Here is a 132225-nt window from a genome sequence, read left to right as displayed (position 1 = left end):
AAACACGGGCGCGCCATCTGTCGCAGCTGTGGTGCTTTACTCAGGCCACACGCTACAACCATACCGAGCGCATCGATCAGCCGCTTAGTTCCAACGCGCGCCAATAGATGGCGCTTAAGCTATATTGGGAAACGGGACAATGACGTCATCTTTTTCGTGCATGCTGCCCGTAGTAACGAGTTATTAGACGTTATCACGTCAAAAAGAGTTGTATAAAATCTGTCTAATGGCCGCTGTACACATGTGGCCAACGGTTCCACCAACCCTTGGTGGAACCCCTTGGTTAGGGCTTGCAATATCGGACGGTTTTCAATTCCGGAACTGGTTTTCGAGATTGGACTTCAATTCCGGAATTCCGGAACTAGTTCCGGAATTGAACAATTTTTTTTGGTTTGGTTTTCTGGTTGATTTTTGATGAAATAATACAATTTTAAACTGAAATTTGTTATAAATCGACGTTTAAGACAATAACTACGTAAATTAACACTGAAATTATCATTTTAGTAATTTTACAGGAAAACCTATTTTGCGTCAAAATTGGTCTTACAAGGTATTTCGAACTACAGTTAACGATACAAACGAGGTTTTAGTGCCAGTTTTCTGATAGTGGTCAACGTTAAAGTTATTTTTTTATCCATTGAGTATCGAAATAATATAAAAGTAATGATCTACAAGAATTGCATAACGTCTTGTTCACATAACTGTAATAAAAGAAATATGGAATTACCTTTATCAGACTCTAGTAGGGACAAAAGATATCCAAGCTAGCCCAAAAAGACAGATTTTATGATTTATTCCTAGGTCCTACATGTACCTATACCTTAATTTTTTGTAAAAAAATAAATCATTCTTTTATATCCCTTTATAGGGCACTGGTCTCAAAAAAGACCACCCTGTATGACTATCTTTTTGTATTTTTTTCCTGTACAGAATTTTTAGGACTACAGGATGCGATGAGGTTTGAACTCACGATTTTTTTGAGTCTTGCCCGTTAAAGGGATATACATCATTTTCCATACATTTGCTTCTCAAATCTTTTGATTTTGTGGTAAGTGGTAATCTGGTAATAGACTTAGATAGAGTTTAGTAAAATATGCACACGTCTTTGTGAAAAGTGTATAAAGTAACTACGACGTTTTGCTTGTGAATGAATGTAATACCAAATACTACGATTTGCTTCTGAACTTAAGACTTTATGCCTAAAATATTCAGTGCTATGAGAAAACAAGTAAAATTTTGAGTTTATGCCGCTTTAATACCGATTAATTTAGATTATTACTGAAATTTAAGTTCGATCTAATAAATTGAGCATAAATAACGCCAATAAAATAATAATATTAATAATGTACCTAATGTTATTTATTTATGTTTAATTGTCCTTCAGTATTCGAGCATAACACTCAACTCCCGGCTAGTAATTTTAAATTATCACAAAACAAAACTTTCTACAACAAATATTTTTTACTATAAAATGATTATATATTTCACTTATTAGTTAAAACAATTCAGAGCAAAACCAGAAAGTGACAATGGTATAATATTAGCGGGTTAAAACTACACTATCTCGCTCTAACTAGCCCTGGATGCAACCCTTCGCATAAAATAGGCACTACCTGAATCCGAGGAGTGCCTAACTTAATGAATTTACATATCTTTTATAGACGCGGTGGTAGTTTTGTAAAATAACCAGGCTGATATTACACGTTTTCGACCAAAAATATATCTTTTTTCAATTCCGGAATTTTCGAGATTATGTGTTTCAATTCCGGAACTGTAATATCGGAAAAATTGTCCGAAATTCCGGAATTTCGAGATTCCGGAATTCCGGAATGCAAGCCCTACCCTTGGCCAAGCGTGTAGAGGGCTACTTGGTCGTATGTTGGCAGTTGGCGCTTGCGCTGGCCGGCCAACCGATTGGTGTCGGTTTTTTGTCCACACATCAAAGGATCTTGGCGCCAATGGCCAACTGCGTTTACACGTTGGCGCTTCATTCAGTTTGTCGTCAGCCGTCAGAGAGGAGAGGACAGTAGTGAAATATTTACGAAAATAATAAGTTTATCTATGCCAATAATAGTGTTGATTTTAGGAAATAAAATAACCTTGCAAATGTTTAATGTATTGCCTAAAAAAGATAAATGTGCTTATCAGAATATTCAAAAAATTGTTAGTATTTCAAATAATTTAATTTTACTACGGGGTTATTATTTTTTAATCAAATTTTGCTGACAACGTAAATGACCTAGAATTTCCTAGCCTTTTCCATTCCACGTCCATCTTTCATGAAGAGCCAATGCCAAGTGATTGGTTCGCCAATGTGTAAACAGCGGCTCTTATCTTGGCCTAGGGGTTAACCAAAGTTTTTTTGATACTTACCTATTGTGTCACATATCGTGATTATTCGCAAATTCGCACTTTCCCATTTATAATATTAATAATTAGTATGGATTAGTATAGACTAAAAAATAAAATGCAATGGTTGCTTCATAAATTAATGTAACACGATAGATATAGTTTATTTAATTAATAATACCGATTACGATTATTAATTACATTGATTACATGCAAAATAAAAGAATATAATGAATATTATTAAGAATTAAATAATTACATCTAAATAATAAAAGAATAAACTAATTGACTGACTGACATATCAATCATATCACAGCCGAAACCGCTGGTCCAAATAGTAGGTTCCTAGAGGAGCACTAAAATATAAAAAATATTATATATGTGAGTGTGTTTAGTAAAACGTCCCACTTTGTCGGTTACCATTAAGGTGAGATTTACTTGTATCTTTATATGAATAAACTGACAAAGCGGCTTTATAGCAATCGACAAAGTGGGACGTTTTCCCGTGCACATTCACATATAAATATAGTGGGGACACCTTACACAGATCAACTTAGCCCCAAACTAAGCAAAGCTTGTGCTATGGGTGCTAAGCGACTATATACATACTTAAATAGATAAATACATACTTATATACATAGAAAACGTCCATGACTCAGGAACAAATATCTGTGCTCATCACACAAATAAATGCCCTTAGCGGGATTCGAACCCAGGACCGCAGCTTAGCAGGCAGGGTCACTACCTAAGAAGGGATTTTTCAAAATTCACATCCTTAAGGGGTGAAATGGGGGCCCAAAGTTCAACGTTTGAATAAGATTAAGCATTTTTAGTACGCGGGCGAAGCCGCAGGCAGGCAAGCTCGTAATAAATAAATTACAATGTATATATAGACCGTCAACCAAATCTTGTCACTAGAAAAAGGCGGCAAATTTGAAAAATCGCGGGCTAGCAACACTAGTTTTGAAAATCGGTGGAAGTTCGCGTGTCATTTGTATCTTATCTGTGGAAATCTCCGACCTACCAAAAAGAGAAATAACTAGCACATATCCGTCCCTTTAATTCACCTAATTCGTAAGGAAGGAGCGAGCCCCTTGAAAAAAAATATCTGTGGCTGTTCGACGTACATTGCTGGTTTTTGTTCGTTTCATAGGGATACCATACTTTAGTTTGATGTACATTGCTACTGCCAAAATTTGGTTGACAGGCTTATATGTCATGATTTTATTTACTGTAGAGGATCGTTGAATCACAAGAACGTCAATAATTACAAATGAAATCAATATTAGTTACGTAATTACACAATAATCAATTTATTACATTAATTACATTTGCTATGTATGTGAGCCTAAGTGCGTTTTCACATTATCCGATCCGAAATCGGATGTCGGACCGATATCCCATACATTGCAGGCGCCATCTTGGATTTTTTCCATTGAAATCCTTCCGACATCCGATATCGGATCGGAATTAGGGATACTTTGTGTCGCATTAGCAATACGTTCTTTTTCATAATGTCTGTGAGTGTGAAGAATATTATATGTAATAATTTTCAGCTGTGTGGAAAGAATATATAGCTTAGTCTGTGGCCAAGAGTAAGCCCATTTATAATTTTTTTTTTGTGTAGAATCGCGACTAGAAGGCAACAAAAATGTCATAAACATCGAATAATCCCATTTCACATGGATTCAGGGCCGGATCTAGGGTAGAGCGAGTTGAGCGGCCGCTCTAGGCGCCAAACCAAAGGAGTGCCAAAATAGCAATTGAAAAAAAAATAGGCAGAATGGTTTGCAAAGGGCGCCATCAATCCATTTCACTCTATCGTGAGGGCTCGGGCGGGCGCTGGAATGAGTCAAGGCCTTATTGCAAATAAAGCAATAGGAGACCTTTTATGTTGCAAAACTACATACATAACTTGTCGGCGTATGAAAATGGAACTATCCTGCCCATTTCTGATTCTCAAAACAGCACACAGAATGGTCCAAATACAACATAATATCCTCTATACCATAGTTTTGGTAAGCATTACTATTATAGTTTAGAGCCTCACAAACTCTACACAAAGCCAAAGACCTAGTGCCTTGAAAACCATGTTCTTCCACAACTTCAAAATTAACTCTCCATGCGTGGTACTCCAGTAATTTACTAATATTATTTCTTATATTATAAACTTCTTTACTTAAATCTTTTAAAGAGGGAAAACTATCAACATGCAGGAAGGAATCAGGAGGCAATAGCTTAATACAGTCTATCAAAGGTATCCCCATAATGATAGGTATGGCGCCTTTTGAGTAGCCGTGATGAAAAATCTTTTCTGATATATATTGGCGGCACATAGAATTTTCTATCGTGATGTAGAAAAGATATTCTTCCATTACTGGGCAGTCTTCCATGCTATTACCGGGACACCTGAAGAGCAGAATGTAATTGATTAGATATTTACTCTGTAAAGGACTTACGTAAAATACACTAAACAAATGTGTTGACTTGAATAAACATTTACAACCGAAATATTACTATTACACTTAATAGCTTGGCCTGGGCACAATTAGATAGCCGTAATTTTCTTTTCATATCCTATAAAGTGTTGATTTAAACTTTCACGATTATTACACATAATTATTTTCAAATCGGGATTTAATCGCGTATGACTACATAATTAAACTGACCTCCAACGTTTCAGGGACGGCGTTGTCCCTGTGGTCTCGGAGAAGAGTTTTTTCCGAGACTACGGGGTGATTAAGTCCCGATTTAAAAATAATTATATATAAAGTGAAATAAAACTATGGAAACAGATTAAATCGCGTCTAATGAATTTAAAATTCATCACGACGTTTCGAACTCTTTACAGCGTTCGTGGTCAACGGGTGACTGAGGAAAAATTACAATGTGCAAAAGCTACCCACATACAAGAAATATTAACGAACCCTGACCACAAATAATATAGATTTCTAAGGCAGGTTCACACACTATTAATAAAGCCAGTTATACAATATTCAAAAAAATTACCATTACTATGTTAAAAAATAATTAACCAATTAATATATACACAAAATTGACAAAGAACAAACTGCAAATGTCCAACACCATACAACACAAATGCCTCACAGCCTTCGTCGTGCTTGTTCCATTATCAGATGTACTACTGGATCCCAAGCCGGTGGTAAAGTAAAGCCTTTGGTGCCGCCAGCAGCGGGGCAGGGCCCAAGCTGCCGGTGGTTAGGGCTGCAGAGAGAGGAACCGTCGGACTATCCGCGCCGTGTCCAAGATCACTGCCTTCTGCATCTGGCTCTTGATCCAGCCACCTAGCGAGAGTCTCTTAAGATGTTGGTCGAGACTCTTCGCTAAAACGACTATCGGAACAATGATCGTTGAATCAACATCCCACATGGCGGTTATCTCGTGAGCCGAGTCTAGGTACTTACTTACTGGACTTGTCCTTCTCGGCTTTCTTAGTGATTTATTATTAGCTGGTTACCCAATGGTTTGGTAAAGTAATGTTAATTTCTATTAATCAGAAGCTACCTAGCAAAATTTTGACGACCGGTCTGGCGCAGTCGGTAGTGACCCTGCCTGCTGCGCCGCGGTCCCGGGTTCGAATCCCGGTAAGGGCATTTATTTGTGTGATGAGCACAGATATTTGTTCCTGAGTCATGGCTGTTTTCTATGTATATAAGTATTTATATATTAAATATATCGTTGTCTGAGTACCCACAACACAAGCCTTCTTGAGCTTACCGTGGCCCTCAGTCAATCTGTGTAAGAATGTCCTATAATATTTATTTATTTATTTATATTTAAAATAGTATCCTAATCTGTCTAAAATACTCATTCCCAAAATAAAACGGTTACCGCAACTAGAAACTTTTTTCCATCCTCATTAAAACTATTAAGCTTAGAGGCTTTACGAGTATGGTCACTTACTTATCTGCATGACCAGGAACCTTCGAACATTTTCCGTAGAAGTCCACGCTCAGAAACCTCTGCAGTTGCATCACGTAGTTCAAGCGAAACGATTTGCAGTGAGACATCAGAATGGTGGCCAAAACTCTAGTCTGCTTTCGTGACCAAAATGGGACCAGATCTGACAGTTGTGCGTCATGTATGTCGTTGAATTTCGGGTACAAGAGAGGTATCGTTCGGCCGTAAGGAACTGGGATGTCAGAGTCCGATCTAAAAATAAGTAAAGTCCAAAATATGCATCTAAAGCCAATCCTCATTATTGCAGTGCTTGATGAATTTGTAACTCTCTTTAATCCCGTTGTACTTAAAGTCACTGACTCACTGCCTATAGAATTTGTGAACAATGTAAACAAACCTTTTAGTCAAAACGTCTTTAATTTCCATTCTAACTCATCAGATACTGGCTAAATCCATGTGTTATTTAATCAATTCATGTCACATCATCAAATAATAAAATTGTGCTAGAATATTAAAAAAAAAAATTAAAATGACTTTATTTCGACCAACTGGGATCATACAATTTCGGTACACACATAAAATATCACAAATAATCACAATAAAATTAACAACAATAAATAACAATAAAATTTAAATTGCACAAATAAAATTAAACATTAAGGTTAGTGAGTAGGTACATAATTATCTTAAATCTACGTGTTAGTATTACTTAATTATATTTCTTAAGAATATTGATATTTTATAGAATGGTTTGTTTACGTTGTTGACAATTTCTATTGACGGCGATTTTAGTACAAAATTCGAATGTATATTGTTTTTTCTAAAGGATTTACGGACTTAGTATGATATATAACTCTCTGTATAAGACAAATAAAGTCAGATAATAAAATAATAAATACATACATACATACATACCATCACGCCTGTATCCCATAAAGGGGTAGGCAGAGCACATGAAACTACTCAAGTTTCAGTGCCACTCTTGGCAAATAAAGGGTTGAAAGAAAACGAAACTGTGACATTGCAGTGACAATAAATGTCAGAACGGCCTAATGACAGGCCCAATACGAGATGCAGTCGGCACCAGTCGCCACGGCTGCAAAGTCCCTTATAGTTTTTTTTAAATTGCTTATATCTAGATGTTTTTTGTCATAAAATTTAACATCTGTGACTGCAAATTTAAATCAAACTTTCCGGCTTCGGTCTGCAATATTGTATAAAATTCCTTTAAATTTCTCTTGAGCTGTGTCGCTTGCAACGTCAACTTTCAACCCTATTTTACTAACGTAATGACAACCATACCATATTCCAGGAAAGTATATTTACCTGTATGTCATAGACCAGTTAAAGATATTGGCCATATCCTTCAAACGGGGTTTAATTGCGTCCTTTTCGGCCCCAGAGAACGTGTAGACTGGAGGCTCCTCTGTCCAGAAAATCCACCGTTGGTACGGCCTCCGTTTGCTTTGCTGATGCAAATTTGGTATTAGGGCTGCGAAATATTCTTTGTTCTTATTCTTAGAGGTAAAGCGAGATATAATTTTGGCACCACAAAAAAAAACAATTTTATGCTTTTTGGCGCCGTTCGATCCTACCACATGGGCGCCTAGAGCGGCCACTCTACTCGCTCTACCCTGGATACGCCCTTGATTCTCTTATCCTTAATGTTTTCAAATAATATTTGTGTTATATTTACATTTAACGGTAAACGCTGGTAGCCTAGCGGTAAGTGCGTGAGACTTTCGCTTCGGGGGTCGCGGGTTCGGACCCCGACAGCAATGAGTTTTTCGGAATTTATGTGCGAAATGTCATTTGATAATTGCCAGTTGCTTTTAGGTGAAGGATAACATAGTGAGGAAACCGGACTAATTCCAAGGTCTAGTTTACCCTTCGGGTTGGAAGGTCAGATGGCAGTCGCTTTCGTAAAAAATAGTGCCTAGTTGGGATTAGTTGTCAAAGTAGACCCCAGGCTCCCATGAGCCGTGGCAAATGCCGGGATAACGCAAGGAGGATGACCCTTAATTTTCACTCCAAAATTATTTTATCTTATCTTATCTTATCTCTAATGGTAAAATTATTTATTGCAATATACATTAAACAAATATTTTACTGACCCTTGTTTAAATGTACAAGAACTGCGTCCACAAAAGGAATCCAAGAGTCGTCGTTTTCTGTAAACCTGCAGTTTTGTACGCTGCACCCACGTAGCGGGTCCTTACTGGAACAAGGGAGAAATAAAAATAAATCTAATGAACGAAATTTTGGCCAATAATCATGTAATATGAATTTGGAACACACAAATAGACGGTCTAACCAAATCTTCGCACTAAAAGAGGCAGCAAATCTGAGAAATTTGGGGCTCAGTGGCCAATTGCCTTACATTCCTAAACCTTTTGACGTCGACGGAGTCATTGACGAGCCACATTAAAAAATAGATAGATAATAGGTTCTTAAAAAATGATGTAAGTGTAGGGGGCGAAGGTTTAATTCCCTTAAAAAATTTGAATTTCGCGCCTTTTTTAGTGCAAAGATTAAACCTTCATCTCAAACCCAAGATAATTGGATCACTATACTGTGTGTTACCGTGTGTTACTTGGCGTGTTATACCATCTAAGCTACCAAGACTACCTCAGAGCATATAATACTGAAGAGCGGACGAGCCACCTGCAGATATGTCGCAGGTAGCTCATTGAGTATACAGTTATCGTTGTTTGAGCGCGTGATGACACGATTCGCTGGTTGTTCGTATGTCCACAGACATAGAAATTATACGCGTGTATGGCGCAACAGCCCAATAGGAGCGTCCACCAATAATTGTGTGGGTGTGGGTTTAACCAGTTCAAGAACTTCAAGTTCAAGGACAACAGTCCAAGGTCAACAGGGTTCAAGAGCGACAGGTGTATTCAAATTGCCCGATATATCCGATCTCTTTTCTTCCTATATCTGTGATTTCCATTACCCGTGTTTACCAGAACCGTCCATGTGCCTCTCTTTGGTCCGGCCCTCGTGTCTCCAGACCAGAATGTGGAAAATGTTGCTGTCCGGATGTATGAGTTCTGGGTGGTTTTTTACTTCATACGTCGGTGGGCGTGGGTCGGAGTATTTAAACATGTACCTTCCTAGGTTTGATACCGTCCAATCCTGTAAGTAATAATAGTTATGTTACTAGTGCCTAATGAGATTCCCTCCTGCCTAATTATATACAGTTACATACAGCGCCGGAGTTATCAATCTGGCGCCCTTGGTTGCACCAAGATTGAAAACGAGGCTGTCTATTTATTTCAATTGCTATTTTGGCGCCCCTCCTATGGTTTGGCGCCTAGAGCGGCCGCTCCATCGCTTTAACCTGGATCCGGCCCTGAATATAGACTTACCTTCCGTGCTTCGTAGTACTTTTGTACAATTTTATTGTGCAACCTCAAACTTTCAGGTTTTATCCGCATCCCTTTGTCGCGATTCAAAGAGGACGCACCGCATAACACGAATAAAGAAACATATGTAATATTTTTTAGAAAATTATTCAACACGTTCATTTTTATTAAGGTTCACATTCATTCTTAACTGAGAGATATAAAATATTTGTATATTTTTCGCTAAAAAACAAGTGTAAAAATTTATTTGGTTTTATAGAAAATTAAAGACGTAAATGGAGTATTTTTTTAATGTTAAAAACTATGAAAATGTTTTTAGTTTTAAATAGAACAATTTGTATTAGGTACTATGGTTTGGCTATGTGTGCAATTTCAGTTAATTTTTGATCAAGTCTGATGCTGATGACTAAAATCAATGTTGTAAAATGAAAGCATGAAATCCTAGCGTTCGATAAAGATCAACGTACATTTGGACTCACTATTAGGCTAATACTGAGTATTAGCCATTTGCGGAAGTGCCGCAATCTATGGACGCTGTTTAATCCATAAGGGAGCAAACTAGCACTTTTCCTCCTTGCTAGGGGGGATCAATGTGACTTTTCATCATTTTAAAAATATAATACTTTCCTCATGAAAATGAAAATCTTTATGTATATCTGACATTGTATCAAAATTACCTAGTTCCACTTCGAACGTCTTCGCTTACTGATTTTGCTCTTGTAAAGCAATCGACTAATGATTAATGATTATACATAACAGCAACGATTCATTTAAGTATAATATAATATAACGCATTCTTGTGAACGTTTAGCTTTAACCGTGTGTTATGAGAATGAAAATCTACGTCTCATATTCATGATCTGCCAAACGACATGTTTAGAAACATACGTATCAGTTGAATCAATTGTTTTTAGTCTATAAGTATAAAATTATCAAGGGGAGGCATTTGCCCAGCAGTGGTACACTAACGCAGGCTAATTTAAAAAAAAACTATAAAATTGTTTAGCAACATTTTTATTTTTTTTAAATTAATTTTGGGGTGTACATAGGTAACTGAAAAGCCCTATCTATAAATTAATGACAACATTAATTCTTTCTGTTTTGTTTTAATTTATCGCCAGTATAAGGCTGGCAACAGACAGTCTTAAAAATTCATAATCTTAGAAAAGATTTGTATGCAAACTGACACTGACAGATCTGTCAGTGTCAGTTTGAACTGTCAGTTTGCATACAAATCTTTTTTAAGATTATGAATTTTTCAGACTGTCTGTGGCGTGCCTAAAGCGTCCTCCACACGCGCGCGCGTATCGCGGCACGATGCGCTTCAGGCTTACACCTTCAAATCGCGCGACCGCTGCCATCGCGTCGCGTCGCATAGCCTATCACTAAAGCCCGCTCCAGACGCCGCGAACGCTAGAGTGTGGAACTTTCTGCGAAGTGAATCCACACTCGCGTTCGCGGCGTCGGGCCGTGATATGCGCGCGATTGTAGGTATAGGGCGCTATAGGATGTGGCGCGTAGTTATTCAATGCTCTTTGGGCGCGTCATGGGCGGATTCAGTTTCGTATAAAGGGGGGGGGGGGGCACCTGGTAAATCTGTGTGCCTTTCCCAGGGGCACACTTTTTGCCATACTACATTCAACCTAACCTGAGCCATAAAGGCGTTCGTATTAGACTAGCGAAAACGGTCCACATGAGAGGGCAATGGGCATTGTTTGGGCTGGTGTCCCTCTCGCACGTGGGACAGGTTACTATAGTAAGTAGTAGTATTTTTATCTGTAAGTATATTACCTAAAAAAAGCGCTGGTAGCCTAGCGGTAAGAGCGTGCGACTTCTAATCCGGAGGCCGCGGGTTCGAACCCCGGCTCGTATAATCGTTATACCAATGAGTTTTTCGGAACTTATGTGCGAAATTTCATTTGATATTTGCCAGTCGTGGAAAGGAAGGAAAACATCGTGAGGAAACCGGACTAATTCCAATAAGGCCTAGTTAGTTAGTTACCCTTCGGGTTGGAAGGTCAGATGGCAGTCGCTTTCGTAAAAACTAGTGCCTACGCCAAATCTTGGGATTAATTGTTAAAGCGGACCCCTGGCTCCCACGAGCCGTGGCAATATGCCGGGATAACGCAAGGAGGATGATGATGATTACCTAACTTTATAACTTACATTATTTTAGTATTACTATTGGAAATAATTATGAAATTCCGAAAGACATGATATCGAAACTCAAAATTGCTATCTATTTCATGTTCAGTGTGGGGACTTGCAGGGTTCTGTAATAGTTTCCCATACGACACAACAAGCTTGAATGTCTTTATAAAGGTGTATTTGTACATTTGTACCTACATTTTAAACTTAATTTAACTAAACATACGTAAACATCTTTCGAAATTTCGTAATTAATAAATTTTAAATTTAGGCCAGCTAAACGTAGGAAAAATGTTGATAGTATTTTCGTACATTAGCAGTATTGTCCTTTCGGCGTTCTAAAAATAAGGCAATTAACCATAGAACATGCATCTGTAGGAATTTCGTACATTAGCAATTTTGATTTTCGATATCATGTCTTTCGGAATTTCGTACCTACTTCGGATATTTGATTTTCGACATTTTGCTACGTATGTAGGTACCCTCTTAATATCTATAAATCTATGGGGTTGTCAATTGGGGTTAATTTGTCACGACCTGCGCAAACTGTCAAATCGTATGGGTTGTCATGGAAACACACTTGTAATACAAGGCTTGTACCTTTCGAGAAACGGGCCACTGGTCACGACGTTTCGTTTCGTTTTGAAAGTCACGATATCTTTTGTTTGTGTGTGTTTGGTCTGCGGGAATTCATAAATAATAAACTACTAGTAAATTAATTATCACTGCTATTTAATGTAGCAAGATATAATTATAGTAGATACTTTATTTCCTATTACATATTACTATTATAAATTGCATTGTATCTAAATTACAAGAATACAGATAACAAGAATTAATCACATAATAAAGAAACTTACATATGTATTTCATGATTTTATCTCCAGCGGATCGATTTTTGACTTTCGAGCGCACGAATTCTTCGTTCGTAAGTCTGTGGAAAACGACGTAATGCTATTTTTGAAAAAGGACGGCTAGTAATTTTAAAACTAGTGGTAATGACCACTCGTTTTCGATTCTGTTAGTAGAATTTAAGTCGCTACGAAATTGAATGGCCGAGATTCAAAAATCGGCCCCCTGTAGTGAATCGTTAAATCACAAGAATGTAAATTTATGTTACATAATAATCAATTTATTTGTGCAATATACACGGTGTTTCCGGTATCACTCAAAACCTCAGACACCCCAACTGATTTTTATTTTTTTAAACTCATCTAGAGTATTCATCTTTTAATCTGATCGTTACTTTTTTTTAAATTGAATTTTTAATTTTCTGTACAGCTCTACTTGACTTTTAGCTCTACACTCAATAAAATAATTGCTAACTACCATCATAAACCATAAGACTATTTATTTGTGTACGTTACTGCAACGACATAAGGTTTACCAATAGACAGCTAAGATGTCACTGTAAAACACTTTAAAGCTTTGTCACAGTAAACTTCAAATTGGACAGGTAATCGCAGTAAGCAAATAAACTCAATATTCAAAATGACAAGGTTGTAATTAGGTACGAGTTCAATTTGTTATGACTTATGATAAACATTAAGATTAAACTGACAAACAATGTCAAACTAGTAGCGGAAAAAATAATCGTCCAAGTAACCGGCCAGTATTAATACCCCTAAATACTGAAAAAAGGTAAACAACCTCTAGCAATGCGATATACACAATGTTGTATTACGAGTACAATAGAATGGGCACGTAAAAAATAACTAATAATACTAATTTAAATAAAAATATTACCCCCATTAAGATATAGCTCAATCGATTCTACTCTCGATTCTGAACAAACTGTTTTCAGGTTTTTAGTGTTAAGTGAAACACGGTGTATTGTGGCCTTCCATGCCTAAGGTATTCTTATGTCGTATCCTTTTCATAACCATTTCAGATGGATTCAGGGTCGGATCTAGGATAGAGCGAATGGAGCGACCGCTCTAGGCGCCAAGCTATAGGAAGGGTGCCAAAATAGCAATTGAAGAAAAGGCAGCCTCGTTTGCAATTTTGATTGCAAGGGCGTCAGAAATCCATTTCACTCTACTCTGAGAGGCCGGCGCTGGGAATTCGAGGCCTTACATAATGCAATAGAAACCATTTTTTGTTGCAAAACTACATACATAACTTGTCGGTGTATAAAAAATAAATTATCCTGGCCATTTCATATTCCTGGAACAGCACACAGCTGGGTCCAAATACAACATAATATCCTCTAAACCATAGATTTTGTTAGCATTACTATTATAGTTTAAAGCCTCACAAACTCTACACATGGCAAAAGATCTAGTGCCCAGAAAACCATGTTCTTCCACAACCTCAAAATTAACTCTCCATGCGTGGTACTCCAGTAATTTAGTCATATTATTTCCTATACTGTAAACTTCTTTGCTTAGCTCCTGTAAAGAGGGAAAACTATCAACATGCAGGAAGGAATGAGGAGGCAATAGCTTAATACAGTCTATTAAAGGTATCCCCATGATGATAGGTATGGCGCCTTTTAAGTATGCGTGATGGAAAATCTTTTCTGAAAAATATTGGCGGCACATGGAATTTTCTATCGTGATGTAGAAAAGATATTCTTCCATTACTGGGCAGTTTTCTCTGAAATGACCGGGACACCTGAGGAGGAGAATGTAATGTATTAGGTTCTTACTCTGTAATTCTGAGGCTCTAGTGAAAAAGGGTACAAGTCTTGCGGAGCGCAGGTGAATAAGGGTGTAAGTATGTCCCATATATGACTTGTGACGTTTTTCACCTGCGCTCCGCGAGACTTGTACCCTTTTACATTACTTAATTTACTTTTCGTCAGGCACTTTTGACAGATACTTGGCTCTATTGCGGAACTCACGTTTTAGTAATAATAACTGATGTATTTTTGATCGTCGCGACATCTATTGACAAGTAGCAGTACTGATAATTTACGCTAGTCGACGAATCATTGACGCATGGATGACGCTAGATGTCACTAACAAAAAACTTGCATTTACTGATGTATTGAGTTACAAATCTTTCCTTACTTATAAGTACAAACTGCTCGGGACACATCATCGCCAAGAGTGCGATAGCTGAAACTTCGTATTGTAACGTAAGTACTTAGTTACTTTATCTTTATCTATCGCTCTTCTACATTGGCGCGATGGAGGTCAACTAATGGTTTTGTAAAGTAAGTCTATTAATAAGACAAACAAAGCAGTGTCCGACATCCATCTTAGAAGACTTATCCTCAAAATAAAACGCTTACCACATTGCCACAACTAAAAACTTTGCATTTTTTTTCCAATCCTCAGGAAACGTCTTAATTTCCCGTAATATGATACATTTAATTTACCTTAAACCTAGAAGCTTTATGATCACTTACTTATCTACATGACCTGGAACCTTTGAACATTTTCCGTAGAAGTCCACACTCATAAACCGCTGCAGTTGCATCACGAAGTTCAAGCGAAACGGTTTGCAGTGAGACATCATGATGGTGGCCAACACTCTAGTCTGCTTCCGTGACCAAAATGGGACCAGTTCTGAAGGTTCTGTGTCGTATATGTTGTTGAGTTTTGGGTACAAGAGAGGTATCGTTCGGCCGTAAGGGACTGGGATGTCAGAGTCCGATCTAAAAATAAGTAAAGTCCAAGATAGAAAAAAAAAACCGGCCAAGAGCGTGTCGGGCCACGCTCAGTGTAGGGTTCCGTAGTTTTCCTTATTTTTCTCAAAAACTACTAAACCTATCAAGTTCAAAATAATTTTCCTAGAAAGTCTTTATAAAGTTCTACTTTTGTGATTTTTTTCATAATTTTTAAATATATGGTTCAAAAGTTAGAGGGGGGGGGGACGCATTTTTTTCCCTTTAGGAGCGATTATTTCCGAAACTATTAATATTATCAAAAAACGATCTTAGTAAACCCTTATTCATTTTTAGGGTTCCGTACCTCAAAAGGAAAAAACGGAACCCTTATAGGATCACTTTGTTGTCCGTCTGTCCGTCCGTCCGTCCGTCTGTCAAGACCCTTTTTCTCAGGAACGCGTGAAGGTATGAAGCTGAAATTTATATCAATTACTCAGGTCTACTGTCCCTTGAAGCTGTGAAAAAATCAAACTTCTAAGCCAACGCAATCAAAAGATACAGCCGTTTATGCCGCAAATTTTCGACACTTGCAAGGGAATCAAAACCTACAGGGTGCTTCCCGTGAACTCAGAATCTTGAAATTTGGTACGAAGCAACGTCTTATAGCATAGATAAAGGAAAAATTACGAAAACTATAAATTTTTAGTTACATCACATAATATATATTTTTTTAATAATTTTAACCTTACTACCCATTTCCTCATAAACGCGTAGAGGTATTAAATTGAAATTCATACCAAATACTCAGGTCTATAATACCTTTAAGCTGTAACAAAATCAAACTTCTATGTCAACGCAATCAAAAGAAACAGCAATTTAAGCTGCATATTTTGAAACTCGCAAGTACTCGCAAGGGAATCAAAACCTAAAGGGTACTTCCAGTCGACCTAGAATCTTGAAATTTGGCATGAAGCAACGTTTTATAGCACACATAAAGGAAAAATTCCGAAAACCTTAAATTTTTAGTTACATTACAAAATATATATTTTTTAATAAATATAAACTTATTACTTTTTTCCTCATGAACGCGTAGAGCTATCAAGTTGAAATTCATATCAAATGCAGGTTTGTACGGAACCCTCGGTGCGCGAGTCCGACTCGCACTTGGCCGGTTTTTCAATACCTATCCAATAATATATCACACGTTGGGTTTGGAATGAAAAAAAAAAAATCAGCCCCCACTTTACATGTAGGGGGGGTACCCTAATAAAACATATTTTTACCATTTTTTATTTTTGCACTTTGTTGGCGTGATTGATATACATATTGGTACCAAATTTCAGCTTTCTAGTGCTAACGGTTACTGAGATTATCCGCGGACGGACGGACGGACGGACGGACAGACAGACATGGCGAAACTATAAGGGTTCCTAGTTGACTACGGAACCCTAAAAATGTCAAAACGCACCAAGAATCAAATATGGCCAATTGGGTTAGGCCCTGTACGAATTTTATTGCAGTCGGCACGTCTGTAAAGCTCCTTACCTATAGTTTTTAAATTGCTTTAACATACCTAGCTAGATATTAATGTCACAAATATCTACAAATTAAATAATTATAACCACAAAATTAAAATTTTGAAAAAAAAACCCCCGACCGCGACATAGTGGATCGATTTTCATGAAACATGACTAAGAACACTCCCGACTAACTCAGCTTTCAAACAAAAAAAAACCTAAATCTAAACGGTTCATCCGTTCGGGAGCTACGATGCTACAGACATACACACACACAGATTGACAGACAGACAGATAGACACGTCAAACTTATAATACCCTGTCGTTTTTGCGTCGGGAGTTAAAAAATACTCCCCGCCACACCTGCAATATCGTATGCAATTTCTTGACAGTTCTCTGGAGTTGTGTCACCTTCGACCTTCGACCTTCAAAGTGGTAGGTACATTAAAACATATTTACTAACGTACAGTCTGACCAAAAAGAGTAAAAATTATAAAATGGCAACATTGTAGTGTGATCTCTTTCAAATCAATATGTGTGAGAAAACGGGACGACACTACGAAATTGCCACTTTATAATTACTATTTTTTTTAACCCCCGACGCAAAAACGACGGGGTGTTATAAGTTTGACGTGTCTGTCTGTCTGTTTGTCTGTCTGCCTGTCTGTCTGTCTGTCCGTCTGTCTGTCTGTCTGTGTGTGTCTGTCTGTGGCATCGTAGCTCCCGAACGGATGAACCGATTTAGATTTAATTTCTTTTGTCTGAAAGCTGAGTTAGTCGGGAGTGTTCTTAGCCATGTTTCATGACGGTCTACTATGTCGCGGTCGGGGGTTTTTCAAAATTTTAATTTTGAGGTTAGGTTATGGTCAGACTGTAATGACAATTCATACCAAGTTCCAGAAAAAAAATTACCTGTATGTCATAGACCAGTTAAAGAGATTGTTCAGCTGCTTAAAACTGGGTTTGACTTTGCTCGAAGCCGCATAGAAGATGTTGTCCGGAGACTCGTCCGTCCAGAATATCCAGCGTTGGTACGTCTTCCTTTTCTTCCGTTGCAGCGAATTTGGTAGTTCACCTGCAAAAAATATATATTGGGGACACCTTGCACAGATCAACCTAGCCCCAAACTAAGCAAATCATGTACTATGGGTGCTAGGTGACGATATACATACCTACTTATGTACTCGTATATAGATATATACATATTATAGAAAACATAAATAACCAAGAAACACATATATGTGTTCATCACACAAATAAATGCCCTTACCGGGACTCGAACCCAGATCCACTTAGTAGGCAGGGTCACTAGTGTCACTACCAACTACGCTACCGGCCGTAAAAATGGACGAAACGTTCTTATTAATCAGGATATACTTTTGGCGCACTTGTTTAAACTAAATTCTGACTTAAAAATATCCATCTTTTTCTGCGTTTTTTTTTTGGCGCCGCTCCTACCATTCGGCGCCTAGAGGGCCCGCTATATTCGCTCTACCCTAGATCCGCCCCTGATTATCATATCCTTAATATTTTTCATTAACTATATTTGTTTTATTATAATTATTTGTTATATATTTTCATTAAGTGTAGGTACGTATTATTTAAAGAATGAGCTATTATGGTATTTTTGGTACCTAAGTGAAATATTTTTTAAATTTATTCCGAAGTAATATGGAATAAATAAGTTAATATATATGTACGAGTATAAAGTTATAAAAAGGCCAAGACTTGGTTGACCGTCTACTTATATTAACTGGGATACCCCCATTTGCCAGAATTTCATTTGCCATAATTTTATTTGCCATCCTATTCAACAATCATAATATTGTTTCTCATAACATCTTATGCCATAATCATTGTTTACTATATTAATCTAGTGCCAGAAACTTTGTTTCCCCTAAAGTCAGTTTCCATAATGTCATTTGTCAGAATCATCGAAATCCGTAATTACCACATTCCATACCATCATTTGTCATACAAATTAGCGTCCAGAAAAGTCAATTTCCATAATGTGCTTTGGCAGAATCGAAAACTACTATAATAGGTACTAGAAGGACTAGAGAATGAAACTGCTATCAGAAAGTAGGTTAGGTTAGAACTGTGACCCCCTGGAAAATGAAACTGCTATCAGAAAGTAGGTTAGGTTAGGTTAGAACTGTGAACATCTGGAAAAGGAAACTGCTTGAAAAGTAGGTTAGGTTAGGTTAGAACTGTGACCCCCTGGAAAATGAAAATACTATCAGACAGTAGGTTAGGTTAGGTTAGAACTGCGACCCCCTGGAAAATGAAACTGCTATCAGAAAGTAGGTTAGGTTAGGTTAGAACTGTGACCCCCTGGAGAATGAAACTGCTGGAAAAGTAGGTTAGGTTAGGTTAGAACTGTGACCCCTGGAAAATGAAACTGCTATCAGAAAGTAGGTTAGGTTAGGTAATAATATGGGCAACAATTAATATGGCAATAATTGCTTATGGCGTTTGAATATTCTATGAAACCATATTATTGCACTTAATAATATGGCTAACAAATAGTATGGCATTGTATGATTATGGAAGGTAATATTCGGATAAACAACGAGTATGTCATATGATTTTTATGGTAAACAAATCATTCGGGCAAATGAAATTCAGGCAAGTTAAATTCGGGCAAATGAATATTATGTTAAATGACTGTCGGGCAAACAATAGACAACCATATTAACTACCTTGTCGCAAACTTCAAATAAACATATCTACAGTCAAATGCACCAATTATGATTCAAAATCATCATTTGTATGTAAAATCTACCAGCCAGCTTAAAACTTCAAGTTAAAATTTGTATGAAATTATTTTGCACTAAGTACTATGTATAAAATGCAATTTTCCTATCTGGTTTCGAATAGTAAAGTAAACCTTTACCAGCTCGTGTGGTGAAATAGTACATTACGATACAAGTGCGTAAAAAAGGAAGTTCGAAACGAGTGGCGATAAATTAAAACAAGACCGAAGGGAGTGTTTTAAATCGACACGAGTTACGAATTTCCTTTTCGCACGTGTATCGTACGACGTTTTTCAGTACAGATGGCCCTCCGAAGTTTCGACCTGACATATAATGAACCACTTCTCGCACTAGTGCGTAAAAAACACCATCTGTACTGAAAAATATACCGACCCGCGTCTAAATGAACAACAACAGCGTCCACAAAAGGAAGCCAGGAGTCGTCGTTTTCTGTAAACTTGCAGTTTTGTACGCTGCACCCGTGTAGCGGGTCCTTACTGAAAAAAAATTAAACTGTTTATTGCAGTAATTTTTTTGTAGAACAAACAAAACTCTTAATTTATTATTATTTAGATTCTTTTTTTGATTAGATTGTCTTGATTAGACTGGAACAAGGGAGACATAAAAATTAAAACCATGCAAACACGATATAATGTCAAGCCGTCCTTTTCGCACTATTTGTAAATGCGACATATGCGATAAAGTTTATCTAAGTGCGTTTTCACATTATCCGATCCGATATCGGATGTAGCCCGATATCCCATACATTGAAGCTGCCATCTTTGATTTTTGCCTTTGAAATCCTTCCGACATCCGATATTGGACCGGATAATGTGAAAACGCATTAATATGTTATATATTAATATTATTACTATGCCCGCAGAATAGTATTTTATGCAACCGGTTTTTGAAAGAGGTCACAAAAGGCGAGTGGCGAGAACAATTTGAGTTGAAGCCGAAAAATATTAATAAAGACGCCAAAAAGTAAGTTATTTTTCGACTTAGTTAAACACCGTTACATAAATACTTTTTCTACAACTATACATTTACTTTTTAATAGTTTTCTTTTTTCTGGGTTGTTAAGTTGGTAGCAATGTAATGTGTTCTTCTATGTACGTTAAAACCCAAAAACACACTGCTAACAAATGCGTTTCTGGGAAACTGGCGTAACAAATAGACTATAGACTTATCTTGTGATCTTTTATGTAGGGTTTTAAAGACCTATACCTATACACATTACACAACCCTGTCAAGGATCGAACAATAGCACGAAATGAAGAAAAACTGAATTTAATAATCGAGAAAAACACATTAATTAACACAAGATTTTGATTAGTTCAAAGTTTTATCAGTCAGTAGTACTGACTCAGTGCTGAATCCATCACGAGGATCACTAGCCCGGTCACAGTATAATAAAGAGTACTATCGTATGGTAAAATTGATGGCAAGAGAGGAAGGAGAAAAAGGAGGACCACATGGCATGACAACATAAAAAAATGGGCTAATGAAAGTAACGCAGCCATACTGGCAAGAATGGCAAAGAACAGGAGAGAAATGGCAAAGGTGGTCGCCGACGTCCGTTAGGGTATGGCAATGAAAGAAGAAGATCGTATGGTCCAGGTTTCTAAATTGTGTGCTATTAAGTGTGTGCTATAAAGTGTTGTACTTTATAGTTTTTACCTGTGTTTCCCAAAGGCCCCCATGTGCCTTTCTTTGACCGTCCCTTTGTTCCTCCAGATCAGAATGTGAAAGAGGTCGCTGTCCGGATGTAAGAGTTCTGGGTGGTTTATTACTTCATACGTGGGGGGGCGCGTGCTGGAGAATTTGAACAGGTACCTTCCTAGGTTTGATACCATCCACTTCTGTAAGCAATAGCAAGGGGTGAGTAAGGGAAGAGTTGTAACTCCATCAGTAAATGCAAGTTATATGTAGTGACATCTAGCGTCATTCACGCGTCAATCGCACGTCAACTAGCGTAAATTATCAGTACCACTACTCGACACTTGGTGTCAACAGTGTCTCGTTTGCCAAAAATGTAATATTAAAACAGTTTAAAACTTATATTACAAGCAGAAGGAACTGAAAAGAGAGTACTGATTAATACTATTGTAATATAAGCTAAAAATTGTTGAGCATTAGACTTTTTGTTTGTCGCGACATCTATTAACAAGTAGCAGTACTGATACTTTACGCTAGGGTATTTAGGGTTGCTTATGTCCATGGGCGGAGATGACTGCTTTCCATCAGGCGGCTCGTCTGCTCGTTTGCTGCCTATTTCATAAAAAAAGATGAGGCGTGATTGACGCGTGCATTACGCTAGATGTCACTACAAATAACTTGCATTTACTGATGTATGGAGTTACAACTCTTACCTTACTTATTCGCTCCGCCATACCCGCAATTTAAATGTCGCAAGCCGCCGCGATTTAACTTACTCTCGTTAGTAATATTCAACTTCCTCCCTTTGTTGCACAATGTACTATTATGCGACTGGAAACTGGAACATATTGAGAGTCGTCAAAATGAAACACTCACCTTCCGAGCTTCGTAGTACTTTTGTACAACTTTGTGGTGCAACGTCATACTTTCAGGTTTTATCAGTTTTGCTTTATCCACAAACAACCGATTTAAGTAGGTGGCACTACATAACATGAACAAGGAAACGTACGTAATAATTTTTAGAAAATACTTCAACACATTCATATTTACTTATTAAGACAATATTTTTTTCACCGATAAAAAAAAATCTAAACAGAGATAAAAAAAATATACAAGCTTAAAAATAAATGTAAAATAGTTATTTGTTTTACAAGGGGGCAAAGTAGTTGTTTAACCGCACGTACCAATATTGATACCAGAGCAAGCGAAAGATTCCAATATTGAACCGCGAACGTAGCGAGTGGTTCAAAAAGTGGAATCTTGAGCGTTGCGAGGGTATCAAGGCGCGAAGGTTAAACAAACTTTGCCACCGAGTGAAACACAAATTTTTTCACCACACCAACACGAACAAAATACTGACTATAAAACATCAAAATAAATGAAATCCATAAATTTATTCAATATTTATGATTCAAAATCATCATTTATAGGTAAAATCTAGCAGCCAGATTAAGACATCGAGTTAAAATTTGTATGAAATTACTTTGCCCCCTTGTGGATAAAATGCAATTTTGCTATCTGTTTTCGAATAGCAAAGAAAGCCTTTACAAGTTGGTGTGGTGAAAAATAATTTTAGGTTTATATAGAAATTTAAAGACGTGAAACGAGTATTTTGTAAACGTTAAAAAGTTAAAATGTTTTTAGTTTAAAAAAAATCTAGTTGTGTGCAATTTGAGCAAATTTTAGATCTAGTCTGATGACTAGAATCAATATTGTAACATGAAAGCATGAAATTCTAGTGTTCGTTAAAGATCACCGTACATTTGGACTCACTGCAATCTAATTTATAGATGTTAGAGGCCATTGATGGTATGAGAGCAAACTGGAACGCAAAGCAGTCATCGCTGCCCATGGACATAAGCAACATCAGAGGAGTCACCTATGCGTTGCCGACCTTTAAGAACCCTAAATACCTGCTTCCTAATTATTAGAGAGCGGATTTCAGGTAGCGATTTAAATATTAATGTGGATATGACTAGTGCAACTTTTTAAATACATGTCATGTGGTTTATAATAAAGTCTTACAATCTATTATTATTAAATACATTGCACGCCGCAAACTTCGCTGAATAATTTGATTAAATTAATGTTATTTTTGCCACAAGTGTTTTATTCTAATGGGGCAATTTCATTAGTCGATAGGGCCCGCATGCGGGGTACGACTGGTACGAGAGATTTCTGGAACGCGTGCCACAGGCCCCGCATTCGGAGAAACGTTTTCTTTGTTCGATAGGGTCCGTTTATTCACTTTTCATACCCACATTAATATTTAAATCGTTACCTGAAATCCGCTTCCTAATGATTATACTACTACTTGTTGGCGACAGATCCGCCGACAGCTCGAATTAACTACCCAGCAATAGCGATGACGTCCACCGTCGCGTCACTGGACCGGTTTCCGGTGACGGGAACGAACGGCCGGCCCGCGGGGGACGGCAGAACCAAAATACGCTTGCTTAACGCGCTACCCATGTCGCGCCGCGTCAAAAACAATTGTTAAGAAATAAAACCTTTGTATTGAAGAACCAGTAATTACGAGTATAGTGTTTATAGTCCGCTATCGTTTTCATTCAGCAGTCTAGATATCCTGGATTCAAGCATACCGTGGTCTAACACATGAACTAGGCACTAGACGCAACACTACTTGTGGACGTTTAGCTTTAACCGCGTGTTATGAGAATAAGAATCTACGTCTGATATTCATGATCTGACTTACATTGCAGCTAAACGATATGTTTAGAAACATGAGTTGAATAAATTGTGTTTTTAGTCAATAGGAATTGTTTTAAGCAAGATTTTTTGGTAGGTGTATTAAACTTTGAAAAAATAATTTTGGAGTGAAAATTAAGGGTCATCCTCCTTGCGTTATCCCGGAATTTGCCACAGCTAGGAGCCTGGGGTCCGCTTTGAAAACTAATCCCAAGATTTAGCGTTAGCACTGGCTACAAACACGTGGCACTAGTTTTGCGAAAGCGACTTCCATCTGACCCTCCAATCCGAAGGGTAACTAGACCTTATTGGAATTACCTAGTCCGGTTTCCTGACGACGTTCACCGAAAAGCGACTGGCAAATATCAAAAATTAAGGGTAAGTAACTTAAAAAACACTCTTTGTGCGTATGAGTGCGTTTTCACACTATCCGATCCGATATCGGATGTCGGACCGGTATCCCATATATTTGCGCCGCCATCTTTGATTTTTTCCTTTGAAATCCTTTTGACATCCGATATCGGACCGGATAATGTAAAAACGCAGTTAGGCCTACACTGTGACTTGCGTGGACGACAATCGCGCGACCGCTGCCGTCGCGTCGCATCGCCTATCATCCATAGTTCATCTAAGATACTTCCATAGAGATCGAAGGTTTAATTGACTTCGTCGCGCCGCGTCGCATCGCCATCGCGTGCCTATCCCGTCTTAATATTTGAATTTCGCGCCTTTTTATTAACGGTCGCCTCATATCTCTCAAGAAGGACGGTTATCAAGTCGTCTGTATGTTTTTTTTTTATTTTTTTTTTATGTTTGTTCCTCGATATCTCCGTCGTTACTGGACCGATTTTGAAATTTTTTTTTTGATTGAATGTATATGCATACAGATTAGTCCCATTTTTCTCAGAACCCAGTTCTGATGATGGGATCCTGGAGAAATCGAGGGAACTCCTCGAATCTGAAAGGCATACATATGGTGATTTTTATGTTTTTAAAGGAACAGCATGCATTTAGGTACGGAACAGTGATATTTGTTGCAGTGGAACTGCTGATGATGGCCAGAACGGAACTCTTCAAATCTGAACGGCACGCTTATAGTGACTTTGGTATTTTTATAATAACAGCATATGTACTTTCGTCCAGAACAGTGACATTTGGTGCAGTGGAATTGCTGATGATAGTCAGAACCGAACTCCTCAAATCTGAACGGCACGCTTATAGTGACTTTGGTATTTTTATAAGAACAGCATGCACTTTCGTCCAGAACAGTTACATTTGGTGCAGTGGAACTGCTGATGATGGCCAGAACCAAACTCCTCAAATCTGAACGGCACGCTTATAGTGACTTTGCCATTTTTATAAGAACAGCATGCGCTTACGTCTAGAACAGTGACATTTGGTACAGTGGAACTGCTGATGATGGTCAGAACCGAACTCCTCAAATCTGAACGGCACGCTTATAGTGACTTTGGTATTTTTATAAGAACAGCATGCACTTACGTCCAGAACAGTGACATTTGGTGCAGTGGAACTGCTGATGATAGTCAGAACCGAACTCCTCAAATCTGAACGGCACACTCATAGTAACTTCGGTATTTTTGTAAGAAAAGCATGCATTTAAGTTCAGAAAAGTGACATTTATTTAGTTATGTTTGTTAAGCATATTGAGTTTTCAAGTCAAAGTTTGTCAAGCTTCGATTTCTTATAATATAATCGGATTCATGAGGAATTGAGGAAACTCCTCAAACCTTAACGTTATACGTATATTCATTTGTGTTTCTAATAATTAAAGCATTAAAAGCAGTTTTAAAAAATACTTACACATTTCTACATAATCCAACATTCGCAAGTAGCTTTCACCAGAACCCGAAAGGCGACGGTTTTTTTTCTTAAAAATTATTATTTTATTAGGTGCCACGATTTGGTTGACCGTCAATAGAATGCTTCATTAGAGTGAACAGCGTCCTCCACACTCGAACGCGTATCGCAGATAAGCAGAAAGTTCCACACTCGCGTTTGCGGCGTCGCGCCGCGATACGCGCGCGAGTGTGGAGGACTCTTAAAGGTCGGATAATATATGTATGAATTGTATGATGCGCTATGCTGATCACACAACGCTCTTGGCTTCCGATGATGAGGAGATGAGTCGTCTATTTACTCGTAGGCGAATAAAAGCTGAAAGCGTCAAATTAGGACTTCACGTCAACCCTGCTAAGGCACTGGTGGCTATAAAAAACGAACAAAAGATAAGCACTCCTGTGTAAATAAAAGAGACGGCGATGTTTATAGTTACTCTCCCAGCGGTGAGCTATCAAAATCGCCATGTCTCTTTTATTTGCACGGGAGTGCTTATCTTTTGTTCGTTTTATAGCCGATAGCTCATAGCTTACTAGCTCGCGGTGGGACCAGTGCCTAAAACCAAGCCGAAAGAATTGTAACTCCATAATAAATGGGAAAGTGTATGTGTCTGTTGGTTTTGTCCGTCTTTCACGGCAAAACGGAGCGACGAATTGACGTGATTTTTTAAGTGGAGATAGTTGAAGGGATGGAGAGTGATATAGGCTACTGTTTGTCTCTTTCTAACGCGGGATACTTAGCTAATATTTTTATATTTGCCAGTTGCTTTTCGGTGAAGGAAAACTTTGCGAGGAAACTCAGGAAACCGGACTAATTCCAATAAGGCCTTGGTTGGAAGATCAGATGGCAGTCGCTTTCGAAAAACTAGTGCCTACGCAAAATCTTGGAATTCAATGTTAATTGGGATTAGTTTCGTTACGACGTTTTCTTTCGTTTTGAGAGTCACGCCATGTGTTGGCGCTTGATCTGCAGGGCTTAATAAATAAATAAACAACTACTAAATGAAATAAAATTGCTTAATTTAATATAGATATTTAGATAGATAGACAATTTATTTCATTATACAGGTTACGATTATAAATTGCATGTAAATTACAAGAATATAATAAACAAGAATTAAACAATTACATACTGAAAACATACTTAAGACCCCTTATTCCTTAGAGCGCTCATCAATTTCACGAAACGGCCATCGATAGATGGCGTTGGCGCTCGGTACGCGAGCACCGGCAACTCAACGCGCGTTTCAACGCAGACACGATTAATCTTGATAGTTTTGAATTAAATTGCTAATAACATAATTTTCAATTTTATATGGGGACTCTTTATTTAATTTCATATTCATGGTATGGTAGTAGTAAATAAGGTATATGAATGTAGTAAAAGTATAGTATTAGTCTACATGTACATATATAAATTCAGGTTTCCTAATTGATTGATTCAACAACCAACACCGCTGAGCCGAAACTACGAAAGCTAGAAAGTCGAAATTTGTATAGATTGCATTAACAAAATTTCGAAGAGATAAGAATCGATTATGAAAATTTACACCCCTAGTAGAGGGAAAAAGGGGGTGAAAGTTTGTAGCGGGATCAATTTGTTTTTTTTTTATTAGGAAAATTTTAGTTAGGAACTTGAAATTAGAGAATAGTTTAATAGTGATTTCTGTTTTTTAGGGTTCCGTAGTCAACTAGGAACTCTTATAGTTTCGCCATGTCTGTCTGTCCATCCGTCCGTCCGTCCGTCCGTCCGTCCGCGGATAATCTCAGTAGCCGTAAGCACTAGAAAGCTGAAATTTAGTAACAATATGTATATCAATCACGTCAACAAAGTGCAAAAATAAAAAATGGAAAAAAATGTTTTATTAGGGTACCCCCCCTACATGTAAAGTGGGGGCTGATTTTTTTTTCATTCCAACCCCAACGTGTGATATATTTTTGGATAGGTATTTAAAAATGAATAAGGGTTTACTAAGAGTTTTGAATGATTCACGGTTATTTTCATTAGACTTATATTGACCGGGATATAGACCGTGATTACCTTTTTGATTTTTGTCGAGCTCCCGATATTTCGACGCAGTTGCATGCATCATGATCACGGAAAACTGACGAAGGCGGGTGGATGTTAAAGTTGTATAGACAGCGCGCGATCTACCCTCCTTCGCGCGCGTCGGCTGCGTTCACTTTCAGCGTTACCACTGGTCGCGTTCACACTCGATGGTCTGTCCAAACACACTACACTCACAGTGTCACTACGTTTGTTCAATTCTGACTTCACCGGTTTTTTACACAAACAAATCACTGGATTCCATACATTAGATAGTTTGAAGCTATCCTCACGATTGAATTTTTTATATTTGTGAATCTCAATGGCTTCTCTGAATGGCTTCTTTGGCCGGTGAAGTCAGAATTGAACAAACGTAGTGACACTGTGAGTGTAGTGTGTTTGGACAGACCATCGAGTGTGAACGCGACCAGTGGTAACGCTGAAAGTGAACGCAGCAAACGCGCGCGAAGGAGGGTAGATCGCGCGCTGTCTATACAACTTTGAATGAATGAATGATTTATTGCGTATATGTTAATTCAGGTTACAATAGCAGGTACAGGTGCATATTATAAAACAGTTCCACTGAACAATACCTTTACAGGTGTATACGCTAACATAACTTACACTAATAAAATAAAAATAAAAGAATACAAGAATTACAAAATGTCATGACATGTCAAAATATATGGTAATGTAAATTATAACGTATTAAAATAATTAAAATGAAATTGTAAATAATTATGTGTTTTCAGCATCCATATATTCTTTTAAACTATAAAAACATTTGTCTATAAGCCAATCATGAACTGAATTTTTAAATGTATACAAGTCAAAAGTCTTAAATCTATCGGGTAATTTATTATAAATATCAATGCACATCATAAAGCTATTTTTAGAAGTTAATGCCAGTCTTACATAGGGTTTGTACAATTTGTGCTCGTATTGGCTCCTTACTATTCTAGAAGACATGTCTTGAACAGTTTTAAACATGTATATGTGCTTATAAACAAATATACATATTTCTAAGATATACAGGCTATATAATGTTAAAATGCGATATTCAATAAAGTAAGGACGACACGATTCCAATTGTGTAAGTCCGAACAAGGCTCTAATACACCGCTTCTGAATTAAAAACAAATCCTCCTTATCAACACAATTTCCCCATATAATAATTCCATATCGTAGAGCCGAATTTATGTACCCATTATATGACATCATGGCCGCTTGTAAAGATACAACCTGACGAACCTTTTTTAAAGCAAAAACAAATTTGTTTATTTTGGAGCATAGGTTTTCGATATGATCCTTCCAATCACATTGATGATCCAAAGTTATCCCCAAAAACTTAATTTGCGACACTTCTTCTATAGCAGCACCATTATATTCTACATGTAATTGAAAAGTATCACTGCGAGATGTACTAAACTGCATATACTTTGTTTTAGAAACATTTACTTGTAAATTATTGACTGTTAACCAGTGTATTGCTTGCTCTAATGTCGAATTTATGTCATTGTTATAAGCAGTCATATCATTCCCTTCTATGATTATCGTAGTGTCATCAGCAAACAGGATGCACTCATTTGATAACACGTTTGGCAAGTCATTTATATAAACTATAAATAAAAGCGGTCCCAGAATACTCCCTTGCGGTACACCATATAAATTTTCTATGGACGTGGATTGGTGTGTCACAACACTTTTGCTGAGCGAGCAATATTTAACAGTCTGGACACATTGTGTTCTATTTGTCAGATATGTCTTAATCCAGTTTAGCGCTGGGCCACGAATTCCGTACTTATATAACTTTAAAAGCAACCTTTTGTGACATACAAAATCAAAAGCTTTACTCATGTCCATGAAAAGTGTTGTTACCGGGACGTTTTTATCCAGACAATCCATAACTCGTTTAGTCAGCTTGAAGGCCGCTAGAGCTGTACTTCTGCGTCTTCTAAAGCCGTTTTGTTCGTCATTAATAATATCATGAGTATCTAGAAAATGTATTAATCTATTAAACATAGCTTTCTCAAGAATTTTAGAGAAAATCGGAATAAGAGTAATTGGCCTGTAATTATCCGGCAAAAATTTAGGACTTTTTTTATGTAGCGGTTTCACTATTGATTTTTTTAAGGCGTCAGGGAAAATTCCTTGATTTAGCGACAGGTTTATGATAAATGTTAGCGGATCAGCAATATTAGAAATGTTGTTCTTTATAATATCAGTGCGTACACCGTCAAAACCTACAGCCTTCGAATTTTTAAGTGTTTTTACTATTTTTACTAGCTCAGTAGTGTTAACGGGGTTAAGAAATATGCTGGATTCTACATTTTCAATTTGGATAAAGTCTGATGATCCTACATGTGGAGAACAATTATTTTTGACCATATTTATAAAGTAATTGTTGAAAATTTCAGCAATTTCTTTCGGATCTGTAACTTCTGAACCATCAAATACTAACTTATCGATGCTATGCGTGCTTACATCAGATGTAGTATATTTTTTTATTACCTGCCAAACGGCTTTACATTTGTTATTTGTTTTACTTATATAATTAGAATTTTGACTCTTAAGATACGCAGTCATACATTTCTTTAATCATCGAGAATAGTTTTTATACATAACCTTACAGTCTCTAGAATAACGGCTCTTTAAATACAATTGTCTTTTTGTGTGACAACATTTTCGGATTCCCTTTGTAAGCCATATGTTTGTTGCCTTCTTTTTAAATATTTTGATTTTGATTAGCGGAAAACATAAGTTGTAGAAAAGTAAAAACTTGTCATAAAATACACTAAAAGCTCGATTTACATCATATTCACCAAACACTTCAATAAAAGATAAAGAAGACAGGCACTCGCTAAATTTATTCTGATTTTCCTGGCAATAGTCCCTTCTGTACTCATACCACCACTTTGTTGGTGGAGGACGGCGTTTATGTATTGGGACAAGGAATGATTGCGCCGTGTGGTCCGACAGACCTAAATCATGAATCGTTGTTATTCCCTCTTCAACATTACTTGCAACATGGTCGATACACGTTTCCGAAGATGGCGTAATTCTCGTCGGTTCTCGTACAAGGAGGGAAAGATTATAAGATTCCAATATATTAATCAGTTGTTTGGAGATTCTTGAAGTCTTCATTATATCTATATTCAGATCGCCGCATAAAACATACTTTTTTCTTTTGTGCTGACATATGGTGCGTAATAGCTCCTCCAGTTTTAGGAAAAAAGTGGTATTTGCTGATGATGGAGTTTTGTTCGTATATATGCAAATAATAACTATATTATAGTGTATTACATTTATAGCACAACATTCAATAACAAATGGTTGTGACAATTTTTCAGTTTCCTCGATAACAGAACATCCACCCGCCTTCGTCAGTTTTCCGTGATCATGATGCATGCAACTGCGTCGAAATATCGGGAGCTCGACAAAAATCAAAAAGGTAATCACGGTCTATATCCCGGTCAATATAAGTCTAAGGGTTTACTAAGATCGTTTTTTGATAATATTAATATTTTCGGAAATTATCACAGTTATAGTGACTTTCATATTTCTATAAGAACAGCATGCACTTACGTCCAGAACAGTGACATTTGGTGCATTGGAACTGCTCATGATGTGTCACTTTTTAACCGTCGCCTCAAATCTGAGAGATTTGTGGCGAGGTTCTCAATTCGTCTGTATGTTTATTTATTTTTTAAATTTTTTTATCTTTGTTCCTCGATATCTCCGTTGTTACTGGACCGATTAAAAAAAAATTATTGAATGTATATGAATACAGATAAAAAAAGTAGTAGATAAAAAAAAAATATCTGTCCCCTCTTTACATGTAGGGGTACCCTAATAAAACATTTATTATTATTAACGACCTTCCACATATTTATAATGAGCCCAAACATGATGGGGTTATGATGAGGAGAATAGCAGTTCTGTTGGCCACCTCCTGACTCCATCATGAGACCTTGGACCTCATCTAGTTCGATGGTGCTCGTCAGCCCAAATCTAATGAGCCCAAACATGATGGGGTTATGATGAGGAGAATAGCAGTTCTGTTGACCACCTCCTGACTCCATCATGAGACCTTGGACCTCATCTAGTTCGATGGTGCTCGTCAGCCCAAATCTAATGAGCCCGAACATGATGGGGTTATGATGAGGAGAATAGCAGTTCTGTTGGCCACCTCCTGACCCCGTCATGAGACCTTGGACCTCATCTAGTTCGATGGTGCTCGTCAGCCCAAATCTAATGAGCCCAAACATGATGGGGTTATGATGAGGAGAATAGCAGTTCTGTTGACCACCTCCTGACTCCATCATGAGACCCTGGACCTCATCTAGTTCGATGGTGCTCGTCAGCCCAAATCTAATGAGCCCAAACATGATGGGGTTATGATGAGGAGAATAGCAGTTCTGTTGGCCACCTCCTGACCCCGTCATGAGACCTTGGACCTCATCTAGTTCGATGGTGCTCGTCAGCCCAAATCTAATGAGCCCAAACATGATGGGGTTATGATGAGGAGAATAGCAGTTCTGTTGACCACCTCCTGACTCCATCATGAGACCTTGGACCTCATCTAGATCGATGGTGCTCATCAGCCCAAATCTAATGAGCCCAAACATGGTGGAGTTATGATAAGTAGAATAGCAGTTCTGTTGAACATCTCCTGCCTGACTCCATCATCATGAGAACCAGAACCTCATCCTGGTCCCAAAATATAATAATAATTCAAACTCTCAACAAACTTCACGTATAACTTAAAATCCAAAATCATATGAAAAGCATGTCGAATGCTAAAATTGCATTAGGTGTAAAAAGGATCAAGATTTGTTTAGTCGCAGTTTACGGCACTTCTCGGAACTATCGCGCTGCTTACGAAAGCTAGGTGCGCCGGACGATCAAACGCAGGTCCGTTGTCTTCGAGCGCTCGGCGCAGACTGAGCGGGCTCGCGTTAGCACAGTGTCTTTTATTCGAATTTTAGGTGTTTTAAAAACATATCTATCGACAGAAAGGTATGTCTTATATGTATGATTTTTTTTTATAGGTCAATAAGAAGTTCTAGTTTAGGATAATATTATTTAAGAGTTACAAAAAATGCAGGAATCGCAGGAAAAATACATAATGTAAACCTCTTTTTATCGAAAAAATGGGGAGGATACGGAAGGTTATTTATCCACCATTTCAAGTAAATCTTAAAATGTCAAAGTATTAGCTAACTCGTACAGGATATAACAAATAGGATTGTGATCATTTATTACCCCAAATAACATTTTTAACAGCACAATCACGATTCTAAACGAGCTATTCCACTACGAAATTTGAAAACGTCTTCCGAAAAAACTGATTTTTCGGAAGTATAAAAAGACATATTTTAAAGTAGTACCAATTGACTTTCTAGCTTAAGATATGTACTTTTAGGAACATTATCATTTTTTTAATAATCATTTATAGTTTCTTTATAATTTTGAATGAAAAAGGTTCTATTTTGCAAAAAACGCTCGTCTTTAGGAATAAGGCCTCTTAACATGAATGTCATAATTTTCTCCTCCTTCCATCTCCTGTAGTGAACCGTCGCATTACACAGAACTTAAATTTATATTACATAATAATCAATTTAATATATGTGCAATATATGTGACCTTCCATGCCTTTTCCTTTTAATAATTTCAGATGGATTCAGGGCCGGATCTAGGGTAGAGCGAGTGGAGCGGTCACTGTAGGCGCCAGACCATAGTAGGGGCGCCAAAATAGCAATTGAAAAAAAAGGCCGCTTCGTTAGCAATTCTGGTTGCAAGGGCGCCAGAAATACATTTCGCTCTACCCTGATCGAGGGCTCAGGCCTCCGCTGGGGATTCAAGGCCTTATTGAAAGAAAGAAAGAGTGAAAATACATTTATTGCCACAGCACCGAGTGAGTACAAAGAAAACATTAAACAAGTTACTTAACCAATAAACTGCACATAAAGCAATAACTTGTCGGTTTATAATAATGAAACTATCCTGCCCAGTTCAGATTCTTGGAACAGCACACAGCTGGGTCCAAATACAACATAATATCCTCTATACCATAGTTTTGGTTAGCATTATTATTATAGTTTAGAGCCTCACAAACTCTACACAAGGCCCAAGACCTAGTGCCTTGGAAACCATGTTCTTCCACAACTTCAAAATTAACTCTCCATGCGTGGTACTCCAGTAATTTAGTCATATTGTTTCTTATACCGTTCATTTCATTGCTTAAATCTTTTAAAGAGGGAAAATTATCTACATGCAGGAAGGAATGAGGAGGCAATAGCTTAATACAGTCTACCAAAGGTATCCCCATGATGATAGGTATGGCGCCTTTTGAGTATGCGTGATGAAAAACCTTTTCTGTTATATATTGGCGGCACATGGAATTTTCTATCGCGAGGTAGAAAAGATATTCTTCCAGTACTGGGCAGTCTTCCATCCAATGACCGGGACACCTGAAGAGCAGAATATAATGGATTAGATACTATTTACTCTGTAAAGGACTTAATTAAAGACACTGAACGAATGTGTCTACTCGAACAAATGTTTAGGTACATCCGAAATATTACTATTAGACTAAATAGCTTGACCAGGGGCCCATTTCTCGAAGCTACAAGTTACAATGGTCAACTGGTTGTCAATGTCTAATATGACAAGTTGGAAAGAGACTTCCGCTTGTAACTTGTAACTTTTAGTTTTGAGAAATGGGCCCCTGGTTGCAATTAGATAATTGTAATTTTTTTTCCTGTCCTACAAATTATTATTAGTGATTTATTATTAGTTGGTTAACTAATGGTTTGGTGAAGTAAAGTTAATTTCTATTATTCAGAAACTACCTAACAAAATAGTAACCTAAATCTATCTTAGAAGACTTATTCCCAAAACAAAACGTTACCAGAAATAGGAAACTCTTTCAATCCTCATCGAGTATGGTCACTTACTTTTCTGCATTGCCTGGAACCTTCGAACATCTTCCGTAGAAGTCCACACTCAGAAACTTCTGCAGTTGCATCACGAAGTTCAAGCGAAACGATTTGCAGTGAGACATCAGAATGGTGGCCAAAACTCTAGTCTGCTTCCGTGACCAAAATGGGACCAGTTCTGAAGGTTCTGCGTCATATATGTTGTTGAGTTTCGGGTACAATAGAGGTATCGTTCGGCCGTAAGGAACTGGAATATCAGAGTCCGATCTAAAAATAAGGATAGTCCAAGATAATTATGCTTCTAAGGTTACTCATTATTGCACTACTGAATGTGTGTAATCAAATTAAGGCCGAAATATTAATTTATTTTGTTCTTTTAAAGGATTTACAGACTTAGAAGGATATATAACTCTCCGTTTAAGATAACTGAAGTCTAAGAAAAATACGCACCTCGGAGACATCAATAATCAACTAATAATCAACTGGAGGAAGTTTAAATATACATGACATGAGTTCTAAATTACCTAGGTACGTGTATTGTATAAAGTTTTACAGTACATATAGCCCTTTATAATTTGGACCAATTTGGACATAGTTCAGTAAGGTACTGTTTTGCACCCTAGTGCGTTAAATAGCAATATAGGTATGTACTGTAATAGTACACCACGATTCAAGTGCGGAAAAGAGGAAATTCGAAACGAATAGCGATTTGATGACCGGTGTGGCCTTGTGTCTAAGTACGCACAATAAGTTTGCAAATAAACTAAAAAATATCCTGCTAGACCAGTGCCTATACTCAGTAGTGGATTTCATGGCGAGTACCTAATTAATGTTGTGACATGATTTAAATTTAATTTTTAGCTGTAATGTGATTTGAATTGAATTGGATTATGTATTGGTATAAATAGTATAAATATAAGCATGCTTGATCTAAATGTGAAATGACCTGTATAATAATAATCATGAAGTTAATGTACCTGCTTGCTCTAGTTTATATATTTTTAGCATATACAAATTGTCTTATATTGTCTATTTTACGTCCGTAATTTCAAACACAATCATGTATTGTTTAATGAAATAAATAAATGAATGAAATGAAACACAGGCCCTCTTGAATTTACCGTGGGGCTTCAATCTGTGTAAAGAAATACTATTAAAAATGCTTAAAACGTTAAATATCTTAATTAACATTACGAGTTACGAATTCCCTCTTCAAACGTGTATCAAATGACATTACGACCCTTTTAAGTTTCGACATGGAATATAAAAGTACCTACTACTTTTCACATTAATAAAGACGCCTATAAGTAACAAGTTTTAAAGTGCGTGTTATAGACAAACACAAACAAAGTAAAATTTGTATATAAAACAACAGAAAAATTAATTAGTAAAGTGTCAAAACGCACCAAAATCAAATATGCTTAAGGCTCTGTACGAGCTGCAGTCGGCACGTCTGTAAAGTCCCTTAAAGTTTTTTTAAAATTGTTTTATTAATTAATACCTAGATATTGTGTCATAAATATTTGTGACTGCAAGTTAAAACCAAACTTAGGCCTGAAATATTGTATAAAATTCCTTTACAGTTCTCTTGAGCTAACTAACGTAATGACAACATTTTATACCATGTTTCAGAAAAAAGAAATACCTATATGACATAGACCAATTAAAGAGATTGGCCATATCTTTTAAACGGGGCACGACTGTGCCCCGATTGGCCCCAGAGAACGTGTGGATCGGAGGCTCCTCCGTCCAGAATATCCAGCGTTGGTGCGGCTTCCGTTTTCTTTGCTGATGCCAATTTGGTAGTAGAGCTGCAACATGTTCTTAGTTCTTATTATAGAGGTAGAGCGAGATATAATTTTGGCACCACTCGTTAAAAATAAATTTTGCCCCCGCTTTTACAATTGGGCGCCTAAAGCGGCCACACTACTCGCTCTACCCTAGATCCGCCCTTGATTAATGTTTTTAAATAATATTTGTGTTATATTTACATTTAATGGTAAAATTATTCATAGTGCAGTATACATTAAGGTTAGTGCCGGGAAGACCGTCTACCTGGATAGACCGTCTAATTAATATAACTTTTGTATTTATATATCTACAGCTTCTTACACCTTCGAAGGTATACCACTTATTCATACTTAATCCATTGGTCTTAAATAGATATCCCTAGGACGAACACTAGTTAATAATAAAGTTGATTCGTTTCGAACTCGAACATCGAGTTCAACATGGTCACGCGAAAAATTAAAATAAACTATTAGCTGTCGGAATATTTGTACATTATGTATGTAACGTAGTAATTTAATAATCGTTCTTCCTGTCTAGTACTCTCTTAATGCTCTTAAAACGCGATCAATTTATTGTTTTATATTCTGAAACTTCGAAATTGTGCCTATTCGGAAAGTGGGAAGCAAATTTAAGAGTAAGGCACCTTTTTTAAGCTTCATGGGAAATAAGTCTAGTGTAAGCGGGTGTGGCAGGTACTTAATTTTAATTCTGAGTTCCGGCTTTGCTTTTGTCTGACCCAAAAAAAAGGCTATGAACCTCATCTACGAGACATTTCCGGTCTTGCCTTATAAATAGAAAAATGCTGATATGTAGAAAATTTCAATGTTATTTGTTTTAATGTCTATCCCATTATTCACTATTATTAGAGGATATAACAATGATCATGATTCTGATACGTATTCCCACATGAAATTACACGACAAAGAGCACTAGACGGTCTTGCCTTACTCAGTGCGGGGGGACGGTCAATCCACCGAGCCTTAAAAAAACGTGATTTTTATCACATAAGTTTACTTTTACACCAAAATATTATGACAACTTTGTAAAATATAATATTTGTTAGCCCATAGGACCATGCGGATTACTCCAACTACATTTATCCGCCCCCTCAAATTTTACTTCAAATAAAGTATGCCGGTCTTGCCCGCACTGACCTTACATAAATATTTTACAGACCCCTGTTTAAATGTACAACAACAGCGTCCACAAAAGGAATCCAAAAGTCGTCGTTGTCTAAAAACCTGCAGTTTTGCACGCTGCACCCGCGTAGCGGGTCCTTACTGAAACAAGGAAGGATTACACATAAAACCAATGTGCGACATTTTAGACAATAATAATGTAATAAGAATTTCGAACGCACAAATAGACGGCCAATCAATGGCACAAAAAAAATCGGTAAATTTGAAAAATTTCTAGCTCAGCGGCCATTTGATTTCATGAAACGCGTATCTTCCTAAACCATCATCGATCATCGACGAGCCATGAGGCTGGCAACAGACAATCTTAAATTTCAAAATCTTAAAAAATCAAAATGAAATCAGATCGAGCGCCTTGCCACACACATTCTTAAAATTCAGTATATTCGCAACCTCTCAGATTAATCTGAAAAAAATCATAATCTTAAAAATAAGACTGTGTATGGACAATTGCGAAATCGTATGAGAATTCGTGCACTTGATCTGATTTCATAAGATTATGATTTTTTCAGATTATGAATTTTAAGACTGTCTGTTGCTGGCCTAACACTAGCCTGCAGACGTGTCGCAGTTATAAGCTCATTGAGTATACAGTTGTCGTTGTATGTGTGCGTGATTACACGCCTCGCTGGTCGTCCGTATATACATAGACATGGAAATTTACGCGTGTATTGCGTTAATTGCGTAACAGCTCAATAGGAGCGTTCATTTACAAAAGTGTGGGTACTGTGGGTTACAGAACTTGAGACAGGTGTATTCATTACAAATCGTCCGACAAGTGACATGTTCGATCTCTTTTCTTCCTATATCTGTGATGTCTCGAGCACTCAATTAGAATTAAATGCGGCTTATAGCGCCTTCGGTTGCCTTTTTTTAACAAAGACACAAATGAGGCTGTTTTTTAATCAATTGCCATTGTGGCGCCTCTCCTATGGTCTGGCGCCCAGAGTGGCCGCTCCACTCTACCCTAGATGCGGCCCTGTCTGTAATTTCCACTACCACTTCAAAGTTAAATTTACCCGTGTTTACCAGAACCGTTCATGTGTCTTTCTTTGATCGAACCCTCGAGTCTCCAGATCAGAATGTGGAAAAGGTGGCTGTCCGGATGTATACGTTCTGGATGGTTTATTACTTCACACGTTAGTGGACGCGTGCTGGAGAATTTGAACAGGCACTTTCCTAGGTTTGACACCATCCAGTCCTGTAATACCAAGGATGATTTATAGAGGATTGACAATCTTCGTTAAATATAGTTATTTGGTATACACGGGGGCAAAGTTGTATTTTAACGCCGAGTGTGGAATTGAAAAACGAGCAAGTGAAAGGATTCTATAGTTGAACCACGAGCGAAGCGAGTGGTTCGAGAATAGAATCCTGAACTTGCGAGTTTTTTTAACACATGAGAATTAAAATACATTTGCACCCGAGTGTAACACAAAACTTTTCCCCTCACTATGGCGAGGAAACTACAACGCAAAAAATGCGTTTATCACAACTTCCAGTAGTTCCACAGGTGGTAAATCATCTTTATTACTAGATTCACCTTCTTTTATCAATTTTAAAGCCGTTAATTTGACTTTATTCAAGGTCAAATTACTTTACGCACTAGTGGATAAAATGCGTTTTTACCCGCTGGTATTAAAGGACAAAACACGTGTTTCCGAGCTAGTGAGGGGAAAATATAATATCTAGACTGATGACTCCTATCATCAATTTCTTTTTTTTTTCAAAATGTATATTGAAGTGATATCATTATATATCAAAATGAAAAAGTATGTCGTTTGTTCTGAAAATAAATTAAAAAGACGAAAAATATTGATGAAAACGTGATTCTGAAGTCTAGTTTTATCCATGCATTGTGGACCATTTCAGAAATATATTGTTTTGTATGAGATTGTCAATCCCGGTATGCCTATTGATAAGGTAAGTTAAGATAATTTATTTACATATACCATATTACACATACTTGATATTAGTTATTTATTTATGTGACTGCTGCATAATGAGAGGCACTCATGCTTAATAACAGTCCAGTTGCATACATAACTTTATCCACATCCATATAAAAAGTTTTCTGTAACAGGTAGACCGAAATGGATTTCTGGCGCCCTTGGTTACTACCAAGATTGCAAATGAGGCTGCTTTTTGTCAATTGCCATTTTGGCATCCTTCCTATAGTTTGGCGCCCAGAGCGGCCGCTCCACTCGCTCTAACCTAGATCCGGCCCTGAATTTTGACTTACCTTCCGAGCTTCGTAGTACTTTTGTAAAAGTTTATGGTGCAGCCTCATAGTTTCAGGCTTTATCAGCATCCTATTATCCACAAACCTGCGATTCAAGTAGGAGAGCAAACCACATAACATGAACAAAGAAACGTACGTAATAATTTTTAGAAAATTATTGAACACATTCATCTTTATTAAAACAGTCAAATTATTTCCATCGATCAAAAATTTTCTTAACAGAGGGATATCAAAAATTTGTATATTTTTTTGCTAAAAATGTGTAAAAAATAATTTTAGGTTATTTAGAAATTTAAAGACGTGAAACGAATCTTTTGTAAAAGTTAAAAACTTTGAACATGTTTTTAGCTTTGAATAAGTAGAACAAGTTTCCTAGTTGTGTGCAATATCAGCAAATTTTAGATCAAGTCTGATGACTAGAATCTAGAATCAATGTTGTGACATGGAAGCATGAAATCGTAGCGTTTGATAAAGATCAACGCACATTTGGTCTCACTTTAGCCATTTGCGGAAGTGCCTTAATCTAGTTTATAGACGCAGCTTAACCCATCATATTATTGATGTTAGAAGGGAGTAAACTCGCATTTTTCCCTCTTTCTAGGAGGAATCAAAGTGACTTCTTATTATTTTAAAATATAATATTTTAAAAATCGAAATAAGATGCCATACTCATACTCATAACCATACTCTGGTTTGGTAGAAGTTAAAGTTTAGTTTTAAGTTTTAGTTTTGAATAAACATTTATTTATTTATTTATTTATTTTAGGTATTTATATATTAAAGAAATGCCTGTGTGGTGACGGGTTAAGAATTTCACCACCCCCTTTCTTCCCGTGGGTGTCGTAGAAGGCGACTGTGCGATATGGGTTAAATTGTGGCGTAGGCGAGAGGCTGGCAACCTGTCACTGCAATGTCACAGTTTCGTTTTCTTTCAACCCCTTATTTGCCAAGAGTGGCACTGAAGCTTTAGTAGTTTCATGTGTTCTGCCTACCCCTTTATGGGATACAGGCGTGATTGTATGTATGTATGTATGTATGTTTTACAAGGGGGCAAAGTAGTTGTTTAACCGCACGTGCCAATATTGATATCCGAGCAAGCGAAAGATTCCAATATTGAACCGCGAGCGTAGCGAGTGGTTCAAAAAGTGGAATCTTGAGCGTTGCGAGGGTATCAAGGCACGAAGGTTACCTAAACAAACTTTGCCACCGAGTGAAACACAAAATTTTTCACCACACCAACACGAAAAAAATACTGACTATAAAACATCAAAATAAATGAAATCGATCAATTTATTCAATATTTATGATTCGAAAACATCATTTATAGGTAAAATCTAGCAGCCAGATTAAGACATCGAGTTAAAATTCGTATGAAATTACTTTGCCCCCTTGTGGATAAAATGCAATTTTGCTATCTGTTTTCGAATAGCAAAGAAAGCCTTTACCAGTTGGTGTGGTGAAAAATTATAAATAGTAGTTGTTATTCGCTCACTGATTTTGCACTCTTGTAAAGCAATCGACTAAATGATTATACAACAAAAAAATATTTATAACGCATGCTTGTGGACGTTCAGCTTTAACCGTGTGTTATGAGAATAAGAATCTATGTCTCATATTCATGAATTTCATGATCTACTGACTTACATTCCAGCCAAACATTTATGTCTAAAAAATAATATACAATACCACCGGTTTTTCCTAGCGCGTAGCCTGCCTGCTAAGCCGCGGTCCCGGGTTCGAATCTGGGTAAGGGCATTTATTTGTGTGATGAGATGCATTCTGCATGGATGTTTTCTATATGTATAAGTATGTATTTATTTAAATAAGTTGATATAAGTACGAGTAAGAGTATCGTGGCCTAGAACCCATAGTACAAGCTTTGCTTATTTGGTGCCCCAATTTTTTTTTTAATAATATATGAGTTATTAAATTGTGTTTTTAGTCAATAGGACTAGCCTAGATTTAGTTGACCGTCTGTAGAATGGTTTATAAGAGTCTATAGGATGACAGAAGGGTATACCCTGACCCTGACCCATCCCTGACCAGAAATACATATATGACTATTGTCAAGAGGGCGCTCTGTTATTCGGTGACAGCTGGTGACAGTTAGGTATAGTATGAAAAAAATATTTCTAACGAAATTCCGCAACTTAATGGCGCGTAATTAATCATATATTTTTGGTTAGACTTTAAATATCCTAATTAAATATTAGTTCCTGTTTTAAATATGAAATCATAGTATTAAATATTATCCCTGGTCTTGATGTCAAGAAACTTGTTTTAAATACCAATGCATAAATTTTGTTGTCTATGAATTTGTGTTTTTTTACAACAAATTGTAAAGGTGTTAGGCTCGCCACAGACAGTCTTAGAATTCATAATCTGAAAAAAATTTGTATACAATCTGCCAGATCAATCTGACAGAATTTTCAGATTGATCTGACAGATTGTATATAAATCTTTTTTTCAGATTTTGAATTTTAAGACTGTCTGTTACCGGCCTTAAATGCGCCATTTTGCAGTGTTAACAAAATTTTGACACTAAAAAAGGGCACAAAATTCAAATTTTCTATGGGAATTAAACCTTCGCTCCTACATGTTCAATCAATTTTTAGGAATATATGACTATTGTATGCAGTTTATTTCATATGTCTTTCCCATCACGGAACAATGGTATTCCGGACCTTTGGGAGGCGTGCGCGGGGCCGAAGTCAACGCGTAGAGGCCCTTTCGACTTTCATATTATTATTATGTGGACATTATTTTGGTTTTTTGTACCTTTTATTGTACTTCTGTAAGTTTGTCTATCTTACCTACTTTTATGTTTCATCTAATCTAAGGTTAGCTAGAAGAAATCCCTTATAGGGATAAGTTCGCCTTTGTACCTCTGTTCCTGTAAACTGTATATACATCTGTTGTAATTACACAATAAAGTGATTACTACTACTACTATAGTCAGGAGGGCGCTTTTATTTTGATCTATGTGGTTCGTTGACAGATCAGTTTAAGTAGTATAAAAAAATAGTTCTACAACATGACGCGTAGTGTTTAAAACCGAACCGAAGACGGGCATGTAATTTAAATGCATAAAAGTGAAAATTAACCATCAAAGTTTTTGAAACTAGTTTTTTATTTTATTTTATTGGTATTCAGGATAACAACAGCCGTAAATATAACTAAGACATACTACTGCTTACGTATAAGAAGGCCAATAACAGTCATCCATTAAATTACATTTTGTAAAAATTAAATTAACTAAATGTTATATAAACAATCAAAATGTGCAATACACACAAATGCTCCAACGGCTAAAGTACATACAGGTTGTTGATTAAGTATTCTTATAATTACGTAACTTAAGGCTTCGATAGCTATCCACCTACTTAATTCATTAGAATACTAGTATAAATACCCATAAATACTCATAAGTCAGACACCAACAAAACTTACGTCAAGAATTTACAATAGTACCCACCAGACCATGGCCGATTAATAGCATAGCATTCCCCTAGTACCCAGTAAAAGTTACGATGATTTTATTTTATTTTTTGATTTTATTATTCATTTAAGTTGCATTAGTTAGTGTTACATATCAAATGAAAGAGCTTTTTATCTAGAGTATCTCTGATTGGTCACTAAAATCAAAGTGCGTAAGTTTCAAGTATGTGTGAATGCAAGAAGTTGCACTACTTTATATTTTTTCCGCATTTTCCATGAAACGAATAAATATATCTGCCATTGGACGTCATGCTCCTATAGGTAGGTACTTATATTTGCCAGTCGCTTTTCGGTGAAGGAAAACATTATGAGGAAACCGGACCAATTTCAATAAGACCTAGTTACCCTTTCGGTTGGAAGGTCAGATGGAAGTCCCTTTCTTAAAACTAGTGTCTACGCCAAAACTTGGGATTAACAAATGGAGTTAGTTTAGTCAGGGCGTTTCGTTTCGTTTCGAGTCTCACGTCATCTTTTGGTGCACAGATGTCATATATAGGTACCATAGATCAAGCAAACGTATCTACTTAGCGTGTCAAATGAACTCAGTGAAATCCACTGAGTTGTCCGTCTTTACTCGCAGCTTGCAGCTTTCGGGCGTCAATTTTTGTAAGTTGAAGTCAACCAAAACATAAAAAATGCCTCGTTACGTGATATTCAATTGCAACAACACAAAAATTATGAACAATCAAGAGCCTGAGACATATTTAAAATTACAGGCAAGAATCAACTTCAGTACAAAATTTGACACGCTCGGCCCCTATATATGAATTTGTTTTTGTTTCTTCTATCTAAATTAAGTTCTGTGTTTTGGTGCTTGGTTTGCAGGATAATGATAAACTACTAAAACTACTAAATGAAAATAACTGCTAATACCTCTAAATGAAAACACATTGCAAGATATAAAGAGACAGTTTATTTCATAATACAGATTTTGATTATAAATTGTATGTAAGTTACAAGAATAATAAATGAACAAGGAATAATGTTTTTGCATAAAAAAACATAAATGTCATGATTTTATCTCCTGTAGCGGATCGTCGAGTCACAAGAACGTAAATTTATGTTACATAATATTCAATATAATATATTTGCAATATATGTGACCTTCCATACCTTTTACTTTTCATAATCATTTCAGATGGAATCAGGGCCGGATCTAGGATAGAGCGAGTGGTGCGGCCGCTCTAGGCGCCAAACCATAGGAGGGGCGCCAAAATAGCAATTGAAAAAAAAGGCGCGTCGTCTGCAATTTTGGTTGGAAGGGCGCCAGAAACCATGTCGCTCTACCCTGATCGAGGGCTCAGGTCGGCGCTGGGGATTCTAGGCCTTATTGCACATAAAGCAAAAGGAGCCATTTTGTGTTGTAAAACTACATACATAATTTGTCGATTTATAAAAATGAAACTATTTCAGATTCTTGGAACAGCACACAGCTGGGTCCAAATACAACATAATATCCTCTATACCATAGTTTTGGTTAGCATTACTATTATAGTTTAAAGCCTCGCAGACTCTACACAAGGCCCAAGATCTAGTGCCTTGAAAACCAAGTTCTTCCACAACTTCAAAATTAACTCTCCATGCGTGGTACTCCAGTAATTTACTCATATTATTTCTTACACTGTTAACTTCATTGCTTAACTCTTTTAAAGAGGGAAAACTATCAACATGCAGGAAAGAATGAGGAGGCAAAAGCTTAATACAGTCTACCAAAGGTATCCCCATGATGATAGGTATGGCGCCTTTTGAGTATGCGTGATGAAAAACCTTTTCTGATATATATTGGCGGCACATGGAATTTTCTATCGCGAGGTAGAAAAGATATTCTTCCAGCACTGGGCAGTCTGCCATCCAATTACCGGGACACCTGAAGAGCAGAATGTAATAGATTAGATACTTACTCTGTCAAGGACTTACTTAAAAGACACCGAACAAATGTGTTGACTTGAACAAACATTTACATCCGAAATATTACCATTAGACTAAATAGCTTGACCTTGGCATAATTAGATAACTGTAATTTTTTTTTACCTGTCCTATAAACGTAATACTTTTTTCCACTGTATTAGGTAGTAGTTTATTATTAGTTGGTTAACTAATGGTTTGGTAAAGAAACGTTTATTCTATTAATCAGAAGCTACCTGAAATCACCGTCAACAGAAATTGTCAACAATGTTAACAAGCCATTCTATAAAATATCAATATTCTAGAACAATTCTATTATTTTAAAAGTTGGAAATCATAATGTGATATAAATTGATTAAATAACAAATGGATTTAGCCAGTATCTAATGAGTTAAAATGTAAATTAAAGACATTTTAACTACAAGGTTCATTTACAGTGTTCACAAATTCTATTGACGGCGACTTTAGCAAAGTAATATCCTAAATACATCTTACATACTTATCCCCGAAAAAAAAAACTGTTACCATAACTAGAAACTCTTTCAATCCTCATCGAGTATGATCACTTACTTATATATATGGCCTGGAACCTTCGAACATCCTCCGTAAAAGTCTACATACAGAAACTTCTGCAGTTGCGTCACGAAGTTCATGCGAAATGGAAAGCAGCGAGACATCAGGATGGTGGCCAAAACTTTAGTCTGCTTCCGTGACCAATACGGGACCAAATCTGATGGTTTTGCGTCATGTATGTCGTTGAATTTTGGGTACAAGAGAGGTATCGTTCGGCCATAAGGAACTGGGATGTCAGAGTCCGATCTAAAAATAATTAAAGTCCAAGATATGCTTGTAAGCCAAAGACTCATTATAAATAAATAAGTAATAAATATTGGGGGACACCTTACACAAATCAACTAAGCCCCAAACTAAGCAAAGCTTGTACTATGGGTGCTAAGCGACGATATACATATTTAAATAGATAGATAAATACATACCTAAACATCCATGACTCAGGAACAAATATCTGTGCTCATCACACAAATAAGTGCCCTTATCGGGATTCGAACCCAAGACCGCGGCTCAGCAGGCAGGGTCACTACCGACTGAGCCAGACCGGTCGTCATTATTGCATTGCGTACTGAATTTTATTTTAATTTTGCAAACCTATCTAACTATCGTAATGACGACACGACATTAAATTTATTATGTTTTAGTAAAAATATTTACCTGTATGTCATTGACCAGTTAAAGATATTGGCCATATCCTTTAAACGGGGCTTGACTGTGCCCGGTTCGGCCCCAGAGAACGTGTAGACTGGAGGCTCCTCCGTCCAGAATATCCAGCGTTGGTGCGGCTTCCGTTTGCTTTGCTGCTGCCAATTTGGTAAAAGGGCTGTAAAATGTTCTTGGTCCTTATTATAGAGGTAGAGCAAGGATTAAAATTTTGATACGCATTGTTTAAAAAAATGTTATACCTACTTTTTGACGCCGATCCTACCATTGGGCGTCTAGAGCGGTCACACTACTCGCTCTTCCCTAGATCTGCCCTTGATTATTATATCCTTAAACTTTTCAAATAATATTTGTGTTATATTTACATTTAATGGTAAAATTATTTATGCAGTATATATTAAATAAATATTTTACTGACCTTTGTTTAAATGCACAACAACTGCGTCCACAAAAGGAATCCAAGAGTCGTCGTTTTCTGTAAACCTGCAGTTTTGTACGCTGCACCCGCGTAGCGGGTCCTTACTGGAACAAGGGACAAATAAAAATAAATATAATGAACGACATTGTAGCCCATAATAATGTAATATGAATTTAGACGGTCAACCAAATCTTGGTACTATAAAAATTGTAAAATGCTGGCTCAGCGGCCAATTGAATTCATGAAACGCGTACCTTTCTCTATACCTTGACGTTGGCGGAATCATCGACGAGCCATAACACTTGGAATTTAATTCCATTTTTTTAACCCACTTAAATAACTTGACAGGTGTATTCAATACAAATCGTCCGACATGTGGTATGTTCGATCTCTTTCCTTCCTATATCTGTGATCAGCGCCGGCCCTGTTTTTTTAATCAGCATTGTGGCGCTCCTCCTATGGTTTGGCGTCTAAAGCGGCCGCTCCACACACTCTACCCTAGATGCGACCCTGTCTGTAATGTCCACTAACACTTCAAAGTTAAATTTACCCGTGTTTACCAGAACCGTCCATGTGCCTCCTCTTGGTCGAACCCTCGTGTCTCCAGATCAGAATGTGGAAAAGGTTGCTGTCCGGATGTATAAGTTCTGGATGGTTTATTACTTCACACGTCGGGGGGCGCGTGCTAGAGAATTTGAACAGGCACTTTCCTAGGTTTGATACCGTCCAGTCCTGTAAATAATAAATAAATAAATAAATAAATATTGGGGACACCTTACACAGATCAACTTAGCCCCAAACTAAGCAAAGTTTGTACTATGAGTGGTAAGCGACGATATACATACTTAAATAGATAAATACATACTTATACACATCGAAAAATATCCGACTCAGGAACGAATATCTGTCTCATCACACAAATAAATGCCCTTACCGGGATTCGAACCCAGGACCGCGGATTAGCAGGCAAGGTCACTACCGACTGAGCCAGACCGGCCAGTAATAATAGTTATTTATCTGACTAGTGCATATTGAGATGCCCTCGTGCCTAAATAAATTTGTACAGTTGGACACAGAGCCGGCCAGAATTCTCAATCAGGGTAGAGCGAAATGGAGTTATGACGCTTGATGTTACTTCTTTTTACCAAACTTGCAAACGAGGCTCTTTTTTGCCATCATTTGCATTTTGGGGCGCTCCCATGGCTTGGCGCCTGGAGCGGCCGCTCCACTCGCTCTACCCTAGATCCGGCCCTGTGTACAAGATATTCGTCTCTGGAATGCACTTCCCCTGACGATGTGACAACCCCCAAGTAAGTTAATTTTCAAACGCATGCTGCACCAGCACATATGAGCATTTCTTTTTTTTTTGCCACTTTTATGAAGTGTAATATTTTTGAAAAAAAAAAACTATTTCTACAACTAGAGAACAAATCAAATTATTTTATTGAATATTTTTGATTTGTTCTTTTTTCAAGTAGTCACACTACTACATATATATAAATTATAAATTGAAATAGATATCATATACACGAAAGAAAAAACGGCAAGGCCCACTGGTGGCCGAGCCGGGAATCGAACCCGGGTCTTCAGCTTACGCGGCTAACGTCTTTACCACTAGACCACCCGCCCGCCCGCCGCCCGCCGTTGTAATATACAACGATTAAATTTTTTATGACTTTGTATATTTGCAATCTTGGTAGTAAACAAGGGCGCCAGAAAGAGGGCTTGGAGAGGCGCTGCTTGTGCAATTAATATATACTTTACTTACCTTCCGAGCTTCGTAGTACTTTTGCAGAAGTTTATGGTGCAGCCTCATAGTTTCAGGCTTTATCAGCACTCTATTATCCACAAACCTGCGACTCAGGTACGAGAGCGCACCACATAACATTAACAAGTAAACGTACGTAATTTTAGGAAAATACTTCATCATATTCATAGACGATCCAATACCTAATCAATTTATTTCCATTGATATTTTGTTTTCTAAACGGAAAGAACAATTAAAATTAATATTAGGGAATGGCTGTGAAAGCGGACCGTAGGCTCACATGAGCCGTGGCAAATGCCGGAATAACACGAGAAGGATGGTGGCTAGTGAACGTTAAGGCGCAACAGGAGCGGCCAATTCTCCATACGAACACTCACAACTATTTCCTCTCTGGTTTTTGAAGCTAGAGCGATGATTTTCTCAACACTATTATTTTAATTTTTATCTGTGTCGGACCTTTTGCTTTTATTGATTTAAAGGCGCTAGAACTCATCAAAATTCTTCAAAAACGGCCAAATCGATTATGCCGCAAAAAAAGGTGTGATGTTCAAAATTCATAACAGTAAGCCAAAAAAACCGACCAAGAGCGTGTCGGGCCACGCTCAGTGTAGGGTTCCATAGTTTTTCGTATTTTTCCCAAAAACTACTGAACCTATCAAGTTCAAAACAATTTTTCTAGAAAGTTTTTATAAAGTTCTACTTTTGTGATTTTTTTCATATTTTTTAAACATATGGTTCAAAAGTTAGAGGGGGGGGGGGGGGGGGACGCACTTTTTTTCCTTTATAAGCGATTATTTCCGAAAATATTAATATTATCAAAAAACGGTCTTATTAAACCCTTATTCATTTTTAAATACCTATCCAACAATATATCACACGTTGGGGTTGGAATGAAAAAAAATATCAGCCCCCACTTTACATGTAGGGGGGGTACCCTAATAAAACATTTTTTTCCATTTTTTATTTTTGCACTTTGTTGGCGTGATTGATATACATATTGGTACCAAATTTCAGCTTTCCAGTGCTTACGGTTACTGAGATTATCCGCGGACGGACGGACGGACGGACGGACGGACGGACGGACGGACAGACAGACATGGCGAAACTATAAGGGTTCCTAGTTGACTACGGAACCCTAAAAACGAACCGAGGACACACAGATTAATTAATTGTTATTTAGATTCTCAAGTTTCGTTCCGATTTAAGTTTTGGAGGAGGAAACAGTTGAGAGCGGTACCTCGATTTTAAAGATTTATCGTAATATCTTTTACCTGAATTGTCCTTAAAGAAGATTTTTTTTTTCTATAAATCTAGTTAGTTACACGAGTTTCCTTTACATTTTAACATTTTCGCTCCTGTTGCCTCTTAAACTGTAACCGTATGTTATGATAATACAAATCTACGTTTCGCATTGATGATCTTCATTTTACAATAAACAGCCAAACGATATGTTTTAACATATGTGTTGTGTAAATTTATGTTTTAAAGTAAAATCCATGTAAAATCTACAATCCTACGGACTAAATTGACAAATTACTGACAGGTAAAGTCTTGCCAGGAACAGAAAAATAAAAATAGTGAAGGGTATATGTCGATAACAATATATCGACAAGTTGTAAAGTACACGTAACAGACTAGTTTAAAACAAGAATAAGTATATTAGTTTCAAATGAGAGGTACAAATTTTGGCCTGTTCGATTTTCGAGGTAGTGGATGGATAACATGCGTTTTTACCCACTAGTTTTAAAGCATAAAAAGGTTTCCGAGCCTGTAGGTAAAACATATAACTTTACTAGTCTTTATTATAAAATATTATTCATTCCCAGCCGATGTATTATGCTTCCAATTTTATCACATATAATATCTATGTGGATAAAGTATCTTCCACGCTTTGAGAAGTATAATATATCATAAATATCTATATAATTTTCATATAATATCATTGCTGGTTTGAAATTAAAATTGTATCTCTAATTAGGTGTCTACAGACCTTTTGATCTGTCGAAATCATTGAAAAGTTGGTATATCGATTAGCCTATCAAATTGCCAATTTGACTGTCCCGTCTGGGTGCACCTTAAACTTACGATGTAATCTTGATGTAATAATAATTTTAACACAGATGAGAACGACACTGGCCAAACTGTAGCAACATTTGTTCACACTTAAGCAATTCCCGTTAAGTTTGTACATTTGGATCACGTTTCCAATTTGGATAAAAATTGGTAGGCTGATAGAGTCCATGATCCTGAGCAAGATCCACTAGGTTTCCCAAAAATATCCTGGGTTGGTTGTATGAAACTTTCCTTTTTTGTTACCGAAAATGTATAGAAATCTGATAACAAAAAAGGAAGGTTTCATACAAACTGCATAGGACATTTTGGGAAACCTAGTGGATCTTGCTCAGCATCATGGACTCTATCAGCCTACCAATTTTTATCCAAATCGGAGACGTGATCCTAATGTACAAACTTAAGAGCGCTTTCAAAAAATCTGCTTGCTCGCATTTCGACGCCGGCGGCGCTGGCGTGCGCCTGTGTGCAGACGCACACTATAACCAGAAGCATAACGATTGTAGCCTGCGGTACAGACATAGCGTGCGATCCTCTTCGAACCAACCTTACGTGCGGCTAGAGCGAAAGGGATAGCATTCATGGTCGGTACCGCCACGCCGTCAGTGGCGTTGCGGACTAACCATTATTGATACTTGCGTAAAAACACCACCATATATATTACATATTTGCATACATGATTTCGTGCATAAATACTTGACCTTTTAGTTTAATTATTAAACTTATCACAGTTTTTTTTATTAAAACGTGTGTAGCCTTGGAAGAAATAAATTAAAAAACTTTTATAATATAATAAATTGTGTATATAATATTGTCTTCTGTCACCGCGATAGTTACTCATGAAATAAATTTATGGAATCAGATTATATCGCGTATAATGAATATAATCCGTTTTTTTAGTTTTATTTTATTTTGTATAATTATGATATGTTTTCTAGGTTCTTTTCGGTGAAGGAAAACATCGTGAGGAAACCGGACTTATTCCAATAAGGTCTAGTTTACCCTTTGGGTTGAAAGGTCAGATGGCAGTCGCTTTCGTAAAAACTAGTGCCTACGCTACGCCAAATCTTGGGATTAGTTGTCAAAGTGGACCGCAGGCTCCCATGAGCCGTGGCTAATGCCGGGATAACGCAAGGAAGATGATGATGTTTTCTAGGTACATATACAGAGTGGGGCCTGTAACAAAGGCGAAGAATTAAACTCTAGGCTATTCTCCTTAAGCCGTTTTCACACTATCCGATCCGATATCGGATGTCGGAAGCATTTCAATAGAAAAAATCCAAGATGGCGCCTGTAATGTATGGGATATCGGTCCGACATCCGATATCGGATCGGATAATGTGAAAACGCACTTATACTGATCAACATTTGTTCGGCGACTTTTAAAAATAACTTGTATTTTGATTTTTATCACCCTTGAAAGTTTTTTCTAAGAGGTAATGTATTGCGAATTCTGTTAAGTCTAAAGTGTGACAGACAACGTCAATGACAACAATAACGGCGTACATTGAAGCTAATATTTATTTTGTATGAAAAATTAAAAATTTAAAGACTTCATAATTTTTAAAAGTCACTGAATAAATGTTGATCAGTATAAGGAGAATAGCCTACAGTTCAATTCTTCGCCTTTGTTACAGGCCCCACTTTGTATATAATGGAACTAAGATAGGTTTTCTTTAATTTTAAGTAGTTTTTTTTTATATTTAAAATGTAAGAGTTTTGAATGATTCACGGTTATTTTCATTAGACTTATATTCACGGTCTATATCCCGGTCAATATAAGTTTAATATTTAAAATGTGTTTTTAGGGTTTCGTAGTCAACTAGGAACCCTTATAGTTTCGCCATGTCTGTCTGTCTGTCCCTCCGTCCGTCCGTCCGTCCGCGGATAATCTCAGTGACCGTTAGAACTAGAGAGCTGAAATTTGGTACCAATATGTATATCAGTCACGCCGACAAAGTGCAAAAATAAAAAGCGGAAAAAATGTTTTATTAGGGTACCACCCTACACGTAAAGTAGGGAGTGATTTTTTTTTTTCATTTCAACCCTAACGTATGATTTATTGTTGGATAGGTATTTAAAAATGAATTACTGAAATCGTTTTTTGATAATATTAATATTTTCGCGAATAATCGCTCCTAAAGAAAAAAAAGTGTCCCCCCCCCCTAACTTTTTAACCATATATTAAAAAAATATTTAAAAATCACAAAAGTAGAACTTTATAAACTTTCTAGGAAAACTGTTTTGAACTTGATAGGTTCTGTAGTTTTTGAAAAATATGGAAAACTACGGAAGAGCCGAGCGGCTATTTACCAACGCGGCTTTAAAAACCGGCCGAGAGCGTGTCGGGCCACGCTCAGTGTAGGCACTGAGCGTGACCCGACACGCTCTCGGCCGGTTTTTAAATATTATGTTGTTTTAATTGCATGGAGCACAGGAAGGTCCACATCTATGTATTGGTTTTTTGTAAGGAAATACAACTCTACGCTACGCCTACCTGCTTTAGTTGACTGTTGACACACTGAGACAGTGGATGCGCCAGAGTATAAAAGAGTGATTACCATCTCTTGTCAAAGATCTTGTTGAGACGAATCAAACGAACCCAAACACGAAGTGGTTTCAAGACCTGGTCGTGGAATACTCTTGACTACCTTCCAGCTTCATCATCAGATCCTGGGTACCATCTCTAGTCAAAGATCTTGTTGAGACGAATCAAACGAGCCCAAACACAGAAGAGTTTCAAGACCTGGTTGTTGAATACTCTTGACTACCTTCCGGCTTCACCATCAGATCCTGGGTACCATCTCTTGTCAAAGATCTTGTTGAGACGAACCAAACGAGCCCAAACACGGAGTGGTTTCAAGACCTGGTTGATGAATTCTCTTGACTACCTTCCAGCTTCATCATCAGATACTGGGTACCATCTCTTGTCAAAGATCTTGTTGAGACGAACCAAACGAGCCCAAACACGAAATGGTTTCAAGACCTGGTTGATGAGAACTCATGACTACCTTCCGGCTTCATCATCAGATCCTGGGTACCATCACCTCTTGTCAAAGATCTTGTTGAGGCAAATCAAACGAGCCCAAACACGAAATGGTTTCAAGACCTGGTTGATGAGAACTCATGACTACCTTCCGGCTTCACCATCAGATCCTGGGTACCATCTCTTGTCAAAGATCTTGTTGAGACGAACCAAACGAGCCCAAACACGGAGTGGTTTCAAGACCTGGTTGATGAATTCTCTTGACTACCTTCCAGCTTCATCATCAGATACTGGGTACCATCTCTTGTCAAAGATCTTGTTGAGACGAACCAAACGAGCCCAAACACGAAATGGTTTCAAGACCTGGTTGATGAGAACTCATGACTACCTTCCGGCTTCATCATCAGATCCTGGGTACCATCACCTCTTGTCAAAGATCTTGTTGAGGCGAATCAAACGAGCCCAAACACGAAATGGTTTCAAGACCTGGTTGATGAGAACTCATGACTACCATCTGACTTCATCATCAGATCCTGAGTACCATCTATTGTCAAAGATTTTGTTGAGACGAGTCAGTAACCTCAAATGATATTCAATAATAAATAATACTTACTAAAAATATTAGTCAAGTTAATTAGTTAGTTACCAAAGTCGTCAACCCAAGGATCAAAGTTTTCGGTCGCAGTATACATGCAACAGTACAGCCAAACACGCACACAAGTGCGGTTTTGGACACGGCGGGTGCCGCACACAATGACAAAATAACTTCGCGATCGTCGAGCCGCGTGCGGAGCGGACTAACATACGTCCTGCCTCTACAAGCTCTGCCGCGGTACTGACATCGCAAGCGCGCGTAACCGGTAATAAGGAGGCATTTTTAAAAAATCGTCAAAAATATTAAATTGCAATTAATAGAAAACTTTTGCATAAAATCTGTTTGAGTAAGCGTTGCAGATTATTTTTATATTAAAACTACTTCAAAAACACGTAAGTTTTCGAAGAAATTGACACTTATTCTGAGGTGATTTCTGAAACAAATTGGATTCATCATATCCTCATTTATTCTATTCTAAAGCCTTATAACAAAGAAGTAGTCTCAGATGATTGTAGTACAGGATATACATAATACAAATTTACCACTTGAAGCATTCAAAACTATCCAAATTTTACAAATTAGACGGACTAAGTCAGCACTTTTCGCGGGTTTTCCTAAACATGCACCAGAAAAAAAATCATAATTTATTAAGTGAGTTAGTTTTTAAAAATCCAGTCTCACAACATGTAAGTTAAGAAGATGTCCTAATCGAATCCTGAACTTAATAAGTCTTTTAGATGACGGAAAGTGTAGCATTTTGCCGACTAAAACTATCAATTTTACATTATTACGACGTTTTCGTTGAATGCCCTCTTAACAGGAATTGCACACTTAGTCGTCAATTTGGTCTGTAGGTTTGTGTAATAGTACATTACGATGCAAGTGCGAAAAATACGACGTTTTTCAGTACAGATGGCCTTTCGAAGTTTCGACCTATGTGCGTAGCCCACAGAACACCCCACTAGAAGCCAAATGCAAGCGATATTGTTCGAGACGCAAATCACCAATCCTTGCGGGGTGAGGCGGGCGCGCACGGTGCTGCCATTGGTCATTTCAAATAATGGCGCGCCTTTATGATTAGCAGTAGGGATGGGAATGGGACATGTCTATTATAGACAATGGTACCGGTACCAGTACTGTGGTGAATTTGTTTTGCAACAAATTATAATATTATAATTAAATTATAATAAGGCCTAGTTACCCTTCGGGTTGGAAGGTCAGATGGCAGTCGCTTTCATAAAACTAGTGCCTACGCCAAATCTTGGTAGTAGTTTCCAAAGCGGACCCCAGGCTCCCATGAGCCGTGGCGAATGCCGATGCCGGGATAACGCAAGGAGGATGATAATTGTGATAGCATCTCAATAAAAATCATTCTAGTAACTAATAACTAAACTGTGCATTTTTACTTACGTTTACTAAGTTAAATAACCAACTAAATATTCTAGACTAATCAATGAACTAAATACCACTACAGACTCTACAGATTCTAGATAATTATTCACTATTACAAATCTGCTTTCTTTTATATTTCATAAAATGGTAGCACATGGTACGAACGGCAGTACGAAGTTCCCGCAACAGACATAAACTAACATGGCCCCATGCCTAGTCGTTTACGTGAAAGGGATAGCATATCACATTGTAAACTCGGTAAAGAGGGATGGACGCGCCTCGGCGCCGCTCAGCACAACCATATTGACCAGTATAAATGAACTCCGCGGACAATAAACAATATTCAACAAAATAATTAATTTGACTTAACTGTGGAATGTTGTTCCATCTTTTTTACATGTAGAAGTGTTAGAAGACTTGCCACACCACTTTATGCTGTAAGAGACCATTGTTTGCAACCAAAATTGATTATTTAAGATTTTTTCCCGAGCGGACACGGACACTGTTAGCGGGTCGTATACTTGGGCGCTACTGATCGGTGTCGCACGCGTTCAAACTTTTATAAACCTGATTTGTCGTATGCTTGGTGACCGCGAGTCGCCCTGTAAGGGCCATCTTGTTGTATTGATCTGTGGCGTAGCCGAATGCACAAACGTTCACGATAACATCTTTTTCGTAGCTATCTATCTCTATCGCTCTTGCGTATAGGCTAGTTTCCTATACTTAAAGTAATAGTACATTACGATACAAGTGCGTAAAAAAGGAAGTTCGAAACGAGTGGCGATAAATTACAACACGACCGAAGTTCGAAACGAGTTACGAATTTCCTTTTCGCACGTGGATCGTACGACGTTTTTCAGTACAGATGGCCCTCCGAAGTTTCGACCTGACATATAATGAACCACTTCTCGCACTAGTGCGTAAAAAAAACACCATCTGTACTGAACTCTTGTCGATTTAAAACACTCCCTTCGGTCGTGTTTTAATTTATCGCCACTTATTTCAAACTTCCTTTTTTACGCACTTGTATCTTAATGAACTATTATGCAGTGCACGACATAAAGCACCACATAATTAAAAGAAAAATATGGGCAGTATACTCCAATTGCTAATTCGAGTCCAAAAAAACTACTACGATGTTGCCACTGCAATAAAATGTTTGTAAAATAGTATAATCCTTTTTTATAAAAACACACGCCAAGATAAATTATTTATTATTTAGTTCAATCCTTTGATTTATATATTTAATAGTCTTTTATTATTTACATAAATACTAGGTCGCTCGATTTTTTTTTTCTTTTTTTCCGTGATTTTTAGTTGTAAAGTTGGTATTGCGCTTGTATCACTTCAGGTATCAATAACATTTGGTGCTATATTTTGCGGTATAGAACAAACTATTGATGATATAGATATTGTGACCAATTTTTTATACATATATTTTACAATTAGCTAATCAGCGAAATAGTGTATAGTGGGCTTTATGGTTGCCACGGCCGCCATTGTTTTGGAAGCGGCCATGACACCATGGTCTGTCAAACTGTATTTGAATTTGACATTCTTATTCGACGTCTAACTTCTGTTCTGATTGTTTGAATGTTTTTTTGCTCCGTGGTGATTTTTTGCCTTGTTGAGTTTTTGTTTTTTGTTAAGTTTTTGTTTCCTGTTCAGTTACTGTTATTTTAAATCGTTGTTAAGATTGCGTTTTCTACGAGGACTTTGCGTGAGCGCAAGCGTAAAAGTACGAGTATGATGGAAGACCTGAACCAGAGCCTTCTCCTGAATTTGTCTGGTTTAAGTTTTATTATTATTAGCAACGTGAATGAAGGTGATGTTGATTGTCACAAATACACGTAATATAATGCGAATTACCAACATTTATCATTAGTGGCGACCGGTGGAACTAATTTGACGTATGAGAATTAAAACAAAAAAACTAAAACGAATTTTCTTCACAATTTTATCATCAAGTATTCTTGGATTTCTTACGTGCCAAATAAAGAATGTAGAAGGTTGGCGAAACCTGAAAAGTATTTTGACAGTGACATAAGTGACATTGACAGCTGTGACATTGACGTATCTGTCGTAGTTTTTTTGGACTCGAATTAGCAATTGGAGTATAGTTATGTTTAAACGTAATTTCTATTTACTAAGTCAAAGAGAAAAATATAAAGTAAATGAATTGACCGTGACGTCACTGCTCAGTATTTCATAGTAATTCCATACCAGCAAATCGTTTTGACAGTTCTTAAAAAGAATAGAATAGAATATTCGTTTATTTCATTCACCACAAAAAATGTAATTTACATTAATTTTATATTAGCTAAAACTAATCAAATACATAATTAAATTTGATTTGTGGTGAAGTCTGGTGCCCGAACTAGGATAGACCTGTGTGTCAGGTCACCAGGCCTCACACCCTCGTATGTCAGTATTTAGTTGGTAATTGCTTTTAAACACAGTGAGACACAATTTAAAACCTTGAATGGAGAAAAACGAGATCATCTGAGAGAAACATGCGCTCTGAGAAATCTGAGAAAAAGAAGCTCATTTGACTATTAGGAAACTAGCCTATTGGCGCGACAGAGTCAGACTACCTTTCTGCTTTCAGTGGCGTTTCGCATCGCAGAAATGCCATTAGGCTACGGGGCCTGACAAAATGAACCACTTCTCGCACTAGTGCGCAGAAAAAGCACCATCAGTGCTGTAAAAAAATAAATACAGTACTGAAATTTCATTACTCCCTAGGGAGAACGAATTTTCTATAGCACATATACTGTGGGAATGTGATGGAAATAACAGTAACTCGGAGTAAATATTTGTTATCGAATTTGTTATCGCTTTAACCCATGAAAAACTTAACGATATTTTTAATAGTATAGATATGGCGCAGGTTGCTTTACTTTTATTCAGTAAGTTACAATATTTCATTCTATTACTATACCATGGTTTGGAAATGAAAAGGGGGTGCAAGTTAATTTTTTAAACATTTTAGATTTAAAAAAAAACCGTAGTGGACCGATTTTCATGAAACATGGTTAATAACACTCCCAATTAAATTAGCTTTCAAACAAAAAAGATTAAATCTGAATCGGGAGCTACGATGCCACAGACAGACACACAAACAGACAAACAGACAGACAGACACGTCAAACTTATAACACCCCGTCGTTTTTGCGTCGGGGATTTTAAAAGAAGACTCAATAGCACTTATATTTTTTTTTAAAAAATACTTATATTTTTTTTTCACCAGACGTGAAAATGTTTGTTTCCAAGTGAGGAAGCTGATTTTTTTTTGTCGGTGATTGCACTAGTTGTATATAGACCATGCTGCAAAAGAATCGTGCAAAACACTAAATACCTTTTTTTTTCAAGAATAATTTAATTCTTGAAAAAAAAGGTATTTAGTGTTTTGCACGATTCTTTTTTTCAAATTTCGGGGTGAACAATTTAGTTCACCCCGAAATTTTCAAAGTTTCAAAAATTCACAACTCGAAAACAACAAAAAATCGGCTAACATACACGACAACCCACGATTTGAAGAATCTAAAAAAAAAATTTGAAAAACCCTATATAAGGTTTGGACCACCCAGTATATAGGTACTAACTTTTTTTTTATACATATTTCTATTTTTCTACAGTGTACTAAATTAGATTCTTTTTCCTTTTTTCCAGTGATCGTTACCTCTATATGTTTGTCAATGGTCGCAACATCGAAGCACAGGTATAAAAGTATGAGAAAAACGTATGAAAATCCATACCATCCAGAGGATACAATACACAAACTCCTGGGTTAGTGCGTTTTCGCATTATCCGATCCGATATCGGGTGTAGGCAGGAAGGATTTCAAAGGCAACGTTCTCGGTTCTACATCCGATATTGGATCGGATAATGTGAAAACGCACTTAGTTTAATAAACTTTGTATCATCATCATCATCCTCCTTGCGTTATCCCGGCATTTTTTTTTATGGGATAGGAGGCAAACGAGCAGACAGGTCGCCTGATGGTAAGCGATCTGCCGCCTATTGGACACCAGAAGTCTTGGAGGTGCGTTGCCGACCTTTTAGAAGGGGGTAAACAAGAGTTGGCACAGTTTCATACGGCCACTGGGAAGAAAGCGGTGTACACCTCTCGACACTCTTGACTTTTCACACCGGTGTTGCCCCTTGAGACATTTTGGATGTAGCTTTTTGTGGGGGCCCATCTTGTGGGAACGAGTCACCGTCTGCCGGTGCTGCCATGCATCATGATCACGGGAAACTGAAGACGGCGGGTGGATGTCAAAGTTGCGTAGACAGCGCGCGATCTACCCTCATTTGCGCGCGGTGGCTGCGTTGACTCTCAGCGTTATCAAAGGTCGCGTTCACACTGATTGGTCTACGCAGCTTTGATAACCGCCATCTTCAGTTTCCCGTGATCATGATGCATGCAACTGCGTCGAAATATTGGGACCTCAATAAAAATCAAAAAGGTAATCACGGTCCATATCCCGGTCAATATAAGCAAATATAAGTAACTAGCTTTTGCCCGCTGCTTCGCTCGCGTTAGAAAGAGACAAAAAGTAGCCTATGTCACTCTCCATCCCTTCAACTGGTAACCTATCGATGTTTCGAAAATCCTTTGTCCGATTATCACTTGTCCGAAAACGGTTGACAGAATTTTTATAATCCAAATACATTGTTTACCATATTTTTAAAATGTCGCTAGTTTGCTATCCCACATTATCGTTTTCCCGAAACTCAATATCCAGAACAACGGTTGTCAACTTTATCATTTGACAACCGATTTGTTAACCACCTTTTCATAAATCCGATGCTGCGTGACATCGAAATGTCATTTTCCCTAATATCGTATTATAGAAACTCAATAACCAGAAGAACGGTTGCCAATCTTATCATTTGACAACCGTTTTATTACCCACCTTTTCATAAATCCGGTGCTAACGCGACAACGAAATGTCATTTTCCCTAATATCATTGAAAAAAAAAATACAAAAAAATTGGTTTGGTTAGAATTGCGACCCTCACGGAAACAAACATTTGCTAGAGAAGTGGGTTAGGTTAGGTTAGAACTGCGACCATACAGAAACAAACTTGTGCTAGAAAAGTGGGTTAGGTTAGGTTAGAACGGCCACCCTCACAGAAACATACATTTGCTAGAAAAGTGGGTTAGGTTAGGTTAGAACGGCCACCCTCACAGAAACATACATTTGCTAGAAAAGTGGGTTAGGTTAGGTTAGAACTGCGATCATACGGAAACATACTTGTGCTAGAAAAGTGGGTTAGGTTAGGTTAGAACTGCGACCATACAAAAACAAACTTGTGCTAGAAAAGTGGGTTAGGTTAGGTTAGAACTGTGATCATACGGAAACATACTTGTGCTAGAAAAGTGGGTTAGGTTAGGTTAGAACTGCGACCCTACAGAAACAAACCTTTGCCATAAACTCTTATGGCAAGGACTCTTAGGTCAAGTAAGAACTGCGACCGTGAGGGTCGGGAACAAACTTTTGTTAGAAAATTACGGATTTATTGAACTTTTGATATAACGGCTTAGTAATATTTCGAATTATAAAACTATACGTCATACAAAGTAGCTCTCAAATGATACTTAGAAATTTTAATAAGTGTTAATTCGAATTTCGAGATTTTGATATAGCGGCTAAATAATATTTCGGATTAAAAACTTTATGCGACAAAAAGTAGTTGTCAAATGATTCTTAGGAATTTTAATAAGTGTTGATTTGAATCATAAGCGAAACATAATTACAGCGAAATAAGAATGGGGAAAATAATAATAGGGGAAAAGTACTTTCGGGCAAACAAAACTTAGGCCAATTAATAAAATGGGAAGCGTTTTCGGGCTACTAATATTCGACATTACAATTTTCGACTTTTTGATAGGTAACCCCTTCAACTATCTCCACCTAAAAAATCACGTCAATTCGTCGCTCCGTTTCGCCGTGAAAGACGGACAAACAAACAGACACACACACTTTCCCATTTATAATATCAGTATGGATGAAACTAACAGTGAATCATTTAAAACTCTTATTTAATATACTGTTACAGATTTTTCGTCAGAAGACAGCGATTACTTCGTCAAAAGGTACGGCAGCCTGAGTGACGAACGAACGACGATATTCGATAAGAAACACAAAATTAACGGACGACATTTTAACATGGAAGTTTTCAAATTAAAACGACGTAACCATAATTGAATAAGTTTTTTTATTGATTTTTGTTATCCTTGCTTCTTTATATATATTTGTATGGAAAGTGTCACCCATTATTCCCATCTCACCCCTCTTCTCGGGCCTACTCACCCCTAGGGTTGCAGAAAAACGGATTTTTTTCTGGCGTGAAAAAAAACTGTTTTTTTTTCTAGAGTAGGTACGTTTTTTTTCTAAAGGACGAAATCTCAAAATTTGAACAGTTACTTAGAGTTATCAGTCAAGATTTTCGAGTGCAGCGCCCTCTATTACTAAGTTAAACTTTAAACATGGAATGACCTTTGGGTGGATCACAGATCAATACAACAAGATGGCCCTTACAGGGCGACTCGCGGTCACCAAGCATACGACAAATCAGGTTTATAAAAGTTTGAACGCGTGCGACACCGATCAGTAGCGCCCAAGTATACGACCCGCTAACAGTGTCCGTGTCCGCTCGGGAAAAAATCTTAAATAATCAATTTTGGTTGCAAACAATGGTCTCTTACAGCATAAAGTGGTGTGGCAAGTCTTCTAACACTTCTACATGTAAAAAAGATGGAACAACATTCCACAGTTAAGTCAAATTAATTATTTTGTTGAATATTGTTTATTGTCCGCGGAGTTCATTTATACTGGTCAATATGGTTGTGCTGAGCGGCGCCGAGGCGCGTCCATCCCTCTTTACCGAGTTTACAATGTGATATGCTATCCCTTTCACGTAAACGACTAGGCATGGGGCCATGTTAGTTTATGTCTGTTGCGGGAACTTCGTACTGCCGTTCGTACCATGTGCTACCATTTTATGAAATATAAAAGAAAGCAGATTTGTAATAGTGAATAATTATCTAGAATCTGTAGAGTCTGTAGTGGTATTTAGTTCATTGATTAGTCTAGAATATTTAGTTGGTTATTTAACTTAGTAAACGTAAGTAAAAATGCACAGTTTAGTTATTAGTTACTAGAATGATTTTTATTGAGATGCTATCACAATTATCATCCTCCTTGCGTTATCCCGGCATCGGCATTCGCCACGGCTCATGGGAGCCTGGGGTCCGCTTTGGAAACTACTACCAAGATTTGGCGTAGGCACTAGTTTTATGAAAGCGACTGCCATCTGACCTTCCAACCCGAAGGGTAACTAGGCCTTATTATAATTTAATTATAATATTATAATTTGTTGCAAAACAAATTCACCACAGTACTGGTACCGGTACCATTGTCTATAATAGACATGTCCCATTCCCATCCCTACTGCTAATCATAAAGGCGCGCCATTATTTGAAACGACCAATGGCAGCACCGTGCGCGCCCGCCTCACCCCGCAAGGATTGGTGATTTGCGTCTCGAACAATATCGCTTGCATTTGGCTTCTAGTGGGGTGTTCTGTGGGGTGGATGGACCTTTAATTAAATATTCATCAACCAGTCACATAAATAACCTTCGCCAAAAAAGATGACAATATTAAAATTTACAATTTCATTATATGTAATTAACCATAGAATATCGTTCGCTAGTTTGCAGGTGGTACAGCGACATCTAGTGAAATATTTGGACATCAAAAAATACTCATACATTTTACGACAACAGATCATTACCCAGTTTGCGGGGGTAACAGTGACATCTAGCGAACAACTTACACAACGGCCTATAATTGTTTTTCACGCCCTCTATCGTTGAGTTTTCTAAACATATCCTAAGTACATCGGATTTTCTATTTCCTTTGACTGAAAACACCGTGCTTTACACAACACCTAGGTGAGTTTCTAAACATATCGTCTGTCTGAAATGTAATTCAGAAGATCATCAATGTGAAACATAGACTATTATTATCATAACACACGGTTAAAGCTTAACGTCCACAAGCATGCGTTATATAATATCAAAGAGGATTGAGTTTTATAGAGAGTTACTGTCAAAGTAAAATGTCACACAGTGCATAGACTCAAGCCATCTCTCGACGCAAGCTTAAAACTTTTGAACCTCAGTTTTGATAATTTGGTCCAGATTGTTAGCTTGATATGTGTTAAAATGTCAAATATTAATATTATCGCCATCTAGCCGAGCGTTCCCCAAAGGTGTAACGCCGTCTAGGCCACCGTACCTTTTTCTCTAGGGCTTTGAGGTACGTTATTTTCTTACCCCCTTATTCATAAACGTTCACTAAAGTTATCAAGCCGATAAAGTTCGTTTGTCCCTTTCTATCACACCAATACGCCGAAAAGGGACAAACGAACTTTATCGGCTTGATAACTTTAGTGTGCGTTTATGAATAAGGGGGTTAGACTCTATCCGTCTATCTATACGAAGTTACATATGTCCTTGATAATATCCATACTAATATTATAAATGGGAAAGTTTGTGTGTCTGTTTGTTTGTCCGTCTTTCACGGTAAAACGGAGCGACGAATTGACGTGATTTTTTAAGTGGAGATACCTACTTGAAGGGATGGAGAGTGACATAGTAACTGAGACAGGGATTGTATGCGGTTTTGTAAATAGTATATATATATTTTATATATATTAAATATTTATTGATTATTTATATATTTATTAATATATACTGCGTGTTAGACTAAGGAATGAAAAATGTATTGTTATTATTTTGTAGTTTTTGTATTATGTGGATGTCTACCGTCTCAAACTCTCCCTCAAATGCTCAAAGGTTAACTGGAAGAGATCCCTTAAAGGGATAAGTTCGCCTTTGTACTGAATTTTTTTATTTTAAATATTATGTGCTGTATTATTTTCCTGTACAATAAAGTGTTTACTTACTTACTTACTTACTTACTTACATAGGCTACTTTTTGTCTCTTTCTGACGCGAGCGAAGCCAGGCAAAAGCTAGTATAAAATAATAGGTATGTATTATCAGCTGCAAAAGTAGATGGCGAATTTATCAATGAATTCATTCATAATTTGTCTATGCACTTTTGCAGTTGATAGTACATACTTACTGCTTTTCGCATTATTTTTTTTATGGGAAACGAGCAAACGGGTGATGCTCGTAATGGTAAGCGATGCTAATGATGCCCTGATGGTAAGCGGTCACTGCCGCCTATGGACACCTGAAACACCAGAAGTGTTGGAGGTGCGTTGCCGGCCTTTAAGATGGGTGTACGCTCTTTTCTTGAAGGTTTGAAGGTCCTATCTGTTCGGAAATACCGCAGGCGACAATTCATTCCACAGCTTAGCTGTGCGGGGCAGGAAGTTTCTGGAGAAACGCACAGTTTATATTTATAGGTAGTATTATAAGTATATTTTGAAATAAATAAAAGCGTCAATAACCCTTAGGAATGGGCAGCGTCTTCAAACCCTAAGTATGGAGCGCTGACAAAAACTGCCCCATCCCCTTCTCTAGGTGTGAAATCCTGGATGTCGAATGTGTATTAAGTTTCGTTATTACCATTAACCATTACCATTTCGTTATTTCATTTTCTTTCAACCCCTTACTTGCCAAGAGTGGCACTGAAGCTTTAGTAGTTTCATGTGCTCTGCCTACCCCTGTATGGGATACAGGCGTGATTATATGTATGTATGTATGTATGTATTACCATTAAAAAAAAATCGACCCCTTTTTTACTCACTTACGTTTTTAAACCCCGACGCAAAAACGACGGGGTGTTATAAGATTGACGTGTCTGTCTGTTTGTCTGTCTCTATATATATGTGTCTTGTCTGTGGCATCGTAGCTCCCGAATGGATGAACCGATTTAGATTTTGTTTCTTTTTGTCTGAAAGCCGAGTTAGTCGGGAGTGTTCTTAGCCATTTTTCATGAAAATAGGTGTTAGTATGTCGAAGGTTTTTTCAAAATTTTATTACACTACATGTACGTTACGCTTGCGAGTAATGGAGTGTTTGTGTAGGTATACCCTCAGATGGAAGTGAGTATAATTTATTGAAAACACTTAAATAAAAATTCCATACAATAAATATCATAAACTAGGCAATTAAAAAAAAAACTAAATCTAAATCGGTTCATCCGTTCGGGAGCTACGATGCCACAGACAGACACACACACAGACAGACAGACAGACAGACAGACACGTCAAACTTATAACACCCCGTCGTTTTTGCGTCGGGGGTTAAAAAGGAAACTAAAAATCTAAGTCTAATAGAGGGTCCCTAAAGCATAGTGCCCAAGATGATGGCAGCATTTCCTCGCGAGTAAGTATTCCATCCAAAGAATATAATTTCTTTGGTTGGAAGTAGCAGGCATTGTGTATGTGCGTTGATCTTTATCGAACTCTAGAATTTCATGCTTACATGTTACAACATTGTTTCTAATAATTAGACTTGATCTAGAATTTGCTGAAATTGCACACAACTAGAAAAATTGTTCTGATTAAAACCAAAAACCTTTTTTACAGTTAAACATTAACAAAATACTCGAATTACGTCTTTAAAAATTATATATAACAAACTTAAATCTATAAATTTACACTTGTTTTTTTAGCTTGTATTTTTTTTAAAATATCTATTGTTTTGAAAATTATTTAATGATCGACATAAATTTATTAGTATTGTCTTAATAAATATGAATGTGTTGAAGTATTTTCCAAAATTTGTTAGGTACGTTCCTTTATTTGTGTTATGTGGTGCCCTTTCCTATTTGAACCGGTTGTTTGTGGACATAGAGATGTTGATAACGCCTGAAGGTATGAGGATGCACCATAAGGTTGTACAAAAGTTTTACGAACCTCGGAAGGTAAGTCTATGTTTTTAACCACCGACGCAAAAACGAAGGGGTATTATAAGTTTGACGTGTCTGTCTGTCCGTCTGTCTGTCTATCTGTCTGTTTGTCTGTCTGTCTGTGTGTGTGTCTGTCTGTGGCATCGTAGCTCCCGAACGGATGAACCGATTTCGATTTTTTTTGTTTGAAAGCTGAGTTAGTCGGGAGTGTTCTTAGCAATGTTTCTTGCATTTTTATTTATAATGTTAAGTATCTGCTTCACTTATGTACAGTCAGCAGCAGAAGTTGCGTAGCGGGCAAGGTGTTCAAAATTAACTTGACACGATCTTATTTTTAAGACAATAAGAGCGTGTTACGATCATTGTGAACACCTAGCCCGCTACGGAACTTCTGCTGCTGACTGTACCTAAGGTACTATTAAGTTTTTCTTTGTATACAATACAGACTAAATTAATAAATGTTCCCTTGAGAGACAATCTATTATAAATACTTACAGGAATGGATGGTATCAAACCTAGGAAGGTACCTGTTCAAGTTCTCCAGCACTCGCCCCCCCACGTATGAAGTAATAAACTATCCAGAGCTCTTACATCCGAGCAGCAACATTTTCCACATTCTGATCTGGAGACACGAGGGGCCAATTAGGGACAGGCACCCGGTGGCTTCTGATAAAGACAGGTAATAGTTATTTGTTATACAAGGCAAGCGGAAGGATTCTATAGTTGAACCACGAGCGAAGCGAGTGGTTCGAGAATAGAATCCTGAACTTGCGAGTTTTTTTAACACACGAGAAGTAAAAGACATTTATGCACCCGAGTGTAACACAAAACTTTTCCCCTCACTATAGCGACGAAACTACAACGCAAAAAAATGCGTTTATCACTGCTTCCAGTAGTTCCACAGGTGGTAAATCATCTTTATTACTAGATTCACCTACTTTTGTCAATTTTAAACCAGTTAATTTGACTTTATTCAAGGTCAAATTACTTTACCCACCAGTGGATAAAATGCGTTTTTACCCGCTGGTATTAAAGGACAAAACACGTGTTTCCGAGCTAGTGAGGGGAAAAAATTAATATAGAAACTATAGTAATAAGGTACAGACAACCAATCTGAATCCTAAGCCACTGTAGAACCTATTCAATAGTAAAAGTCAAACCTTATAAGATTTTTTTTATCTAGCCTATACCTAATGGTGTCCCACTGCTGGGCAAAGGCCTCTCCCCTTAACCTCCATGACTCCCGGTTTAGTACCTCTTCCGGTCAGTTGGTGAGGAAGGTGTCTAGGTCGTCCCTCCATCTTCTTCTGGGCCTGCCGCGAATAGAAATAGATAAATAAATAAATAAAATATATATTGGGGACACCTTACACAGATCAACTTAGCCCCAAACTAAGCAAAGCTTGTACTATGGGTGCTAAGAGACGATATACATACTTAAATAGATAAATACATAAGTACTCTTATATACATAGAAAACATCCATGACCCAGGAACAAATATCTGTGCTCATCACACAAATAAATGCCCTTACCGCCCTACTTAAATGCCCTACCGACTGAGCCAGACCGGTCGTCAAAAAAATAAGGAAAGAGTTGTAACTCTATATCAGTAAATGCAACTTATTTGTAGTGGCATCTAGCGTCATCCACTCGTCAATCACGCGTCAACTAGCGTAAATTATCAGTACTGCTACTTGTCAATAGATGTCGCGACGAACAAAAAGTCTAATGCTCGACCATTTTACGGACTTCTTACACAGATTGACTGAGTCTCACGACGGTAAGCTCAAGAAGGCTTGTCTTGCATTATACCCATGCATGTACAGTCAACCAATTAAAATTCCATTCTTTATTTAAAATTGCAAACGGGACTTAATCGCGTATTTACTATGTTTTAAACACTATGTTTTAAACACTAACCTCCGACGTTTCCAATTTTGAATTTTTTTTTTTTGTTTTTTTTTATTCCGTTTGCAATTTTAAATATGTGTAAAAATCGTGAAAGTTTGAATCAGTGATTCCATTCTTTGTTCCAGTAAGGACCCGCTAGAAGGGTGCAGCGTGCAAAACTGCAGGTTTACAGAAAACGACGATTCTTGGATTGCTTTTGTGGACGCTGTTGTTGTGAATATAAACACAGGTCAGTAATAGCATAGTATACATTCTAGTGTGAGTCATGCTAAAGAGTACTATCGTACAGTATGGCCACTCCCGCTCTCCGCTGAAAGTGCTGCCCACCCGCTCTGTTACCTCTCTGTTCCCGCCTGTCAAAAACGCGACCAGTCGATCTGTCTTATCTCACTCACACAAGCATGGCACGCGTTCACAAGCTTAGACTGTGTGCGTAGGAAAGCGCCTCTTTCATATATTTGATCGCCACTGTAAGTAGTGTGGTGATAGTAGCAGGAGCGGCTCACTCCGCGATTCTTTCGCCAACCAACAAGTACATGCCGGCGGCCGCGAATGCACGGCCCATTCAGTGTTCGTAGCCGAATGCACAAGGTCATTTTTTTTCAAAGTTGTCCACCCCACTTTTTTTTAGATTTGGAAATTTTTATGTGTTTTCCACCCAGAATTGCGAGTTCTTTCAATCCTAATAGGAGAAAAAAAGTGTCCCAAGGTTTTTTCCCATTACGTTACCATTTTTTCATACATTTTGTATGGCGGTAACGGAATGGAAGGTTCGAAAATATGTATGGAACTCTTAGGACATTTTTTTTCTCATATCAGGATCGAAAGAGCTCTCGATTCTGAGTATGAATCGCGTAAAAAAAACTTTGAAAAAAAATGGCCCACAAAGGCTCACGAAACGCTCACGATAATGTCTTTTTCGTAGCTATCTATCTCTATCGCTCTTGCGTATTAGCGCGACTTCGCGCCTTTCGCATCGCAGAAAGGCCATTCGGCTACATACGGGACCTGCGGGCCGATTTTTGAGTCTCACGCGTTCGAATTCAGAAAATTGTCACTGAAAATAATAAGCAAGTCGCCGTTTTCAAACCGGTATTTTAGTGACAAAATCCCGTATGCGAGATTCAAAAATCGCCCGCGTGTGGTGTGCCTTAGTGCGGCGCATACAAATTAGTGTCGGCTGCTCGCGTGGGGTTCGTTTGTTGATAATGTAGGTAAGAATTTAGAATGGCGGCATTTTGTGAACATCGAAAGAGTGAGCTTTTCTGTACTATTATTATAAGTATTTGCTTCCTTATGTATGTCTACCTACAACACGAGCCTGAGCTTACCGTTGGACTCGGTCAATCGGTGTAAGAATGTCCTATAATATTTATTTATCTCGCAGCCCTACTACCAAATTGGCAGCAGCTCAGCAAGCGGAAGTCGTACCAACGCTGGATATTCTGGACGGAGGAGTCTCCGGCCAACACTTTCTCTGGGGCCCAACCGGGCAAAGCCAAACCCAGTTTAAAGCAACTGGCTAATATCTATAACTGGTCCATGTCATACAGGTATTATCTCAAACATGGTATCATCGTCAGCATTGACCTTCAAGTCTATAACAGACTACTCAAGCAGTGTCAGGCGGGGAGACAACGTTTTTCGTGGCTGTGTAAGCCAATACGGGAGAGGCAAACACGACCACAACTCTGGCAGGTGTAGTGTGTCCGTGGCAAACAGGTATCGCGCTGATAACGCTTGGCTCGCTTACTTGCTAGTGCCCGTTATGTGGGACTCCTTTTTAAGGGCTAAATGAGACCCCAAGTCTACCGACTAAACAACCCCCCCATCTGCCGCCATTGATAATATCCTTTGATAATAACAAAATAGGTTTTTGGACTACATTTTGCAATAATGAGTGTTGGCCTCAGAAGCATAATACATATCTAAGTATATCTTGGATTTTACCTATTTTTAGATCGGACTCTGACATCCCAGTTCCCTACGGCCGAACGATACCTCTCTTGTACCCGAAATTCAACGACATACAAGACGCACAACCGTCAGATCTCGTCCCATTTTGGTCACGGAAGCAGACTGAAGTTTTGGCCACAATCATGATGTCTAACTGTCAATCGTTTCGCTTGAACTTCGTGATGCAACTGCGAAGGTTTCTGAGTGTGGACTTCTACGGAAATTGTTCGAATGATCCTGGTCATGCAGATAAGTAAGTAGTCACAGAGCCTCTAGTATAGTTCTTTGGTTGTAAATCTTTGTTACGCTTTGTGTGGTAGGGCACAGCACAGCGGATATCATCTCGCTCGAATCTAGAGCAGAGCCCAACTGGGGAAGTACCTCCGCCTCACAGGAGACCACAGCCAAATAGCACTAGACCCTACTCATAGTGTTGTGTTCCTGCCGGTGAGTAACGCTGCCAGAGCTCAACGAGGGTGCGGTGTGCTGATGACGGAAGGACCTACGGAACTAATTTGTTCCGTCTATTGTCCTTTGAGTCGTCGGCAACCCAAACCCTCCTTGTAACTTTTACAGGTTTGCCGTGTACTCTTAACACAGCAAAAAGGAGTACACAAGTTTCTAATAGGTTGGCAACGCGCACCTGACGCTCGTCCAGTTGCAGGCGTCCATGACGGTGACCACTTTCCATCAAGCGGACCGTATGCTTGTTTGCCACCGACGTAGTATAAAAAAAGTCAACACATTTGTTGGGTGAGGAAGCTCTGAGTGCAGGACGCTCGTAGCGGTGAGTTCGGTTAGGCGGGCGAGCGTGCACCTACCCTATACAGCGTCCAATCAGGACACTTATGTGAGCTTCGATTGTTTGACATGCACGCTGCATGGCTCGTCCCGCACAACGCGTGCACCATAGATGATTAAATAAGGGAAGAGTTGTAACTCCATACATCAGTAAATGCAAGTTATTTGTAGTGACATCTAGCGTCAATCACGCGTCAACTAGCGTAAATTATCAGTACCACGACTCGACACTAGGTGCCAACAGTGTCACGTCTGCCAAAAAAGTAATATTAAAACAGTTTACAACTTATATTACAAGCAGAAGGAATTGAAAACAGAGCACTGATTAATACTAAATCCCACAATATCTCTGCTTTGCCTAAATGTTGACTGGTAGAGAATGCTGTCTGGCATTAAGTCCGCCTTTTGTACTATAAGTTTTTCTTTCTTTGTGTACAATAAAGATTAAATAAATAAATAAATATTGCAATAACTATTAGCTAAAAATTGTTGAGCATTAGACTTTTTGTTCGTCGCGACATCTATTGACAAGTAGCAGTACTGATAATTTACGCTAGTAAACTCGTGATCGATGCGTGGATGACGCTAGATGTCACTACAAGTAACTCGCATATACTGATGTGTGGAGTTACAACTCTTTAATTACTTATTCAATTCTTCTACGGCGCGCACGCCTTACACTAATACATTACATTCTCTCCTTCAGGTGTCCCGATCATTACAAAGAAGACTGCCCAGTAATGGAAGAATATCTTTTCTACATCACGATAGAAAACTCTCTATGCCGCCAATACGTATCAGAAAAGATTTACCATCACGGCTACTCAAAAGGTGCCATACCTATCATCATGGGGATACCTTTGATAGACTGCATTAAGCTATTGCCTCCTCATTCGTTCCTGCACGTTGACAGCTTTACCTCTTTAAAAGAGCTAAGCAAAGAAGTTTACAGTATAAGAAATAATATGACTAAATTACTGGAGTACCACGCATGGAGAGTTAATTTCGATGTTGTGGAAGAACATGGTTTTCTGGGGACTAGATCTTGGGCTTTGTGTAGAGTTTGTGAGGCTCTAAACTATAATAGTAATTCTAGAGTAACTTATGGAATAGAAGATATTATGTTGTATTTGGACCCAGCTGTGGTCTGTTCTGAGAATAAAAGATGGACGTCATAGATTTTTATACACTGACAAGTTATGTAAAGGTGCGTCGCCTGCGCGGCAGCCCCAACAGGCCCATTTTATCAAAGTTGTCAACCCCACTTTTTTTTTGGATTTGGAATTTTTTATGTGGTTTCCACTCAGAATCGCGAGCTCCTTCTTTAGTAATAGGAGAAAAAAAGTGTCCCAAGGTTTTTTTTCCATTCCGTTACCATTTTTCCATACATTTTGTATGGCGGTAACGGAATGGAAAGTTCGAAAAAAATGTATGGAAATCTTGGGACATTTTTTTTCTCTTATCAGGATCGAAAGAGCTCGCGATTTTGAGTAATAATCGCGTAAAAAATACCCATGTTACAAAAAAAGTGGGGTGGACAACTTTGAAAAAAAAAAATGGCCCAACAGCATCTTAAGCGTATTTATGGAGCGTGAAAATGGCCCCATGCTCAACCGATGTCAAATGTTGCACGCTGTCGTAGGTTTTAAGTATGAATGAATTGTTTTAGTTTTTTAAGTCTTAGCATTAGGTAAATACCTTTCTTACTAGCACTAAATTAGTTTAAAAATATTTTAAGCGGGTTACTCACGTATTAAGTCGATATAGCGTTCGACATTGTTCGACAGCCGCGCGCACCGAGCAAGCGCCCGCAGTATGCGTCGCGCTCTCGACATGTAAAGGCGGGGTCGCTACTCTTGAGAAAGGTTCTCGAAATTGAACCGAAACATGTCGAACGCTATATCGACTTAATACGTGAGTAACCCGTTTAAAATATTTTAAAATATGTATGAGTCTCACGGGAGTTTTATAACTAAATTAGTTCTTTAGAGTTTTAATGTTCTACTAACCATTTATGGACCTCGAGTCTGAAATAAATGATTTTTATTGATTTATTTATTACGTATGTAGTTTTATCAGCACAAAACAGATTTAACAGGACTCCTATTGCTTTCTGTGCAGACGGGTACGTAGCCAAATGGCACAAACGCTCACGAAACGAAACGCTCGTAGATATATTATATCTTGCGTATTGGCGCGACAGAGCCAGACTACCTTTCGCGCCGTTTCGTTTTCGTTTCGCATCTCATAAATGCCATTCGGCTACGGCACCTGAACCCATCTCAAATTCTGATTCAAACTTTCACGATTTTTACACATATTTAAAAAAAAATATATTTCATCCATATGGAACCCGGTCATTAGTAAATGCAAGAAGAAACAAATATCGCAGGCTGAAAAACCGAATATCGTGAGTGTTGTGTGTCGACAAGGTGACATCCCTAGTGCACAAACTGTTCAAGTGGGTAGTCAGGACCAAGTGCGGGTAGTTTGAAAAACTCGTACAGCTAGAAGATGTTGATGTCAACTTCAGCCAGTCTGCTCCGAGACCACGGGGACAATGCCGTCCTTGAAACGTCGGAGGTTAGTGTTTAAAACATAGTGTTTAAAACATAGTAAATACGCGATTAAGTCCCATCTCAAATTATTATGAAAAACTCCTTGCACATGCGACATAATAGCCACTTAGCCATGATTATTTTGTAATTATTTAACTATTGATTTCATTTGTAATTACTTAGGTTCTTTTAATTTTACAATCCACTACAGGGGGCCGATTTTTGAGTCTCACGGCGTTCGAATTCAGAAAATTGTCACTGAAAATAATAGGCAATTCACCGTTTTCAACCGGTATTTTAGTGACAGTGAGACTCAAAAATCGACCCCCAGGAGATAAAATCTTGAAATGAATTTTAGGTATTTATTCTGTAATTATTTATAGCCTGACAAGATTTTATTTGACCCTGAAAGAGTGTCGCTACAAACCGCTTTCATAATATGGCAATAATGTTCGGACGTCATGTATAATGGGGACAGCGTGTACTGGTTTCGCGTAAATATTTGTAGAAAATGAAAACAGGCTTTTAGAGAATCAAAGTTTATTTAATAAGCATGGTTTAAATACTCGCTACTTGTTTCCGTACAGCCATGAATCTTGTGCCTTTATCCAAGTCATCGATGTTTATTTTGTTTTTGCGTGGGACCTTGTTTTATACTGGTGTCAATGATGTAACGGCTTCCTTATTTCTATAAATAATTTTCACGGCTGAGCTACAGACACCTTAAATAAGAACAAAAAATATATTAAGCTAAATCGAAATTAAATAATCAGTACAGGAGAACTGCACTATACATTGTCAGTACCGGACATGTCAACAACCGATTTCGGAACATTGTTATCGAAATACTGTGAAATCCTTCATCCTTTTTTGTTGTTAGTAATTTATCTCGTTAAGTATAATTATTTTCACTTTTTTAAATATTATTTTGGGCATATTTGCGATGAAACCGTTAGAAAATCTAAAACATTTACTTCTCGTTTACATCACTGACATTCAATGACTTTCGAGGACGGGTGTCAAATATTAATCCTTGCCAGTAAAAGAAATTAGTTCAGCTGAAAATCCGCAACGTGGCGAGGGTCAAATAAAAACTTGTCAGGCTATAATTCTTGATTTCATTTGTAATTAATTATATTTTTGTAATTCGAAGATCCAGTAACGGAACTTATACACGGTGTAACATGAGGAAACAGAATAATTTTAACAGCGTATTCTTCATCATATTAGATGAGTAAAATGTCATATACACTTTTCTGGATTGCGCCTACTTTCAGAGTGCTGCTTATAGCATTTAAAAAATAACATTTTCCCCTCACTAGCTCGGAAACACGTGTTTTGTCCTTTAATACCAGCGGGTAAAAACGCATTTTATCCACTAGTGGGTAAAGTAATTTGACCTTGAATAAAGTCAAATTTACTGCTTTAAAATTGATAAAAGTAGGTGAATCAAGTAATAAAGATGATTTACCACCTGTGGAAGTACTGGAAGCAGTGATAAACGCATTTTTATGCGTTGTAGTTTCCTCGCTGTAGTGTGGGAAAAAGTTTTGTGTTACACTCGGGTGCAAGTGTATTTTACTTCTCGTGTGTTAAAAAACTCGCAAGTTCAGGATTCTATTCTCGAACCACTCGCTTCGCTCGTGGTTCAACTATAGAATCCTTTCACTTGCTCGTTTTTCAATTTCACACTCGGCGTTAAAATACAACTTTGCCCCCTTGTATAACAAATAACTATTACTTATTATTTCTCAGAACAAAACCATGGGGTCTCATCCGGAACAGTGCAAAATTATTTCCAAATAGAAATCATAGATGGCGCTAAGTGTCACGATTGACGATTATTATTTTTTTATCAAATAGATTTAAAGGTATTTGAAGCGTCATAAATTAAGTACATTATAAATTAAATACAAACATCGATGACAACACAAATTTAATGCATTATTTTAGAAATTTTCAAAGAAATAATATCACGTAATATATTGCTACTGACTATGACGCAACAACGTGAACAACCTGCGCGCGACAGTATCGAGCTACCTAAATTTTATTGCATATTGTCACTAGATGGAGCTGTCACTATCTACAGTATACTGCCAACGAAACGGTGCGGTTGTGTGCGTTCCGTTCATTTAGATATATGTACTACGTACTATAGGCGACGTTGCCAGACGGAAACTCTGCACAAGCTGACAAATGCGCGGAGTGCGCGAAGCGGTAATTTACGCGTAGAGTAGTAAGTCCACCATCAGATGTGACACATTATTATATTCCGCCTGTCAAAATTATTTATTTATTTATTTACAACTTAAAAAATACAAAGTAAGCGATCACTGCCGCCCATGGACACCCGAAACACCAGGGGTGTTGGAGGTGCGTTGCCGGCCTTTAAGATGGATGTACGCTCTTTTCTTGAAGATTTATCTTCTTCTTTAAAATACAAATATATACTTATATATAATAATATATATATAGTGCGGTCAGTTTTTTTGGACAAAGCGTAGGTATCCATTGTTCTCTTTTTTCATGACCAGGCCAAAGAAAACAGCAAAAAGTGAGCGTGCTAAAAATACAATTTTACTCAATAACTGTTAACAATCAATAAACAAATTAACTTTTTTTTAATATTATAGTAACATAATTCATAAAGTAGTAAGTAGTTACCTAATAATTTTCCAAATTGAAATAAATATATTTCGCAAATCTATTAGAGGTGAAACACATTAGTAGGAACAATGAAAATGGCACATCTGCGCGGTTAACTTTTTAGTCTATGATTGCGTCACCAAAATCGCGCAGCCTCGCTCCCGCTCGCGTGTTCGTAGAATATTCATCTGTCAGCCGATAATATTTGTTTGTGTACGTTAATAATGTAGGTATACGTTTGTAGTAGTGTGCGTGACAAAAATGTCGTCTATTTCTATTAAACAGCTGCCAATGATCGAAATTCAAATTAGTTGAACAATTTCCATTGAAAAAAAAAGTTTGTAATGCATCGGTCCGAATTGCGGATACTAGTTTTTTCATCTTTTAGTAGATATAGTTGAATGTAAAATTATTTATTTTGCCTGACACTCTGAGTATTTTTTATGCTCGTTATTTTAATTTTACAATATAATATTTGGAATATAGTGCTTATAATTATTAAATATAAAACATTTTTTAAATACTTTTTGATACAAATCATACTTCATTGATTTGGAACAATGCTTTTTATCGGACCTACAGTCAACCAATTGGAACCCTAGGCCACTGTAGAACTAACGTTATAAATCAGATTGTAAGAAATCTCTTACTGCTTGTCATTTTGACATGGTTGTAGAGTGGCCTAGGGTTCCAATTGGTTGACTGTACATCCGACACTATCGGAAGCGTTTATCGGATGTAGGATGTCGATCTGACACCCGATATCGGATCGGATAATGTGAAAACGGCCTAAGCATTAACCGTTAGTGCGTTTTCACATTATCCGATCCGATATCGGATGTAGGACCGATATCCCATACATTGAAGCCGCCATCTTTGATTTTTGCCTTTGAAATCCTTCCGACATTTGCTACATGCACGACCGATGCGATGCATGCGAAATCAAACCTTATCGATATGGAAGTATGAGACGCGACGATTGCCGACTGGCTAGGATTTCCGAACGCACACGAATGCGCGCTCGGTCGCCGATTTGCGGCGGAGTGGGCCTAGACCTCGACGCGACGCCGCACTTGCGTCGCGCGAAGCGCAACAGCATTTTAAAACATTATTATTGTACAAATATAATTATAAATTAACCACATCAGCCCCCCCCCCCCCCCCCCCCCCCCCGACCAAACCAAACCAAAACACACTACATTTTTGCATTTTTCCCCTCGCTAGGTCGGAAACACGCGTTTTGTCCTTCAATACCAGCAGGTAAAAACCCACTAGTGGATAAAGTAATTTGACCTTGAATATAGTCATATAGTGAATCTAGTGATGACGATATGTTTTACCACCTGTGGAACTCCTGGAAGCAGTGATAAACGCGTTTTTTGCGTTGTACTTTCCTCGCTATAGTGAGGGAAAATGTTGTTGTGTATCGTGGTTCAACTTAGAATACTTTCGCTTGCTCGTTTTTCAATTCCACACTCGCCGTTAAAATACAACTTTGCACTCTTGTATAACAAATAACTATGTATTTTATATTTTTGAATATATTTTTTCAGACTGGCACTTAAAAAGAGTTTAAACGTTTTTTTTTTCTAAAAACCTAAATTTTTCAACAAAGGTTTTACTTTTCACTTTTCGACATCTATCAATGAGAAAGGACCTTTTGTAGTAAGAAACAATACGATTTTTTTATGTAAAAACGATAATGTAAAAACCGGCCAAGAGCGTGTCGGGCCACGCTCAGTGTAGGGTTCCGTTGTTTTCCGTATTTTTCTCAAAAACTACTGAACCTATCAAGTTCAAAACAATTTTCCTAGAAAGTCTTTATAAAGTTCTACTTTTGTGATTTTTTTCATATTTTTTAAACATATGGTTCAAAAGTTAGAGGGGGGGGGACGCACATTTTTTTCCTTTAGGAGCGATTATTTCCGAAAATATTAATATTATCAAAAAACGATGTTAGCAAACCCTTATTAATTTTTAAATACCTATCCAACAATATATCACACGTTAGGGTTGGAATGAAAAAAATTTTCAGCCCCCACTTTACATGTAAGGGGAGTTACCCTAATAAAACATTTTTTTCCATTTTTTATTTTTGCACTTTGTCGGCGTGATTCATATACATATTGGTACCAAATTTCAGCTTTCTAGTGCTAACGGTTACTGAGATTATCCGCGGACGGACGGACGGACGGACGGACAGACAGACATGGCGAAACTATAAGGGTTCCTAGTTGACTACGGAACCCTAAAAACGGCCTAAGGGTTACCAAGGCTCGATCGGCGCGCCTAGTGGACGCCAGGCTTAAATTGTCTGGTCTTGGTGTTTTAATAATTTTATGTGTTTATAGTCGTAATTTATTTGCGAAGTATTAATTTTATATCTGTATTTTTAAATTACACTATGTTGTGGTACCGGGAAGCATATTTTAACTTAAAAGGACGTAATGACAACATTTCATACCATGTTTCAGAAAATAAATAGTTTCGGAGTTTAAATTAAGTTTGCAGTGTTTGCACAATTTTATGAATAAAAATATTACTCTCGAAAATGTTTTATCAAATACGTACTTTACATTTTGTTCATTATGTTTACTACATGTACATTCTTAGCTATTATACTTATGTATTTCTTACATAATAATATTCATTTCCATATTTCTAATTAACTACGCGCCTGCTTTAGAGTGCTTTAAATTTTAACAAATCAATGCATCCTTTGGTCGGGGGCTGGGGCCTCTCAACTCAAGGTCGCCGGCGCCGTGGTCGCGGGGTGCGGGGCGTGGGGCGCGGGGTGGGGCGCCGCGGATCTCGTTCATTCAATTCCGCTTGCATGTGTTGCGGACAGAGCGAGTATATTATACGTACGCGGCGAGCACACATACAAGCCGCACGGCAACGCCATCTAGTAATGTTCGACTTTAAACGTCCATGTGACGTTATAGGTTTAGTGCGTGAAAGCTAAAACAGATGTCGCAAGATGTTGCAGTTTGATGACTATTTCGACGTAGGATACTGATAAGAGTTTTGTTGGCCACGCGTGGCTACTGGCGCCATCTAGCTCTTTGAGTGTGGATTAAATTTAGCCTACAGGTCTAGAATACTTAGGACGGCGCCCATTTTTAGTATGGGATTAGGTATCTGTACTAGTATTATTTGATCTGTGACAAAACGTTATTTTGATGGTGATGATGCCGTTATGGGACATAATCTATTAACTACCTATCCTCGTTGATAGATGTCAAAAAATAACTAGTATAGGTGAAAAACCTAAGAAAGTCACCTGTTGTATGTGTGGGTGACGTGTTCGAATAGAGAACACATATTTAAAATTAGTAACACAAACAAAACAAACGCCTATTCGAACACGTCACTCACACATACAACAGGTGACTTTCTTAAGTTTTTCACCTTTCATTGCAAAAAGTATTTTTTGTAGAAAAACATATTTTAAGTGCCAGTTTTACGAACAATACTTATTTACTTTTTATGTTAAAATATATCCAAAAAAACTAAAAAAAAAAAAAAAATGGCGTAATTTGCTTGACGTCATATAACATTTTATCTTTATTTTACCCTCCGAAATGCGTAGTTAAAATCTTTCAGTTCCATCATGTTACACCGTGTTTTGTGACAGACAATATTGCTATGAATTCTTGTAATGTGACATGAAATTTAGAATTGCAGTCTGTAATGTACCATCACGGTACTTAAAAATGTTTGTCATTGTTTTGTTCTTTTTATTTTAATGTATAATTTTAATTATAAACTCTGCAAATATTGTTTTATTTTAAATGGTGTACTTTTTTGCATCTTTTTATCTATACTTCCTGTTTGTGATGTGTGTGTACTTTCCGTGTTTTCACTCGCAATGGCCCCGACGGAAGATCAGCGTTGGCCCTCCCAGGCTAACACCATGCTGAATCGGGACCATTTCGTGGGAAATATTATATATGTACCTATCTTTTTGTGTTATGTGTAAATAATTTCTGTTGTCACTTGTCACGAATAAATGATTTCTATTTCTAATGTGAAATAAATGATCTGTCTATTTTATTACATGAATGTATGAAGCAATAATATTTAATTTATTAATTAGTAGTTAATTATTTATTAAATAAAACAATTGTTAATATCAAATGGTTGTACTGCAATAAAAATCGTAAACTACATTTTTAATCTTCATCCAGTGAAGGGCGTGCGTCCATCACACACTGTTCCCGTAATCAGGTCGTTCACGTTTCCCCTGAAAAAAAAAATCTATAACACAGCCTTAACTCCCTACCCAGACGTGTAGACACTCCCTCATATACACGTCTGTGAACGCCTTAACATTCGTACACTCATCATTCATCACATTCACTCAACCAATTGCTCACAGACTCGCGTGCGCCATATTATTCAGTCCGAATCCGTTTGTCTTTGAATGACGTGTCATAGTTGTTTTGTTATTCATAGTATGAAATATGAAACGTGGCGCCCAACGTGGGGCTGGTCAAAGGGGTCCCGTGATTTACGCAAAACAACTACCTAAGTGTCCTTTTCCTATTCATAGTTGTTTTGTTATTCATAACGTGAATTATGGGACCCCTTTGACTATTCCAGATTATACGTGGCGCCCAACGTGGGGCACCCCATATAACCGGGGACGGTCAAAGGGGTCCCGTGATTTACGCAAAATAACTATGTAAGTGTCCTTTCCCTATTCATCCCATTTGACCATCCCCGGTTATAAAACTAAATATTGTTTATATTATATATTTAAATATTAAAACATAGATGAAAAAATAAAAATACAGTGCTAAGTCCATACGTCACTTTTCTTACCGCGCCATCTATCGTCAAGTAGCAAAATCATTAGTAATGCTATTTGATAATAGATGTCGGGATGAACAAAATGTCTGCCGACCAATCATAAGCCAATATAACTTCCAGTTAATTCTATAATAGCTTATAGTTTTTTTTTATTGGGTTACACGCTGGTTTAGACGATTGATTGTCTAGTGTTATTAGTATATGTCAATACATTTAACCTTGTCGCAAGTCATACACCGTGTTTTTTGTTTTCCGTTAAATTGTATCGAAATGTACTATATGATCGTTTTCATAAATAATAACTAATTAATCAGTGTTAGAGACCCTTAAAAACAACATTCAAGTTAATAGTGTCAAGTAATTGATATCACATGTCATAATAAACAATACTAAGGAGTTATAAATCGAACCGGTCTGGCCTAGCGTGTAGTGACCCTGCCTGCTAAGCCGCGGTCCCGGGTTCGAATCCCGGTAAGGGCATTTATTTGAGTGATGAGCACAGATATTTGTTTCTGAGTCATGGATGTTTTCTATCTATATAAGTATTAGTATATTATATATATACACCGTGTTTCATTTAACACTAAAAACCTGAAAACAATTTGTTCAGAATCGAGAGTAGAATCGATTGAGCTATATCTTGATGGGGGTAATATTTTTATTTAAATTAGTATTATTAGTTATTTTTTACGTGCCCATTCTATTGTACTCGTAATACAACATTGTGTATATCGCATTGCTAGAGGTTGTTTACCTTTTTCAGTATTTAGGAGTATTAATACTGGCTGGTTACTTGGACGATTATTTTTTCCGCTACGAGTTTGACGTTGTTTGTCAGTTTAATCTTAATGTTTATCATAAGTCAACAAATTGAACTCGTACCTAATTACAACCTTGTCATTTTGAATATTGGGTTTAAATTTGCTTACTGCGATTACCTGTCCAATTTGAAGTTCACTGTGATAAAGCTTTAAAGTGTTTTACAGTGACATCTTAGCTGTCTATTGGTAAACCTTATGTCGTTGCAGTAACGTACACAAATAAATAGTCTTATGGTTTATGATGGTAGTTAGCAATTATTTTATTGAGTGTAGAGCTAAAAGTCAAGTAGAGCTGTACAGAAAATTAAAAATTCAATTTAAAAAAAAGTAACGATCAGATTAAAAGATGAATACTCTAGATGAGTTTAAAAAAATAAAAATCAGTTGGGGTGTCTGAGGTTTTGAGTGATACCGGAAACACGTTGTATATATATATATCGTTGTCTGAGTACCCACAATACAAGCCTTCTTGAGCTTATCGTGGGACTCAGTCAATATGTGTAAGAACGTCCTATAGATATAATATAATATATAATATAATATATAAACGCTGTACGCCTTACTACATTACTAAGCAATTCAATTTATTTTTTGAATAACTCGATAACAGTAAGAGTTAAGACACCAGTTTCTTACAGAAATCATTTGTAATTGACTAAAGAACCTTCCCTTAAAGTTAACGGAAATCAATGTAAGGGGTATAAGAGATATTTTATACCTGTAGACAAAGAAGTTGTATTGGTTGGGGTCGAGACGCGAATATCCGAAGCGGGGAAGATTGTTTGCCATAACCCACACTTCATCATCTGTCACGTGAAGATCTGAAAGCATATAATTGTAAAATAGCATAGACGTCATATATGTACAAAGAAAAAGTGACCAAGGCCTGTGTCCTGAGCTGGATTTGAACCAGCGTCCTCCGATTACCGGACAGATGCCTAAACCGCTCGACCATTGGACCCATACCACCTTATAGAGTTGTGCCTGCTCGTTCACTGAAAAGATCGCTCCCAACTAGTACGATCTCCGAAGTTCGTTCTTTTAGGACATTCAGTACAGAAGTACACTGAGAGAGCGAGAAACAAATTGTGCATATGGCTTACAGTAACGCTTCGCTTCGCTTTGCTGTCATTGTCACTCCTCGGCTCTTCGCTCCTTTCGCGCTCATTCTGTTGCGCGTGTGTGCGACGTGCGTGTACTAAATGTACTAGTAAGTGGGATAGGGACGCACCGATGTGATAAAGTTTATTATCACACTAGTGTGTTACGCCCGCAGTGGCATATACTCTATGGGTCTATGCTCAGCAGTGGGCGATTAACGGCTGAAACGATGGATTTACCAGAAGGATAGCTCATCCTAGTGCTATCCTGGGCCAGCACAGCCACGTTCCCAGGGTTCAGGATGTTGGAGGTCTTCCAGCAAGAGATGGCGTTGCGACCGACGTCAGCGAAGAAGATGACTTTGGACGCGGAGTGGTAGCCGTGCATGGTGCATTGGGAGTTGTCACCGCGGTTGCCTACCACCTGGTAACAAATGTGACTATTATCATAGATGTATAAGTAACGCCGTGTCTTGCGTGGGCGACGATCGCGCGACCGTCGCCGTCGCGTCTCATACTTCCATATCGATAAGGTTTGATTTCGTATGCGTCGCATCGCCGTCGCGCGACCATCGCGCGACCGTCGCCCACGCAAGCCACGGCGTAAGGGAAGAGGGAGCTCCATACATCAATAAATGCGGGTTATTTGTATAGGCATAGTTAAGTGACATCTAGCGACAATCACGCGTCAATGATGCGTCAAATAGCGTGAATTATCAGTACCACTACTCGATACTAGGTAGCAACTGTGTCTCGTCTGTCAAAAAAATAATATTAGAACAGTTTACAACTTATATTACAAGCAGAAGCAATTGAAAACAGAATACCGATTAATGCTATTGTAATATTACCTAAAAATTCATGAGTTTTCGTTCGTCGCGACATCTATTGACAAGTAGCAGTAAAGGCCCCGTAGCCGAATGGCATTTCTCCGACGCCAAACGAAAGCGATACGCCGCTGGCTCTGTCGCGCCAATACGCAAGCGCGATAGAGATAGATATCTACTAGCGCTTCGTTTCGTGAGCGTTTCGTGAGCGATTGTGCCATTCGGCTAGCCACCCTGATAATTTACGCTAGTTGACGCGTGATTGACGAGTGATTGTCGCTAGATGTCACTTAACTATGCCTATACAAATAACTCGCATTTACCATGTATGGAGTTACATAACTCTTCCCTTACTTATTACTCTATGCTATTATTTGCGACCAAGCCGACCATTGAAACCTGCCCGGCGTATCATGCTGCCAATTTTATCACTTATCCACGTGGATAAGACATCTGTCACTCTCACACTGACATACTTGCTAAAGCGTGACGGATGCTTTATCCACGTGGATACGTGATAAAATTGGCAACATGATACGCGGCTGAATGAAGCAAATGATTCTAAAATTGAATCGGAAGTGAGAAATTTTAACTTGACATTGACACCCAAGATGGAAAATATTTTTGACACAATAGCATATAATCTACATAATTACATTTTTTATCTCCTAGCAGGGAAAACAGTGTCACATTGTTCACTCCGTAAGTAGAAGAAATCAAATACAAAATTAAATATTGTTTGTAATGAGGGCTGGCCTATGCTGATTTAGAATGGCCTATTGAAAAATGCGTCTGAAAACCCGTTAATAGATTTATACTATTTTTGTTACGCCTAGTATAAATTGAAATGATGAAATTGATAATTCAATGTATTTTTATATAATAATTTTTTGACATTTAGAATTTATTCTAGAAGTTTTTAGACTAGTTTTTTTATAGAATTTAGATTGATATCATTTTATTAATTCAATGTAGTTATAAAACAATAATATATTGTTTATTGCACCAATGAATTGCTCTGATATTCAGAATAAGATGAATATTGTACATTGTTGACAATTTAAAAATGCTTATTGTAAGCCTATTCGAATAATAGTACATTACATCAGAGGCCGGGAAAATGAGGATTTCCGGCCAAGTGGGTATATACGGACACGGACGGATAGGGATACGAGGCCGGGAATCCGTTTTCACGCCAAGGCATGTATAGTGCTTTTCTCAAACATACAATGAAATAAAAAAAAAATGCTCTAAAGGACAATATTTTATAAAAAAAAGTTACTTTGCAGGCCTAGGCCTAAAAAATAATATGAAATCCCTTTACAGTCCTCTCGAGTTGTTGCGCCCAAAAAGCGATACTTCCCAGCCCATTTTAAGGAACGTAAAGACAATATTTCATTGCATGTTTGAGAAAATAATATTTTGACTTTTTTGACTTTTAATCTTGTCTTGTACTCACCGAATATCTCTGGAAATAGTCGCTGTCACTGCTGGCTGTTCTGTTCCTCAGGACACACGTGTTTACTGAAAACTCCTGTAAATCATGGACATATTTTAATTACTACTCGGGTTTTAGTACCTACTACTCTTGGCAATGAGGAGGCACACTGACATTTTATCCCACCAGGCGGCGCCTGTGCAAGTGTCTAGTATGTCACTGTCATTCATACGTGTGAGAGAGAGAGAGAGAGAGAAAAATATCATCTTCTCGCTCTCAGGTATGAAATTATTTATCTGTGCAATGGACTAAAAAGGTGGCGCCATCTGGCATAACCTTTAAGTGTGCCTCCTCATTAAGGAGTTGAAAGAAAACGAAATTGTTAATATTGAACCCAAATCCCACAATGACTTCTACAACACCTAGGGCGCTGAAATTCTTAACCGGTCGCCACACGAGACCATATTTAAATTAATCAGAAAATTATTCGTAAAACACTAAAAAAATTGTGAATATTCTTTTACACACTTAACAATTGGTCTCATTATTGTGAGAACAAATGTTGAGGGGCTTTTGTCATTTCATTAGAGTAGGACACACAATACTTAGGCTAGTTTTCTACTAGTCAAATCAGCTTCTTTTTATGAACTGTCAAAATGATTTGCTAAATATGTATAGAATTACTATGAACGTGGCGTCACGGTCGATTCATTTACTTTATATCTTTCTCTTTGACTTATTAAATAGAAAATTAATTATGTTTAACAATAACTACTGTGCATATTTTTTTACTAATTATGTGGTGCTTTATTTCGTGCACTGCTCAAAATATTTTATTTTAATTATAGAAAACTAGCCTATTAGAGCGTTTTCACATTGTTTTTTTTTTTAATATGAATAGGTAGACGTTTGACCACAATCACACCTGATGGTAGGTATAGTATGAATTTTCTGAGATGAATTTTTGGCTTTTGTCATAATCTGTTAAACAAAAGCCTTTGTTTCTATTATTCACAGCGGCTAGCTCCCGTTTCCACAGCACGTGCTAAAGTCTCAGTGTAGTTAAAAAGCAACTATCATGATAACAATTAGGTTAAAATTTATGAAACAGTTTACAGTACGCAGGTAACTTTTTTTGAAGATGACAAAACGTGTTATCTCCGAAAGGGCTTTTTATGGGGGCTCCCGGTCGTGACCGTGTATCGTGAACACGTAGCCGTACGCACGTTGCCGTGATACACGGCAACGGATTTCTGGTTCGTTCGTCACGTGAAAATAAATCACGTGAAATTAGGGTACGTACGTTCGTAGATCCGTCCGTACGTACGTACGAATTCACGTGACACGCCCGTTCGGTCCGCCAGCGGCGTTTCATGAGAGAAGATAAGATCGGATGCAGTCTCTATAAGTTATGAATAAAAATGTAGGTAACGTGAGGTTATATCTTAATTACTTTTGAATTAAAATTTATATTCAATACTGCGGTTTTTCAAATATTAATATGTAAGTAATAAATAAATATAACTAAATAAACGATCCGGGGTTTCCGATAGGCTTAATTTAGAAGTGGTTATAAAAATACCAACGATATGGGTAGGTAACCTTTTGTAAGGGTAACTGCTCGATTTGGTAACCGTTTCAGATAAAGTTTCCTTCCAGTCATTTGAGTTTTTTACTCTATCTAAAGGTTTTCAACAGTTATAATTCTAAATTCGACTTATTATTAAATAACCACTGTTAGCATTGTCTCTACGCTACAACCGACGCTTCGAGTACAAATTCAAAAAATGCTTATACTTTCACTAAAATATTACTTTTATGTTTATTAAAATGGCACTATACCATGACTATACCTTATCCTTTGTTAAGCTTATCTGTTGAGTGGTTGTGGTTGAAAAATACCATGCGTTAACGTGGTAATATGGGCTTAACCGTGCACCGTGATACCCTTGAATCTGCTTATTATGTGTCTGCAATGTTCGTTGACAAAAACTCTCTAGTTACCCTCTGATTAATAAGATTTAATAGGATAAGTATCCACGGTACCATTCAATTATTGATGCAAGGAGTAAGAAATTTGTCAATTTAGTATAAAAATTAAGAATGTGACGATAGGATGACATCCACGGAAACGTAATTTTAACACATACCTAGTTAATAATTATGTTATACATTTTACGCGAACTTACTTAACTGTTATAGCCACTATTTAATTAGGTAATTAGTGTAATTACGTTATATAGTAATAAGATTGATGGTAGTAAAAAAAGTCTACTTTAAGAGGGTTCAAGGCGCAGGATTATCATTTTATTAAGATGTAAACACTGTTTTATGACTGATATATTGTTTCAAAAATAATAAATAGGCACTGCTTAATAAAGTGAGCTTCGTTATACTATTTACATGCAATAACTTTAAAATTATTTTTTCATGGTATTTAAACTTAGACCTTTGCTGCTTTCATTTACTTATTATGGATTACACCTATTTAAAAAATTGACTTACTCGTTTGATGTCGTAACAGTAACAGCAGATTTCAAATGAACTGACGTCAAATGCCTCGCGATAGATCCTGTAGTACCATGACGACACGGAAACTCATTGTTTGTCCGATCCTTGCAGAGACTACATAAAGTTGAATCTCCGACTCTGGTGGCATATCTCCACACCAAACTTTTCTTCGTTGTTAAGAGTTTCAAACATTAACAGTAACAATACAAAAAATTAACAAAACAACAAGACAATAACTTTTAAATTCACCGCTAAAGTAAAATGTCAAGGCCTTCAAGTGTTGATCAACTGGGATCTTACAAGTGACTAATTGAAATAAACTAAAATTCTAAACTGCCCCATCCAGATTAAATAAAAAATCCTAAAATGTAAAAATAACACATCGCTCACTTCACTCAGCTTCACGTACAAAAGGCTGCTCGTAAATTTTACTGTCTTTATTACCACGTGGTGGAACTGCGCTTATTATTTGCAAAATACCACCACAGTAAGATAGCTGAGCTCGTTCGTCAAACAATACAGTGCTATAAAGGAATATACAATCTAAAAGTATTATTTAATGTAACGAAACTGATAAGAACTGCAGCTGTCATTTTTTTTGTCTTAGCCGTGGTCCCGCGCACATGTGTGCATATTTTTTGCCTGGAGTATAATAGTCATCATAAACTTGCTCTTTTGTTCACCTACACTCCTGTTTGTCTTGTTTACATTTAAGATTACGTTATATGCTTACATAAGAGCAAGCTTAAATATTAATTAATTAAAGCCACTTGGTAGGTTTTCATTTTCATACATAATAAATGAAAGAATAAATGTGAAAACCTTAAGAATAACATAATAATGCTTGACCAGAAATATATGGCTAAGCGTCGTGTTGCTGAATTTCATCAGAACTATTGTCCCGGATCCGTAAGTTCACATTTTTGACACATTTGTTTTGAAGTACATATGTTGCGATGTGGCTAAGGCGTATCGTTTGCCAAATCTAACGATTAATTTCGAATTGGTTGAATCGATTAGGCCCTATGGACAAGGAGGCGCTTAAACAAATATACGATTTCTATCAACTTACTGAAATGTCATTTGAATCGAAATTACACTCTGCCACAGCACTAGTTTAAAAATAAAAATTAATGATAAATGGTTTAATAAGTAAATCTTGCGTTATAAATTAATATCGTAAAATACTTACTAACGAAGATCCGCAAAAATGTAACATGTTTTAGATTATGTTTAAAGTAAGGGAAATATTATTTTTCTACTCGTCGATTGTAATCTGTCAATTAGGACACCACAGACTAAACTATAAGTGCTAACTTTTCAGTGTTGGATACTCTATGGCAGTTCCGACTCAACTATAATAATATATGTACTTAATCTCATTATAGTTGACTTTAAGTTAACTGTAATAATTTCAAAAATAGAACATCATACAATTTATATACTAATTTGCGATACCTGGCAAATTTTTCTGCATCTGAAATACATTTTTTTTATTTGTGGCGTTATCGGCCAATCAGAGACGGTTGTTACAAACAATTGGTTACTAGGTAATTCGATGTTGATACAACGGTGAACGACGCTATTAACATTAATTTAAACTTGCATGAATGATGATATTTCCGTCCATTGATGATGAAGATGATGACTCGTAGAAAAAGTATTGTATACAATAGTGATATAATTAAGTTTTTCACTCTCGTACCGTACTGTTAGGCCACTCAGCAAAGCTTCGTGGCCTAAACATGGTACTCGACGGAAAAGCTTTGTATTATATCGCAATTGTATAAAATACTATTTTAAGTACTTGATTTTTTTAACCATTATTACAGGATTTTACGTTTTGTGGACGCTGTCATGTGTGAAAAAGAGGTTCTTACACTTCTTACAGCTCTGGGACAATAGTTACTCCATACTATACTAAACTGTCACCACATACAGTTTTAAGTTAGTGTCAAGTATTTGAGGATTCTGACGGCACATGTCAAAAAATAAACAATATTAAGACGTAACGTAACACAGGTTGACATTTACCATACAGGTATATAGATAGTGTAAGGCATCGGACAGTTTGCTAGTTTTAATTTCAATAAAATCGGAAACAGAATAACGCCGTAAATCACTTAATCTTCTCTTATAAAATAAACTCCCGGGGAGCCGCGTCTGTCTGTGTGTTCGTGATAAACTCAAAAACTGAACGGGTTTTCATATGGTTTTCACTTATGAATAGAGTAATTCTTGAGGAAAGTTCAGGTATATAATTTGTTAAAGTTTTGTTTGAATTGGTTGAAATATGACGATATTTTCTAATCGAGTTGGACAAAATCCCGCTGGCTGAGAGCTTTAATCGAAAACGCTGCCGAAACCGTTTGAGCTATATCAAAATAATGTATTGGAAAATTGTGTCTCTCTAATAGGTCTACAAAAAAGTCCGCGATGGCATATGTCTATCTTTTACGGATAACTTATTATAACAATTTTTATCATAATCCCCGTGTGTAGCCGGGGAGGGCCGCTAGTTATATGTATTGTATAAAAATCGAAGCAAAACATAAATATAAGTTTAATTCATATGTAAAAAAAATTTCGTCCAGTATTAAGTATAGGTATTAAGTGATAATTCAATAATAGTCATGATTTGGTTTTCTCCCGGGCGAGTTAAATCTACAAAACGTACGATAAGTACTCTGCACACGAACTTAGTTCGGGCGGCGGCGTGTCACGGCCCGCGGCGTGTCACGTGAATCCGGGCGCTAAGGCAAGTACGTACGTACGTGCGTACGAGGTACGTACCTTGCCGTGTTCGTGAAATTCGTGATCTTAGTACCGCCGGTGTTAAGATCACGTAGCTACGGTTCGGCGTGAATCACGTGTATCCAGAGCCCTAATTTGAACCTTATTACCATCATGATAGTTGCTTTTTAACTACACTGAGACTTTAGCACGTGCCGTGGAAACGAGAGCTAGCCGCTGTGAATAATAGAAACAAAGGCTTTTGTTTAACAGATTACGGCAAAAGCCAAAAATTCATATCAGAAAATTCATACTATATGTGATCTGATATCGTATGTAGGAAGAATGTGAAAAGCGAATCTCAAAGACGACGTATTCAATATATAGAATATCGTTCCTTAATCCGATATCGGATCGGATAACGTTAAAACACATATGGGTTAGGGCAGACATGAACCAAAACATATTTTGCTCACCTCTGTGCTGATGAGGGGGTGGAAGTAAGCTGTCCTGCAGCCGGCGGAGTCAGGGTCGTTCAGGGTGATGCTGAATATGCCATCACTCCATTGGAACCGGTGCCCTGCAGAAAATGACCAGTTAATTATTTAAAAATGCTCTGTGGTTGACCGGCGGAGATAGCCTCAAGGCGTAAAGGCCTTCCTTTTGCACATTTTTTGTTTTTGTGCAATATTTTTAAGAACCAAAAACTCACCCGTAACAAGTAACTACTGTATCTTATTAAAGGGGTAGACAGGGCACATGAAAATAATCATATGTCAGTGCCACTCTTGGCAGTTAAGGGTTTGAAGTTGAAATTGTGACATTGCAGTGGGGGGGGGCGATTATTGAGTCTCACTGTCACTAAAATACTGGTTGAAAACGGTGACTTGCCTATTATTTTCAGTGACAATTTTCTGAAGTCGAATGCGTGAGACTCAAAAATCGCCCCGCAGGTTGCCAGCCTCTCGCCTACGATACATTTAGCCCGTCGTATGTTACCTGTAAACGTTTTTATTTAAAATTTTAAAATTTCCACGCACTGATCAGTGCTTACACATAAGTATGAGGGATTCACCCATATTCTGCAGTCGACTTTTAAGAAAACGACGGCCTGAAAGGGGGTGGTGAAATTCTTAACCCGTCACCACACAGAGCACCTACTTGTATATAAGTACTATATTATAAAATGTTACCAGCAATATTCAAGTTCCCAGCTGTAGGGTTGAAGCTGAAATAGTTATGCTGCACTCTCCAGCTATCTCTTTCTCGCAGTGAGAACACGATAATGCCGAAAGTGGTCAGATCTGGCACATAGGCGAAGGTGTTTGAACAGTCGCCATTTATGACGTCTACTGTGATTGAGGCAAGACCTGAAAATATTGATAAGAAAAATAAGAACAACCATAAACACACTGTGTATTTCCTCACAGAAGTAAAAAAAAATGACGTTTTAAGGACTTTTTAAGGTTATTTTTATTTATATAAGGAGATTTAAGCAAATTTAGTCCTTATGTTAAGTGATAATGTACTTTTTAATTGAAAACATTACAAATTATGCTGCAATGTCAAAATCATACAAAAAAATTACCAAAAATAGACTTATTTTTATAGTCGCCATCTAGCGTCAAGTAACGACTTTATTAGTGCTGCTACAATACGATAGATGGTGCGGCGATTGAAATATGTAGTGTGCAACAATTTTTAGCTATGGGGAATTAATTTTTAACTTGTTTTGTGTATACATTCCTGAACGTAGAGAATTTCACTTTAATCAATGTTTAGGTACTTAGAAATAATTTTGCTAACTTAATGCTTTGTACATAGACAAACTGTGACGAGACTATTCAAATATTTTTGTACTAAAAATGTTATAAAGAAAAAAAAATGCGGTTTAGTCAAGTGTGTGGACAGTAACAACTCGCTGAATGGCCGTGCCTATTCTTTGGCATGGGATGAGCCAGCCTCACCCGAAGGATAACCTAGTCTTTAGTCAATAATTAGTATCATGTGACATTTCGTTTTCAGTTTTTAAATATCAAACTAAAGTTGGATAACGTTTATACCGGTAGGTGTGTTGGCAGCCGGTAAATCAGATGCCTTGAACGGGTGTCTGAGGATCTGTGTGTCTGTTCGCAGGTCGAAAACTACTATCGCTGGAGGTTGCGCCTGCTGGGGGTTACCTGAAAATAAGAGGGGGGAAATTAAAGTGAGAATATAGAGTCCTAGGTCTCCGTCTGTGAAAGGGTTAGTAAATACCATGAATAAGTAAGGGGAGAGTTGTAACTCCATACATCAGTAAATGCGGGTTATTTTTAGTGACATCTAGCGACAATCACGCGTCAAATGGCGTAAATTATCAGTACTGCTACTTGTCAATAGAAGTCGCGACGAACGAAGAGTCTAATGCTCACCAATTTTTAGCTAATATTACAATATTATTAATCAGTATTCTGTTTTCAATTCCTTCTGCTTGTAATATAAGTTGTAAACTGTTCTAATATTAAATTTTTGGCAGACGAGTATCGAGTAATGGTACTGACAATTTACGCTATTTGACGCGTGATTGTCGCTAGATGTCACTACAAATAACTTGCATTTACTGATGTATGGACTTACAACTCTTTCCTTACTTATTCCTCTATGATATTGTTGTCTTTTACAAGGCTATCGACATGTTTAACATGAACATATTTAAGTACCTAATAGAAATTTGAAGCCATACATAGTATGTAAGTATATCGTCACTACTTTGAAAAAATCTCGTATCTCACGCTGCTTCTCAAAGTTAAAGTTAGTCCTCTATGCAATTACTTGGTATTTCCATAAGTCCAGTATCCACCATCCACAATCTACCACACGTGTCAGCGCGTGTCCTATAGACGGATGTCAGGCTCCTTCCTTGTCTGAGATTAGGGTAGGGTGTCAAAGCTGGGGATCGGTTGTTCGATTCTCGTTCCAGGTTTATGTAGTTCAGTGTTGTTGGGATTCCTGAAAAAGTACAAAATCAATTGGCATCCCATTTAGAACGAATTGAATTAACCCCATGAAGACCAATAGTTCTGCGCAGCATTGAACAGTTTCAACAAAATTAAAAAAAAAAGTGGAAAAGTTTTCCCTTGGACTTGAACTTGAGACTTGAACTCATGGCCTCTGGAGCGATCGGTCCAGAGAACGTGAGTTCAAGTCTCACGAAAGGCAGATCTAGTAACATTGATTGCAGACGTTGATGAATTTGTGTGTTGGAAATTAGAATAATTATGATTTTTTTTATTTCGAAGCACCTACTTTATTTGATTATGTTTTTTTTTATTTCCGCTACCCAAAGGTTGTCTGGTAGAGATCGCTCTTTAGCGATAAGACCGCCTGTTGTCTGCCTCTATTTATAATCATTTGCTTTGTCTCCACTGTATCTTTTGCTGAGGTGTACCAATAAAGAGTATTCTATCTATCTATCTATCTTGATGCTTGTCAAATGTTAAATTTAATAGTAGTTTTTTGCGGAATCTGCACTAAAATCTAGGCGGCCATTTCATATTTTTGTACGTATAGGGATGTAACACAACGAACGTATTTCAAGTCAAATATTAGTACTCACCGTGTCTCCTTCTAGGCAAGGAAATGAACAATCTATTGCCGACTATCTCAACCCCCATAGGCACATTGTTGTACTGAATGAAGAAGCGGCCAGCTTCGTCTGAAATAAAAACAGATTATTGACCTCAGAAAAGAGACCGGACATCAGACAAATAGATATAAAAGACGATCAACGAAATCTTCACACTAAAAAAGTCGGCAAATTTGAAAAATTTGTTCACCGGCAAATTGACTGTATAACGCCGTGTCTTGCGTGGGCCGTCGCGTCTCATACTTCCATATCGATAAGGTTTGATTTCGTATGCGTCGCATCGCCGTCGCGCGACCATCGCGCGACCGTCGCCCACGCAACTTGCGTGACGCAAGCCACGGCGTAAAAAACGCGTACGGTCTTTCCAAGCCTTGACGTTGGCGGAATCATCAACGAGCCATTACACTTAAAAATTGATTGAACATGTAGGGGCGAAGGTTTGATTTCTATAGAAAATTTCAATTTAGCGCCATTTTTTAGTGCTAAGATTTGGCTGACCATCTATAAGTACTCTCCTCACTTAACAAAACGCTTATTAACTGTGCACGCTTATTACTTCTGCAGTCGACATCTAGCGACAAGTAGTGGATTTATTAGTACCGTTACTTAACTCTAGATGGAGCTGTCGCTAAAAAAGACTAATACTGTAGGTATACTCACCACAAAACTGGCATCTGAAGTAGCTATGTCTTTCATTCTAATGGAGACCTAGTGCGATAGAGAGGGATAGTAGGTATAGGTACCATAAATCGCCACTTGGTATTGCGGCAAGTATAATCAGGGGTGGCTCACTCCGCGATTCTATCGCCGCGCTACAAGTACATGCACGCGGCCGCGAGTTTGCGGCCTAATCAGGGGTGGCGCGCGTTCTCACGGAACGCACGTTCGCACTTTCTAATGTTACTTTACGTCGCGAATTTTTTTTAAGGTTCATTTGCGATGTCTGCGTGTGGAATGGCTAATAATGCTTAAATAGACATCATGAATAAAATAAATACCATAGGACATTTTTACACAGATCTACTAATACTGATTAAGTCCCCCGAAAAGATTCAATAAGGCTTGTGATGTTGGAACTTAAACAAAAATATATAAATACTATATATAAACCTAGAAAATACCCACGACTTGAATATAATAGTATAACATTTTATCTGAGTATTAATTCGTTTTAATCCAAAGGCAACCCCATCGCCGGGCGCTGTGCACGTGCGGCTCGTTTCTTTGTAAGAATTTAGTAGGCATTTAAAAAGGCGGCATGTCGTGAACATCAAAGCAGTGGGCCTTCTGTACTTGTACTATTATATATTCTGTGGTATAATATAAAAACTTACCGTTAGGTGAAGTCGGTCTGCTAGTTGTAGAAGTCGTTGTTGGTCTATTTGTATTAGGTCCTGAAAGATATGAGATCCTGTTATTTCAAAACAGATACTAGATTTTATAACGATAAAAGTAGGAATAAATCAAGCTAAAATCACTTCGGGATAACATTAAACCAAGTGAAACAAAAAAAATCTTTGAATTTTAAAATAGTTGTATTAGGGCCGTATCACACTTGTGATTTGCGAGCGTACTCGCATGAAAATTGCTGCGAGTGATCTGCATCTTGGACCATAATCATAATGAATGCACGCGGCGAAATCGTTGCGCACTCGTGACGAAATAACTTTACGTCCTGGCTGTGAACTCGCTGCGCGCTCGCATCGCTTTCAACTCGCTCGCAAATCGCAAGTGTGTTACGCCGTGGCTTGCGTGGGCGACGGTCGCGTGATGGTCGCGCGACGGCGATGCGACGCATACGAAATCAAACCTTATCGATATGGAAGTATGAGACGCGACGGCGACGGTCGCGCGACCGTCGCCCACGCAAGACACGGCGTTAGGAATCTAAGGGCCTAAAATTAGTGTTATCGCCCTTCCACCGATAAAATAACAAGGTACGTAAAAATAACATAAATATGATAAACTACCACCATGTATAGAATTGCAAATGCACATTGGATAAAAGGTAAACATGTTAATTTATCGCGTTCGACCCGTGTGTGTCTTAAAAAAAAAATATTTTGGCTTATCAATCGCAGTTCGTTAAATGTTTCTAAGTATTACTTACTTGAAGTAAATTGGTTGTTAGGTCTTTGTGGCCGATTCCAAGATGAGCCTGAATCTAGAGATGATGAAACAGGTGAAGAATAACATATAAAATAAAGAAGAAATACGATAGATGGTTACAGCCTGGCAAAAAGAGCAGCAAATAATGGGGGCGCCACCGTCTTTGTAAATTGTGTTGCTATAATAAAATAATTTCTCACCACACCAACTGGTAAAGGCTCACTTTGATATTCGAAAACAGATAGCAAAATTGCATTTTATCCACAAGACTGCAAAGTAATTTCATACAAATTTTAACTTGACATTTTGAAGAGGGTTGGTAGAATTTACCTGTAAATGATGATTTTGAATCATATATATTGAATTTTATAGATTTAATTTGGTTTGATGTTTTATAGCCAGTATTTTGTTCGTGTTGGTGTGGTGAAAAATTTTGTGTTTCACTCGGCGGCAAAGTTTGTTTAACCTTCGTGCCTTGAAATCCTCGCAACACTCAAGATTCCACTTTTTGGAATCTTTGGCTTGCTCGGGTATCAATATTGGCACGTGCGCATAAACGACAACTTTGCCCCCTTGTAAAACAAATAACTATTGTTGAATTTTTAATTTTATCCTCTTTTGCTAAGCTGTAAACATTAGATTTTTATAAATGCAGTTAGCTTTTTAATACCGTGGAATGGAGAGTTGGGCCAAAATACTTTCAAAGATTTCTGGTTTCGATCCTTAGTGCGTTTTCACATTATCCGATCCGATATCGGATGTCGGACCGATATCCCATACATTACAGGCGCCATCTTGGAATTTTTCTATTGAAATCCTTCCGACATCCGATATCGGATCGGATAATGTGAAAACGGTCTTAGTCTCCCCCCACATCTAGCGTCTCGCGAGCGTCGCGTCGGGCCAACTGTATGGGCAATCGACGCGACGTCTTTTTCCATACAGTTGGCCCGACGCGACGCTCGCGAGACGCTAGATGTGGGGGGACCCTTACTCCCCCAGCAAACGCTACTCCCCCACTTCACGGTATTACTTATTAGGTATTAAGCAAAGAACAGTAAAAATTTAAGTTTATTAATATAGTATAGTAGTTTTAATAAGTTAGTCACAAATGTTGATTTTATACATAACTAGCAACCCGCCCCGGCTTCGCACGGGTACTATACCTACATGTAAACCTTCCTCTAGAATCACTCTATCTATTAAAAAAAACCGCATCAAAATCCGTTGCGTAGTTTTAAAGATTTAAGCATACATAGGGACATAGGGACAGAGAAAGCGACTTTGTTTTATACTATGTAGTGATCTATCAAAAAAATACCTATTACTTATTATTAGCATAAAACGCACATGTGTTGTAATCTCTGGACAAATACACGTGCGAAAACGAATATGTTAAAAATGTTCACTTTTCGCACTTATATCGTAACGTGTTTTTAAAATTATTGTGTTTTTTAAGGTTGTTGAGTTTAAATTGAGGTACGGAACCTCGAAAAGAAAAAACGGAACTTCACTTTTATTGCTTGTCCGTCTGTTTGTCAAGACCCTCCTTCTCAGGCCCCGTACTGGCATTTCTGCGACACGAAACGCCACCAAAACGCCGCAGAAATGTAGTCTGGCTCTGTCGCGCCAATATTAAGCAGGTACGCAAGAGCAATAAGAGATATTATCGTGAGCGTTTCGTGACCGTTTTCGCATTCGGCTACGCACACTGACCGTCTGTACGTCAGTCTGTCAAGGCTCTTCTTCTCAGGAACGCGTAATCTACGGGGTATTACGATTGCATACTTACTCTGGTTCCAGTTCCTCTCCGGTTCGTTATCGTTGTTGTTAAAGAACACCTCATCAGTCTGTCTCTTCCGTCTGTCCTCTTCTAACCCGTCGTTGCCGAAACGGTCGCGAAGAACTGAAGAATACAATTCGGTTTATAATATACATACGAAAATGCATGTAATTTCTGGTTCTAGCATAGAGGAATAAGTAAGAGAAACCACGCGTTAAATAGCGTGAATTATAAGTACTACTACTCGATACTAGGTGGCAACAGTGTTCTGTCTGCCAAAAATGTAATATTAGAACAGTTTACAACTTATATTACAAGCAGAAGGAATTGAAAACAGAACACTGATTAATACTATTGTAATATTAGCTAAAAATTGGTGTGCATTAGACTTTTCGTTCGTCGCGACATCTATTGACAAGTAGCAGTACCTACTGATAATTTACGATATTTGACGCGTGATTGACGTTAAATTCGAAGATTGTGGAATGCTCTATACAAAATTCCACCCCCCATGTGTGGAACAAATAACTATTATCTAACTATCGGTACTTCTACTTAAGCTTCAAATCAATAACAAATCGTAAAATCAGAACACACTTCTAGTATAAGGAAAATATTAAAAAACAACATAAATGTTTCCGAGATGCACCGATCGTGACCGGCCCTGGCCTTGGTATCATATCATTGTATGGTCGCAAACCTATTTATACGCAACCGCTTGTGAATTACCTGTAAGTAGTTGACGAAATACAATGTGTACTTATCTTTCAAACAACAGGTGATATCATGATTTTCTGGTTTTTGCAGAATAGGAGGTGCATGCGCGGATCCAGCTTCGTGCCCAGGGGGGGGGGGGGGGGTCACGTGGTAAAAGCACAAGCCCCAGAGGGGGTCACGTGGTCTATTTTTATGGCCAACCTAGGCTCCAGGGGCGGGTCATGACCCCCATGACCCCCCCCCTGGATCCGCGCATGAGGAGGTGGAAGAAAGCGTCCCGGCAGCACAAGCTTCGCATTTTTGCGCGGAATGCCAAGTCTACACTTTTAAATACGGATTATATTGATAAAAGAATATTGTTGAGAAAAAAAAATGTCTACTCATAATCCCATCATGATCATTAGTGATATTTGACGACCGGTTTGGCTCAGTCGGTAGTGACCCTGCCTGCTGAGCCGCGGTCCCAGGTTCGAATCCCGGTAAGGACATTTATTTGTGTGATGAGCACAGATATTTGTTCCTGAGTCATGGATGTTTTTTATGTATTTGTCTATTTAAGTATGTATATCGTCGCTTAGCAAGTTAGTACAAGCTTTGCTTAGTTTGGGCACAGAATATATAATAGTACAAGTACAGAAGGCCCACTGCTTTGATGTTCACGACATGCCGCCTTTTTAAATGCCTACTAAATTCTTACAAAGAAACGAGCCGCACGTGCGCAGCGCCCGGCGATAGGGTTGCCTTTGGATTAAAACGAATTAATACTCAGATAAAATGTTATACTATTATATTCAAGTCGTGGGTATTTTCTAGGTTTATATATAGTATTTATATATTTTTGTTTAAGTTCCAACATCACAAGCCTTATTGAATCTTTTCGGGGGACTTAATCAGTATTAGTAGATCTGTGTAAAAATGTCCTATGGTATTTATTTTATTCATGATGTCTATTTAAGCATTATTAGCCATTCCACACGCAGACATCGCAAATGAACCTTAAAAAAAATTCGCGACGTAAAGTAACATTAGAAAGTGCGAACATGCGTTCCGTGAGAACGCGCGCCACCCCTGATTAGGCCGCAAACTCGCGGCCGCGTGCATGTACTTGTAGCGCGGCGATAGAATCGCGGAGTGAGCCACCCCTGGTTTGGGGCTAAGTTGATCTGTGTAAGGTGTCCCCCAATATTTATTTATTTATTTATTTTGCGGACCCCCCCTCCCATACCCAAAATTGATCACATGATTTTTGAACGAGCCCTTATTACGAATCAGGCAGTCTAGCCGAAATGACTATCATTGACGCTAGACGCCATACGCTATAGAGGAGTAAGTAAAACAAGAGTTGTAACTCCATACATCAGTAAATGCAAGTTATTTGTAGTGACATCTAGCGACAATCACGCGTCAAATAGCGTAAATTGTCAGTACTGCTACTTGTCAATAGATGTCGCGACGAACAAAAAGTCTAATGCTCAACAATTTTAGCAAATATTACAATACTCTGTTCAGTACTCAAATCAATACTCTGTTTTCAATTCCTTCTGCTTGTAATATAAGTTGTGAACTGTTTCAATATTACATTTTTGGTAGACGCGACTCTGTTGCCACCTTGTGTCGAGTAGTGGTACTGATAATTATAGCTATTTGACGCGTGATTATAAGAAAGATATTTATTTGTTTATTAATAAAAGTGTGATGGAACTGAGGCGAAGCCGAAAATTGTAAATAATTAGACGCCACGAGTATCTATTTTTTAAATCAATTAAAAACAGTTGCATACAATAGTTTTTCTACGACCATGCACTTACTTTTTTTATAATGTCACTACAGTGGATTTTGACACAAAGTTTGACAGCTTGAAAAAACATGTCTATGGTTCACATGTCTTTTTTTCTGGGTTAAGATGGTAGCAAAGTAACACAGTACGTTAAGACCCAAAAACACACTGCTACAAATTCGTGTTTGGGGAATAAGTACCTAGACTATAGATTTATCGTAACATCTTTTATGTAGGGTTTCTATACTATGCACGATCCTGCAAATGACGAAAAGGTATGCGCTTACGGGCAATTTTTGTCCCCGGAATTTTTTTCTAGTCTATGGCCTAGTATGAAAGTGTGCACACTGTACGGGAGTAGAAAACTCACGTGTCTGTCCGTTAATGTTAAACGTCATCTGCTTCCAAGCGAACACCTCTCTGAAATTCCCGAGGCGTCGCTCCACCTGTTGCGCATGCGCATGCGTCGCGAGCGCCGCGCACGCTAGCAGTATGGCCGCGTGCATGGCGAATCTGGAAATAGAGAAATAATAGTTATTTGTTATACAAGGGGGCAGTGTTGTATTTTAACGCCGAATGTGGAATTGCAAAACGAGCAAGTGAAAGGATTCTATAGTTGAACCACGAGCGAAGCGAGTGGTTCGAGAATAGAATCCTGAACTTGCGAGTTTTTTAACACACGAGAAGTAAAATACATTTGCACCCGAGTGTAACACAAAACTTTTCCCCTCACTATGGCGTGGAAACTACAACGCAAAAAATGCGTTTATCACTGCTTCCAGCAGTTCCATACGTGGTAAATCATCTTGATTACTAGATTCACCTACTTTTATCAATTTTAAAGCAGTTAATTTCACTTTATTCAAGGTCAAATTACTTTACCTACTAGTGGATAAAATGCGTTTTTACCCGCTGGTATTAAAGGACAAAACACGTGTTTCCGAGCTAGTGAGGGGAAAATAAATATTACAAGACATTCTTACACAGATTTACTGAGTCCCGTAAGCTCAAGAATCGATTTAAAATGTACCGCCACTCTTTTTTTTTCCTGTATCGTAATGTACTAATATTAACATAATTTTTCACTTCTCATGCTCAAAAAGTGCACCTTTATGTCGTGCGTAGACGACATAAAATCGCATTTCATGCTCTAGAGCATAAAGTAAACATATTTTCTAAGACTAAGGTAAGTCTCAACAGCCAACATATTGCACAATTTTGCTGAGTTATAAAATAGTGTAGATGACAAACATTTTTATATTATTTTATTTTTGCTACAATTTATTAGAATTCCGTATTTTCTGTCATTAAATTTAGTAAATCACATATACTCTGTCAAACAAGTCTGTCAGTAAATAAGAACAAAGAAAACTATATGCATCCTTTTCTTTAGGGTGCTAGAGAAAAGGATACCTATAGTTTTCTTTGTTCTTATTTAACAACAAAGAAAACTATATGCATCCTTTTCTTTAGGGTGCTAGAGAAAAGGATACCTATAGTTTTCTTTGTTCTTATTTAGTGACAGACTTGTTTGACAGAGTATAAAATAGGAGTCGATTATCGTTCAAAAACGTTTGACTTGGCAGAAAACCAAGCGTCTGAAACTCTAATCACATTTTGAAAAAAAATAATTAAAAAGTTAGGGCCCCCACAGATGGGAGACAAAACTGTTTTGTCTCCGTCGCTCGGTCTATGGGCTAGTATGAAGGTGCGCACACGGGGCGACGCAACTTTTCATACAAATACGAAAGTCGCCGAGCAACTGTTGCCTCCGTGTGCGCGGGGCCTTAGTTGGCGGAAATACGAGCAGGTTAATGTATTATGTTCTTTCGCTTTAAGACAATTTCGTGGTGTGAATTGCCGTGAAAAATATAATTATTTCCTCGCAACCGAAGTGAAAAGCAGAGTGTACAACAAGGGCATAAAATGTCCATTTTTACGCCCGTCTCCAAAAAATTGGCTCGGGTAAAAATGGGTCACTTTATGCCCTTGTTGTTACAATCTACTATTGGACCAACATTCGTCGTTTAATAGTACATTACGATACAAGTGCGTAAAAAAGGAAGTTCGAAACGAGTGGCGATAAATTAAAACACGACCGAAGGGAGTGTTTTAAATCGACACGATTTACGAATTTCCTTTTCGCACAGATACTGTCAGAACTCTTTGAAAGTAGGTATAGCTTGACTTTTCAAAATTGCCACATAAATGACTTTGTTTCGCCCTATAGTTGACTGGTATAGAATGCTTTTTGGCATTAAGTTCGCCATTTGGATTGGATGACCACATTTTAATAATATAACACACTTATGAGTAGTGTTTGTTTAGTCACATTGATATGAAATTTCCTACCCTTTTTTCCACACAACAAAAAACTAAACTCGTAAGGTGTTTTTTTTATATATGGGCTTACTCTTGGCCACAGACTAGCCAAAGGCAAAGACATGGCCTACGATGGAGTGAGCTCGCCCAGAAGATGCCTGTTCACCCTTGATTTGAAGGTTGCCGGGTTATATGAGCTCGGAAATATAGATAAATAAAGATAAATATTAATAGATGAAAAAAGAAAAGAATATTTATTCAAATTTTATTTTATCTGGCTGTACTTACCCGTTTGCACTTCAAAAATGACTAAACAAAAGAAAAGAAAAACAAATAAAGTCACTCAACTATCGCATTCACAAACACTAAATTAATAATCACATTCGATGTCTTTTTAATGATATTTTAATATGTTAATATAAATAGTTTATTTTAAGGACTAGTCACATTATAGTTAATAGTTCAAACACGTTCGTTGTCTTGCTGGGGTCGTTGTAAACTGTTTTGTCTGACCCTCATATTGTAAACATAACATACAAAGATTTATAAAGTAAGGATAATACGAAACCTTTACACGTTTATACTAGTGACGGTCTCAAACAAAGTCCAACGGACATTAATGGAACTAAAATTGACACCAACCGGTTTAGCGGTTGTGGGCAGTAATTTTATCGATAAACATAATTCGTGGGTAGTTGACTTTTGTTTTTGGTGTAATGAAATAAAAGGCATATTATTTATGTTTTCTTATTTTATTATTGTGCTGTGTCAATGTCACTATGGTGGAATAGCCCACGGGCTCGCATTCGCACTGCGGTGTTGTCTGCGTTAATTTTTTTTATAAATTTATTATTCAAAAAAACATAAAGTACACTTTTATACATTTTATACATCTCGCCAAACTTTGACGTTTAATGGCGAGTTAACGCTCATTTTTAGGGTTCCGTAGTCAACTAGGAACCCTTATAGTTTCGCCATGTCTGTCTGTCCGTCCGTCCGTCCGTCCGTCCGTCCGTCCGTCCGTCCGCGGATAATCTCAGTAACCGTAAGCACTAGAAAGCTGAAATTTGGTACCAATATGTATATCAATCACGCCAACAAAGTGCAAAAATAAAAAATGGAAAAAAATGTTTTATTAGGGTACCCCCCCTACATGTAAAGTGGGGGCTGATTTTTTTTTTCATTCTAAGCCCAACGTGTGATATATCGTTGGATAGGTATTTAAAAATGAATAAGGGTTTACTAAGATCGTTTTTTGATATTATTAATATTTTCGGAAATAATCGCTCCTAAAGGAAAAAAAAGTGCGTCCCCCCCCCCCCTCTAACTTTTGAACACTATGTTTAAAAAATATGAAAAAAATCACAAAAGTAGAACTTTATAAAGACTTTCTAGGAAAATTGTTTTGAACTTGATAGGTTCAGTAGTTTTTGAGAAAAATACGAAAAACTACGGAACCCTACACTGAGCGTGGCCCGACACGCTCTTGGCCGGTTTTATACTTCTAACTTAACTTTTTTACTTATTTCTAACAGGTTTTTAATAGTTTTACTTAATTTAAAAAGTTTTTATTCAATTGAGCATGCTCAATACTTACTAATGGTAGGATTCATCTATCTAACTTACAGACTATGATTTAAAAAGTATATACATATAAATGGGCTTGTTCATGGCCATAGACTAGCCAGGGCCGTGGCCTACGATGGAGTGAGCTGGCCAAGAAAGTTCACCCTTGATTAGTTTGCTGGGTAGCAGGGAAATGTAGACGCCGGCAAGAAATTCCACTCCTTGGTAGTGCTTATTATGCATTGTCCTTCTTCTTCTAGGTTAGGAGCTTTGTAAGGCTTCAGGGCGCCTTATGTATCACTGCGACCATTTCTGATCTATTGTGATCATGCATTGTCCTTACCGAGTAATATATAAATCAATGTCTGACCCTCAGATTGCAAACATAACATACATCTACAAATATTTGCCGCAACGGTTCTTAATAATGACATAATGACGGAATTTTTTTGCCCAAATGAGGTAAATGAGGTACCTATAGTCGGTTATGCAAATCTTGTCACTAAAAGAAAGTAGCAAATTCGAAAAATTTAGGGGCAAAGGTTTGTCGTTCCATATAAGATTTGGAATTCGTGCCTTTTTGACCCTCGACTATACTTCGTTTCTTTTAAGATTAGAATTATCTGTCAAACGGGTAAACAAAGAAGCAGTGGTCGTAGACCTTCCTTCTTCGATTTCGGCCGATACCACTGATTTCTTGGAACTTATAACTTATAATACTATGTACATAAGTTCCAAGAAATCAGTGGTATCGGCCGAAATCGAAGAAGGAAGGTCTACGACCACTGCTTCTTTGTTTACCCGTTTGACAGATAATTCTAATCTTAAAAGAAACGAAGTAGGCCTCGACGCAGAAACAACGGGGTGTTAAATATGTTTCTTGACGTGTCTGTCTGTCTGTTTATGTGTCTGTCTACGTGGCATCGTAGCTCCCGAACGGATGAATCGATTTAGATTTTGTTTTTTTTTTGTTTGAAAGCTGAATTAGTCGGGTGTTCTTAGCCATGTTTGACTTTTGGCTTTTTTTTTCAAAATTAAAAATTTGTGGTTATTTTACTGACAAGATTTAAACATTATTTTTAGTAACTGCCCGTTGTTAAGTAGGTACAGTCTGACCAAAAAGAGTAGAAATTAAGTGGCAACATTGTATTGTCATCCCTTTCAAATCAATATGTGTGAGATAACCTAACCACAAAATTTAAATTTTGAAAAAACCCCCGGCTGCGACATAGTTGACCGATTTTCATGAAACATGGCTAAGAACACTTCCGACTAACTCAGCTTTCAGACAAAAAAAACTAAATCTAAATCGGTTCATCCGTTCGGGAGCTACGATGCCACAGACAGACACACACACAGACAGACAGACAAACAGACAGACAGACGGACAGACAGACAGACACCCTTCGTTTTTGCGTTGGGGGTTAAAAACGGGACGATACTACGTTCGTACTTTTTATTTTTTACTCTTTTTGATCAGACTGTGGGTAGGTAGCAGTAGAACTTAGCAATCGCTAAACTTATAATGAAGTCAAACTTCTTTCTAAACGGGTTTCGAGAAGTATTGACGAATATTAATGAAGAATATGCACATAATGTATACTAGTAGGTACATGGTAATAGGTCATTACGATATCAACATAATAACAAAATGCAGCGATAAGAGTGTTTACATAATAATTAACCTATTTATATAGTCGGATCTATGTTATGTGCAACGTAATTGTCAAATAAATAACTTTTTTAATACAGTTGCTCAAAAAGTGCCCGTTTTTTGGCTGTTTAGCGTGCGAGAAGTTGTATTTTACGAACTAGTGCGTAAAAAGTATATACGTTCCATTTTACGTTCAAAGTAGAGGCGTCTACCATGTTTTAACTTAATGCACGTTCAAAAAACCTCAATATGTTACGCGATTTGTCATAATTATTTTACGTTATTTGCAATACGTCGGGGCATAAATGGATCGATTAAATTAAAATGTAGTTGTACATTAAACAATCGTCCCAAATCGTAAATGTTTATGTTTTTATGGCACCCAATGAAATAAATTATGTTAGATGAATAGCAAACTCGAAAATATGCACGCAAGTTTAAAAGCTTCAAAAATACGCCTTTGAATTGTCAAATAATCCGTCAATGTCCATGGGAAAATTGATAGTTCGGATTGTTTTATTTCGTTGTAAGTAAAGTAGTAGTGTTTTTTCGCAACTGTATTAAAAAACGTCGTTCGTCACACGTGCGAGAATGTCATTCTTCACTCGTCCCGAGATTTGCCACTCGCGTGCCGCTCGTGGCAAAATGTCTCGGGACTCGTGAAGTAATGACATACTTCTCGCACTTATAACGAAATGTACTATATCTTAACGACAGAACTATGGATGATCAACCAAATCTTGGCACAAAAAAATTGCGCGAAATTCAAATGTTCTATGAGAATTAAACCTTCACCCTTACATTTTCAATAATTTTTTTAGTGTTTTGGCTCGTCGATAATTCCACCAACGTCACTATAATAAAGAGTACTATCGTACAGTATGGCTACTCCCGCTCCCCGCTGAAAGTGCCGCCCACCCCCTCTCGGTTACCTCACAGTTACCGCCTGTCAAAAACGCGAACAGTCGACCTGCCATCTTTCACTGATACAAGCATAGTGGATCTATATCGGAATCCCTAAAGTTTTTTGAACTATTTTTACATTGCCTAATATTTTTTGGCATAATGATCATTTGGCCTAATTTAAATGTCCTAATATTGTTTCGCCTAACGCCGTTAAACCCACTTTTTTAGAAGCGATTCGGATTTGTGTGAGGTCACGGTTCTAACCTAACCTAAACCTACCTTTCTAACAGCGAATCGGTTCTGGGTAATGTCATTTTTGGGGCAAAATTTAAATTATGCCAAATGATCGTTAGGCCAAAAGAGCGTTAGGCATTTCATAATTCGGCCAAATGAGTTAGGCCAAGTGATTTTCGAACAAACGTTATTAGGGATTCCGAGGGAGACCACCTACACGAGCTTAGACTGTGTGCTAGGAACGCGCCTCTTTCATATATTTGATCGCCAGTGTCCGAGGTGTGCCAACGTCAAGGTTTAGTGCGTTTTCACATTATCCGATCCGATATCGGATGTCGGAAGGATTTCAATAGAAAAAATCCAAGATGGCGCCTGTAATGTATGGGATATTGGTCCGACATCCGATATCGGATCGGATAATGTGAAAACGCACTTAGGAAGACACGTCTTATTAAGACAATGAGGAGGCACACTGACCTTTTATCCCGCCAGGCGGCGCCTGTGCATGTCACTGTCATTAATATGTGAGAGAGAGAAAAAAAAATATTCTCGCTCTCACGTATGAAGTACTTTATCTGTGCAATGGACTAATGAGGTGGCGCCATCTGTTGAGTGTGCCTCCTCACTGGCCGGCTATACCAACCTCTGTGCTGCGCGCGTGCTGGCAGCCTGGCCGAAATGGATGCCTCTTTTTAGGGTTCCGTAGTCAACTAGGAACCCTTATAGTTTCGCCATGTCTGTCTGTCCGTCCGTCCGTCCGTCCGTCCGTCCGTCCGTCCGTCCGTCCGTCCGTCCGTCCGTCCGTCCGCGGATAATCTCAGTAACCGTAAGCACTAGAAAGCTGAAATTTGGTACCAATATGTATATCAATCACGCCAACAAAGTGCAAAAATAAAAAATGGAAAAAAATGTTTTATTAGGGTACCCCCCCTACATGTAAAGTGGGGGCTGATATTTTTTTTTCATTCCAACCCCAACGTGTGATATATTGTTGGATAGGTATTTAAAAATGAATAAGGGCCTTTACTAAGATCGTTTTTTTATAATATTAATATTTTCGGAAATAATCGCTCCTAAAGGAAAAAAAAGTGCGTCCCCCCCCTCTAACTTTTGAACCATATGTTTAAAAAATATGAAAAAAATCACAAAAGTAGAACTTTATAAAAACTTTCTAGGAAAATTGTTTTGAACTTGATAGGTTCAGTAGTTTTTGAGAAAAATACGGAAAACTACGGAACCCTACACTGAGCGTGGCCCGACACGCTCTTGGCCGGTTTTTTGCTTATAAATGTAAAGTAAAGATTTTTTTTCAGTTCTACCAGAGAAAAGAGGCTAAAGTCTATGGTTCTACGGGCCGATTCTTGAACCTCGGCCGTTCGATTTCGTGAAATTCGTTCAAAAATATCTCCGCTATTAGCGATTTAAATTCTACTAACAGGATCGAAAACGAGTGGTCATTACCACTAGTTTTAAAATTACTAGCCGTCCTTTTTCAAAAATAGCATTACGTCGTTTTCCACAACGAACTCGAACGGCGAATTCATGCGTTCGAAATTCAAAAATCGATGCCCTGTCATTTCAATGAGCGACAAATGGTTTATTATGCACATTTTTTTAAATAATATGTGCAAATAAGTAGCTACTTTTTGGTAAATCTCCAGTGTTTGATCTGTGTGTGTATATGTATAATGTGGTGTATATTTGTAGACGGTACCTACATATAGCTAATGTTTTCAGTGAATTATTTCTTTACTTTTATAAAACTTATATGTGAATTGGTACATAGAAGTTTGTCAAAAAAGGTGTACATGTGTGAAGTCGCGTCGCGTTGCGGTATCGTGGTAATAGTAATAACGCCTATATTTATTTTCTGAGCAATGTCCACCGCCTTATCTTATATACTTAAAATATTTTATGCAGTGCACGAAATAAAGCACCACATAATGAGAAGAAAAATATGGACAGAGTTATGTTTAAACATAATTTCTATTTAATAAGTCGAAATGAAAGATATAAAGTAAATGAATTGACCGTGAAGTCACTCCTCAGTATTTCATAGTAATTCCATCCGTATTAGCAAATCGTTTTAACAGTTCTCAAAAAAAAACCTGATTTGACTAGTAGGAAACTAGCCAATTGCCATAACCAAACGAGTCTTGTCATCATTATCATCAGCATCATTAGGGCATTTTCAGAAATCGGGACCCAAAATTAGTGACAGTTGTTTACAAAAATTAACTCGATGTCAGTTTTGTGACGACAATTAAGAATAAAATTTGTCTAAAAATCAACGTTTTCATGTTCTAAATGTAGATTATTGCTTGTAGTTTATGTAATTAACACAAGAACAATATTTTATAGAAATTTCATGCTTAATTATCGTCACCAAACTGACAGTGAGTTAATACTTTTTAACAACTTACGCTAATTGGGGGGGGGTCCCAAATTCTGAAAAACCCCATCTATACTATTCTGTCAATGCTAAATCAAATAGTCAAAATGCCTTTTGGGATACAGGCGTGATTGTATGTATTGTATGTTGTATGTATGTTGTAAAGGAGGGTGAAATTCTGCCGACTTTGTTGTGGTCTCTTACAAGAGTAAAAAATGCTACCTTAGATGAGACTTGAACTCCCGGCCTTATCACTGGACCGGCCAACTATTATCATCAGGACCCGTAACTTTCATGCCGATGACATAAATTTGACGTCACGCTGCATATACGATGATTTAAGAGTTTTATTTAATAATTAATCATTATTCATGAAACATTTTAATTATGATTTCAAAACTTATCTATTCATACGTGAAATAATTAATACCTACAGTAAATTTTGTTACCATATTTCAATAAATTATAAAAACAAAACATATCGTTTCGTTTTCATCTCTCGTATCATGTACTTATAGGTAATAGTAATAGTTATTCCACGTATGAATAGTTTACTTTAAAATTCATTTGTACATGATTCAATTGTTTAATTAATTATTACAATAAAATTATTTGAATCATTATATATGCAGATAGCAGCGTGACGTCAAATTGATGTCATCGGTATGAAAATTACGAGCCCTGATTATCATAGACATAAGTTAAGAGATTTTTTGGATAAGAGATCTTTAGGACAACAGACAAAGTAATAAAACACCTTACATAAATTGCAAGTACTATAATTTCAAATTCTACCATACTCTACAAAATCACAATTTCCTATTATACAATAATCTTTCATATTGAAGAGAATTTGGACCGTACTACGAAGGACTAAAAGTAGGTAACAACTGATACTAATGTTTTGTCAGACTATAGTTAAAAAAAATGATTATTCTTTATTATTAAATAGCAAATTGTGTCTACCAATCTACTCATATAATGTCAAACTATTTTGTTAGATCAAACTTATTTTCGTTGTTTTGTCCCCAAACTAGTAATAATTTAATTTCTAATTATTCTTATTTGCATTATAATCCACAGCTAGAAATACATGCATATTATAGCTGCAAATATAGCAATTATCAATCGAGTTTTTTTTTTTTACTTTTTTAGATTTAAGAAAAAATATACGTGTGACAGAGTGGTCAGGACTAAGACAAGGAAAATATTTTTGACCCACTTTTCTATTAAAAGGACTACATTAATCAATCTTTTTCTAAAAAAATCATTTTGCCTACTTTTAGAACATCAGACTAAAAACTACATCTACAGACAATAGTTGACTAAACTAAATGAAGAAAAAAAATATTTGGGTGCTACATAAAACTACAAACAAAGAGTATAAAAACACTACAGTATGCTCAAAATCTATTCCTATACGTTACTGTAGCATCTCACCAACATATTCCTTACAAAAATTGTATAGTTAAATATTTCGTATCAAAATTCTACCAAGGAAGCTAAATATATTGGCCTATTTCCCCACAGTGACACTTGACACTGATAATTCTGTGCCTATTTCTAGGTCGATAAATAACAATGTTACTTAATATCAATATTTCCTTGTTGATCAGGCAATGAGCGTCAAAGTGTCACTAAGTATGTTGAAACCGGCCTGGTGGCATTTGAGGGATTTCTTTTAAAACTGGGTACTGTACAACTTTAATTTCTTAAATTGCAATATAAGAAAAGTCATTATTTTGGTGAAATACTCCAGTATACGATCAACCAATTGGAACCCTGAAGCACTATGTTATCTAACGTTCTAAAATCTATTTTAAATTAAATTTTGAATCTATTCTAACTGTTGAACAGTGACTCGTGGGTCTACAGTGGCTCAAGGTTCCATTTTTTGTGTACTAAACTACGCTAACAGTTCTAAAATCACTACAAAAGAGATTCACAGAACGCTCAATGACTGACATAGGTAAACTACCTAAAAACTACTTCTAAAATATAAATGCATCTAAATTTCAATTAAAATAATGTTGCCGCGCTACTACTACAAAAAAAACTCTAAAGTATCAAACAGTATCAAATCCACAAAACAGAAGAAAGTCGTCGGGTAATTGTTTCAAAAACTAACATGCCTGGTTTAGACCTAGTGCTACTAGAATTACTAGATCTAGACCATAGCAAAAGTTAACTACATAAAATTCTAGCGCACGCATTCATATACTTTACACATTTTCTAACTTTGGGACGAGTACATACAGTTGACAGAAAAACCAAATGTAACCTAAAAAGATTATGTCAAGAATAAATAATGTTTTGAGCGTTTCTCCTCAGCCATATTTTGGTCATTAGTTTAAAAACTACACTATTTTTAGCGACATTCACTCGTTCTACAAATTTTTAGTCTGACCGCTTTCCTAAAATTAATTAGTCTTTAAAATAAAATAAATTATATTTGAACCAAGCAACTCCATAAATATGCAATTTAAAATGACAAATGTTAAAATTCTGTGAATATTTGACGTTTATTATAGGTTACACTGTTTTACTTTTTTTTTTAAATGATAATATAAGTAAATTTATACGAAATCAAATTGTTGGTGTTCGAAGTTAGTAATTTATAAGCAGGAAAAAACGAAATAAAATGAATAGGTACCTATACAAACAGCGCTGCAAAAACAGACGTTTAAAATATTGAGTCAAAAATTCTACTAAACTAAATTTTGTCATAGATGCTAAACAAAACTAAAGTAGTTTAGTACTGACCTACTCTAAGCTATTGTAATCTAATTTCTAAAAACCTTAATATTGGCTGAGGAGATTGATTATCTACAATAATAAATTATTCAGTGCTTTCTGGGTACTACGTACAGGTTAAATGTGTCTTTAGGAAGAGCTACGCACGCCGGTTTCTGCCTTAAGTCTTCTAAATGTTCAGCTCCGATGTCGAACTCTTGCATGATGTTGGCAAACATCACGAAACTCATTGTGGTCACTAATGTCTGCCCGATGCATGTCCGCTTGCCGATGCTGAACGGCAAGAAGTGGGGGATGTTCTTCTTAACTGATACTACTTCTTTTTCTATCTCTGTCGCTTTATCTAAAGGCCTTGTTCGTTCGCTGTCAGATTCCATGCCTGAATCACATTGGGAGTTCCTCCTGACGCGCACTTTACTGCGCTCTAAGAATCGAGAGGGATCGAATTTCTCTGGCTCGTTCCAGTATTTCTCCGATGTGTTCAACTCGTAGTTGTTGATGAAAATCGTGGTTCCTTTCTCAACTCCGAACCCGGCTACTTCGGCGTTCTCAGTAGCTACGTGAGGAACAATTGGAGAAGAAGCGTATCTCAAAACTTCCAAGATGGTCGCTTCAGTGTACGGTAGGTTGCTTCTATCAACGAGGCTGATAGCGCGTTTCCCTTTAGTTAGACCTTCGATTTCTGAGCGAATCTTCTTTCCTACTTCAGGATCGCGAGCCACAGCAGCTAAGCAAAGCATAACCAGGTTTCCAACAGACGAATGACCTCCAAGGAAGTCTTCAAGCATGAAAATAATGGTATCCCTATCAACAGTCGGATCATCACGTAAGACCCTGAGAAGACCATCGAGGAAATCTTTTTCAGGCCCATCTGTCTCCAAGTTCATTTCCCTCTGCTCAACGATTCTGGAAAGGATAAAGCTGCGGATTTCCTTGGACCAATTGGAGAGCTTATCCATATGCTTCTTGTAAAATGGCGAGAGCCAAGGCAAGAAGTCGACAGCGTATCCCTGATTGATCTCCCAGAAGATTTCATCGAAATGGTCAACGATTTTACGGAACTCGACGTCGTCTTCATCAAAGCGGACGTTGCACATGTAATGGCTGAACATGTTCATGGCCGTGGACATGAGGAGGGGCTTGAGGTTGATGGCAGACTCGGTGGTCCTGGCGACGTGTTTGAGGGTCTGCACGAGCTCGATGGACTCGAAGGTGGCGACGCTGCCGATCCGGGCGAAGTTGTCGGTGTGCTGCTTGGGCCCGCAGTGCCGGCGGGCGAGGTTGCGTCTGCGCAGCTGTAGGTTCGACCAGTCGCAGAGCGCGAGAGCTGGAAACAAGAGAAAATGTTTTGAGTGAGGCTGGTTAACGTTTTAGGTAACAGGGGTTTTTATTTGTTACAACTGTTACAAGATATGAAAAGAAAAATAGAAATTACTTTAAAACCTTGGTGTAGATACGAGTACCAAGGTTTTAAAGTAATTTACTAGCATGATTACTCTACCATGGTTATATTCCCTATTAATCAGGTACCTACTCTGTTTTCAATTCCTTCTGCTTGTAATATTAGTTTTAAACTGTTTTAATTAATATTACAATATCTGGGCGACCGAGCTTCGCTCGGTTCTATTTTAATATATCACGTCTTTAGATAATAAAAAAACTCTTATAAATAAACAAAAAAAAAAGACAAAAAACAAAAACTTAATTTCTGGCCGGGATTCGAAACCCTGACACCTACGATCTATCTGCGTACATTAGAGTTTAGACCGACTGAGCTAAGCGGAATCGATGCGCGTGCGGCGAAATTAACGACCATATTTTACGTTTACTAACGCGAAAGAAAAAATGAAAACTCGAAAATTTGCGTTTTCCGGGATCTAAGGCCACGCTAGATCGATTTTTTACCCCCGAAAACCCCCACATAACAAATTTCAGCGAAATCGTTAGAGCGGTTTCCGAGATCGTCGGTATAATATAAATAAATAAATAAATAAATAAATATACAAGAATTGCTCGTTTAAAAGTATAAGATTTTTGGCAGACGAGATACTGTTGACACATAGTGTCGAGTAGTGGTACTGATTTACGCAAGTTGACGCGTGAATGACGCTAGATGTCACTACCAATAACTTGCATTTACTGATGGTATGGAGTTACAACTCTTCCATTCCTCATTCCTCTGTGTCTACGATGGAGTGAGCTCATCCAGAAGAAGCCTCTTCACCCTAGATTTGAATTAACTAATTTAAGACGATACGGTAGGGGTCAATTCTCCATACAAACGCTCTCGACTATTTCCTCCCTGGTTTTTGAAGATAGAGCAATGATTTTTTCAGCACAGATTGCTATTATTTTTATCTGTGTCGGACCGTTTTGATTTTTTTGATATTCTGCTTTTTAAAGATTAGAAGAGCCAATCAAAAATTTCTAAAATGATACTCAAGATTGGTAACAATTAACCAAAAAAGTTAAACGGATAGATTATTTAATTGTTATTCAGATTCTCAAATTTCGTTCCGATTGATTAAGTTTTGAAGGAGGAAAGAGTCGAGAGCGGAACCTCGATTTTAAAGATTTTTTTGAAATATCTTTTGACTGAGTTGTTCTTAATGGACAATTTTTTTTTTCGATAAATCTAGTTAATAACACTTGTATATTTAACTAAAATTCCCAAGTTGAAAAGGGGCTCCTTTCCATTTTAGCATTTTCGCTACTAACGTAATGCTATTTTTTTTTTTAAGTTCAACCGGATAAGCCACAAAACAATAAGGAAAATTATTAAATATACCGTGTTAGTCTAGAAACCAATGATTGTGCCGTAAAAGTAAAAACATAACCATTAAAGTAACAGAGCATGACTAAAACCGGCCAGGAGCGTGTCGAGCCACGCTCAGTGTAGGGTTCCGTAGTTTTCCGTATTTTTCTCAAAAACTACTCAACCTATCAAGTTCAAAACAATTTTCCTAGAAAGTCTTTATAAAGTTCTACTTTTGTGATTTTTATTTTATTTTTAAAACATATGGTTCAAAAGTTAGAGGGACACACTTTTTTTTTTCTTTAATTCAATTCAATTCATTTATTTCAAGGACCAACTGAGATCATTGTTGTTAGTACGCAATTACATAATAATTAAATATATGGTTAGTATTCTACAAAAAAATGTATGGTTAGTATTTCTTTAGATGCGATTATTTCCGAAACTACTAATATTATCAAAAAACTATTTTAGTAAACCCTTATTCACTTTTAAATACCTATCCAATAATATATCACACGATGAGGTTGGAATGAAAAAAAAAAAATCTGCCCCCACTTTACATGCAGGGGGGGGTACCCTAACAAAACATTTTTTTCCACTTTTTATTTTATCACTTTTTCGGCGTGATTGATATACAAATTGATACCAAATTTCAGCTTTCTAGTGCTAACGGTCGCTGAGATTATCCGCAGACGGACGGACGGACGGACAGACAGACAGACATGGCGAAACTATAAGGGTTCCTAGTTGACTACGGAACCCTAATAAAAAAAGTGCATGTAGCACGGCATGTGGCCAGTGAGTCGTGTCGCAACTTTAACCCCAAATATTGGTTCGACTTGACTTTGACCTGTAAGAGTAGCATTAAGCTAGGAACATACTACGCGGACGTCCGTCGTAAAACGACCGCGACCGCGACCTATCAGTGTGCACGGAACAAAACATCCAGCGAGCCAGATTTCGATCGGACGTCCATGCGCTCAAGGCCACGTCCGCGTCCGTCGACCGATAGTTTGCACGGTTATGTGTATTTCCATTGTCCAGATTCCCGTCCGCGGTCGATTCACGATATGGACGTCCGCGTAGTGTGTTCCTAGCTTTAACTTCAACCCTCCATTTTAGGGGGGGGGGGGGGGGGGGGTTTAGAAAGAGACAAAAGTAGCCTATCGTCACTACTTTAAAAAAAAACTTGTATCTTCGTCTGTCAATGAAAAGAAAATTGTAGTAAGCATGTATGGAATGCATATAGACTTACTGCGTTTTAACTTTGACGAGCAGCGTGAGATACGAGATTTTTTCAAAGTAATGACGCTATGTCACTTTCCATCCCTTTAACTATCTCCATTTACAAAATCACGACAATTCGTCGCTCCGTTTTGCCGTGAAAGACGGACAGACACACACGCTTTCCCATTTATATTATGAATAATAAATATAGTTTAATAGTATGGAAAATGGATACACAACTCGATTCAAAAATCCCTTATAAGATCGTGATATGATACTAATTCTAATCTGTTTATATCTTATAAACATTGTCCGAATCGGACTGATAGAGTGAACCTTAGAAAATTTCATCACCCGCTTAACTAAATGTTAGTGGGCTGTCAACTGTCAAATTCCAAACAAAATGGTGGGTTAAACCTCGGGTTAACAGGCGGAAGTGGCCTTTTGTTGTGTGTGTTGAATCATTTCGGATATATGCATAACCATTTAGGTTTACTAAGTATAGAATAGAATAGAATCGTTTATTGCATGTCACAAACCAGATATAAAGGTGTTACATATAATGTGTGGTTAGTTTTGTGTGACGTCCTGTAAGGACACAGCAAATCTAATACTTACATCTAACTTAAATATAATGTTTAACAATATATTTATATCTTAACAATAGGATCAATGGCACTTAAAGGCACTGAAGCTTTAGTAGTTTCATGTGTTCTGCCTATCCCTTTATGGGATACAGGCGTGATTGTATGTATGTATGTTAACAATAGTAGGAACTGATACATTACTTAATCATATGTTCTCGTTAAAGTAATCTTTAATATTGTAGTAACATTTATTAATTAGGAATATTTTTAACTTATTTTTAAGTAGGTATTCAATTACTAGTCTTGTTATATTTCTTGCACCTATTAAGTAGCTCTTATTGATCTCTGTTTGGCCCAAAGTTTAGATGGTAGAGAATGCCTTATGGCATTGAGTTCGCCTTTGTACATTTTTTACCGTGCAATAAAGTTTAAACAATAAATAAATAATAAAAAAATCGGCGCTTTCTCATGGATATGACAAAAGTCATGTAATAGGGTCTGGTATTTGGTTATATTTTTTTCCCCTCACTAGCTTGGAAACACGTGTTTTATCCTTTAATACCAGCGGGTAAAAACGCATTTTATCCACTAGTGGGTAAAGTAATTTGACCTTGAATAAAGTCAAATTAACTGCTTTAAAGTAGGTGCATCTAGTAATAAAGATGATTTACTACCTGTAGAACTACTGGAAGCAGTGATAAACGCATTTTTTGCATTGTAGTTTCCTCGCTATAGTGAGGGGAAAAGTATTGTGTTACACTCGGGTGCAAATGTATTTTACTTCTCGTTTGTTAAAAAACGAGCAAGTTCAGGATTCTATTCTCGAACCACTCGCTTCGCTCGTGGTTCAACTATAGAATCCTTTCACTTGCTCGATTTTCAATTCCACACTCGGCGTTAAAATACAACTTTGCCCCCTTGTATAACAAATAACTATTTATCTGTGTGGGACCGTTTTGATTTTTTTGATATTCTTATTTTTAAAGACGCTAGAGCCCATCAAAAATGTCCAAAAACGGCCTTATTGATTATGGCGCAAAAAAAGGTGTAGTATTCAAAATTGGCAACAATTAGCCAAAAAAACTAAACGGTCCGACACAGATTATTTCATTGTTATTCAGATTCTCAAATTTCGTTACGATTGATTAAGTTTTAAAGGAGGAAACAGTCGAGAGCGGAACCTCGATTTTAATAGTATTTTATGCAACAGGAGGTCAAAAAAGACGAGTGGCGTGGGTAACAATTTGAGGCAAAGCCGAAAATTGTTATTAAGACGCCACGAGTATTTTTTGACTCAGTTAAACACCGTTGCATACAATACTTTTTCTACGACCATGCACTTACTTTTTAATAGTTTTCTAGAATAACTTTCGTGAAATTCGCACTGTTCCGTGTATTTTGACTTGTCGTCTGTAATGATCCTGCACTCACCCTGTCGCTCGCACTCCCCCGCGCCGCTGCAACCCCCGGCGCCCCGCGCACCCACGCTATATCCCTTAAAGGCTACCTAACAATACTTTAAGAGCTATATCGTATGCGTGGGTGCGCGGGACGCCGGCCGGGGGCGGGCATCTTTTATGCAGGGTTTTAACGATCTATGCTCGACCCTGTAAATGACGAATAACAGTTCGGGAGTAGAAAAAGATTTTTTCGCAATATCTTTTAACTGAGTTGTCCTGAATGGACAATTTTTTTTCGATAAATCTAGTTAATAACACTAGTATATTTAACTAAAATTCCCAAATAGAAAGGAGGGCTCCTTTCCATTTTAGCGTTTTCGCTCCTGTAACGTCTTAAAGGTAACATTTTCATATCTGTGCGTCAGGCATGACACGGTTTGTAACCTATAAAGGTGCACATAATGTCATGCGCATTATGATGCGCAAGCGCACTGAAATAGGTTAAGTTACTTTAAGAGATAGAGTAGAGGTTCCGTACAATTTAAATTTATAAATGAAATACAGTTTGTATGTAATAAATTCGTTAAAAATAAAACACGGATCGAATGAATAATCATAATGGGCTATTTTATTCAAGAAAGTAAAAACATTTACAACGATTAAATTTTTTATGACTTTGTATATTTTTTTGGGTATGTATAAGTAAAAAAAAATGATTGGCGGTTCCTAGAACACTTTTGTTTTCTATTAGGTTTGAAGAGGAATGTAATTCTAATCATAAAGAGCATAATTTCAGTAGAACATAACCACAAAATTTAAATTTTGAAATGTCCCTGAAATAGTGGACTGGTTTTCATCAGACGTGGCTAAAACACCCGACTAATTCAGCTTAAAAAAAAACTAAATCGGTCCATCCGTTTGAGAGCAACGATGCTACATATAGACACACAGACATACAGACAGACAATATCAAACTTAAAACACCCCGTCGTTTTTGCGTCGGGGACGGGGGTTAAATATAAATATCTGGGCAACCGAGCTTCGCTCGGTTCTGTTTCGTATCCTTGACATGTGTCGCCATCTAGTTCAAAAATGAATAGTACCTACATCGAGCGAAAGAATTCTCAGCCTTAACAACACAACTACTCCACACGAGATGGCGCGCATTTTGCCACAAAAACTCAAATAGTGTATTTTCTATTCGTTTTAGCCTTGACCTGTGTCGCCATCTAGTGTTTGCAATAAATAGTACTTACATCGACCGAAAGAATTCTGTCTTAACAGTACAACTACTGCACACGAGATGGCGCGCGAAGAAAAACGCATGAAAACTCGAAAATTCGCGTTTTCCGGGACCTAAGGATAAGTTAGACCGATTTTTCACCCCCAAAAACCCCCACATAACAAATTTCTGCGAAATCGTTAGAGCGGTTTCCGAGATCGTCAGTGTAAATAAATATATATATAAATAAATAAATAAATATACAAGAATTGCTCGTTTAAAAGTATAAGATTATAATATTAGCGCCATCTAGCCGAGCGTCCCCCAAAGGTGTAACGCCATCTAGGTCACCGTACCTATTTTTATATGGTTCTGAGGTACGTTTATTTCTTAGACTGTAGCTGTCTATACGGAGTTACATATGTCTTTGATAAAACATAATATCTTTAAACTACCTACACCTGTAGGCCTAGCACATGATTGCCGCGAGAGTATGTCGCCGCGAGATAGATGACACGTCTTCTTCTAACTGTATGAATGACATAAGGACGGGTAGCCTATCTCGCGGCGACATACTCTCGCGGCAATCATGTGCTAACCCTGCTGAAAGAGATTTTATGTTAGTATCCTATATTCCAAATACAGTACCCTAATAGTGTAGTAACTTTACACACATCTTCATGTTGATTATGCGCATCTAATATTCTTCTGTCCTATAAATCTATCCATGGTCCGATGATTTTAATGACCTAGAAAAATAACCTTTTTTCTTAGAAAAGCTTCAATATTAACTAGCCTATATAACACTCGCTGTCACTTTCTTTGGGATGCAAAAAGAACTTGCAAGTAAATGTGCATTCATTTCAATGAGTTTCTGATTTATTGTGAAAAAGAATCTTAACTGGAGCGTTTCAAACAAAACAACAAAAAAAAACCGGTGAAGAGCGTGTCGGGATCGCTCAGTGTAGGGTTTCGTAGTTTCCCGTATTTTTTTTCAAAAATGTTCAACCTATCAAGTTCAAAATAATTTTCCTAGGAAGTCGTTAGGTATAAAGTTCCACTTTTGTGATTTTTTTTCACATTTGTTTAATTTATGGTTCAAAAGTTAGAAGGGAGGGGCACATTTTTTTACTTTTGGAGCGATTATTTCCGAAAATATTAACATTATCAAAAAAGGTTTTTTTTTTCACTTTCTACTTTGCCACTTTGTTTTGTGGGCGTGATTAATATACATATTGGTACCAAATTTCAGTTTTCTAGTGATTACAGTCACTGAGATTATCCGCGGACGGACGGACGGACAGACATGGAGAAACTATAAGGGTTCCTAGTTGACTCAAAGACCTTTACAGGGGACAGCTCAATCACATTTTTTGCCATACGAAATTAAACCTTATTACTGAAACAGAAAGTCGATCGTATCAGACTAGCGAAAACGGTCCACATGAGAGGGCATTGTTTGGGCTGGTGTCCCTCTCGCACGTGTTGCCAGTGTTAATGAGGTTCCCATATTAGTAGTATTTTTATCTGTATATTACCTGACTTTATAACTTCTTATTTTATTTTAATGTTATATTCAAACTAGGGTTTTGATATATTTCAAAAAATTTGAAAATAATTATAATGTAATTATTTTGATGCCAGTAAATCAAAGATTTGTATAATTAAAAAATACTTTCAATTGGGTGTTAGTAGATTTGGTAGTAACTTTGAAAATTGACTGGTATCCCCAATTTATGACAGTGATGACGTCACTGAATAATGTTGACATTGTCAGCAAGTGCGAGAGGGACACCAGCCCAAACAATTACCTCTCATGTGGACACACTTTTTGACCTAACTAAACAATCTAGTTTAATAATTCTAAATCTATGAGTTGACTACGGAACTCTAAAAAGTGCTTAGTTAAATTTGACCAAGATAGGGTTGCTCCGGGCACTAAGTTTTTCTTGAACAGTGAAATAGTTACTTTCACCGCTCCAACTGGTATAAGGCTCTCTTGCTACTTCAAAAACGGACAGCAAAATTTTATCCACAAGAGTGCAAAGTAATTTCATACAAATTTTAACTTAATGCCGAGCTTGAAGCTGACCGTTGAAATTCACGTATAAATAATCATTAATAAATTCATGGATTTGATTTAGTTTGATATCACCGTACAGTCAACCAATTGGAACCCTAGGCCACTCTACAACCATGTCAAAATGACAAGCAGTAAGAGATTTCTTACAATATGATTTATACCGTCACTATGACATAGTTCTACAGAGGCTTCAAATCTAAGTTCGTTGTTCAAAAGTTTTTGCAAATCTCAATAATTTAAAATAAAATTTAAAAACTGCAACTTAAGGTACAATAAGCATGTTATTTATGTAACCGTGACCTAATAAAAGTAATTATTGAATGACCTTAAGTATCGTGTTTTCCAAATATTTAAAAGTGTAATTTAAGCCTATTTCCTATATAAAACCTGGCGTCAGCGGCTCCTATGTCACATAGGTGCTATATTGTATAAGCAGAAAATACTAGTTACTAATAGACTTATATTGACCGGGATATAGACCGTGATTACCTTTTTGATTTTTGTCGAGCTCCCGATATTTCGACGCAGTTGCGACTGCGTCGAAATATCGGGAACTCGACAAAAATCAAAAAGGTAATCACGGTCTATATCCCGGTCAATATAAGTCTAATGAAAATAACCGTGAATCATTCAAAACTCTAGTTACTAATAATCAATACTAATATTATAAATGGGAAAGTGTGTGTCTATTTGTTTGTACGTCTTTCACGGCAAAACGGAGCAACGAATTGACATATTTTTTTAAGTGAAGATAGTTGAAGGGATGGAGAGTGACATAGGCTACTTTTTGTCTCTTTCTAACGCGAGCGAAGCCGCGGGCAAACCCTAGTAATAGTAACCAATATTTGCTTTAATTTTGTATAACTGAATTTATAAGATAAATAAAAGTATAGTCTGGCTGCATGTTCGAGTTTTTAACCTCTGGCAAAATGTGGCAGATCTGTCAGTGTCAGTTTGCATACAAATCTTTTCTAAGATTATGAATTGTCAGTTTGCATACAATTTTCTTTTAAGATTATGAATTTTTAAGACTGTCTGTTGCCGGCCTTAGTATGTTAGTTTGGGTCAAAACGTAAAAGCTAAATTTGACCCACTTCCCGGTTTCCTTTAATAAATAATTTCCTTTAAGAAAACCTTTAATGGGATAAGTTCGCCTTTGTAGAAATTATGTGTTTTTTTTTATACTATTACATCACCATCCTCCTTGCGTTATCCCAGCATTTGCCACGGCTCATGGGAGCCCGGGGTCCGCTTTCACAACTAATCCCAGGATTTGGCGTAGGCACTAGTTTTACGAAAGCAACTGCAACCTGACCTTCCAACCCGAAGGGTAACTAGGCCTTATTGGAATTAGTCCGGTTTCCTCAAGATAATTCCTTTACCGAAAAGCGACTGGCAATTATCAAATCGTCACTACTTTGAAAAAATCTCGTATCTCACGCTGCTCCTCAAAGTTAAAACGCAGTAAGTCTATATGCATTCCATACATACTTACTAAAATTTTCTTTTCATTGACAGACGAAGATACAAGTTTTTTTTAAAGTAGTGACGAAATGACATTTCGCACATAAGTTCCAGAAACTCATTGGTACGAGCCGGGGTTTGAATAGAATAGAATAGAATAGAATAAAACTTTATTTTGTATAATTTATGTTACAGAATTATGGCCTACCAAGCACAGGCATTAATTATTTTACATATATGTCTTAGGTGTCGAAAAGATCTAATGTAAAGTAAATGGGGCTCAGTTCAGGTATGAACTGGCTCACGCTAAAGCTATGTATTTATTTAAATAACAGGGATACGAGGTGGAGCCATTCGCTTGGAAAGTGGTTTTCCTCTTTCTTGTTTACACACATAATCAATTTCACCAGTACGTAGACCAGGCAACATAGGATTATGGTGGTTCGGCTTATCATATTTATCACCGGGTTCCGTTAGACCCGGAATCTGTTGATCTTTTAACTTACGGAGCATGTCTTCGTGTAGGTCTCTAGCACGTATGTACCACGGGTCTTCATCAAGCATCTCCCAAATTACTTCTGAACTAGTATTACGCGGAAAATTAGCAGCTGTTTTCAATGCCATGCGATATTGTCTCTCTAATTCAGTCAATCTAGATTTACTCACCCTAGGGTAGAGTTGAACTATGCCATAATCTATTATTGGTAACACAGTCGCTTTTATCGCGACCTCTGTACCTTAGGTAATAGGTAAATATGCCATGGGAATAAATGCGTGTGTGTTAAATGAAACCTTACTTGTTTAGAAACCGTCATAATTACTTGTTTACTTGAATTTGATATAGGCTTGATTGCTAACGCAGCAATTCCGATAAATTATTATAATAGGCAAATTTATAAAAATAATTACTTACGGATAACATATGTTATACTACTGGTTTCGCTTTTTTATAATAGTAAGTAACTATTTAACTAGTGACTTTAAAATTAAGGATATTATTTAACTAATAAATAATTTTATTATTAAGTATCTAAAATTGAGATTTGTCTTTATCCTATTTTTTATAACTATTATTTTTTAACGAATTAAAGAACCAAACATAAATATATATTTAGACTCAGTAAACCGGTAAGTTAGACATATTTATTTAAAAAAAAAAAACCTTATGAAATGGGGTAGTTACTTTAGGTCGCTTTATGTGCGATTTATGTGCGAAATGGCATTTTATATTTGCCAGTCGCTTTTCGGTGAAGGAAAACATCGTGAGGAAACCAGACTAATTCCAATACGGCCTAGTTACCCTTCGGGTTGGAAGGTCAGATGGCAGTCGCTTTCGTAAAACTAGTGCTTACGTCAAATCTTGGGATTAGTTGTCAAAGTCACAGACACAGACACTGACAGATCTGTCAGTGTCAGTTTGCATACAAATCTTTTCTAAGATTATGAATTGTCAGTTTGCATACAATTTTCTTTTAAGATTATGATTTTTAAAGACTGTCTGTTGCCGGCCTAACATGGCAAGTTGAAGCTTGTAAAAATAAAAATGGTATATAGTAATGGTAATGGTAGTAATGGTAATTGTATAGGTATATGGTATGACAAAGACAGTGCGATGGCGCGCTTTTCCTGTTACACCGTGTTTATACACCGTGTTTTTTTGTTTTCCGTTAAATTCTACACGTAGCTAGGTTCATTATCAGGAACCACCATATCACTTTTAGTTAAATTCGCAAAAAAAATTTTTTCATCATTTTCATACATAATAAATTAATTTATTTGTGTGAGGACCCTTAAGAATAACATTCAAGGTAGTGTCAAGTAATTGACGGCACATGTCGAAACAAATAACATTAGAAATTGGTAAAGGCTGTCACACACGTGTTCAGTAATTCTCTTTGTTTTTTTAATAACTCGATAACCGTAAGAGTTAAGACGCTAGTTTCTTAGAGAAATTAATTGTATTAGATCTAAAGAACCTCTCCTTAAAGTTAACGAAAGAACCTTCCCTTAAAGTTAACGGAATCCAATGAAAGCAGGGTGTATAACATGTATAAAAGCCCAGTGTGGGAACACCATTAATAGTTATTTCTTTTACAAGGGGGGAAAGTTGTGGTGTCACCGCACGTGCCGATATTGATACCCGAGCAAGCGAGAGATTCCAATATTGAACCGCGAGCGTAGCGAGTAGACGAGAAGTGGAATCTTGAGCGATTCGCGGGTTTCAAGGCATGAAGGTTTAATTAATACTGTTGCTGCCCCGAAAACAATAAAAAAAAACACTATGACGTGAAAAATACGTAACAGTAGGTAATTATAACATTGTCTTCGGTTACCGCGATAGTTACTCATGAAATAAAACTATGGAAACGGATTAAATCGCGTATAATGAATAATGAATTTTAAATTAATTATACGCGATTTAATCTGTTTCCATAGTTTTATTTCATGACTAATTATAACCTCAAACTAAATTAAATCCATCAATTTATTAAGCATTTATGATTCATAAATACTTACTAGGTTACTAGTAATTAAATAAATAAATAAATAAATATTGGGGACACCTTACACGGATCAACTTAGCCCCAAACTAAGCATAGCTTGTACTATGGGTGCTAAGCGACGATATACATACTTAAATAGATAAATACATACTTATATACACAGAAAACATCCATAACTCAGGAACAAATATCTGTGTTCATCACACAAATAAATGCCCTTACCGGGATTCGAACCCAGGACCGCGGCTTATAGCAGGCAGGGTCACTACCGACTGAGCCAGACCGGTCGTCAATTAAATACCAAAATATTATGTATACAAGTATTTTTTAAGGTTCTAAGTTATTTTTTCATTACCCTCGTAAAAAACAGGTATTTAAAGCAAAAATACAAGTGTGTGTGATGCACCCTTTTGATGTTATCAGATGATAAGAATAGAGGAAGTTCAGAATAAATTAAAATTGACTAAATTATTTCTAAATGAACCTAAGTGCATGTTCACATTATCCGATCCAATATCGGATGTAGAAAGGAATTCAAAGGCAAAATATATGAGATATCGGTCCAACATTCGATATCGGATCGGATAATGTCAAAACGCGCTAACGCAACTGCGCTGGCGCTGGCGTCAGGTTGTCAATATCAGGTGGCGCCATCTGTGGTATCAATTCAGAAACTTAGTGTCAAGTTTAAATGACGCCACGAAATTAAGTTCACATAATTCTATTTTATATTGATTGATGCTAGGCCTTGTTACTTTGAATTTAAAGTTCATAATTGGTGAGTAATGAATGGCAACAGAGATGACCCAGTTGGTTGGTCTGTTAATTTATTTTGGACCTTATTAAAGCGGTTCTAGGGATTATTTTAGATTTCATTACATCACTGTTCTAACTTTGAAGCTTAAAGTTACAAAATATGGCTAAGTTATAAGCTATACGCGAGCGAAAGTTTAATAAATAAAAAAATAGTCCAAGTTTTTTGGTAAAAAAAGAATAATATTGGCAATATTTCCCTATATATTAAGATTATTTAAAAATTAAAAGTATTAAAAATGTTTTTTTAAATAATACTTAAGAGTATTCAATACGTACATCATTATTAATTAATATTTAGGTATTAATACTCTAGAATAGAAAATATAATTATGTATTTTAAATAGTTTAAAATAGGAATGAAACTTGAATGTTTTGATTTCATCATTACTTTCGTCTTAAAAACGCCTAGTGTTTACCACCAGGGTGAATTGCGAATAATGCACGTTCATCATCGAACTTTGGACTTATTATTGTACCACCATACTATACTGCAGGCACGCACTACGTCTCTAGTATCAAACGATTAATTTTTATGGAGGTCAGTGGGACTCGTCCCTTGTTATAGGTCATGCGGTAGTCATATTTCGCGTGTAATTTTATATGGTCGTTTGGTAATATTGCGTAAATGGGGAATTTTATATTATGGTCGCTTGGAAATATTGCCTAAATGGGGAACATTGCCGTCGCCGTCGTTAGCTCGATTCAAATTGAAGTGTCTTTTTATGCGGGTGTTTGTCACTTTTTTACGCAAACAAATTTTATCTAATTGAGAAGTAATAGTTATTTGTTATACAAGGGGGCAAAGTTGTATTTTAACGCAAAGTATGGAATTGAAAAACGAGCAAGTGAAAGGATTGTATAGTTGAAGAATAGTTCGAGAATAGAATCTTTTAGAATAGTTTTTTTTTAACACACGAGAAATAAAATACATTTGCACCCGAGTGTAACACAAAATTTTTCCCCTCACTGTAGCGAGGAAACTACTACTTACTCAAAAATGCGTTTATCACTGCTTCCAGTAGTTCCACAGGTGGTAAATCTTCTTTATTACTAGATTCGCCTACTTTTATCAATTTTAAAACAGTTAATTTTACTTTATTCAAGGTCAAATTACTTTACCCACTAGTGGATAAAATGCGTTTTTACCTGCTGGTATTAAAGGACAAAACACGTGTTTCCGAGCTAGTGAGGGGAAAAAAAATTTTTTTCTATATTCAGCGACATTTTTTTGTTTTTTTTTTTAGTTTTGCACTGGAATGCAGTTACGCACGATGTGTGGTACTCGCCGTTTATTTTCCCTCCCCGAGCGAGAGGGGGGAAACTTATCCCACCCACTAAACCCACTCCAGCGTTTCACCCTCTTTGCCGTTTGTGATGATCACTGAGAGCATGACTTATATATCGAGCGACAGATTACGTCACATCAAAAAAAAAAATTATAATACATATATATGAGCACAATATACTGCACGCATGTTAAAATATGTGCCAAACAAATATATATATTATATTACAGCCATGCTTGCGTTATGTGCGTTAATTTAGCAGAACTAGTCATTGAAATATATGTTTCAACAACATACAACATTCGTTAAAAATTTTTTTTTGAAAAATTGAAAATGTCGGTAAAAATTGTTCTGTTCCTACTTTTTTTTACTAAATGCTCTTTTGAAAAACGAGTATCTACCACATACTTTTTTATACTACGTCGGTGGCAAACAAGAATACGGTCGGCCTGATGGAAAGCGGTCGCCATAACCTATGGACGCCTGCAACTCAAAGAGTGTCACATGTGCGTTGCCACCCCATTAGAAAATTGTACACTCCCTTTTGCTGTGTTAAGTATATGTCGCAGTAAGATAGATAAAGCCGTTATATAGTTATAACCCTAGGAATATAATTATACGTCGTAACATAGTTAAACGAAAGCGATTAATTGCTATCTTACTAGGAATATAACTATAATACTAAACTAGTTTAGTCATATAGTTATATGACTGGATCCAGTTTAGTGGAATGATTGTAGGCAGGAGTGCGGCGGTGCGGCGGAGGTATAGTTATAACCCTAGGGGTATAATTATATGCCGTAACATAGCTAAACGAAAGCGATTCCTTACCATCTTACTAGGAATATAATTATAATACGTTACTAGTTTAGTTATATAAGTATATCACTGGATTAAACTTAGTCTAGGGATATAATTATAATACGTCTCTAGTTAAGTAATATAGTTATACACCGTGTTTCACTTAACACTAAAAACCTGAAATCAGTTTGTTCAGAATCGAGAGTAGAATCGATTGAGCTATATCTTGATGGGGGTAATATTTTTTGTTTAATTTGTATTATTAGTTATTTTTTACGTGCCCATTCTATTGTATTCGTAATGCGACGTGTGTATCGCATTGCTAGAGGTTGCTTACCTTTTTCAGTATTTAGGGGTATTAATACTGGCTGGTTACTTGGACGATACTTTTTCCGTTACGAGTTTGACGTTGTTTGTCAGTTTAATCTTAATGTTTATCATAAGTCATAACAAATTGAACTCGTACCTAATTACAACCTTGTCATTTTGAATGTTGGGTTTAAATTTGCTTACCGCGATTAAATTACCGGGATTTCCCGGGAAATCAAGAACCGGGAAATACCGGGAGCATGCCCTAACTGTTACGTTTTAACTAATATAGCTTGGATTCGTTTGTTTAGTAACCAAACCTTGTGTACTATGTTCGATACAAAATAAACTTTGTTCTAACGTCAGTGACGGTGTTGTTATTCCAAATCGGCCCGCTATACGTATTATAAAACACTGATTTAAACTTTCACGATTTTTACACATATTTAAAATTGCAAACGGGACTTAATACATAGTAATACGCGATTAAGTCCCGTTTGCAATTTTAAATACCGTATTATAATTATATTCCTAGTAAGATGGTTCTGAATCGCTCCCTTATATCCCTAGGGTTATAACTATACCTCCGCCGCACCGCTGCACTCCTGCCTACAATTATTTCACTAAACTGAATCCAGTCATATAACTATATGACTAAACTAGTTTAGTATTATAGTTATATTCCTAGTAAGATAGCAATTAATCGCTTTCGTTTAACTATGTTACGACGTATAATTATATTCCTAGGGTTATAACTATATAACGGCTTTATCTATCTTACTGCGACATATACATATAATACAATATTTACTTTTCTACTAAAACATATATTTTCTTGGTTGTTTGTGTTGTAGCAGGCAAAATGAAAATAATGCTTAATTGCAGTGACATTAACTCGAAAATGTATCAGCGTACATTTTGAAGTATGTAAACTTTTTGAAAGTGCTGCAGTAGCGTCAGCGTCAGGGTAGCACTTAGTGTTTAAGCAGCTTAAAGTTTTTTCACGCGAACTGTACACGTCCCTAGGCAATGCAAAAAGATGGCAGACATAGCCGGGCCACCGTACAGCCTTGCTGGCTTAACGCATACGTACGCGTACGCACCGGCAAAGGTTTAATTTAGTTTATGATCAGTGCCACCCCGCGGGCTGAGAATTAAAGTTCGTTAAAAGAAGTTAAAAGTGAAAAATGTGATAGGTGCACGTCACGAGTAAGTAGGATAAATTTTTACTAAAATTACTTTTAAGGCGAAATCTAAAAAAAAATGTGTGATGTAAATATATTTATACATTTTCCTCCCATCAGGTACTCAACCCTAGCATAAATTGTGAACATTAGCTATTTTCACAATCTTGATAATCTTTTAAAAACAAGATGAAATTCGGTCAAAAAAAATTTTAATAGTACTATCAAGATACTTTTTTTCTATATTCATATTTACGATTTAAATTGTGCAATCAAGGATTACAAAGATTATTTTGGCAATATTTCCGTATGGAAAATATTGCCAAAATGACTTTGATTGATTTCATAATATTTAGATTAAATTTAATTCATTATCTTTTTTGTGACTAAAGATAAGTTTAGGTAGGAGACCATTTTTTTCCTATTAAATTATTTTTTTCTTGGAGTGAAAACTTACTAGAATTTTACCATGTATGTTTGTGTTTTGTATTTTTATCTTACTTAATCCACCGTAAATCGTAATTATTCCGTCATGTAAGCACTTTTTCAATGTTTTGAAAGGTAATAAAGTAGAATATATACATATACAAATATAAAATATCTAAATTTAATTTTAGTTTAAAATCTAGAGGCTTCTACGAAAGCATAGGGCACAGACTGCGCCGGTTTCTTAGCATTTGTAATGTAAACTTATTTACGCAAAAAAGCTTAATTCTTTTAAGTTCTGATATTTTTCCTTTAAAACTATAAGTTTATATTATTGAGTATTTTGCCAGATCTCTTGCGCTACAATAAGTTTAGGTACATAAAAATACGACAGTCAAAAAACTACTTACAGTTATTCCTATCGCCAGCAAACAGCCGATGGAACCGTTCGAAGTCGGGCCGTCCTCCGAAGAACTTCCCATTCTGGTTGAGGACTTCTCTGATCAGCTCCAAGTTATTGACTACTACACACTTGGACCCGCCCAATTGTATACTAAAGATGTCCCCATATTCTTTGGCTAGCTCCGTAAACGCTTGGAAAGGAGATTCGTGTTTCCCCAATAGATGTAAACTACCCACGACCGGGAGAGCTACCGGTCCCGGTGCTTCGCTCAAAACCACCTCCTTTGCCTCCCCATATTTGTTCTCCCGTTTAATACTTATCGTTCTACGGGAATAAACTTTGTATAAAATGAGAATAGCGACGGCGATTAAGAGTAGGGCACTCATTTTTTTCTTTTATAGAAAATTTTTAGAGTGTCCACACCGGCTGGACAGTATTGGCGGGAACGCGCTAGCCACTGCGCCGTGTCAGATCCGTGACGCCGTTTTATACACTTGGTTCAAATTATTCACAACGACTGTCTTCTTTTTTGTCACGTCCGCCGCACCAAGGCAAAATGGTACGTATCACGCGGCCGCAAAAACCAAACTTTACGCTCTGCGGTTGGCCGAGCAGACTTGAATATAAAAAAGTAATATTATTTTAAATATTTTTTGATTTTGGTACTTGGTCCGAACTGAGTGGAAGCTACAGTGAGATTGTATTTTTATGCGTAATCAAAACACTAGGAAATTGGAGCATTGCGTATTAGGGTCGTATGTCGTATAGTTGATGATTATTATGAGAATTAACAGTTTGCAGAAAATATGTACCTACCTATTCATTTAGGTACCGAATGAGTGCTCGGAGTGATTGGAAATGCTGCAATCCCTACTTTTTCTACTCAGACAGAGTTATAAAACTGTCAGCAACAAAATATACATAGGTATTAGGTACGTTTGAAGTGCTAAAATATGTAGGTATATAATATAC

The 132225-nt window shown here is 37.2% G+C and overlaps 6 protein-coding genes across 7 annotated transcripts; all 6 read right to left on the bottom strand.

Moving 5' to 3' along the window:
• Positions 1 to 4167: 4167 nt before the first annotated feature.
• On the bottom strand, positions 4168 to 9713 carry LOC125239523 (alpha-(1,3)-fucosyltransferase C-like). The gene is made up of 7 exons (XM_048147138.1): positions 9645 to 9713; positions 9230 to 9411; positions 8385 to 8488; positions 7597 to 7762; positions 6274 to 6522; positions 4728 to 4758; positions 4168 to 4191 (listed from the first exon to the last, which is right to left on the bottom strand). The coding sequence occupies exons 1-7, from the start codon at positions 9711 to 9713 to the stop codon at positions 4168 to 4170; spliced, it is 825 nt and encodes a 274-aa protein (XP_048003095.1).
• Positions 9714 to 13821: 4108 nt separating this feature from the next.
• Positions 13822 to 15216, bottom strand: LOC125239087 (alpha-(1,3)-fucosyltransferase fut-1-like). The gene is made up of 2 exons (XM_048146566.1): positions 15145 to 15216; positions 13822 to 14405 (listed from the first exon to the last, which is right to left on the bottom strand). The coding sequence occupies exons 1-2, from the start codon at positions 15213 to 15215 to the stop codon at positions 13934 to 13936; spliced, it is 543 nt and encodes a 180-aa protein (XP_048002523.1). The 5' UTR covers position 15216; the 3' UTR covers positions 13822 to 13933.
• Positions 15217 to 17770: 2554 nt separating this feature from the next.
• LOC125239522 lies at positions 17771 to 22201 on the bottom strand. The gene is made up of 4 exons (XM_048147137.1): positions 22154 to 22201; positions 21299 to 21480; positions 20012 to 20115; positions 17771 to 17937 (listed from the first exon to the last, which is right to left on the bottom strand). The coding sequence occupies exons 1-4, from the start codon at positions 22199 to 22201 to the stop codon at positions 17771 to 17773; spliced, it is 501 nt and encodes a 166-aa protein (XP_048003094.1).
• Positions 22202 to 34844: 12643 nt separating this feature from the next.
• Positions 34845 to 49012, bottom strand: LOC125239521 (alpha-(1,3)-fucosyltransferase C-like). Its single transcript, XM_048147136.1, has 5 exons — positions 48882 to 49012; positions 47664 to 47845; positions 47114 to 47217; positions 46690 to 46855; positions 34845 to 35097 (listed from the first exon to the last, which is right to left on the bottom strand). Exons 1-5 carry the CDS (start codon positions 48999 to 49001, stop codon positions 34845 to 34847), a joined length of 825 nt encoding a protein of 274 aa, XP_048003093.1. The 5' UTR covers positions 49002 to 49012.
• Positions 49013 to 80828: 31816 nt separating this feature from the next.
• Positions 80829 to 103760, bottom strand: LOC125239363 (L-dopachrome tautomerase yellow-f2-like). 2 transcript variants are annotated; one of them, XM_048146922.1, is made up of 14 exons: positions 103566 to 103760; positions 101326 to 101468; positions 98471 to 98584; positions 96680 to 96733; positions 95904 to 95963; positions 94540 to 94638; positions 93756 to 93932; positions 93008 to 93124; positions 92138 to 92314; positions 91421 to 91524; positions 85722 to 85796; positions 83676 to 83859; positions 83054 to 83156; positions 80829 to 80945 (listed from the first exon to the last, which is right to left on the bottom strand). In XM_048146922.1, exons 2-14 carry the CDS (start codon positions 101459 to 101461, stop codon positions 80882 to 80884), a joined length of 1464 nt encoding a protein of 487 aa, XP_048002879.1. In that variant the 5' UTR covers positions 101462 to 101468; positions 103566 to 103760; the 3' UTR covers positions 80829 to 80881. The 2 variants fall into 2 exon arrangements, with proteins under 2 accessions (XP_048002879.1, XP_048002880.1); XM_048146923.1 differs by lacking the exon at positions 96680 to 96733.
• Positions 103761 to 110798: 7038 nt separating this feature from the next.
• On the bottom strand, positions 110799 to 131730 carry LOC125239255 (cytochrome P450 307a1). The gene is made up of 2 exons (XM_048146788.1): positions 131261 to 131730; positions 110799 to 114110 (listed from the first exon to the last, which is right to left on the bottom strand). Exons 1-2 carry the CDS (start codon positions 131637 to 131639, stop codon positions 112873 to 112875), a joined length of 1617 nt encoding a protein of 538 aa, XP_048002745.1. The 5' UTR covers positions 131640 to 131730; the 3' UTR covers positions 110799 to 112872.
• Between the last annotated feature and the right edge of the window lie 495 nt (positions 131731 to 132225).

The sequence above is a fragment of the Leguminivora glycinivorella genome, chromosome 25 (assembly GCF_023078275.1).
Source record: "Leguminivora glycinivorella isolate SPB_JAAS2020 chromosome 25, LegGlyc_1.1, whole genome shotgun sequence".
Taxonomy (NCBI): domain Eukaryota; kingdom Metazoa; phylum Arthropoda; class Insecta; order Lepidoptera; family Tortricidae; genus Leguminivora; species Leguminivora glycinivorella.
Note: the sequence above shows the minus strand (reverse complement) of the source record. Positions and strands in the feature narration are given on the sequence as shown.

Bases quoted from the DNA above. Each gene is read 5' to 3' on its own strand.
- LOC125239255 (XM_048146788.1), bottom strand. From the start codon at position 131,639: ATGAGTGCCCTACTCTTAATCGCCGTCGCTATTCTCATTTTATACAAA. The intron at 114,111-131,260 runs GTAAGTAGTTTT...TCTTGTTTCCAG, and splicing joins TGCTGGCGATAGGAATAACT to CTCTCGCGCTCTGCGACTGG.
- LOC125239521 (XM_048147136.1), bottom strand. From the start codon at position 49,001: ATGTTATGTGGTGCGCTCTCGTACCTGAGTCGCAGGTTTGTGGATAAT. The intron at 47,846-48,881 runs GTAAGTAAAGTA...TATTATTTACAG, and splicing joins AGTACTACGAAGCTCGGAAG to GACTGGACGGTATCAAACCT. The intron at 47,218-47,663 runs GTAAATTTAACT...CCCTTGTTCCAG, and splicing joins GACGGTTCTGGTAAACACGG to TAAGGACCCGCTACGCGGGT.
- LOC125239522 (XM_048147137.1), bottom strand. From the start codon at position 22,201: ATGACGTTGCACCACAAAGTTGTACAAAAGTACTACGAAGCTCGGAAG. The intron at 21,481-22,153 runs GTGAGTGTTTCA...TATTGCTTACAG, and splicing joins AGTACTACGAAGCTCGGAAG to AAGTGGATGGTATCAAACCT. The intron at 20,116-21,298 runs GTAAAAACTATA...ATTTTTTTTCAG, and splicing joins GGGGCCTTTGGGAAACACAG to TAAGGACCCGCTACACGGGT.
- LOC125239363 (XM_048146922.1), bottom strand. From the start codon at position 101,461: ATGCACGCGGCCATACTGCTAGCGTGCGCGGCGCTCGCGACGCATGCG. The intron at 93,933-94,539 runs GTGAGTACTAAT...GTACTTTTTCAG, and splicing joins CTTGCCTAGAAGGAGACACG to GAATCCCAACAACACTGAAC. The intron at 93,125-93,755 runs GTAATTGCATAG...TCTTATTTTCAG, and splicing joins TGGACTTATGGAAATACCAA to GTAACCCCCAGCAGGCGCAA.
- LOC125239087 (XM_048146566.1), bottom strand. From the start codon at position 15,215: ATGCAACTGCAGCGGTTTATGAGTGTGGACTTCTACGGAAAATGTTCA. The intron at 14,406-15,144 runs GTAAGTGATCAT...TCTCCTCCTCAG, and splicing joins GTTCCAGGTCATGTAGATAA to GTGTCCCGGTCATTTCAGAG.
- LOC125239523 (XM_048147138.1), bottom strand. From the start codon at position 9,713: ATGCGGATAAAACCTGAAAGTTTGAGGTTGCACAATAAAATTGTACAA. The intron at 7,763-8,384 runs GTCAGTAAAATA...AATATTTCGCAG, and splicing joins TCTTGTACATTTAAACAAGG to CCCTAATACCAAATTTGCAT. The intron at 6,523-7,596 runs GTAAATATACTT...ACTTATTTTTAG, and splicing joins AACTGGTCTATGACATACAG to ATCGGACTCTGACATCCCAG.